The 102,074-nt window shown below is 61.4% G+C and overlaps 10 protein-coding genes across 13 annotated transcripts; 4 read left to right on the plus strand and 6 right to left on the minus strand.

Annotated features, from left to right (window-relative positions):
- Positions 1-1,319: 1,319 nt before the first annotated feature.
- ANKLE1 (ankyrin repeat and LEM domain containing 1) lies at positions 1,320-7,941 on the plus strand. Its single transcript, XM_071577823.1, has 9 exons — positions 1,320-1,569; positions 2,149-2,248; positions 2,360-2,414; positions 2,503-2,738; positions 3,063-4,791; positions 5,281-5,461; positions 5,556-5,715; positions 6,472-6,601; positions 7,684-7,941. Exons 1-9 carry the CDS (start codon positions 1,415-1,417, stop codon positions 7,854-7,856), a joined length of 2,919 nt encoding a protein of 972 aa, XP_071433924.1. The 5' UTR covers positions 1,320-1,414; the 3' UTR covers positions 7,857-7,941.
- Positions 7,942-8,639: 698 nt separating this feature from the next.
- On the minus strand, positions 8,640-19,459 carry ABHD8 (abhydrolase domain containing 8). The gene is made up of 5 exons (XM_071578024.1): positions 19,146-19,459; positions 11,910-12,672; positions 11,051-11,221; positions 10,734-10,950; positions 8,640-10,593 (listed from the first exon to the last, which is right to left on the minus strand). Exons 2-5 carry the CDS (start codon positions 12,662-12,664, stop codon positions 10,444-10,446), a joined length of 1,293 nt encoding a protein of 430 aa, XP_071434125.1. The 5' UTR covers positions 12,665-12,672; positions 19,146-19,459; the 3' UTR covers positions 8,640-10,443.
- A 3,557-nt stretch (positions 19,460-23,016) lies between these two features.
- On the plus strand, positions 23,017-24,338 carry MRPL34 (mitochondrial ribosomal protein L34). The gene is made up of 2 exons (XM_071578088.1): positions 23,017-23,198; positions 23,898-24,338. Exons 1-2 carry the CDS (start codon positions 23,032-23,034, stop codon positions 24,154-24,156), a joined length of 426 nt encoding a protein of 141 aa, XP_071434189.1. The 5' UTR covers positions 23,017-23,031; the 3' UTR covers positions 24,157-24,338.
- Positions 24,339-24,810: 472 nt separating this feature from the next.
- On the plus strand, positions 24,811-41,650 carry DDA1 (DET1 and DDB1 associated 1). 2 transcript variants are annotated; one of them, XM_071577865.1, is made up of 6 exons: positions 24,811-24,869; positions 29,647-29,727; positions 31,701-31,752; positions 32,609-32,670; positions 35,056-35,098; positions 35,828-41,650. In XM_071577865.1, exons 1-6 carry the CDS (start codon positions 24,867-24,869, stop codon positions 35,881-35,883), a joined length of 297 nt encoding a protein of 98 aa, XP_071433966.1. In that variant the 5' UTR covers positions 24,811-24,866; the 3' UTR covers positions 35,884-41,650. The 2 variants fall into 2 exon arrangements, with proteins under 2 accessions (XP_071433966.1, XP_071433965.1); XM_071577864.1 differs by having other exon boundaries at positions 35,056-41,650.
- Positions 41,651-43,151: 1,501 nt separating this feature from the next.
- Positions 43,152-61,850, minus strand: ANO8 (anoctamin 8). Of its 3 annotated transcripts, none has more exons than XM_071577863.1 (17): positions 61,617-61,850; positions 57,958-58,068; positions 56,878-57,010; positions 55,841-55,979; positions 55,052-55,148; positions 54,083-54,199; positions 53,878-54,005; positions 52,926-53,087; positions 52,508-52,660; positions 51,073-51,199; positions 50,934-50,989; positions 50,081-50,155; positions 47,972-48,625; positions 47,084-47,275; positions 46,875-47,006; positions 45,290-45,400; positions 43,152-44,591 (listed from the first exon to the last, which is right to left on the minus strand). In XM_071577863.1, the coding sequence occupies exons 1-17, from the start codon at positions 61,714-61,716 to the stop codon at positions 43,917-43,919; spliced, it is 3,162 nt and encodes a 1,053-aa protein (XP_071433964.1). In that variant the 5' UTR covers positions 61,717-61,850; the 3' UTR covers positions 43,152-43,916. The 3 variants fall into 3 exon arrangements, with proteins under 3 accessions (XP_071433964.1, XP_071433963.1, XP_071433962.1); XM_071577862.1 differs by lacking the exon at positions 61,617-61,850 and adding an exon at positions 58,432-58,968; XM_071577861.1 differs by lacking the exon at positions 61,617-61,850 and adding an exon at positions 58,432-58,968 and having other exon boundaries at positions 52,926-53,108.
- A 3,126-nt stretch (positions 61,851-64,976) lies between these two features.
- Positions 64,977-69,634, plus strand: GTPBP3 (GTP binding protein 3, mitochondrial). The gene is made up of 9 exons (XM_071578046.1): positions 64,977-65,048; positions 65,906-66,144; positions 66,674-66,760; positions 67,712-67,914; positions 68,010-68,082; positions 68,454-68,597; positions 68,697-68,862; positions 68,958-69,236; positions 69,322-69,634. Exons 1-9 carry the CDS (start codon positions 65,011-65,013, stop codon positions 69,551-69,553), a joined length of 1,461 nt encoding a protein of 486 aa, XP_071434147.1. The 5' UTR covers positions 64,977-65,010; the 3' UTR covers positions 69,554-69,634.
- Positions 69,635-70,755: 1,121 nt separating this feature from the next.
- On the minus strand, positions 70,756-73,796 carry PLVAP (plasmalemma vesicle associated protein). Its single transcript, XM_071578062.1, has 5 exons — positions 73,375-73,796; positions 72,793-72,871; positions 72,003-72,595; positions 71,216-71,339; positions 70,756-71,127 (listed from the first exon to the last, which is right to left on the minus strand). Exons 1-5 carry the CDS (start codon positions 73,750-73,752, stop codon positions 71,048-71,050), a joined length of 1,254 nt encoding a protein of 417 aa, XP_071434163.1. The 5' UTR covers positions 73,753-73,796; the 3' UTR covers positions 70,756-71,047.
- A 2,180-nt stretch (positions 73,797-75,976) lies between these two features.
- On the minus strand, positions 75,977-80,127 carry CCDC194 (coiled-coil domain containing 194). Its single transcript, XM_071577824.1, has 5 exons — positions 79,819-80,127; positions 78,531-78,627; positions 78,238-78,370; positions 77,625-77,705; positions 75,977-76,999 (listed from the first exon to the last, which is right to left on the minus strand). The coding sequence occupies exons 1-5, from the start codon at positions 80,125-80,127 to the stop codon at positions 76,990-76,992; spliced, it is 630 nt and encodes a 209-aa protein (XP_071433925.1). The 3' UTR covers positions 75,977-76,989.
- Positions 80,128-80,455: 328 nt separating this feature from the next.
- Positions 80,456-82,222, minus strand: LOC139683172 (bone marrow stromal antigen 2-like). Its single transcript, XM_071578038.1, has 4 exons — positions 81,890-82,222; positions 81,708-81,771; positions 81,014-81,083; positions 80,456-80,946 (listed from the first exon to the last, which is right to left on the minus strand). Exons 1-4 carry the CDS (start codon positions 82,139-82,141, stop codon positions 80,802-80,804), a joined length of 531 nt encoding a protein of 176 aa, XP_071434139.1. The 5' UTR covers positions 82,142-82,222; the 3' UTR covers positions 80,456-80,801.
- A 10,837-nt stretch (positions 82,223-93,059) lies between these two features.
- Positions 93,060-100,972, minus strand: CILP2 (cartilage intermediate layer protein 2). The gene is made up of 9 exons (XM_071578188.1): positions 100,912-100,972; positions 99,082-99,180; positions 98,093-98,365; positions 97,020-97,202; positions 96,364-96,522; positions 96,008-96,271; positions 95,780-95,888; positions 95,547-95,704; positions 93,060-95,452 (listed from the first exon to the last, which is right to left on the minus strand). The coding sequence occupies exons 1-9, from the start codon at positions 100,970-100,972 to the stop codon at positions 93,060-93,062; spliced, it is 3,699 nt and encodes a 1,232-aa protein (XP_071434289.1).
- Between the last annotated feature and the right edge of the window lie 1,102 nt (positions 100,973-102,074).

Genomic DNA, 102,074 nt, shown 5'->3' on the forward strand with positions numbered 1-102,074 from the left:
CCTGTTGGTGAGGATGATGTCACAGCCCTGTTGAGGTTCTGCTCCTCCTTTGGATCCCAAGGGTGGTCCCAGAAGTCCCAAAATCCAAGGGCTGTGCCTGCTCAGGTTCAGGTGGGAATGCCCAGCCCCTCCCACAGGGCAGGGAGTCCCACAGGGGCTGATGGAGCTCTGTGGGATGTTTTTGGGATCTCTGATGGTCCGAGTTGGTGCCACTGCCTGTTGTGCCAGTCCCTGGTGGCCCATTGGCAGAGGTGACCCCTCGGGTGGGTGTGGAGGTGCTGATGCCCCCCTGGGACATCTGAGTCGTTGTTGCGAGGACAAAGAAACACTCCGGGGTCTCACAGGGCCTTTCACACCCACCTGTGCCCTGAGGGCTCAGGTGTGCCCTGGGCAGTGCCAAGGAGCCATCACTGCCACTCCATCAGCAGTGACAGTGTGTGGGGGGCACAGTTTGGGTTCTGCCCACTCTGATAAACTGGTCCCAGTCCCTGCAACTGGGACTAAAGAGAGGAGTGTTCCTGACTGGTATCGTGGTGGTGCTGTGGGGTCTGTGCTGGGGGTGGGAACTGGGGCTGTGGGGTCACCCCACCGTGTCACCCTCCTGGCCATGGGAATGAGAGTCCTGTCCCAGCGGTGCTGCCGGGGGGGCCCCGAGTAGGGCTGGGGGTCCTGGGGGTCCTGCTACTAACAGGGGCAGGGAGGGGCTGGGGTAGGCTGCTGGGAGGCACTGGAAGCACTGGTGCAGTCACTGGGAGCACTGGGGCATTACTGGGAGCACTGGTGCATTTCTGGAAGCACTGATGCAGTCACTGGGAGCACTGGTGCATTTCTGGAAGCACTGGTGTGTTACTGGGAGCACTGATGTAGTCACTGGGAGCACTGGTGAAGTCACTGGTGCAGTCACTGGGAGCACTGGTGCAGTCACTGGTGCAGTCACTGGGAGCACTGGTGCATCACTGGGAGAACTGGTGCAGTCACTGGGAGCACTGGTACGTCAGTGGGAGGACAGATGCAGTCAGTGGGAGCACTGGTGCAGTCACTGGGAGCAGTGGTGTGTTATTGGGAGCACTGGTGTGTTACTGGGAGCACTGGTGTGTTACTGGTGTGTTACTGGGAGCACTGGTGTGTTACTGGTGTGTTACTGGGCGATACCTGCGTTGGCCGCTAGGGGGCGCTGAGCGCAGGGGGGCGGGGCACAGGACGCGGTGGCTCCGCCCCTGCGACTTCCCTTGGCCTGCTCCTATTGGCTTCTCACCAGCCAATGAGCGACGGCGCGGGGGGTTTGAATGGGCGGAGCGCGGCGCGTGCGCGGGGCGGGATAAGCGGAATGTAAGGACGGGACCAGACCGGGAACCAGACCGGGAACCAGACCGGGAACCAGACCGGGAACCAGACCGGGAACACCGAGGGAAACATGGCAATCGGGAAAACCGGGAACCGGGGAAACCGGGGGAAACCCGGGAACCAGGAAAACCGGGAACAGCGAGGGAAAAACGGGAGCCGGGAAACACGAGAAAAGGGAAAACCGGGGGAAACACGGGAACCTGGAAACACGGGAACCGGGAAAAGGTAAAACCAGGAAACGGGAACCGGGAAAACCGGGGGAAACACGGGAACTGGGAAAAGGTAAAACCAGGAAACGGGAACCGGGAAAACCGGGGGAAACACGGGAACCAGGAAACACGGGAATCGGGAAACATGGGAACTAGGAAAACCGGGGGAAACACGGCAACCGGGAAACACGGGAAGTGGGACAAGGTAAATCCAGGAAACGGGAACCGGGAAAACCAGGGGAAACACTGGAATCGGGAACTGGGATTCGGGAAACACGGGAAACGGGAGGATAGCGGGACCGGGATACCGAGAGGGAGCACACCGGAATACTGGGGGGCATACCGGCACACCGGGATCGGGATACCAGAGGGGGGATACTGGGATCGGGATACTGGGGGTGGTACTGGGACCGGGATACTGGGGGAACACACATACTGGGACCGGGATACCGGGACAGGAACACGGAGATACCGGGGCGGATACCGGGACACGGGCACAGCCACTGCAGGCGGGTGGAACTTGTCCCCCCGAGGGGTGACCGTGACCTGCAGCCCCAGCCTGGGGGGGACCCCCCGCTCCCGATCCCACCTCCAGGTGTTCCCGGGAGTTGACCCCCCTGTACGTGGCCGCGGCCCGGGGATGCCACCGGTGCCTCGGGCTCCTGCTGCGGGAACGGGGACAGCCCTGGCACGAGGTGAGCAGGGACAGCACCCCCGGGACCCTCAGTGTCGCTGGGGTGGGTGGCAGGGCTGTGCCACCCCCTGGTGGCCTTGGCAGCGGTGGCAGCGATGTCCCCTCTCCGCAGGATGGGAAGCAAATCATGGATCTGGCGCTGGAAAAGGGCTGGGCCCTCGTGGAGGGTGAGGTCCCCTTGGCTGGGGTCGGTGTTGGGGGTCCCACCCAGCCCCCTGGTTTGAGCTGGGTGCTGACCCCCATCTGTGCCACCAGACCTGGGGTGGCCCAGGAGGGCTCTGTCCTTTCTCACCGAGGATGACACCGATGGCACCATCTCCTCTGGGTTCCATGAGGACAATTCCAAGGCTGGACCCCTCAGCAGCACCCGCAGGTCCCTCCTGGAGGAGCAGGAGCTGGGGGGCTGCTGTGTCCCCCCACTGCATTGGGACTGCCCCCCAGAGCTCCCATCCTTCCCCCCACAGCCCCAGGGGGACTGCAGGGGCTCTGCTGTCCCCCCACAGCCCCAGGGGGACTCCTGGGGCTCTGCTGTCCCCCCACGGCCCCAGGGGGACTCCTGGGGCTCTGCTGTCCCCCCACAGCCCCAGGGGGACTGCAGGGGCTCTGCTGTCCCCCCACAGCCCCAGGGGGACTACAGGGGCTCTGCTGTCCCCCCACAGCCCCAGGGGGACTGCAGGGGCTCTGCTGTCCCCCCACAGCCCCAGGGGAACTCCTGGGGCTCTGCTGTCCCCCCACAGCCCCAGGGGGACTCCTGGGGCTCTGCTGTCCCCACACAGCCCCAGGGGGACTCCTGGGGCTCTGCTGTCCCCCCACAGCCCCTCGCCTCCAGCACGCTGCTCTTGGACAGGGATGAGCTCCAGGAGGGACCCCCATGCCAGACTGGGGGGGGAAGGACAGGAGGTCTCCCCTGGGCAACCCCCAAGCCCAGTGTTGGGGCCATCCCTGTCCTCTCCCCCCAGTTTGGTCCCGGGGGGTCCCTGAGGGAGCCCCAGCGCTGCAGGAGGATGGTGGGTGGGCACAGAGGGTGCCAGCCCTGCTGTGGCCTGAGCAGTTGCTCCAAGGTGTCTCAGAGCCCTGGTGACAGTGACATCCCGGGTGCTGCGGCTCAGCACCCTCCCAGTGCCCCCTGGGGAGGGGGGGGCAGTGCTGCTCCCAAAAAGGGGGTGACAGTGCCCGAGGGGGGAGTCAGGGGGCTGCACCCCAGCAGCTCTGGGGACAGCAGCAGCTCTGGGGACAGCAGCAGCTCTGGGGACAGCAGCAGTGACAGCGAGTGCTTCTTCAGTGCCCTGGAGACCCTGGAGCCCAGCGAGGCCGGGGGGTGCCGGGGGGCTCAGCCCCACTGCTCCCCCCCACCCAAGGCAGTCAGGGGGCTGGGATGGGGTGCAGCCCCCTCCCCAAGCAGAGCTGCCCCTCGGGAGCTGCCCCCTGCCAGCCCCCCAAGTGCAGGGCGGGTACAGGGTGAGGATTTGGGAGGGGGCTCTGGGCCAGCCCCTCGCCGTGAGGGTGGCCCAGGGGTGGGCGATGCCGAGGAGTTGCTTGCCCAGCTCCAGGGGTGCAGCCTCGGGGGGTCCCCGCCCTGCACTGTTCGCAGCCCGGACAGTGTCACCGCTGGGAATGTCACCCCCTGGGGCCAGGAGTCCCCTGGGCACCGCCACATCACCCCCAGGACCAGGAGTCGCCTCCAAGCGGCTGCAGAGCGGCTCAGCTCCTCCTCCTCCTCCTCTTCTTCCTCCTCCCTCTTCCACGGGTCGCTGCCGATGCCCAGGAGATCCCTCAGGATCAGATCCCCTCGGGGTGTCCCCAGGGACCCTGCCACCCCCTCAGGGCACTGCGTCACCCCACGGGACAAGGATGTGCCCAAGGAGGACGGAGAGGGAACAGGCTCTTTGGATGACACCCAGATCCTCCCCAGAGCTCCCAGTTCACCCTCGGTGGGGCCTGGCAGCTCTCCCAGCTCCAGCCCCACAGTTCTCCTGGTTCAGGGGGATCAGGGGCACCCCAAGAACTCTCCCAAATCCAGCCCCACCATCCTGCTGTGCCCTGGGGACCCCGGGCACCCCCAGAGTCCCCTATCAGGCTCTCAGGGCTCCCCCTGTCCCGAGGTGCTGGAGGGTGACTCTGGGTGGCAGTGCCACTCACCCCTGGGGACACCCCAGTTCCAGTGGCCCCATGGGGGCTCCAGGCACCCTCTGGCCTCACAAGAACCCAGCAGTGCCAGGAGGCACCAGCGGACCCCATCAGTGCCACGGTCACCCACCGGCTGTGGCACTCACTGCTCCGGGCAGCATCAAGAGGATGAGGAGTGGGGACAGGTGCCCTCCGAGTGTCACAGCCCCGGGGGAGAGGCCACCACCAGCCCTGAGGATGCCACAGACCGGGATGGCAGAGTGTCTTCAGTGTCACCATGGCCCCTCTCGGACCAAACTCTGCGGCGGCGGCTGCGGGACCGTGGGGACAACCCAGGACCTGTCACTGAGCTCACCCGGCAGCTCTACCTGCGGCGGCTGCAGCGGCTGGACAGGGCACCCGACAGGGAGCCAGAGGGTGAGTGCTGGGCATCCCATCCCGGGGATACCACCTCGGCATCCCTGCTGGACTGGCAGCTCCCTGTGGTGCTGGGGAGGGGAAGGGGGAGCTGCCCCAGCGGCCCCCGGGGTGGGCACAGGGGGATTTTTGGGGCCATGGTGAAGGGTGTGGGGACTGCAACTGAGGGGTCTGGGGACAATGGTGATGGGCACAGGGGAGTTGAGGGCTGTGGTGGTGGGCATGGGGGGCTTGTGGCCACCATGGTGATGGGCATGGGGGGCTGCACTGGAGGGCTTGGGGTTGTGGTGGGCACAAGGGGCTGGGGGCTGTGGTGATGGGCATGGGGGCTTGGGGCTGCCATGGTGATGGGCATGGGGGGCTGCACTGGAGGGCTTGGGGTTGTGGTGGGCACAGGGCATGGGGGGCTGCACTGAGGCCATGGTGATGGGCATGGGGGCTGCACTGAGGCCATGGTGATGGGCATGAGGCTCATGGCAGTTCCCAAAGCTGGCACAGCCACCCCAGGGCACAGCCCAGAGCTGGTGGCTGCACTGAGGACCGGCCACATCCCCGACTGTGCCCAGGATGAGCTGGCATTGGCCCAGCAGTTCGAGCGTCCCGACCCGAGCCACCACTGGCGGGAAGGGCTGGTCAAGTCCAGCTTCAACTACCTCCTCCTTGACCCCAGGTAGGGTCCCTTCGTTGTCCCTCTGCCATCCCCTGTGCCAGTGGGGCACCCCTGGGAGGCACCAAGCCCCAAACATGTGGGTTTGCACCCCCAGGACCACCCAGGACCTGCCTCTGCGCTCCCCCCGCCTGAGCCCTGCCCGGCGCTTCCGGACCTTCGTCAGCGCCGTGTTCTACGTGGGCAAGGGCACGAGGGCCAGGCCCTTCTGCCACCTCGCCGAGGCTCTGGGCCAGCACCGAGCGGGCACACGGCGGGTGGGGAGGGCTGGGGGGGCGGGCGTGGGAGGCTGGGGGCTGTGGGGATGGGCATGGGGGGCACAAGGCTGTGGGGATGGGGATGGGGGCTGTACTGGGAGCTGGGGGTTGTGGGAATGGGCATGGGGCGCACAAGGCTGTGGGGATGGGCATGGGGGGCACAAGGCTGTGGGGATGGGCATGGGGGCTGTGGAGATGGGTGTGGGGGCTGCACTGGGGGCTGGCGGGGTGGGCATAGGGGCTGCACTGGGGGCTGGGAGGATGGGTATGGGGGCTGGGCTGGGGGCTGTGGGGAGGGGCATGGGGGGCACAAGGCTGTGGGGATGGGTATGGGGGCTGTGGAGATGGGTGTGGGGGCTGCACTGGGGGCTGGGGGCGTGGGCATAGGGGCTGCACTGGGGGCTGTGGGGATGGGTATGGGGGCTGGGCTGGGGGCTGTGGGAGGGGTATGGGGGCTGTGGGGAGGGGCATGGGGGGCACAAGGCTGTGGGGGTGGAGATGGGGGCTGCACTGGGGGCTGTGGGGATGGGTATGGGCGCTGCACTGGGGGCTGGGGGTTGTGGGGATGGGCATGGGGGGCAGAAGGCTGTGGGGATGGGTATGGGGGCTGCACATAGGGGCTGTGGAGATGGGGGGCTGCACCCAGGGGTTGAGGGCTGTGGGGATGGGCTGTAGTGGGGCTGGAGACGATGAATACAGGCACGAGGGCTGTACTGGGCACTGGTGGCCCTGGTGACTGTCCCCACTGTCCCGCAGGGCTGTGCCAAGGTGCAGCGCATCCTGGAGATCTGGGAGAGCGGACACGGCGTCATCTCCGTGCTCTGCTTCCACAACAGGGTCCCGGCAGAGGCCTACACGAGGGAGGGCTGCATGGTGGAGGCGCTGGGTGAGCAGGGTGGGGGTCCTGGGGCTGCCCCAACCCCCTGGCACAGCCCTGGCTTCGGCTCTGCCACCGCTCCCTGCATCCCTCTGCCACCCCTGCAGGGGTCAGGGGGCTTAGGCAGGGGGATGAAACCCATCCCTGGGGATTTTGGGATCCCCATTTCGCAGTACAGGGTCTGGTACAATCCCCAATCCCCCATTTCCTGTGGGAAAAGCTGCCTGGGAGTGGGTGCTGGTGGGGGTGGCTCAGGGCAGTGGGTCCTCACAGGGCAGTGGGTGCTGGTGGGGAGCAGGGCTGGGGCTGGGGGTGCTCACCCCATCCTTGTGGGGCTGTGAGTGCTGGTGGGGGACATGGGACTGGGGCTGACCCCCTCCCTGGGGGTGCTGACCCCATCCCTGTGGGGCTGTGAGTGCTGGTGGGGGACATGGGACTGGGGCTGACCCCTCCCTCTGGGTGCTGACCCCATTACTGTGGGTGCTGACCCCCTCCCCACAGTGCAGGGGGGGCTGGTCAGGGGTCCGAGTCTGTGGGTGCTGACCCCTTCCTTGTGGGTGCTGATCCCTTTTCTATAGGGCTGCACGTGCTGGTGGGGTGCAAGGGGCTGGGTCTGTGGGTGCTGACCCCCTTCCTGAAGGGCTTTGGGTGCTGGTGGGGAGCAGGATGCTGGCTCTGTAGTTGCTGACCACTCACTGTGGGTGCTGTGGCCATCTCTGTGGGTGCTGGTCAGGGAGCAGAGGGCAGGGTCTGTGGGTGCCGACCCCCTCCCTGTGGGTGCCATCCCCCTCTTTGGGGATGCCGACCCCCTCCCCGTGGGTGCCGACCCCCTCCCCGTGTGTGCCGTTCCCCTCCCAGTGGGTGCTGCCCCCCTCTTTGGGGATGCCGATCCCCTCCCCGTGAGTTCCAATCCCTTCCCCGTGTGTGCCGCCCCCCTCCCCGTGTGTGCCGCCCCCCTCCCCGTGGGTGCCGCCCCCCTCCCCGTGGGTGCCATTCCCCTCTTTGGGGATGCCGCCCCCCTCCCCGTGGGTGCCGTTCCCCTCCCCGTGGGTGCTGACACCCTCCCTGGGGGCACTGCCCCCTCCCCACAGGCCTGCAGACCCTCACCAACCAGAGGAAGGGGCACTGCTACGGTGTGGCCGCGGGCTGGGCGGCCGAGCGGCGCCGCCGCCTGGGGGTGCACATGTTGTACCGCGCCATGAGCATCTTCCTGGCCGAGGGTGAGCAGCAGCTCCGGCCCGGCGACTTTCCGGGTGGGTGCTGAGCACCCCGGGGTGCTGTGCCGGGGGTACCTCCCCCCAGGAGGTGACTGTGCTCTGGGGGCAACAGCTTTTATGTCGTGACTACTGTGAAAATGTTTCTGTTTTTCTATTTCCCCTCGTGGGCGATAAATAAATCTCTGCGGGGCTGGTTTGGCTTAAGAATTCCAAGTTGTGGGAGATTCCTGGCTTTGCATCCCAGCTCCACGGTGCTCCTGGGGTTCAACCACTGCATGGGGATGGGGACAAGGATATCTTTCCCCACCATGGAGTCAGTCCACTGTTTTCCTGGAATACAACCAGTGCAAGGGGATGGGGACAAGGATATTTTTCCCCACCATGGATTTGGCTCCATGGTGCTGGGATTGAACCAGTGCATAGGGATGGGGACAAGGATATCTTTCCCCACCATGGAGTCAGTCCACTGTTTTCCTGGAATACAACCAGTGCATGGAGATGGGGACAAGGATATTTTTCCCCACCATGGAGCTGGCTCTGCTGTTCTCCTGGAATACAACCACTGCATGGGGATGGGGACAAGGGTATTTTTCCCCACCATGGAGTTGGCTCCACTGTGCTCCTGAGATTCAACCACTGCATGGGGATGGGGACAAGGATAGTTTTCCCCACCATGGAACTGGCTCCACTGTGCTCCTGGGACACAACCATTTCATGGAGAAGGGAAGAAGGACAAGGATATTTTTCCCCACCATGAGTTGGCTCCACTGTGCTCCTGGGACACAAGCAGTGCCCAGGGACAAGGAGAAGGACATGCCCCCCTCCCTCCCCACGGAGTCGGACACGGCTGGGATGCAGCACAGCTTTACTGTGTGGAATGGCACTAACACGGTGTCGGCGGCGGTTCCGTGTGCGTTTGCCTCGGCTTTAGCACAAGCAGTGTGGGGACAGACCCCGTGGGGGGCAGAGCTGGAAGGGCTGTGCCCCACAGCTGGCCAGGGAGGGGGGCACGGCGGGGGCAGAGCTGTGTTTGGGGCTATGGTGGTGTTTCTGGGCACCCTCTGCAGACCCTGGGTGGGCTGGGGGTCTCCCTGGGCAGGACGGGGTGGGAGGGAGTGGGGTGATGTGAACCCAGGGGGCTTAAAATTCTCATTATGAGACAGCAATGGGAAGGGCAGGCACTGGCAGAGGCGACACAGGGGCCACATCACTCAGGGCCTGATGGACCCTTCCTATTCCACATCACTCAGTCTGGGGATAAAATTGGGCTCAGCCTCGGGGAAGGTGCATTGCAGGGTGATCCCAGCCCTGGGGGGAGCAGCCCTGCCCAGCCAGGATCCCCCTGGACCACCCCCTTGGTGCGGTGCCAGCCTCGATGGGGGCACGGGGGCCAGGTGGGATGTGGGCCAAGGGTGAGGTTTCCGTGGGACTCGTTTCTTTGGTTTAGATGGGGGGAGTAAGGGGGAAACAAAGCAGGAGCAGGATGGGGGAGGCTGGGCTTCCTCCTGGCACAGCATCCTCCCGGTTTTCCGGGAGCCCCTGGAAGCTGAGATGGCACCCAAGTCCCTGCTCGGCACTTCCCGGGTACCTCCTCGGTCCTGCCCAGCTCCCGGGATCGGGATGGGAAGCGCAGAGGAGGGAGATGATGAATGATGTACAGAACAGTGTCAGTGACGGTGTCTGTTGTGATCAGCTGGTCCCGGTTTCCTTCCTCGCTCCAATGTTGCTCCGAGACCCTGCGGATCCATCCAGGAGCCATCGGGAAGGACGGACACAGCGGCCACGGGACGGGGTATTGCTGCTCCCCCCGGTGCATGAGGGACGGGTGTGATCCCGGTGGGAGTTTGTTGTGGGTCCCGGAGCCGGGGAGGAGCTGGGCAGGGAGAGTGGATGGGGATGGGGATGGCTCCGGGGGGCAGCGGCAGCGGGAGGGGGGCAGAGGCTCTGCGGAAGCGTTGCGGTACCTAAAGCGATGGAGGGGGCGACGGTGGCACCAGGGGGACGTGGGAGAGCTCAGGCTTGGCCGTGTCCCCTCCCAGCCACAGCCAGGCCGGTCCCACCACGGTCCTCGGCGTGCCCACGAGAGGACATCTCCTCCTCCTCCTCTGTGCAGGAGCTGCGGACATCCACGAGGAGCCGCTCGAAGCCAGGACGTGGCTGTCCCTTCCTCCCGGATGGCTCTAGAGGCAAATCCCGCTGCCGGGGCCGAAGAGCCTTTGGCTTCCCCTTTTAAAGCACTCCCAGCTCAGCTCCTCCTGCCCTCCCGGGAAGGTCCCGGAGCCCCTGCAAGTCCTTCCCGTTTTGCTGTAGGTGGGACCAGTCTCTCCCTCCCTCTCTGTCCCCGGAGGTGTCGCTGCGTGAGTAAAATAATACTACAAAGGAACAGGATGAAGACGCTCCGGCGCCGTCCCCGCGGGGTGGGGACCAGGTCTGCCGTGTTCCCGCTGCCGGCCCTGCTACACCCTACCCGGGGGAGCCTCCCTGCTCCTCCTCCAGCCTCCGGCACGGCCGGGAAAGCAAACGGGCTGCGCTCCCGACGAGGGCAGCCCCCGGAGCCCCTCCGCTCTCACAAACCCCTCTGCGCTCCGAAACATCTCTCCCATGGGAGCAGCCCGGGCTCCGTGTCCCGCTGCCTTATTTCTTCTCTCCGTGCCCGTCCCCTGCTGGTGTTTCGGGCTCCCACAGGACGAACTCGTGGAGCAGCGTGTTCACTGTTTCGGGGCACTCCATCATCACCATGTGGCTGCCCTCGTCGATCACCTTCAGGAAGGCGATCAGCAGGATCTGGAGGGAGGTGGTGGCGCTGTGTCAGTGCTGCGACCCTGATCCTAACCCAGCCCTCACCCGCTCCCGGCCCCACTCAAAATCCATTAAGTTGGAAAAGACCTCAAAGATCCAGTCCAGCTTTTCCCTCAGCCCCGTACCTCGGCCATTCTCTGGTCCTCTTCCACCGGGACGAACTTGTCGTGCATCCCATGGACCAGGAGCACGGGCACTGCCAGCTCGGCGTGGTACACCTCGTCCCCCTCTGGCCAGTACTGCCCACTCATCATGGCCCTCAGCACGAAGGACGAGACATTGAAGGCATTGCCTTCCTTCAGCAGCTGCTTCTCTTTGGCACCTTGGCGAGCAAAGCCGGCCCTGCAGGATGAAGCCGAGGGTGAGCCCGGAACTGGGGTGACGGGAGGCAGGATGAGGTGTCCCTGCTCCAGCCCTCCCCATCACCAGGGTGGCCACTCACTTGAGGAAGCTCCAGGCCAGGCACGGGGACAGGCAGTGCAGGACACACGTGGGCATGTTGAAGATGGAGCACAGGCTGGGCTCCAGAGCTGTTGGGCCCCCACCATTGATCATGATCACCTTATGGACCAGGTCTGGGTACTCGTGGGCGAGGAAGGTGCAGAAGGACACCCTGTGGGGACAGACAGACATGGGGACCACACTCTGATCCTCAGGCCCTGGCACAGGTTGCCCAGAGAAGCTGGGGCTGCCCTATCCATAGGAGTGATCAAACCAGGCTGGATGGGGCTTGGAGTAACCTGGGATAGTGGAAGGTGTCCCTGACCATGGCAGGGGGTGGAACTGGATGATCTTTAAGGTCCCTTCCCACCAAAACCATTCCAGGATTCTATGGTCCCAAGGATCCCTGGCTACACCTCCTTGTTTGACCCCTGCTCCCCCTTTCTGTGGGAGGGCACCCAAACTCCCCAGCAGAGGGGCTGAGCTGGGAGTTTCACTCCTGCCTAGGCCAGATCAGAGTGCTGGGACCCACTTGGGTGCCCGCCAACCTGACCCAGCCTTGTCCTGATCTAATCCTACCTGTCTCCAGCTCTCTCTCCTCCCAGGCACTGCTTAGTCTCTGTCTAATTGACTTTCTTGGGCTTACTCTATTTATAGGCCATGCTCTGCCAGCTTCCCCACCGGATCCCAAGCTCCAGGATTAGCTGGACCCATGGACACACCCCAAGAGGATGTAGGAGATCAGAACTGAGGGATAAACCCAGATTGGGAACCCACACCCCCAAAGCGTGGGATTTGTTGGGTGTTTGCTGCCAAAGAGAGGCTGGGGGATGGATCCATCCCTTCCCCACATCCCTTACCCATACGAATGTCCTATCAAGATGTTCCTCTTCTTGGCATAGCGTTTGAACACGGCCCTCATGTCCTCAGCCAGGGCATAGAAGGTGTAGGCGGCGGCGATTTGTGGGGCGGAGCTGCAGCCGTGGCCGGCCAGGTCCGGAGCCACCACCTCATAGCCCAGCTTGGTAAAGAAGTCCAGCTGCTCCTTCCAGATGTCCAGCGAGCCTCCCACGCCGTGGATGAAGAACAGCACCACGTCACTGTGCGTCCCTTTGCAGCTCGTGATCTGCTTCTTGCAGTCGATGTTCACCACCTTCTTCGGTTTGCGCTTCCGCCGCTTCCCGGGAGCCGGGACCACATCCCGGGTGCCGCATCCCGGCGTGCCGGCGGGTCCCTGGGTGGGAGTCTGGCCGGCCACATCAGACAGCTCCAGCTCCACGGTGCTGTTGGGCTCTCCCGAGCTGTTTTGGCAGTGCAGGATCTCGGAGCGCACGGCATCGCCCAGGTTCTCGATCACCAGCTGCCCGTTGCGGTACAGGGTGATCCTGCGCTTGCAGTGCACCATCCCGCGCTCCGGCGCCCCGGGCTGCGCCTCCTCGGGCTCCTCCGGGGCTGGGCGGGTGGGAACGCTGTGCCTGACCCGCAGGATCCTCCCTGGCTTCACCTCCATGAAGCTGTAGCCGTCGCTGGACTCAACGCTGTCCAGCGGCCCCACGGCGTTGGTGGTTTTGCCCATGAGGCAGCACAGGAGCCCATCGGTGATGCTGTTCAACATTATGCTCCCTGAAAAGAGGAGGGAAGGGAAGGGAAGGGGGTTGGGCACTGCCTCCAGCACCCAGCAGGGTCCTGGCTGTGGCACAGGGGACCAGTGACAGCCCTGTCCCCTCTCCTTTGCTGCCAGCCCTGGACAAAGCTGTGGTGGCACAGGATGTGCCTCTGGGGATGCCTTTGGGGTGATGCTCCCCAAAATCACAGCCCTTCTGCAAGGGGAGTGGGATGTCAGATCCAAGAGGGTTCCAGCATTCCCTGTCCTGCTTTTCCTGGCCCATGTCCTTGTCACCGAGCTGGGGTGACATGTCCTGGCCCAGCAGTCCCTGTCACGCAATGCCAGGCCTGTGAGAAGGGATGTGCTCTGAGAGAGGGAAGAAACATGGAAAGAAGAGCCCATTTGAAACAAAAAATTCTCTTTTTAGCACCAAATATGGAGTGCAGGGAAGAGTCAGCACTGGAAATGTATTATTTATACCAATTAAATATATATATACACATCTTGAGTCTAAACCACTGATCCATCAGTGAGGTGGAAATGACAGGGATGGGAGATGAAAGATTTAATTAAAATCATTCTACAAACCACAACTGACAATAATATGGCGGGAGAAGGAGGTAGGGGGGGAACCCCCAACCACATCCCCATGTGGGCTGGGGGGATGTGACACTGTCCTTGGTGTCCCCAAAGCTCATTCCTTGGCTTTGGGAGAGGCTGTGGATGGGGGGTCACCGAGCCTGGTGAGGGGGAAAGACTGGTGGCACTGGGGACACCAATGCCAGGCCCAGAGCCTGGCGGTGCCAGAGGGGCTGGAAGGTCCCTGGGTAGCAGCTGAGAGTGTGTTAATTATTGATGAAGCAAAACACGGTGAATTATTGATGCCAATGGGCAAAGAACCTGAGCGGGCGCTGCGCAAAGGGCTGGTCCTGCAGGAGGGGGCACTGGGTGCCCCCCACGGCCCCCCCAGAGAAGGAGATGGGTGTTCCCAGGGGGGAATTTAATGGGTAAATCCCAGCAATCCTTCAGGAGCAGCTCCTCAGCTCCCTGAGCAACCTGAGAGGATTGTAAACACTGTGCTGGCAGATCATTCCAGGGAAAACCAGGCTGGGAGTGCAGGTTGGGAGTGCAGGGCTGCCTCTCCATGGATTTTAACACTCATTCCAGCCAGGAAAACCACCACCAGACCCTCCTCAGTGACCCCCACAGACTCCAACACCACCCCCTTGGACCCAAACACACCCAACACACTCCAAGGGTCTGAGCAGGTTCCCAAGTGCTCCAGCCCCAGCAGAACATGCTGTTGGTGGGTTTTCCCAGGAAAACCAGCCTGTTTGCTCCAGGCAGGCCATCCTGGTAACAGTTCCCTTGGCAAAGCTGGAGTGGTTTACCCGGGGAGTGCTGCCAGCTCTGGGAACAGCAGCCAAGGTTTGCTTCTCACCCAGCTCTGTCAGGCACAGTATCCTGGCTCCCAAGGATCTGGGTGCTGGATGTAGGGATTGGGAATGAGCAGCGCTGGGGTTGGGGGCTCCTTCTCCTTTGGGGCTCCCCTGACACTGGGCATGGCATTCCCAGCTCTCCATGCTTGGTGCTGGGATCAATGATCTTCTGGACACAAACCCATCCATGCAGGGTCTGGCTGCACCAAGAGCTCTCCACTCCCTGCAGTCCCAGCTCTCTGTGAGTTGGTGCCTGGGCTTGGATCAATAATCTTTTTCTGGATACAAACCCATCCATGCAGGATCCGGCTGCACCAAGAGCTCTCCACTCCCTGAGTGCTCCAGGGATAGATCCATCCAAGCTGCTGAGCTTGGAGATCTTGAAGCCTTGGGAAGGAAAAGCCAAATCCTGAGCTGGCTGGCAGAAATTGAGCTTCCAGCTGGGAGGTGGGCCCGAGGAACTGGCACCAGTCTGGCTGGAGCCCCAGCTGGAGGATGCCCAGCTGCCCTTGCACTGGGACAGACACACTGTGGCTCTTTCCATGCTCCGTGCCAGGCTTGGGAGTCTCTGGGTCCCTGAACTCTGAGCTGGGAATGTTGAACAGAGGGTTGGGAAAACAGGTGGGAAACAAAGAGGGAGATGGGCATTGAGGCAGCCCCTGAGCCCCTGAATCCTGCACAGCTCTGGGTGTCAGCCCATGGAGCTGGGATGTGATCCCACCTCTGATTCCCACAAATCCTGCCTTGGCACTGTGCCTCCATTCCACAAGGTCCTAATGATGTCGGTGTGGATTATAAACAGGACTTCTGGCCAACCCACCCCGACATTGATTAAGTCCTTGGGATTAACTCAATTAGTCCCTCCTGTTCATTCCCAGAATTGATTTTGCTGGAAGGCTCTGGCAATGAGGAGGTCTGCAGGCAGATCTGGGAGCTCAGGCCCTGGAGCTGCCCTGTGGCATCACCAGCTCCAGGCAGGAGCCTGGATCCCTTTGCAAGGATGGAATCCCATGCAAGGGGTGTATCCCCTTGGATGCACCCAGGCTGCAGCTCATGGTCCAAGATATGGCTGTTTCTGATGGGTAAAACACCACCCAAATTACGGAATCATGGAATCATTAAGGTTGGAAAATCCCTCTAAGATTGTGGAATCCAACCATTCACCAGCACTGCCGTTTTCACCACTCAACCATGTCCTCAAGTGCCACATCCACACGCCTTCTGAACACTTCCAGGGATAACAAGGAGCACATCCCAGTTGGGGGCGTTGGGTGGGAACTGGAGGGTCAGGAGGTAAAGCTGACTCCATGTCAGGCCTTGTTTTGGGGGTGGGAAGGAAACGATTCCCGTCTCCCACCTCCCACACACCTCCCCTATCCCAGTGCTCCGTCTGCCACCGCTGAGGCAGCCAGAAACATCCAGGGATGTTCCCTGGGTGAGATGAAAAGGGCTGGAAATGAAACCAGATGGATGCAAGGAACTTTGCAAGGATGCTGGTAACCATGGCAACGAGCTGCTTCCCCCCATCCCGGCTCCCTCCATCGCTGCTCCCGGCTGGGATTTCGGCACCGCTTACATAAGGCCAGGCACAACAATGAGTCAGGCACGGCGGGATCCTGCCGTGGGATCTGTTGGATCCATGTCCTGAGGGCTTGGGAAGGTGGTGGCATCACCCTGAGGCCGTGCCCACACTGGGGTCACCCCTCAAAATCCCACTGCCCCCAGGAAGTCACTCACCAGCAGAGATGGGATGTTTGAGGGATGCTGGGGGTGGATCCCAGGATTTATTGCCCAGGTCCAGACCCAGGCCTGGAGCATCCCTGTGGAGTTCTCAGCTGGGAGGAATAACCTGGCTGGGGAAAAACAACTTCCTGACCTACTTCACGGGCTGCAGTGCCGCTGGTTTGATCCAACGGGGCGGCACAGCTGGGAAAAAGTGGGATGAGATGGGATGTGGCAGCGAGGAGGGAGGGGAGGCTGAGGGGGGAACGTGACAGGCAGGGACACGGGGCTGGAACAGGAATGTGGGGCTGGCATAGGGATGTGGGGCTGGGAGAGGGGCTGGGGGAATGACACAGAGTCCATGGAATGACACAGGGAACATGGGAGTGACACAGTCTGTGAGGGTGACACAGGGGATGTGGGGCTGGTACAGGGGATGTGGGGCTGGCACAGGGGCTGTGGGGCTGACACAGGGGATGTGGGGCTGGCACAGGAGTGTCCATGGGCTCCATGGGGTGGCACTGGGCCTGTGGGGCTGTCACAGGGGCTGTGGGGCTGACACAGGGGATGTGGGGCTGGCACAGGAGTGTCCATGGGCTCCATGGGGTGACACAGGGGCTGTGGGGCTGTCACAGAACCCGTGGAACTGACACTGGGCCTGTGGGGCAGACACAGGGACATGGAGCTGTCACAGGAGCTGTGGGGATGTCCCAGGAGTTGTGGGGCTGAGACAGGATTTGTGGGGCTGAGACAGGAGTTGTGGGGCTGAAACAGATGACATGGGGCTGAACCAGGGGATGTGGGGCTGTCACAGAGTCCACGAGGCTGTCACAGAGGTGATGGGGCTGCCACAGAGTCCATGGGGCTGTCACAGAATCCATGGGGCTGTCACAGAGTCCATGGGGCTGACACTGAGTCCATGGGGCTGTCACAGAGTCCATGGGGCTGTCACAGAGGTGATGGGGCTGTCACAGAGGTGATGGGGCTGTCACAGAGCCCATGGGGCTGACACTGAGCCCATGGTGTGGTGTATCAGGGCAGTGCCCACCCCACATCTGTGCCACCACACTGTGGTCACAGCCACACCAGGATGGACCAGCCAAGCTGGCTCTTCCCTTGCCATTCCAGCAGGAAGGAGGGTCACCCTGTCCCTGCTGGGTCCCTGCACAGAGCAGTGGGGACAGCCAACATCCCAAACATCCAGGGGGCTGGGAATAACCCAAATCTCCTCCTCCTCCTTGGGGAGACCACTCATCCCTGCCAAGAGAAGTCCTGGGAAACATTTCATCCCAATAAACAAGCCAAGAGAACGTTTCCCACAGGGACACTGCGAGTCAGCACCGGAACTGATGGCCTTGAGCATCCCTAAAATCCCCTCAGCACCCCCATCCCCTCCCCAGCTCAGGGAGGACCCTCTCAGGGAGCAGCAGGGCCTTGGTATCTGCTAATTCCTTACAAATCCTTGGAGGAGAAGCTCCAGAGAGGAGCACGAGCTGTGCTGCAGCTCCAATCAACCTGCCACAACAATTTGTTGGGCTCTAATCCCTTCCCTCTGGGGCCTCCGAGTATTAATGATGACACACGACCCTCCTGAGGGATGGGCAAATGTTATCCTGCTCTTCCCACCCTCTCCCAGCCCTTCCCTCTCAGCAAAGTGGAGAAACTGCAGCATCAAATGCATCAGAGAGGGTTTGTTTAAGCACCAAGCACAGAGGAATGCAAGGAAATCTTTATGCTGCCTAATCTCAGTCCTGGAAAGTAAATTCCCTCTGGAAAAAAAGGGGGAAACCCATTTCAGCTGGAATTATTCTTCCACATCTGGCTTCCTTATCCAGATATAATTAGGGGAATGTTACCAGGGGTAAGGAGTGAGGAAGGGTGTAGGAAGGGGACAGACAGACAGACATGGACAGCCAGACAGCCCTGAAATCCTCAGGGATGCAGCTGGAAAGGGGGATGGACTGGCCCTGGGACTGCACTGAGGATCCCATGGGATGTGGATAAATTGTGTTCAGTCAAATGGCATGTGAGGGAAAGGAGAATGTCCAGGAGACACAGGGCAGGGAAAGGGGAATGGGGAAAGGGGAACATCCATAAGGCAAAGGGAAGGGAAAGGGGAGAAGGAAAAGAGGAATATCCATGAGGGAAAGGGAAGGGAAAGGGGAGAATCCCTAAGGCAGAGGGCTGGGAAAGGGGAGAAGGGAAAGGGGAATATCCATGAGGGAAAGGGAAGGGAAAGGGGAGAATCCCTAAGGCAGAGGGCTGGGAAAGGGGAGAAGGGAAAGGGGAATATCCATGAGGGAAAGGGAAGGGAAAGAGGAGAATCCCTAAGGCACACAGCAGGGAAAAGGAAGCAGAGGAAAGGGAGCATCCATAAGGAACAGGCCAGGAAAAGCTGAGTATACATAAAGCAAAGGGAAGGGAAAGGGGAGCATCTGTATGGCACAGGAGTGGGAAAGGGGAGCAAGGAAAGGGATTATTCCTAAGGCACAGGGATGGGAAAATGGAAAAGGAAAAGAGAACATCCTTAAGGCACAGGACTGGGAAAGGGAGAAGGGAAAGGGAATATCCCTAAGGCACAGGGCTGGGAAAGGGGAGCAGGGAAAGGGAACAACCCTAAGGCACAGGACTGGGAAAGGGGAGCAGGGAAAGGGAACATCCCTAAGGCACAGGGCTGGCCGCCTCCCCCCGACTCTCTTTAGGAAGGACGAAGACCTTGAGACACAAAAGATTCCGCACCGCACAGCGGAGTAACCTGTTCCTGACCTCCCGTGCCACCTAAATCCCGCCTGGATTTCCGCGGGGATCGCTCCAGCTCCCGCCGCAGAGCCGCAGCAGAGCCGGCTGGATCCCTCCGGCAGCGAGCTGGAAGGAACCACGGGAAGGAGAATCGGGAAGGAGGCACCGGGAGCAGCCAAGCGCGGGCAGGTGCCCCCTCGCTCTCCTGCCGAAATTCCAAGCAGATTTGACACGCACGTAGCAACAGCGGGGCCTCGGGCAGAGCCAGCAATCCTTCACTGCCATTGCATCACGGGGGAAGCTGCTCCTTAAGTTGGATTCCCAGGATAGTCCCCCATTCCAACCGTGTCGAGCAGAACCAGGTTATTTAAGCCCCAGCGTCGCTGCTGCTCCTCTCTCACCCTGCAGTCCACCGAGGCTGCCTCTCTCTCCCTGCAATCCAAATGCCTCCCAGATCCCTTCCCCTTGGCAAACCCCACATTTTTTGGCCGTTTTTCTCCCTCCCCACACCCCCAGCAGAGCCCCCTCCTCTCCCCCAGCCCAGGACGTGCCCTCCATCCCCACGCACGGAGGGAGAAGGGGCCACTCACCTCATTTATTGCCGAGGGTTGTCAGAGGTCGAGGTGGCAAATAAAGGGTTTAAATCTCGCAGGAGGCCGAAGGAGAGGGAGAGGAGGCGATGCCCGAGGCGGTGGGAGCAGGATGCCAGCGCTGCTCGGCTGTGCAGCTCCTCTAAATCCAATTTTTGGGGCTGGGATGGAGCGATTCCTTCAGCTCCGCTCAGCTGCTTCCCACCCAAACCTCTCCTTCCATTTTTTCCCTCCAAGCAGCTTCATCGCCGGAGCTCGGGGGCTTTGGGGGGCTGTTTGTCCTTGGAGGCTGTAGCCATGGAAAGCCCCTGAAATCCCTCCTAAGGAGGAGGGATCTGGCTGTGATGGACGCGGGGATTTGCCAGTCACAGCCATGCCCGGCACAGCCCCGCGCTCGGCCGGGGGGAGAGGGATGGGGGGACAGGGATGGGGGGACAGGGATGGGGGGACAGGACAGGGATGGGGGGACAGGGATGGGGGGACAGGACAGGGATGGGGGGACAGGGATGGGGGGACAGGACAGGGATGGGGGGAGAGGGATGGGGGAGACAGGGATGGGGGGACAGGGATGGGGGGAACAGGGATGGGGGGAGAGGGATGGGGGGAGAGGGATGGGGGGAGAGGGATGGGGGGACAGGGATAGGGGGACAGGACAGGGATGGGGGGAGAGGGATGGGGGAGACAGGGATGGGGAGACAGGGATGAGGGGACAGGACAGGGATTGGGGGGAGAGGGATGGGGGAGACAGGGATGTGGGGACAGGGATGGGGGGAGAGGGATGGGGGGAGAGGGATAGGGGGACAGGACAGGGATGGGGGGAGAGGGATGGGGGAGACAGGGATGGGGAGACAGGGATGAGGGGACAGGACAGGGATGGGGGGACAGGGATGGGGGGACAGGGATGGGGGGACAGGACAGGGATGGGGGGAGAGGGATGGGGGAGACAGGGATGGGGGGACAGGGATGGGGGGACAGGACAGGGATGGGGGGAGAGGACAGGGATGGGGGGAGAGGGATGGGGGGGGAGGGATGGGGGGACAGGGATAGGGGGAACAGGGATGGGGAGACAGGGATGGGGGGACAGGACAGGGATGGGGGGAGAGGGATGGGGGGACAGGACAGGGATGGGGGGACAGGACAGGGATGGGGGGAACAGGGATGGGGGGACAGGGATGGGGAGACAGGGATGGGGGGAGAGGGATGGGGGAGACAGGGATGGGGGGACAGGGATGGGGGGACAGGGATGGGGGGAACAGGGATGGGGGGACAGGGATGGGGAGACAGGGATGGGGGGACAGGACAGGGATGGGGGGAACAGGGATGGGGGGACAGGGATGGGGAGACAGGGATGGGGGGAGAGGGATGGGGGAGACAGGGATGTGGGGACAGGGATGGGGGGAGAGGGATGGGGGGAGAGGGATAGGGGGACAGGACAGGGATGGGGGGAGAGGGATGGGGGAGACAGGGATGGGGAGACAGGGATGAGGGGACAGGACAGGGATGGGGGGACAGGACAGGGATGGGGGGAGAGGGATGGGGGAGACAGGGATGGGGGGACAGGGATGGGGGGACAGGACAGGGATGGGGGGAACAGGGATGGGGGGACAGGGATGGGGAGACAGGGATGGGGGGAGAGGGATGGGGGGACAGGGATGGGGGGAACAGGGATGGGGGGACAGGGATGGGGAGACAGGGATGGGGGGACAGGACAGGGATGGGGGAGAGGGATGGGGGGCACAGGGATGGGGGGACAGGGATGGGGGGACAGGGATGGGGGGACAGGGATGGGGGGACAGGGATGAGGGGAACAGGGATGGGGGAGACAGGGATGGGGAGACAGGTATGGGGGGACAGGACAGGGATGGGGGGAGAGGGATGGGGGGAGAGGGATGGGGGGCACAGGGATGGGGGGACAGGGATGGGGGGACAGGGATGGGGGGACAGGACAGGGATGGGGGGACAGGACAAGGATGGGGGGACAGGACAAGGATGGGGGGACAGGGATAGGTGGGGACAGGGATTGGGGGGACAGGGACTGGGGGGACAGGGATGGGGGGACAGAGGGGACAGGGACTGGGGGCCCTGGGCAGGGATGGGGGGACAGGAATGGGGGGACAGGGATGGGGGGACAGGGATTGGAGGACCTGGACAGGGCTGGGGGTCTGGACTGGGATAGGGGGACAGGGATTGGGGGACAGGACAGGGCTGGGGGGACAGGGACTGGGAGCCTGAACGGCGATGGAGGGACAGGCATGGGGGGACAGGGACTGGTGGGGACTGGACATGTCTGGGGGGACAGGACTGGGGGGACAGGGACTGGGGGGGCCTGGACAGGGATGGGGGAACAGGGAGGGACAGGACAGGGATAGAAGGACGGGGGTGGGGGGAGGACAGGGATGAGGGGACCTGGACAGGGACTGGAGGCTGGATAGGGATTGGGGGCTAGACAGGGATGGGGGACAGGGATGAGGGGACAGGGATTGGAGGGCTTGGACAGGAATGGGGGGCTGGACTGGTATAGGGGGACAGGGATTGGGGGATTGGACAGGGATGGGGGGACAGGGATGAGGGGGACTGGACATGAAGAGAGGGAGAGGGATGGAGGGACTGGACAGGGATGGGATGTCCAAGGAGGGAGTCGCTCTGGGGTTTGGCACTTCAGTGGGATGAGGGACAGAGGCTCCTTTTTAGCTTGTTTTCCAGACATTCTGGTGTTTGTGGCTTCCCAGAGGCCACGAGTGTGTCAGTGCCATGTCTGTGTCAGTGCCGTGAGTGTGTCAGTGCCACGGGTGTGTCAGTGCCATGTCTGTGTCAGTGCCGTGAGTGTGTCAGTGCCACGGGTGTGTCAGTGCCATGTCTGTGTCAGTGCCACGAGTGTGTCAGTGCCATGTCTGTGTCAGTGCCATGAGTGTGTCAGTGCCACGAGTGTGACAGTGCCAGGAGTGTGTCTGTGCCATGAATGTGTCTGTGCCATGAATGTGTCAGTGCCATGACCATGTCAGTGCCATGAACCCATCAGTGTCATGAGTGTGTCAGTGCCGTGTCTGTGTCAGTGCCATGAGTGTGTCAGTGCCATGAGTGTGTCAGTGTCGTGAGTGTGTCAGTGTCGTGAGTGTGTCAGTGCCGTGTCTGTGTCAGTGCCATGAGTGTGTCAGTGCCATGTCTGTGTCAGTGTCGTGAGTGTGTCAGTGCCAGGAGTGTGTCAGTGCCGTGTCTGTGTCAGTGCCACGTCTGTGTCAGTGCCATGAACCCATCAGTGTCACGGGTGTGTCAGTGCCATGAGTGTGTCAGAGCTCAGCCCCACAACACACATGAAATCAGGGATGTTCTCCTGGTTTTTCCCCACATTTTGGGATGGTTGAGCCACAGCCCCTCATCCCACAGGCTGATTTCTGCCGTGACACACAATGCAGGGTGGGAGCAGCCTGGAGCTGTTCCTGCTCTTGGGATACAGTTGGGATTGGCCCAGTGAAGGAATGGTGGGATCCCAGAACAGTTTGAGTTAGAAAGACCTTAAAGATCATCTCATTCCACCCCCTGCCATGGGCAGGGACACCTCCCACTATCCCAGGTTGCTCCAACCTGGCCTTGGCACTTCCAGGGATGGAGCATCCTCTGGGAAATCCGTTCCAGCCCCTGCCCACCCTCACAGGGAAGGATTCCCCCTCAATATCCCACCTATCCCTGCCCTCTATCCATGGGAAGCCATTCCCTGTCCTGTTCCTCCACCCTTGTCCAAAGTCCCTCTCCAGCTCTCCTGGAGCCCCTTTAGGCACGGGAAGGGCCTGCTTGGTGCCCGTGTATCGCGCTGCACGTCGCGACAGTGTCGGGGACAACCGAGGAAGGACAATCCGGGGGTCGACCAGGCCGCGGTGGGGCCGTTGCCATGGAAACAACGAGGCGAACAGCTCGGGACTACAACCCCCATCAACCCTTGCGGGCTCCGCCGGCTGTGATTGGCTGGAAGGGACAGCCAATGGGGAGCGGCGTTGCTGGCGGGCGGACCGCGATGGCGGCGCTGGGCCCGGTGTGGGCGCGGGAAGGGGCCCGCAGGTACCGGCGGTGTCGCCGCTCAAGGAGGGGCCCGGGAGGGTCCTGGGGGTGACACCCCCGGGGCAGAGGGGGGACAGTGATGGGGGATCAGCCCGCGGCGGCGGGAGGGGTGTCGGGGGGGGTTAAGGCTGATCAGGAGCGGCTGAGGGAGCTGGGAAGGGACTGAGGGAGCTGGGAAGGGACTGAGGGAGCTGGGAAGGGACTGAGGGAGCTGGGAAGGGACTGAGGGAGCTGGGAAGGAACTGAGGGAGCTGGGAAGGGGCTGAGGGAGCTGGGAAGGGGCTGAAGCAGCAGCTGAGGGAGCTGGGGGGGCTCAGCCTGGAGAAAAGGAGGCTCGGGGGGACCTTCTGGCTCTGCAATCCCTGCCAGGAGGGGGGAGCCGGGACAGGGGGTCGGGCTCTGCTCCAGGAACAGGGACAGGAGGAGATGGAACATCAAGTGACACCAGGGGAGGCTCAGGTTGGACATCAGAAGGAATTTCCTCATGGGAAGGGTGGTCAGGCCTTGGAACTGCCCAGGGAGCTTTGGAGTCCCCACCCTGGAGGTGTCCAAGGAACGTGGCACTTGGGGACATGGTGGTGGCCCTGGACGCGATGACACCACCACCCTTTCCACCCTTCCCGACTCCACAATTCCACCTTTTTTCCCCTTCCAGCAACATCCCAGCCCTCCCTCTCCCCATTTTTTGCTTTCCCCCAGGTTTGCCCTATTCCGGCGCTCCCTCCCGTGCCCCTTCCCGCTCCTCCCGAATTCCCTGGAGCTGCTTCCCAGGACGCGCATCCCGGCGGCTCCCTGGGCGCTGCAGCAGATCCGGGGCAGAGCCCGAGGCAACGAGTACCAGCCCAACAACAGGAAGCGCAAGAGGACGCACGGCTGGTGCAGGAGGATCAGCACTCCCGGCGGCATCGCCGTGATCCTGCGCAGGATGCTCAAGGGCAGGAAATCCCTGAGCCACTGAGGGCTCCCAACAGCCCCAATCCCGCCGGGAATTCGGGAGGATTCAAAGGGATGATGGCCAAGGGTTGTCTCGGTCGAAGTGGCCTCTTGACCAGCCTTTGAATTGTAAATTTAAGTTGTTTTGTTTGTGTTTGTTGTTCAGAGATAAAGGTGGGGAACACCCAAAGTGTGGTTTAAACCTCTCACCTGGACTCCCTGCGCTGATTGGGATGGAAAACTTGGATGGGAAAGGGAATGTGGGCTGGGAAGTTTCTGAGGAACGGTGTGAGTGGAATTAGGGAGGGAATTTTGGGGTTTGGTCACGCTGGGTCAGCAGCGCCTCTGCCCCTTCGCTGCTCCGCCCCCCCGAGGTGCTTCACGCAGGTCGTACCTCTGAGCAGCAGCTCTGGGATGGGAAGGAAAGGAAGAATTCCCCTCATTAGCGCCACTAATGAGAAGCGCCCTCATTAATGAGGTGGGGGGGGAACAAACTACAACTCCCATCATGCCCCGCGCCGCCACATCCGGGTCTCTCCCGCGCTGCGCCTCTCCCCACCCTTCCGCGCGGGCACTTCCTGCCTCAACCAACCCTGACGCGCGATGAGTGACGGGCGCCGCAGCCAATAGAAGCGCGGGATGCAGCGGCGCGGACCAATCGGAGCGCGTGGGGCGGGCGGTGGCGGAAGTGGGCGGGCCGGACCGGGGCGGCTCCTCCCGGTGGCGGCGGCGAAGATGGTACGTGAGACCCCCGGCCTGGCCCCGGCCCCGGCCCCGGCCCCGGCCCGGCCATGGCGCCCCGAGCGCGGCCCCAGCAGCGGCCCCGCGCCCGGCCCAGCCCGGCAACGGCAACGGCAACGGCACCGGCGCGGGCCGCGGCCGCCTCCGGGCCTGCAGGGCCCACACCCGGCGGGGCCTCGGCGGGGGCCGTGGGGCTGAGGGGGGTGAGGGGTTGGAGGGGTCTGGGGGTCCCGCCTTCAGGGTTGGAGAGTGGGGGGTTGTACGTTCTGGAGGATTTGAGGGGGCCGAGGGGTGTGGGGGGACCGGGAGGGGCCGAGGGGGCTGAAGGGTTTAGAAGGGCCGGGGTGTGTGGGGGATTTGGGGGGGTCCCACCCTCGGGGGTGGAGAGGGGGGTGTTGTACCTTCGTAAGGATTTGAGGGGGTGTTGGGGGGTTTGGTGGTCCCACCTTCGTGTCTGGAGAGTGTGGAGGGTTGTACCTTCTTAAGGTTTGGAGGGAGCTGGGGAGTTTGGGGGGGATTTGGGGGTCCCACCTTCAGGGTTGGAGGGGGGAGTTGTACCTTCTTAAGGATTTGAGGGGTTTGAGGATTTTGGGGGGGTGGGCCGAGGGGTTTGGGGAGTGTTGGGGAGTTTGGGGGTCCCACTTTCATGGTTGAAGAATGTGGGGGTCGTACCTTTTAAGGATTTGAGGGGGCTGAGGGGTTTGTGGGGGGATTTGAGGGGGGCTGAGGGGGGATTTGAGGGAGCCTGAGGGGGCTGAAGGGCAGGGATGGGTTGGGGGGTCCCACCCTCAGAGTTGAGACAGGGGGGAGTTGTATCTTCTTAAGGATATGAGGGGGCTGAGCCGTTTTGGGGGGGCTTTGGAGGGTTTGGGGGTCCCACCCTCAGGGTTGGAGGGTGGGGGGTTGTGTGTTCTTGAGGATTTGGGGGTGTTTGGGCCAGGGGGGATGTTTGGGGGTCCCCCCTTTGGGACAAGGCCCCAGGGTGGGGTTGTTGTGTGTTCTTAATGCTTTGGGGGTCCTGCGACCCCAGGGGTGGGTCTGGAGCACCCCAAAAAGGTGGGGCTCCCTCTCAGAGGGGTGGGGGGACACCCTTAGGTGGGGTCATGCCCCTTGTTGTGGTGTTAAGGGGCACACCAAGATGATGGGGCTCCCCCTCTCCAGGGGGAAAGACCCCCTAAGGTGGGTGCAAGCCCCTTGTTGTGGGGTGGGGGGTTCAGAGGGCTGGGGCCCCCCAGGCTGGGGGGGTTCCCCCTTCTCATATTTGGGAGGGAGGGACTTTGGGGTACAGGCTGTTCCCCACCCTCAGTTTGGAGGCAGAAGGAGGAGATTTGGAGCCCCCCCAGCCCCAGAGTGACCCCCTGGGGGAGGTTTTCAGTCCTTCCTGTGCCCCCTGAGCAGGGCAGGACCATCAGGGCTCGTCAGGGGTGGCTGCACAGCCCAGGGGGTTCCTGTCCCCCTCCTGTTGTAGGGACATCATCATATCCAGGGAGGGTTTTCCTTCTGCTCCTCCACAAGCTCAGTAACTTCAGGAAGGACAGTTGTGTCCCTGTGTCCCCTGGATTTGGGTGGCCCAGGGGTCCCTCTGTACAGGTGTCCCTGTGGTCCCTATTCCCAGGTGTCCCTGTGTCTCCATGTCCCCATTGCAGGTGTCCCAGTGTCCCCGTGGCCTCTGGGTACAGGTGTCCCTGTGTCTCCATGTCCCCATTGCAGGTGTCCCAGTGTCCCCATGGCCTCTGGGTACAGGTGTCCCAGTGTCCCCATGGCCTCTGGGTACAGGTGTCCCTGTGTCTCCATGTCCCCATTGCAGGTGTCCCAGTGTCCCCATGGCCTCTGGGTACAGGTGTCCCAGTGTCCCCGTGGCCTCTGGGTACAGGTGTCCCTGTGTCTCCATGTCCCCATTACAGGTGTCCCAGTGTCCCCGTGGCCTCTGGGTACAGGTGTCCCTGTGTCTCCATGTCCCCATTGCAGGTGTCCCAGTGTCCCCATGGCCTCTGGGTACAGGTGTCCCTGTGTCTCCATGTCCAGGTGTCCTGGTAGTGTCCAGGTGTCCCTGCAGTCCCCATGTCCAGGTGTCCCTGTGTCTCCCTGTACAGGTGTCCCTGTGCCCAGGTGGCCCAGGGGTCCCTCTGTCCAAGTGTCCCTGCAGTCCCTATTCCCAGGTGTCCCTGTGTCTCCATGTCCCCATTACAGGTGTCCCAGTGTCCCCATGGCCTCTGGGTACAAGTGTCCCTGTGTCTCCCTGTACAGGTGTCCCTGTGTCCCTGTGCCCAGGTGGGCCGGGGGTCCCTCTGTACTGGTGTCCCTGCAGTCCCTATTCCCAGTCCCTGTGTCCCCATTACAGGTGTCCCCGTGGCCTCTGGGTACAGGTGTCCCTCTGCACTGGTGTCCCTGTGTCTCCATGTACAGGTGTCCTGGTAGTGTCCAAGTGTCCCTGCAGTCCCCATGTCCAGGTGTCCCTGTGTCTCCATGTCCCCATTACAGGTGTCCCAGTGTCCCTGTGGCCTCTGGGTAAAGGTGTTCCTGTGTCTCCATGCTCCGGTGTCCTGGTAGTGTCCAGGTGTCCCCATATCCCCATGTCCAGATGTCCCCATGCCCAAGTGTCCCTCTGTTCCCATGTCACTGTGCCCAGGTGGCCCTGTATCCCCATGTCCCTGTGGCCGGGTGTCCCTGTGTCCCTCTGCACAGGTGTCACTGTGGTCCCCATGCTCAGATGTCCCTGTGTCCCCAGTCCAGGTGTCCCCATGTCCCTGTGCCCAGGTGGCCCTGTGTCCCTCTGCTCAGGTGTCCCTGTGGTCCCCATGCCCAGGTGTCCCCATGTCCCTGTGCCCAGGTGTCCCTGTGTCCCCATGTCCAGGTGTCCCTGTGTGTGCACAGGTGTCCCTGTGTGTGCACAGGTGTCCCTGTGGTCCCCATGCTCAGGTGTCCCTGTGTCCCCATGTCCAGGTGTCCCTGTGGTCCCCATGCTCAGGTGTCCCTGTGGTCCCCATGTCCAGGTGTCCCTGTGGTCCCCATGCTCAGGTGTCCCCGTGTCCCCATGTCCAGGTGTCCCTGTGGTCCCCATGCTCAGGTGTCCCTGTGGTCCCCGTGTCCCCATGTCCCCAGTCCAAGTGTCCCTGTGTCCCCATGTCCCTGTGCCCAGGTGTCCCCGTGTCCCCAGTGCAGGTGTCCCCGTGTCCCCAGTGCAGGTGTCCCCATGCCCAGGTGTCTCCGTGTCCCCATGTCCCTGTGCCCAGGTGTCCCTGTGTCCCTGTGCCCAGGTGTCCCCATGTCCCCGTGCCCAGGTGTCCCTGTGTCCCTGCCATCTCCCGGGGAGCTGAGGGGACCTGGGACAGGAGATGGATCTTCCCTCCCTCCCTTCCCAAATCCTGGAGGACCCCAAGTGACACAATTATCCCGGTTTTTCTGGGATTTGCCATTCCCCAGAGGGAACGAGGGGTTTGCTTTGCTTGGATCCTGATTTTTCCCTGCCTAAGGATTGGCTGGAATGAGTTTTCCTTGGTTAAAGAGTGGCAGAGGGGACATTTCCCTGGGTGGCATTGTCCCTGTGCCCATGGTGGCATTGTCCCCGTGCCCTGGGTGGCATTGTCCCCTTGCCCTGGGTGGCATTGTCCCCGTGCCCTGGGGTGGGGTGGCATTGTCCCCGTGCCCTGGGTGGCATTGTCCCCTTGCCCTGGGTGGCATTGTCCCTGTGCCATGGGGTGGGGTGGCATTGTCCCCGTGCCCTGGGGAGGCATTGTCCCCGTGCCCTGGGGTGGGGTGGCATTGTCCCCGTGCCCTGGGGTGGCATTGTCCCCGTGCCCTGGGGTGGGGTGGCATTGTCCCTGTGCCATGGAGTGGGGTGGCATTGTCCCCTTGCCCAGGGTGGCATTGTCCCCGTGCCCTGGGTGGCATTGTCCCTGTGCCCTGGGGTGGGGTGGCATTGTCCCTGTGCCATGGAGTGGGGTGGCATTGTCCCCTTGCCCTGGGTGGCATTGTCCCCTTGCCCAGGGTGGCATTGTCCCCGTGCAACTGGTTTGTTGTGCCAAAATACATTTAATTGGCAGCTTTTAAACTCAATTCCTGAATTTAATACATAATAATAAATAATAAATAATTGCTATAATTATCTTCTGATTACATATTTATAAACTATATATTATATAAAATGGAATATATTATATATTGTTATATTTTATATATAAAGCAAGTGGGGTTTGTATCAAAATAACAATTAATTGGCAGCTTTTAAACTCAATTCCTGAATTTAATACATAATAATAAATAATAAATAATTGTTATAATTATTTTCTAATCACACAATTATATATTATATAAAGTATAATAATACATTTACTATTTATAAAATTATATATAATATAATATATTATATATTATATTTTATATATAAAGCAAGTGGGGTTTGTATCAAAATAACAATTAATTGGCAGCTTTTCAACTCAATTCCTGAATTTAATACATAATAATAAATAATAAATAATTGCTATAATTATTTTCTTATTACATAATTATAAATTATATATTATATAATATAAAATATAATAATACATTTAGTATTTATAAAAGTATAAAAAATAGAATATATTAAATATTGTTATATTTTAGATATAAAGCAAGTGGGGTTTGTATCAAAATAACAATTAATTGGCAGCTTTTCATCTCAATTCCTGAACTTTGGGGCCCGGATAACTCGGGATTGGTGCCGTGGGGTCTCAGCTGCCCTTGGAATGTCCGTCCCTCCTTCCTCACTGGCTTGGGTTTGTCTCTGTGTTTCCAGGCAGATTTCCTGAAGGGCTTACCCGTCTACAACAAGAGCAACTTCAGCCGGTTCCACGCGGACTCCGTGTGCAAGGCGTCCGTAAGTGCTGCCACCGGGATGGGATGGGATTCACCGGGATGGGATGGGATTCACCGGGATGGGATGGGATTCACCGGGAATGGGACTGGGATTCGCCGGGATGGGATGGGATTCACCGGAATGGGACTGGGATTCACCGGAATGGGACTGGGATTCATCGGGATGGGATGGGATTCACCGGGAAAGGGATGGGATTCACCGGGATGGGATGGGATTCACCGGGATGGGATGGGATTCACCGGGATGGGATGGGATTCACCGGGAATGGGACTGGGATTCACCGGGAAAGGGACTGGGATTCACCGGGATGGGATGGGATTCACCGGAATGGGATGGGATTCACCGGGAAAGGGACTGGGATTCACCGGGATGGGATGGGATTCACCGGGAATGGGACTGGGATTCACCGGAATGGGATGGGATTCACCGGGAATGGGACTGGGATTCACCGGGAGAGGGACTGGGATTCACTGGGAAAGGGACTGGGATTCACTGGGAAAGGGACTCAGATTCACCGGGAATGGGATGGGATTCACCGGGAATGGGACTGGGATTCACCGGGATGGGATGGGATTCACCGGGAATGGGACTGGGATTCACCGGGAATGGGACTGGGATTCACCGGAATGGGATGGGATTCACCGGGAATGGGATGGGATTCACCGGAATGGGATGGGATTCACAGGGATGGGATTCACCGGAATGGGATGGGATTCACCGGGATGGGATGGGATTCACCAGGAATGGGATGGGATTCACCGGGATGGGACTGGGATTCACCGGAATGGGATGGGATTCACCGGGAATGGGACTGGGATTCACTGGAATGGGACTGGGATTCACCGGAATGGGATGGGATTCACCGGGAATGGGATGGGATTCACCGGGATGGGATGGGATTCACCGGGATGGGATTCACCGGAATGGGATGGGATTCACCGGAATGGGATGGGATTCACCGGGAATGGGATGGGATTCACCGGGATGGGATGGGATTCACCGGGAAAGGGACTGGGATTCACCGGGATGGGATGGGATTCACCGGGATGGGATTCACTGGGAATGGGATGGGATTCACCGGGATGGGATGGGATTCACCGGGATGGGATGGGATTCACCGGGATGGGATGGGATTCACTGGGAAAGGGACTGGGATTCACCGGGATGGGATTCACCGGGAATGGGACTGGGATTCACCGGGAAGGGGACTGGGAGTTCACCGGGAAGGGGACTGGGAGTTCACCGGGAAAGGGACTGGGAGTTCACCGGGAAAGGGACTGGGAGTTCACCGGGAAAGGGACTGGGAGTTCACCGGGAAAGGGACTGGGAATTCACCGGGAAAGGGATTGGGATTCACCGGGAAAGGGACTGCACCAGGAAAGGGACTGGGATTCACCGGGAGAGGGACTGGAATTCACCGGGAATGGGATGGGATTCACCGGGAAAGGGACTGGGATTCACCGGGAGAGGGACTGGGAATTCACCGGGAAAGGGGCTGGGAATTCACTGGGAAAGGCATTGGGATTCACCGGGAAAGGGACGGGAATTCACCGGGAAAGGGACTGGGATTCACCGGGAAAGGGACTGGGAATTCACCGGGAAAGGGACTGGAATTCACCGGGAAAGGGACTGGGAATTCACCGGGAAAGGGACTGGGATTCACTGGGAAAGGGACTGGGAATTCACCAGGAAAGGGACTGGAATGAGGGGCTTGTTCCTCAAACCAAAATATTCCCATGCTGAGGGTGGGGGGGTTGGGATTGGCAGGGAAAAGTTCGTTTGTTTGTAAATAAATTCAGGAATTTCATTAATTTCAGGGGGGTTGTCGTGAAAAGTAGAGAGGGGTGGGCTGGGATTGATCAGGAGTGTTTTCATGTCCTTGATTTGGAATTATGTTATTATAGAATTGTATAAACTATAATATGTATGAAATATATTCTAATTTCACTGTCTTTGTTCTAATTCTGCTACAGAACAGACGCCCTTCAGTTTATCTGCCCACCAGGGAGTTCCCCTCTGAACAGAGTAAGGATGGTCAAATCTCAGTTTTGAATAAGTTTATGATGTTCTAGTGCTAAAACTCACATGATCTGATTTATTTGAGGGGGAAAATGGTTTGGGAGGGAAAATTGAGAGAGTGAAAATTGAGAGAGAGAAAATTGAGAGAGAAAATTGAGAGTGAAAATTGAGAGTGAAAATTGAGAGTGAAAATTGAGAGTGAAAATTGAGAGTGAAAATTGAGAGTGAAAATTGAGAGTGAAAATTGAGAGTGAGAATTGAGAGAGTGAAAATTGAGAGAGTGAAAATTGAGAGAGAGAAAATTGAGAGAGTGAAAATTGAGAGAGTGAAAATTGAGAGAGAGAAAATTGAGAGAGAGAAAATTGAGAGAGAGAAAATTGAGAGAGTGAAAATTGAGAGAGTGAAAATTGAGAGAGTGAAAATTGAGAGAGTGAAAATTGAGAGAGAGAAAATTGAGAGAATGAAAATTGAGAATGAAAATTGAGAGAAAATTGAGAGAGTGAAAATTGAGAGAGTGAAAATTGAGAGAGAGAAAATTGAGAGAGAGAAAATTGAGAGTGAAAATTGAGAGAGAGAAAATTGAGAGAGAGAAAATTGAGAGTGAAAATTGAGAGAGTGAAAATTGAGAGAGTGAAAATTGAGAGAGTGAAAATTGAGAGAGTGAAAATTGAGAGAGTGAAAATTGAGAGTGAAAATTGAGAGAAAATTGAGAGAGTGAAAATTGAGAGTGAAAATTGAGAGAGTGAAAATTGAGAGAGAGAAAATTGTTTGAGACTGAGAAGTTTTGAGGCTGAAAATGGTTTGAGCCTTTTCTCTCCAGTGACCCTGGTGTGTTTCTCTTTTCTCTCTGTGCCCTTTCCAGTCATAGTCACAGAAAAGACAAATATCCTCTTGCGTTATTTGCACCAGCAGTGGGACAAAAAGGTACCATTTGGGGGGTTTAATATTCATGTTTTGGCTTAATTGGGCTGGGGAATAATCCAAATATTGAGGATTAATTACAATAAAGTGTGGCCACTTCAGCAAAGAGAATGTGAGGAGGTTGTGACTCTGCACAACACTTGGAAATTAAAGGAAAACCTGATTTTTTTAATGCAAAGAAGATAAAAACTCAACTCCAGGTTTGGTCTGGAATTTGGGAATCCCCAATTCCATCCTGGAACTATCACCCTGATGTAATGAGGGTGAGGAAAACCTGGAGAGAGGGAAATTATAAGGAATGAAGCAACTGGAAAGGAAATATTTGTGTGTGGGAAGGATTTGGGAGAAGTTCCAGGATTTGGGATATTGGGGAAGTTCAAGGATTTGGGATGTTGGAGAAATTCAAGGATTTGGGATATTGGAGAAGTTCCAGGATTTGGGATATTGGGGAAGTTCAAGGATTTGGGATGTTGGAGAAGTTCAAGGATTTGGGATGTTGGGGAAATTCCAGGATTTGGGATGTTGGGGAAATTCCAGGATTTGGGATATTGGAGAAGTTCAAGGATTTGGGATATTGGAGAAGTTCAAGGATTTGGGATATTGGGAAAGTTCAAGGATTTGGGATGTTGGAGAAGTTCAAGGATTTGGGATGTTGGAGAAGTTCAAGGATTTGGGGATATTGGGAAAGTTCAAGGATTTGGGATGTTGGGGAAGTTCAAGGATTTGGGATATTGGGGAAGTTCAAGGATTTGGGAGACTGGGGAAGTTCAAGGATTTGGGATATTGGAGAAGTTCAAGGATTTGGGATATTGGGAAAGTTCAAGGATTTGGGATGTTGGAGAAGTTCAAGGATTTGGGATGTTGGGGAAGTTCAAGGATTTGGGATGCTGGAGAAGTTCAAGGATTTGGGATGTTGGAGAAGTTCAAGGATTTGGGATATTGGGGAAGTTCAAGGATTTGGGAGACTGGGGAAGTTCAAGGATTTGGGATATTGGAGAAGTTCAAGGATTTGGGATATTGGGGAAGTTCAGAGACATGAGAGGGTTGATGTATTTAGGGACTAATTGAAGCAGGAGGAAAGAGGATCTTGTGTTTCTATTGCATCCAAAATCGGCCACAAATCCAAACCCTTTCCCATGCCAACAATTCCCGGTGGGATTTGGGGCTCTGAGAGGGTCTCCCGTGCTGGGGGGTCTCACTGGGGCTCTTGGAGGGTCTCGCATGCTGGGGGGTCTCACTGGGGCTGTGGGAGGGTCTCCCGTGCTGGGGGGTCATGCTGGGGGGTCTCACTGGGGCTCTGGGAGGGTCTCCCGTGCTGGGGGGTCTCACTGGGGCTCTGGGAGTGTCTCCCGTGCTGGGGGGTCTCACTGGGGCTCTTGGAGGGTCTCCCGTGCTGGGGGGTCATGCTGGGGGGTCTCACTGGGGCTCTGGGAGGGTCTCCCGTGCTGGGGGGTCTCACTGGGGCTCTGGGAGGGTCTCCTGTGCTCGGGGGTCTCCCATGCTGGGGGGTCTCACTGGGGCTCTGGGAGGGTCTCCCGTGCTGGGGGGTCTCACTGGGGCTCTTGGAGGGTCTCCCATGCTGGGGGGTCTCACTGGGGCTGTGGGAGGGTCTCCCGTGCTGGGGGGTCTCACTGGGGCTCTTGGAGGGTCTCCCATGCTGGGGGGTCTCACTGGGGCTGTGGGAGGGTCTCCTGTGCTGGGGGGTCATGCTGGGGGGTCTCACTGGGGCTCTGGGAGGGTCTCCCATGCTGGGAGGTCTCACTGGGGCTCTGGGAGGGTCTCCCATGCTGAGGGGTCTCACTGGGGCTCTGGGAGGGTCTCCCGTGCTCGGGGGTCTCCCGTGCTCGGGGGGTCTCACTGGGGCTCTGGGAGGGTCTCCCGTGCTGGGGGGTCTCACTGGGGCTCTGGGAGGGTCTCCCGTGCTCGGGGGGTCTCACTGGGGCTCTGGGAGGGTCTCCCATGCTGGGGGGGGTCTCACTGGGGCTCTGGGAGGGTCTCCCATGCTGGGAGGGTCTCACTGGGGCTCTGGGAGGTTCTCCCGTGCTGGGGGGTCTCACTGGGGCTCTGGGAGGGTCTCCCATGCTGGGGGGTCTCACTGGGGCTCTGGGAGGGTCTCCCGTGCTGGGGGGTCTCACTGGGGCTCTGGGAGGGTCTCCTGTGCTCGGGGGTCTCCCATGCTGGGGGGTCTCACTGGGGCTCTGGGAGGGTCTCCCGTGCTGGGGGGTCTCACTGGGGCTTTGGGAGGGTCTCCCCTGCTGGGGGGGTCTCCCGTGCTGGGGGGTCTCACTGGGGCTCTGGGAGGTTCTCCCGTGCTGAGGGGTCTCACTGGGGCTCTGGGAGGGTCTCCCGTGCTGGGGGGTCTCACTGGGGGTCCCTCTGTCCCCCCAGAATGCGGCGAAGAAGCGAGACCAGGAGCAGGTGGAAATAGAAGGTGAGAACTCGGCGCCTCCGCGGAAAATCGCTCGGACAGACAGCCAGGACATGAACGAGGACACTTAAACCCTCTGGGCTCTCCCTCTGCTCCTTCCAGCGCTTCCCATTCTGTCTCCAAGTGTGTCACTCTGGCCCCTCTCCCCTCCATCCCCCTCCCCACTCACAGCCCAAACCACTTCTGACTCCACAGGAGCCAATGTATTTATTCTGGGGGGTTTTCCACCCCCCTCCTCCCTTTTTTTTTTGTTTTTTTTTTAATTTATGCCATCCAAACTCACGGAGCAGTGGTGGAACCAGCCAGTCAATGTAGGAAAACTTTAGTTCCTCCTTCCCAAAAATTCACATTGTCACTTTGAGCCCATTGGTTGGATCTGCTCCCTGTAATCTCCCAGGGCAATCCCTTCACCACTGACATATTCCCAGTGATTTCACTCTTTGGATATTCCCAATCCAGCCATAAATGTGGGGCCTCTCACTATTTTCCCCTCAAATATCCCAAACCTGGCACTGTGCTCCAGTCATGGATGTCCCTGAGGGTTGTGTTGATGGGAGCAAATTCCTTGGCAGCTCCATCTCAGTCATGTTTTTGGGTCTGGTTCACAAACCTTCTCCTGCCCTTCCGTGGAGGATTGAAGTGAAAGGTGTGTTGCTTTTGTTGCTCTTAAATTCTAACCTTCTCCTGGGCTGGAATGGCCTGATCCCTGTGATTTCTCCGCTGGAATAAAAGGATCCTCCCTCCCCACTCCGAGCGTTTGGTCAGCCGTGTGTTCCAGCAGCAGCTGATGGGATGGAGGTGGGTTTGGCACCACTGGAGCACTCTGGGAGCACCTCAGCACCTCCATCTGCTTCTCTGCCTCAACTCTTGGCTCTGGATAATGGTACAGTGGCTTTTCCTGCCTGTCTGGAATGGAATCCGGGACTTGGAGCGGATCAAATGTGATCTTCCATGGTCTGTGATGACGACCAATCCCTTTGGACTGTGAGAGTTCAGTGCCTGTTGCCTGTGACCCTTCCCTGACTCTGACAGGAGCCAAATTGGAGACCTGTCAGTCATCCAGGTGGATCCAGAAGTTCAGGACTCATGGAAAAAACCATCATCACCTGACAGGAAGACCTGTCAGTCATCCAGGTGGATCCAGAGATCCAGGACTCATGGAAAAAACCATCATCACCTGACAGGAAGACCTGTCAGTCATCCAGGTAGATCCAGAGATCCAGGACTCATGGAAAAAACCATCATCACCTGACAGGAAGACCTGGTGTGGATCCAGAAGTTCAGGACTCATGGAAAAAAAACCATCACCTGGCAGGAAGACCTGTCAGTCATCCAGGTGGATCCAGAAGTTCAGGACTCATGGAAAAAAAACCATCACCTGGCAGGAAGACCTGTCAGTCATCCAGGTGGATCCAGAAGTCCAGGACTCATGGAAAAAACCATCATCACCTGAAGGGGACAGGAAAGGAGTAGCTTAGTCATGATGTCTTGTCTGCTTTGCCCTGAGGAGCTGATTCCCACTGTGGTAGCTGAAATTGTGGCATTTTTAGCTGTGTTTTTCCTCGTCCACAAATCCCTGACACCAAGAAATCGCACGGATGTTTTCCCAGAGATCCTGGAGCAGCCTCGTTCCGAGGAGCTTTGAGGGTTCCTGCTGGCCTTGTCCCCACCACACCCCTGACCCACATCCCAGGGGTGCCACACACCCACTTTAGGGGCAAAGGGACACTGTCACTGGCAGTGAAAGTTGGAAGCAGAACCTTAGGAAGAGCAGGACACGGCTCCCATTGGAATTTTAGATGTCCCTTAGGCACCGAGTTTGTGAATGAATTTAACACTGAGTAGTTTAGAACTTTGTATCTGCCTCAAAAACGTTCCCTTTTGCTGTGGCAGCAACCTCAGAACTCTTGGAAAGGCATTGGATGCACCAACCATGTGGTGAAGATAAAAAGGGAAATTCCTCAGGTTTCTGTGTTGGGAAGAGGATTCATCCCGGAGCTCCACCCTCAAAAAGTGCTCAAAAATCCTCGTTGGGATGACCTGAAGGTGAATGTGAGGAATCCTTGGAGGAGTTTCAAAGTCCTGGGAGAGAGGAAAGGAAGGTGCAACTGGTGGTAAAGTGTGAGCAAGTGCTGTGGGTTGTAACGTGCTGTATCCCGGGAATCTGGCAGGGGCTGGGCTGTGCCGGCGGCTCCGGGCCCGGCTCGTGTACCATTAAAGAGTTGGCAGTTCCTTCCTGGTGTAAAACCCCGTTTTGTTCCCTCTGTGTCCTTGGAAAAATGGTCTGGCAGCCTTGGGAATGTTTCAGGTGGTTTTAGGAGGTGGCAGTTGCCTTTTCCAGGTGGTTTGGGAGTGATGGAAAAATGGGCCAAGTGGTCTGAGGGTCAGAATGGTTGGGGTTTCTGGTGTTGGTGCATGAGCAGGAGGGATTGGGGATCCCAGCAGAGTGTCCTCTTCCTGTCCATGGATTTGGGATCCCTGCAGTCTGTCCTCTTCCTGTCCATGGATTTGGGATCCCACCCATGGATTTGGGATCCCTGCAGTCTGTCCTCTTCCTGTCCATGGATTTGGGATCCCAACCATGGATTTGGGATCTCCACAGTCTGTCCTCTTCCTGTCCATGGATTTGGGATCCCCACAGTCTGTCCTCTTCCTGTCCATGGATTTGGGATCCCAGCAGTCTGTCCTCTTCCTGTCCATGGATTTGGGATCCCAGCAGTGTGTCCTCTTCCTGTCCATGGATTTGGGATCCCCACAGTCTGTCCTCTTCCTGTCCATGGATTTGGGATCCCAGCAGTCTGTCCTCTTCCTGTCCATGGATTTGGGATCCCTGCAGTCTGTGCTCATCCCAGCCATGGATTTGGGATCCCCACAGTCTGTCCTCTTCCTGTCCATGGATTTGGGATCCCCACAATCTCTCCTCATCCCAGCCCTGGGTTTGTGATCCCAGCCATGGATTTAGGATCCCAGCCATGGATTTGGGATCTCCAAAGTCTGTGCTCATCCCAGCCATGGGTTTGTGATCCCATCCATGGATTTGGGATCCCCACAATCTGCCCTCAACTCATCCATGGATTTGTGATCCTCACAGAGAGTTTGTGATCCCCACAGTGTGCCTGTCCTGATCCCAGCCATGGATTTGGGATCCCCACAGTCTCTGCTCATCCCAGCCATGGATTTGGGATCCCATCCATGGATTTGGGATCCCCACAGTCTCTCCTCATCCCAGCCATGGATTTGGGATCCCAGCCATGGATTTGGGATCTCCACAGTCTGTGCTCATCCCAGCCATGGATTTGGAATCTCCACAGTCTGTGCTCATCCCAGCCATGGATTTGGGATCTCCACAGTCTGTGCTCATCCCATCCATGGATTAGGGATCCCATCCATGGATTAGGGATCCCATCCATGGATTTGGGATCCCACCCATGGATTTGGGATCCCCACAGTCTCTCCTCATCCATCCTCTCTGCAGCCAGAACTCTCTCCCTTCCTCCTCCTCCAACCCATTCCAGGTTTTTCCTGGCCCCAGAGCGCTGCCCTCCCCTCCCTGCACTTGGATCCTGTATCCACATGGTAAGTGTCTGGGCTTGGAATGTTCCATGGAAGATCTTTGCCTAACTGTGACTTCCTGGTGCCTTAGTGCATTGAAACAACAAAACCCCACCTTTAAAACCACCAAACCTGGGATTTTTCCCACCCTGTTTGTACAATTCTCAGCTCCTCTGACTTCTCCTCTTGTTCCCGGGATCTTGTGACCCTCTGGGGCTTTTCTATGTCTGCACAGTGGGATTTTTATTGTTTCTGTTACCAGTTGTTTACTAAAATTTGGCTTTTTTTAATGAAAACTTGAGCTACTTGTCCAAGATGGGAATTTTTGGGGTATTTTGGTTGAATTGTGTGTCTTTTCTCAAAACTCAGCATATGAAGGGATGATGAATCCATCCAGGAGCAGCTCCTTCCTCACTGTCCCACCCCACAGGAGTGATTGGATGTATTTTGGGTACATTTAAAACATTAAAAAGTTGGGAAATGCCTTTCCCTGATGCCAAAATCCACAAGTGACATGTGGGCGACAGAAAGTTGGGTTGGGGGACTCCTTGATTTAATTCTTGATGTCATTTGATCACTGGTGGTTTCTAAGGGAGAAAGAGCGACAGAGAATCCTCATGTGAGAGTTGGGAATGGGGAATGTTGAGGGGAATGATGGATTGAAGATGAATCCACAGGTAGCTGTGTCCAGGTTGGAGCTGGTGGTTGGCCTTGGCTTGGTTTGGTTGGTGTCTTCCCTCAGGTTTCCTCTTGGTGTCCTTGGAAGTTTTTTGGAGTCCCTGATGGCTTTGAGGGACCTCCTGGAGTCCTTCCCAACTCCTCAAACAGTGGGAAGGGTTGAGTTTGGACACACAAGGATCATTTTGGTAGGTTAGATCTGATTTTTAGGCCAAAATAGGTGGTTTTGAGCTTTGGTGAGACCTGGAGCACCACCATGACTCTGCTTTGGGAATGTGGGATGTGCATCCTGGTGATCCAGGAGCTGAGCCAGGCTGGAATGAATCCAAAGGACACCCAAAGTGCCAAGTTCTGGTGAGCTCCAGGTGTGTGGGGTCATCCAGGGCTGTCCCAACAGCTCTGGGTGAGGTTGGCTTTGGAGAAGGATCACCTGGAAAATGGGATTCCTCCTCTCCCTGGCATGTGCCTTATCCCACAGTTCCATTGTCACTCCAGCCTGAGCTCAGGGAGTGCTTGGACAACACTCTTGGCCACATAGTGGGATTTTGGGGTGTCCTGTGCAGGACCTGGGTTGGACTCCATCCCTTCCAGCTCAGGATATTCCATAATTCTGTGATTCACTGTTCCCTGGCAGACAAATTTGAAAATACTAATCCTAATTTTCTCCCTCTCTCCTGGATAATTAGGGCAGGTTTAACTTCAAAGCTTTATTTTCTGGCCTTAAAGCAAAGACTGAAGAGTCTTGGAATTTTTGTCCAACTCTGCAGCTCTGTCCCCACTTACATTTCCAGTCTTTTTTTACTAATAAAACTAATTTATTTTCCTGACATCCTGGCAACTGTGTGGCATTTGTGTCCAGAGGGATTCCAGCTCATCCCTCCCAGATTTGTCCTATGTATTTTTTTTTGGATCTGTAAGAGTGGGAAATCCTTTTCCTTAAGGAACAGAGGGTTGTGTTTATTTGGGAGCAGCTGCCAGGAGAGGGTGTTGGATCATGGCTCTGGTGAAACCCATCAGGGAAAAGATTGGAATATTGGAAAGACCAAACCTGGGCTCAGGGGGGAACATCTTGGAGTGAGGGAATGAAATCCAGCCTCCAAAATTCTCCAGGATCCTGTTTTAAAGGCAAAACTTTCCCCAGTGTGTCCCCAAATAATAAGAACTAATCTCCATATTCCCAAATAACTTCATATTCTCCAACATGAGGAGGAATTGTGTGGTTTTAGGGAATTAACCAAAGTCTTCTTGGTGGTCCTGATGCTTCCAGAGGAGTCTGGGTGGCTTTAACCTCTGTGGAATTCCCAGTTTTGCTGAGGGGAAGCTGGAAGTGGATGTTCAGCTGGTGAGGCCATGGAAATCCTGACCCTGTGTCAGAACAGGGATCTTTCCATGTGGGAGGTGGCTGGGTCAGGTTTTCCACAGGTTTTCCACAGGTTTTCCACAGGTTTTCCACAGGTTTTCCACCTGCTCCTGTTCTCCTTCCCCTTGGGATGAGAACCCACCTCATCCCTCCAGCCCTGCAGGGATGTGAAGCCACCTGGGAGCTGCCACGAGGGTGGTGATTTGTGCCCTTTGCCCTTTCAATTCCCACATTTTCCTCACTGAAGGAAACTTCATTTGGCACTTTGACTCCCCCTCATCCATGAGCGGCTCATCCCGGGATCTCCCGTGTCCTGAAGCACCAGGATCCCGGGATTCTGCTGCCAAACACACCCAGGGATTGTGGCTTTTGGAGGTCTGGGGTGATCTGAGAGGTCAAAGATTCTTCCCTGCTTTGGTCAAGGCTTTGTCTGTGATGTGGGAAGGGGCTGGGGGGGAGCAGGAGGAGCTGCCCCATCCTTAGGGATGGATCTGGGATGACTAATCCCCATGGAATGGGCTGAGCTGAGTCACTCCTGGGCTGTGCTGTGGTTGTGCCCATTCCCAAACACTTTCACTTATTATTAATCAGCTCAGTGTTTAATTAACTGCCTTTATTGGGTATTTCCACTTCACCCTGGGCCAGTTCCATGTCCTGGATGGGTGTCCAGGAGCAGCTCTGAGGCTCCATCATCCCCAAATGTCGGATTTTTCCTTTGCAGCATCAAGATTTGGAGTCTCTTCCTCCCAACCTCTCTTTGCAACTTTAATTTTCCTCTGTTTTTAGCAAAAATCTTGTCTCATGGGGCTGGAAAAGGTGGGTTTTCCCTGGGGAGTGACTGTAAATCCCCCCATCAGCTGGATGTCGTGGCCATTGGAATTATTTTTTTTTTTTGGCATTTCTTTTTAAACTATTCCATGTTTGATACTGTGTATAATAAATTTGCAGAATTTAGAGGATCAGAACTTGCTTTATTCTTCCTCTGCTTGATGTGAGTGTGGTGGGGCTTGGCCTTGGAGCTTTATCCTGAAGGGTGACACTGTCCATGGTTTTCCCATCCACCTTTTCCAGGGACAGGAGAGCTCATCCTCATCCCCTGAGCACTGTGCAAGCCACACTAATCATAATAATCATTATATTTTATTAACATGATGATAATTATTATGATACTCCACACCTCAGGCTTGTTGAAATAGATTTTTATTGCATTTCTGCAGGTTTTACAAAAATATGACAAAATAAATTAAAAAGAAATAAATAACCCCCTTCCTTTCTTTGAATTCCTACAGAAATCCAGTGCAAAGGAAAAAAAAAAATAAAGACCAACCAACCATCCCAATTCTTCCTTCCTTCCTGCTCAGTCACTGCCCCAAGAGCCACATCCCAGGCAGGGAGATATTTTGGAGAGGGAAATGTTTAAAAATGCCCCGGGCTGGGGGTCCTGGATGCAGCAGGACCTGCCCTTCCCTCTGGGATGGGTGGATGGATCCGGGATTGGTGCTCTCAGGAGGGAAACGGGATCAGGGACATTCCCTTGAAGCCCAGCGGGTGTTTTGGGGAGTGGCAGAGCAGGAAAACTGGATGGAATGGAGGGAGGGAGAGTGGCCTGACCCCTCCCTGCTCTCGGGAGAGCTTTGGGTCCCCAGGCCTCAGTTTCCCCAAGTTTCCCAGTGCTGCTTTTTCCTTGGCTTTGCCCCAGAATCCCTCCCACATCCTCATTCCCTGTGTCCCCCAGGTGAGGACACGGCAGGTGTGGGAGGAGGGTGAGGAGGGACCACAGACCTGTCCCCACATTCCAAGGACAGCAAAGCTCAGGAGTGTCCCCAGCTCCCATGGGGGGGGTCTCATCCCACCCTGGAGGGGGGAACACGGTGCCCTTTTCCCTGGAAAACATCTCCCTGTGCTCTTCCATCGGCAGCAGAGCAGCAGGTGAGGCCTCTGCCCCCTCCCGTCCTTATTGCTGTATAAAATGGCTTGATTTAGACCCCCCAAAAAACTGAAATTTCCATGAATTCTAGAAAGAGGCGGCGGGGAAAATCCAACCTGACGTTTTCTCCAGCCCAGGCCTGGGGGACTGGGGGTGGGTGGGGTGGGAGGGGGGCTCAGCCCCCCTGCCTGGGCCAGGCACAGTGAAGGGGTGACCCCCGGCAGCCCCTTCCCCTTTCCCCCGGGGACTGTGGGTGGCTGCGGGTGGGGCTGAGCTGGTGGCGAGGGCCAGGAGGGAGTGACAGCCCTGGGTGTCCCCAAGCAGGTCCCCTGCCAGGTGCCACCACCCCGTCCTGTCCCCGAAAGCGAAGCAGAGCCGCAGCAAAGCGGGCAGGGGGCAGGGCCTGGACCCCCTTCCCAGCACGGACAGGGCTTGGGCAGCTCCCCAAGTCCAGACCCAGCGACGCAAATCCGGCAAAACCTTCCCCCGGCGGCGGCGAAGCGGCTCCCACCCCCCTCCCGGTCCCCCCCAGCCCCTTCCTTCTCCCGGGCTCCGGCACAACCTCGGTGTGCGAGTGCCTTATTGCGAAATAATTCCAGGGAATATGAAATTGGAGATGGGAAGGGCCCGTCCCGGCTCACGTTGCAGTCCCGGGGGGCGCGGCCGGTGCCAGCTCCCGCCTCGAGCTGTCGGATGAAGGAGGAGAAAGTCACTGGCGTTGGGGTTTGGTTGGATTTTAGTGCAAGAAAATGCTGCCCATGCGTGGGGATCCGGGTGGCTGCTGCTCATCCCACTCCATCCCGGAGGGAAAAAGGTCCCGGTGCCGGGAAGGATCCAGGCGGAGGCGGCGGGAGCGGGACGGAGCAGGGCACGGTGCCATGGCTGGAGGACAGGGGGTGTAGGCACGGCTGAATCGGGCTCCTCTGGCCGCTGATCCCGGGAATCCCGGCCCTCCCGTGTGGCACCGAGCCCGGCGCGGGGGTCCCGGAGGGTCTGGGATAAAATTCCCACCCGCGAGCACGGAAAGCTGTCGGGACGCTCCATCCAACCTGCTGCTCAGGAATCCTCGGCGCACGATTCCGAGCGGGATCCGGGGTGGCAGCGGGTCCCGGCCGAGGGGCCGGGGGGACACGAAGGGACGCAGCAGAGGGGGCCGGGGCAGAGCGGGGGGCTGGCGGCCGGTGGGCTCGACCCGGCCCCACGGGGAGGGACGGCGAGGGGGGGCGAGAGGCTGCCGATGGCCACGGCCGCCCGGAGGAGGGAGCGGGCGGCCCCCCGCGCTCCCGGCCCCCCGAAAGCCCCGGTTAGAGCCTATAACCCCCGCTCTCCTCGTCCGCCCGGCTCTCCGGCTCCTCCCGGCCCCCCTCCTCGGGCGCCCCGTTGAGGTGAGACTTGCTGGGCACCGAGCGCTCGGTGTCCGCCGAGGGGCCGGGCCGGGGCTGGGGGGATGCCCCGGTAGCGGTGCCGTTGCCCCCGGCCCCTTCGGACTTGCCGAAGTTGAAGAGCTTGCCGGGGTTGAATGGCTTGGTGGGAGACTGGACCTTCTCGGTCCCGGCGTCCCGTTTAGTCTCCGGGGATTTGAGGAACTTGAAGCTGAGGAAGCCGGGCAGCTTGTTCTCGCTGCCGGTGGGCGACTGGGGCGACCTGGCGGTGGCCGTGCTGCCGGCGCCGGCCCCTCCGGAGAGGAACTTGCCCTGGAGGGGGATGATCTGCTTCAGCTTCATCACGTTGTTGGTGGCCAGGAGCGAGCTGGGGCGCTTGGGCTTGTCGGAGCCGTGCGAGGAACCCCCGGAGCCCTTCCCTTTGCTCTGGCCCTTCTCGTGGGCCGGGTCCTGCCCGGCGGCCTCGGGTTTGGCCTCATCCCGGCTGGATTCGCGCTCCTTCCGTGCCTGGTACTCGGCGTGGCGCTGCCGCTCTTCCTCCTCCCGCTTGCGCCGCTGCTGCTGCTGGAAGTGGTGCTGTGCCTGCCGCTCGTGCTTCTGTCAACGGCAGCGAGTCAGCCCCGGGGCGCCTCGGGGAGCCCACCCGGCCCAGGGATGCCTTGGGGAGCCCACCAGGTCCCGGGACACCTCGGGGAGCCCACCCAGCCCAGGGACACCCTGGGGAGCCCACGAGGGACACCTTGGGGAGCCCACCAGGTCCAGGGACACCTTGGAGTGTCCACCCAGCCCAGGGACACCTTGGGGAGCCCACCAGGTCCTGGGACACCTTGGGGAGCCCACCAGGTCCAGGGATACCTCAGGGAGCCCACCAGCCCAGGGACACCTTGGGGAGCCCACCAGGTCCAGAGACACCTCAGGGAGCCCACAAGGTCCAGGGACACCTTGGGGAGCCCACCAGGTCCTGGGACACCTTGGGGAGCCCACCAGGTCCTGGGACACCTTGGGGAGCCCACAAGGTCCAGGGACACCTTGGGGAGCTCACCAGGTCCTGGGACACCTTGGGGAGCCCACTGACCCCAGATGTGCCTCAGGAAACCCACCGAGTCCAGCAACACCAGGGACACTTCTGTGAGCCCACCAGCCCTAGGGACACCCCAGGAGGCCACCAGTCCTGGTGACATCTTGCAGAGCCCAGTGGCCCCAGGGACACCTCGGGGACACCCCCCTGGCCATGGGGAGAGGGGTCCCAGCTCCATCCTCAGCCCTGAGCAGGGTCCCATCCCAGCATCACCCACCTTGAAGGCCTCACGCCGTTGGTATTCCAGCTTGGCCATCTCCTCGGCCACCCAGGCGGGAATGTCGGGAATGGCCACTTGGATGATGTACTTCAGGAGCAGGGCAAAGTGCTGTGGGGGCACAGGGATCCAGCTGAGCACCCCCAGCAGTGCCACCCCCTCCCAAAATCCACCCCACAGGGAATGGGGGAACTGAGAGGCCCTACAATAACAGTGGGGGGGATTCCAGCCCCCATCCCATGGCTTGGCAGCACCTGCAGGGAATGTGGCCAGGGATGTGTCTGTGTGGGATGTCCAGGGATGTGCCTGTGTGGGATGTCCATGTCCAGGGATGTGCACACATGGAATGTCCATGTCCAGGGATGTGCATGTGTGGGATGTCCAGGGATGTGCATGTGTGGGATGGATGTCCATGTCCAGGGATGTGCATGTGTGGGATGGATGTCCATGTCCAGGGATGTGCACACGTGGAATGTCCATGTTCAGGGATGTTCCTGTGTGGAACGTCCATGTCCAGGGATATGATTGTCCAGGAATGTGTGTGTCCAGGGATGTGCATGTGTGGGATGTCCATGTCCAGGGATATGATTGTCCAGGGATGTGCATGTCTGGGATTTGCATGTCCAGGGATGTGCATGTGTGGAATATGTATATCCAGGGATATGGTTGTCCCGGGAGGCTTTTAGTCCAGAAATGTGTGGGATGGACAGATCAGGAATGTGATTTTCCAGGGATATGCCTGTCCAGGGATGTGATTGTCCAGGCATATTTGTGGCATGGAGTGGGATGTGCCTTTGTGGAATGTACCTTTCCAGGGATGTCCACGTGTGGAATATCCATGTCCAGGGATGTGCCTGTGTGGAATATCCACGTCCAGGGATGTGCATGTGTGGGATGTGTGTGCCCAGGAATGTGCATGTCCAGGGATACAATTATCCAGGGATGTGTGTGTGTCCAGGGATGTGCCTGTGTGGAATATCCATGTCCAGGGATATGCCTGTGTGGGATGTGTATGTGTGGAATATGCATATCTAGGGATGTCCATGTGTGGAATATCCGTGTCCAGGGATGTTCATATGTGGAATATCCATGTCCAGGGATGTGCATGTGTGGGATGTGTATGTGTGGAATATCCATGTCCAGGGATGTCCATGTGTGGAACATCCTTGTACAGGAATGTCCATGTGTGGAACATCCATGTCTAGGAATGTCCATGTGTGGAATAACCGTGTCCAGGGATGTGCCTGTGTGGAATACCCGTGTCCAGGGATGTTCATGTGTGGAACATCCGTGTCCAGGGATGTCTATGTGTGGAATATCCATATCTAGGTATGTCCGTGTGGCATATCCATATCCAGGGATGTCCATGTGTGGAATATCCGTGTCCAGGGATGTGCACATGCAGGACACACATGTCAGGGGTGTGCAAGTCCAGGGATGTTCATGCCCACAAACATGAGTGGAGTGGAAGGAAAGGCAAAGCCTTTGGGACCCCTGGGCTACCCCGAGCCAGGACCACACCCTGTCACCCCCCAGGACCCCCTACACAACTCCCCAACCACAAATCCAGGTGCCAATCCCGTACCTCCAGCACCACCACGGAGATGATGGCTCCCTCGGGACTGAGCCACGGGAAGAGCCTCTGGAGCTGCCCACACTGGGCAATCAGGTAACAGTTGACCACGATGGCCAGGACCCCCATGGCCTCCATCACCTTCTGCAAGAGTGGCAGTGCCAGGGATGAGCCTCCCGGAGCTCAAACCCCCCCAGAGCCCCCCGGAGCCCCCAGCCCACCTGCCACTGGCCGATGCTCTCGACGCGCTGCCCGAAGGGTCTCTGCAGCCCCGTGCAGAGCTTGAAGGCGTCGCTGCGGATCTCGATGATGTTGTTGACCAGGGCACACATGGCAGCCAAGGGGAAGGCTGAGGAGAAGAGCACCACGTATCCAAACTGGATGAACATCTCCTGGTAGTCCTGGAAGGTGTCCTGGGCAGGGAGGGGAGCAGGGAGCAAACACAGAGTCGTTGAGGTTGGGAAAGCCCTTCAAGATCACAAAGTCCACCCTGTGCCCAATGCCCACCTTGTCACCCAGCCCAGAGCACTGAGAGCCACATCCAGTCTTTCCTTGGACACTTCCAAAGGTGGGGACTCCAAACCTCCCTGGACAGCCCCTTCCAATGCCTGACCACCGTTTCCAGGAAGAAATTTTCCCAATATCCAACCTGACCCTTCCCTGGCATATCTTGAGGCCGTGCCCTCTCCTCCTGTCCCTGTTCCCTGGAGCAGAGCCCGACCCTGCCATGTCCCCCCTCCTGGCAGGGATTGCAGAGCCACAAGGTCCCCCCTGAACCTCCTTTTCTCCAGGCTGAGTCCTCCAACCCCTTCTCCAGCCCTTTTTCCTGTTTCATTCCCTTCCCTGGACATTCTCCAGCCCCTCAGTGTCTCTCTTGCCATAAGAGTCTCAAAACTGACCACAGCACTTGAGGTGTGGCCTCAGCAGTGCCCAGCACAGGGGACAGTCACTGCCCTGGTCCTGTGGCCACACTGGTTTTGACCCAGGCCAGGTGTCCTTGGCCACTGCCCACCTGGGCACACCCAGGCTCGTGTCCAGCCTTGTCACCAGCACCTCCCAGGTCCTTCCCCGCCGGGCCAAGGGGACTTGAGGATCCCTCCAGGGCTCACCTCATACTTCTTCATGCAGCTCTCCACCTCCGCCTGCGTCAGCTGAGTGGAATAATCCTCCTCGGGCGGGTCAATCCACGACGCCCTGTTGCGCTTCCGCCCTTCCTCCTCTCCATCCTCCTCCTCCCGCCTCCTGCGGCCGCCCCGCGGCACCACCGCCGGCTCCGCCGCCTTCACGGGGCTCCCGGGCGGCCCTTCGGCCTCGTCGTCATCCTCGCACAGCTCGAACACGGCGGCGGGGTCCATGCCCTTCTCCACCATGGTGGGACTGCCCTCCTCGAGGAACGGCTCGTCCTCGTTGCCGCCGGGCTCCCCGCGCCGCTCCGCCCGCTCCACGAAGCTCACCTTCTTCAGCTTCAGCCCGCAGTCCAGGGCGCTCTCCTCCTCCGAGTCCGACTCGCGCCGCTCCTCCTCCTCCTCCTCATCCTCCGGCACCCCGCAGCCGCCGTTCAGACACTTTTTCTCCCCCCGGGACCCCTCTGGAGGACCCTGGGGGTGGCGGCGGGGGGCGAGCAGGTAGAGCAGGGTGTGGGCGAGCTGCCGGAGGCTGCGCAGGTTCAGGTCGCCCCGACGTAGCCGCTGGTACAGGTGGGGCTGGGACACCTCCCGCACGTTCTGCAGGAACTGGCGGGTGATGAGCAGCGTGGCCAGCATCTGTTGGGGACACGGGGGGCACGGCTGTCACCCAGGGAGGAGTGGGACAGCATCCCCATCGCCTGTCCCTGCGGGCTCCCTGTTCTGTGTGTTCTCCCCGCGGGCTCCCTGCCCCTGCCTGTTGTCCCTGTCCCCACAGTGTCCCCACTCCTGTGGGGTCTCTGCTCCCCCCTACAGTGTCTCTAGTCCCTCTGTGGGGTCTCATCTCCTCCTTGTCCTTCCCGCAGGGTCTCTAGCCTTCCTGTGGGGTCTCTGCTCCTCCCTGTCCTCCCCAGTGTCTCTAGTCCTCTTATGGGGTCTCTGCTCCTCCCTGTCCTCCCTGCAGGGTCTCTAGTCCTCCTGTGGGGTCTCAACTCCTCCCTGTCCTCCCCACAGTGTCTCTAGTCCTCCTGTGGGGTCTCTGCTCCTCCCCACAGTGTCTCTAGTCCCTCTGTGGGGTCTCGTCTCCTCCTTGTCCTTCCCGCAGGGTCTCTAGTCCTCCTACGGGGTCTCTCCTCCTCCCCACAGTGTCTCTAGTCCTCCTGTGGGGTCTCTGCTCCTCCCCACAGTGTCTCTAGTCCCTCTGTGGGGTCTCGTCTCCTCCTTGTCCTTCCCGCAGGGTCTCTAGTCTTCCTGTGGGGTCGCTCCTCCTCCCTGTTCTCCCCACAGTGTCTCTAGTCCCTCTGTGGGGTCTCTGCTCCTCCCCACAGTGTCTCTAGTCCCTCTGTGGGGTCTCATCTCCTCCTTGTCCTTCCCGCAGGGTCTCTAGTCCTCCTATGGGGTCTCTCCTCCTCCCCACAGTGTCTCTAGTCCTCCTATGGGGTCTCTGCTCCTCCCTGTCCTCCCCACGGGGTGCCCACTCCTGTGGGGTCCCTGCGAGGTCCCTGCTCCTCCCCACGGCCATGCTGGCAGAGCAGGACACCCAAATTCGATGTCCCCTCTCCTGTGAACCCCCCTAAGAGTGACAACAGATGGGATGGAACCTCAGCAGTGCCACCACCAGCTGGAGCAGAGCCAGGGATGGGGACATCTGTGTCCCTCCCGGGAACAGGGGGGTGCCAGGGTGGGGTGCAAGGGAGATGCCCAGCCCCTCCCTCCCCGCTCCTACTTTGGATACTCCCAGTCTCCAGCAAAAGCTCAGGAGGCCCTTAAGGAAGATGAGAGAGAGGTGGAGGTGGAGGAGGATGAAGGGGAGAAGAGCCTCTTTGAGCTGCCGCACGAGGCTTTGGGAGAGAGAGAAGATGAACAGGAGCTGTGGAAGGGACAGAAGAACAGACAGACACAGACAGAGAGATGCCGTGAGCAGGACTGGGGTCCCCCGGGGGCAGAGCAGTCACAGGAACCGTGGTGGGGGCACAGGGGACACCCCGGGAGGGCACAGAGGGGGACAGTGGTTGGGCGGGGGGTCGAGGACATCCGTCTGTCCGTCCAGGCAATGCCGGGGGGCTCGGGCCGGCCCCGGGCATGGCCCCTCACCTCCTTCAGCCGCTCCATGTCTTTGAGGTAGAAACCAATGTAGAAAAGACTCAGGTAGGAATTTACAAACTGAAACTGTGGGAGAAGGGAGAGGGGTGAGTGTGGGGTGGCCATTGGGACCTCTCAGTCCCCTCTGTGTCCCTCAGTGCTACTGGAAACCTTCTAGTACCCTCTGCCCCCCCTGAGGTTATTGGGAGCCCTCCAGCCCCCTCTGTGCACCCCAACAGCATCGGGACCCCTCCAGTCCCTCCTGTCCCCCACAGGAACCTTCCAGTCCCTTCTGGGGCTGCTGGGTCACCTCTGGTCCCCTCTGTCCCCCACAGGACCCCTCCAGTCAACCCTGTCTCATCTGCCCCTTTTTCAGGGCTGTTGGGACCCCTCTGGTCCCCCTTATCCCCCACAGAACCCTTCCAGTCCCTTCTGGGGCTGCTGGGACCCCTCTGGTCCCCTCTGTCCCCCACAGGACCCCTCCAGTCAACTCTGTCTCATCTGTCCCTTCCCCAGGGCTGTTGGGACCCCTCTGGTCCCCTCTGTCCCCCACAGGACCCCTCCAGTCAACCCTGTCTCATCTGTCCCTTCCCCAGGGCTGTTGGGACCCCTCTGGTCCCCTCTGTCCCCCACAGGACCCCTCCAGTCAACCCTGTCCCATCTGTCCCTTCCCCAGGGCTGTTGGGACCCCTCTGGTCCCCCCTGTCCCCCACAGGAACCCTCCAATTCCCCCTGTCACCCTCTGGAGCCACTGGGACCCCTCCAGTCCCCTCTGTCCCATCTGTCCCCCACCAAGGGCTGCTGGGACCCCTCCCCCCAGTCCCCCATGTCCCCCCAGTCCCCGTGTCCCCTCGTGTCCCCTCACCAGGACGATTTTGATGATGAGGTGTTTCTCGTAGGCGCTCTGCAGCCGATAGTTCTCTGCAAAGCACAGGGGAGGTTCAGGGGGGTCTCAGGGGAGGGTCCCAGCCCTGCCTGGAAGCCCCCCCGGGCCCCCCACGCACCCATGTCATTGAGCCAGTAGGCCACCTTCTTGTACAGCTCGTCACAGGCGGTGACAATGACAGCCAGGATGATCTTGGGGAGGAAACGGATGATCCGGGGCAGCTCCTGGATGCTCAGCACAAACTCCTGTGGGGATGGGGACAGGGACAGGGACAGGGACGGGGACAGGGACAGGGACAGGGACAGGGACAGGGACAGGGACAGGGACGGGGACAGGGACGGGGACAGGGACAGGGACAGGGACGGGGACAGGGGCAGGGACGGGGACAGGGACAGGGACAGGGACAGGGACAGGGAAAGGGATGAGGATGGGGACAGGGACAGGGGCGGGGACAGGGACAGGGACAGGGACAGGGACAGGGAAAGGGAAAGGGATGAGGATGGGGACAGGGACAGGGGCGGGGACAGGGACAGGGACGGGGACGGGGACAGGGACAGGGACAGGGACAGGGACAGGGACGGGGACAGGGGCAGGGACGGGGACAGGGACAGGGACAGGGACAGGGACAGGGAAAGGGATGAGGATGGGGACAGGGACAGGGGCGGGGACAGGGACAGGGACAGGGACAGGGACAGGGAAAGGGAAAGGGATGAGGATGGGGACAGGGACAGGGGCGGGGACAGGGACAGGGACGGGGACGGGGACAGGGACAGGGACAGGGACAGGGACAGGGACGGGGACAGGGACAGGGACAGGGACGGGGACGGGGACAGGGACAGGGGCAGGGACGGGGACAGGGACAGGGACAGGGACAGGGACAGGGAAAGGGATGAGGATGGGGACAGGGACAGGGGCGGGGACAGGGACAGGGACAGGGAAAGGGAAAGGGATGAGGATGGGGACAGGGACAGGGGCGGGGACAGGGACGGGGACAGGGAGGGGGATGGGGACAGGGAGGGGGACGGGGGCAGGGACGGGGACGGGGATGGGGACAGGGACAGGGGCAGGGACAGGGACAGGGACAGGGGCAGGGGCAGGGACAGGGGCAGGACAGGGACAGGACAGGGAGAAGGATGGGGAGAGTGGCAGAGTCAGGACCAGCAGACAGGGAAAGGGATGAAGACAGGGACAGGGAAAGGGACAGGGAAAGGGATGGGGACAGGGATGGAGACAGGGATGGGAACAGGGACAAGATCAGGTAAATGGAAAGGAAAAGGAATCAAGACAGGGATAGTGTGGGGGTGAGGGACATGATCAGGGTCAGGATTAGGGATGGGGATGGGGACAGAAATGGAGACAAGAACAGAGTCAGGGTCAGGGCCACAATCAACTTCAGGATCAGGGATGGAGACAGTGACAGAGTTAGGATCAGGGACAGGGACAAGGTGGGGAGCAGGGTCATGGTCAGGGACATAGTCAGGACAGGGACAGAAACAAGGACAGGGTCACCATGGAGGAGGTGGCAGCCTGGCACGGGCAGGGTAAGGACCCACCTGGAGCTGGAAGCAGCCCAGCATGAGGAGGAAGACGAGGGTGAGGCAGGCCAGGCAGACAGGGAGGCTGACCAGGCACTGGAAGAGCAGCCGCTTCCAGGGCGGGTAATAAAACTCCTCCACGCTGGTCACGGGGCTGATCCTCTTAATGCCCTAATTGGGAGGGGGGACAACAAGGTGGGACCCCTCTTTGTGACCCCAGGACTGGTGGAACCCAGCTCAGAACTCACTGGGGTTGGGATCCCAAGGAGTGGGAGCCCCCCAAGGAATTGGACCCCCCCAAGGAGTGGGACCCCCCCAAGGAGCGGGATCCCCCCCAAAGGAGTGGGACCCCCCCAAGGAGTGGGACCCCCCCCCAAGGAGCGGGACACCCCCAAGGAATTGGACCCCCCCAAGGAGTGGGACCCCCTTTCCTCACCCTGAACTGGGGCCGGGGCTCCTCGATGGACTCTGCAGGGGTGTCCAGGGTCCCCCATTTGTAGGCGAACTCGGCCCCCCGGCGCTTCCACTCCTCAAGGAACAGGGTGGCCCAGATGACGTTGAAGATGGCAAAGACCACACAGGAGATGTCCTGGCTGGTCTGAGGGACAGAGGGAACCAACTGCACCGGGGTTGGTCCCATCCCATCCCCGGCACCCCCACAACCCACCCCAGGGAACTTCAGGGTGCTCCCCCTGCCCACCTCAACCCCGTGGGCTTGGGAGCCCCCCCAGCTCAGCAGCAATGCCAGAGTTGAAGGATTGTAGGGAAAACCTGGAGTAAAGAGGGATGGAAACCCACAAGAAGGGATGAAAACCCTCAAGAAGGGATGGAAACCCTCAAGGAGGGATGGACACCCACAAGAAAGGATGAAAACCCCCTCAAAGAAGAATGGAAACCCACGGGGAAGGATGGACATCCTGAAGGAGGATGGAACCCTTCAAGGAGGGATGGAAACCCACAAGGAGGGATGGAAATTCCTAAGGAGGGATGGAAATTCCTAAGGAGGGATGGAAACTGCCAATGGAATAATGGAAACACACAAGGAGAGATGGAAAACTCTAAGGAAGAATGGACAGCCCCGAGAAAGGATGGACACCAATGGGGAGGGATGGACATTCCCAAGGAGGGATGAAAACCCCATGAGGAGGGATTGAACCCCTCAACAAGGGATAGAAACCCATGAGCAGGGAAGAAAAACCCTGAAGGAGGGATGAAAGCCCACAAGGAAGGATGGGAACCCCCCAAGGAGGGATGAAAACCCCAAGAAGGGATGGAAACCCACAAGAAGGAATGGAAACCCACTGGGAGTGGTGGAAACACTCAAGAAAGGATGAAAACCCTTCTGTGACCCACAGAAATGGATCCCATTTCCTCCCCCCGCCCCTCACCTGGTCACTCTCGGTGAAGGTGTAGAGGATGGAGCCAAAGACTGCAGGATACACCATGGCCGAGGTGTAGAACCCCAGCCAGGCGAAGTACATGGCGATTTTCACCCCGAAATAATCACAGATATCATCTGGGAGGGGGAGCAGGTGGGGCGTGAGTGGAGCTGAGACCCCCAGACCTGCCCTGTGCCACCCCCCGATGTCTCACCGAGGGGCTGAGCCTCGCACACCGCCTGCACCCAGGACTTCATCAGCCGCTTGAGGATCCTCTGTTCGTGCAGCGGGAAAACCTGCTGGATAACCCCGCGCGCCGCCAGCTCCGGGACTGCGCCCGGGACACGGGGTCAGGGACAGCGGGGACACCGCCACCTCCCCCCGGAGTCCCCCTGGCTGCCACCTCCGGGACTGCGCCCGGGACACGGGGGCAGGGACAGCGGGGACACCGCCACCTCCCCCCGGAGTCCCCCTGGCTGCCACCTCCGGGACTGCGCCCGGGACACGGGGGCAGGGACAGCGGGGACACCGCCACCTCCCCCCGGAGTCCCTCTTGGCCGTCAGCTCTGGGACATGGGCTGAGGGACAGTGGGGACACTGCGGGACCCCCCTGAGACCCCACACGAGCCTGGATGGTGGGCACTGGGGCAGGGACAATGGGGACAGCGGGGTTGGGGTGACCATGGCAGGTCTGGGCTCTGTTCCCATCCTGTATCCACTGCCCTGCCTGGCACACAGACATGGGGAGGGGGACATGGGGTGACAGGTGGGCTTGGGGGGCTGGTTACTCTGAGGGCCACCATGGCACAGGCTGGGCAGGGGCAGTGGGGCAGTGGGGTGGTGATGCTGTGCCATGCCAGTGCCATGTGGTGCCATGGAGGTGTCATGGATGTGTCATGGAGGTGCCATGCCATGCCATAGGGTGCTGTGCCACAACAGTGCTGTGGCAGTGCCATGTGGTGCCATGGAGGTGTCGTGGATGTGCCATAGCAGGGCCATGGTGGTGCCATGATAGTGCCATGGAGTGCCATGGAGTGCCAGGGAGGTGCCATGGAGTGCCATGGAGTGCCATGGCAGTGCCATGTAAGTGCCATGCTATGCCGTGCAGTGCCATACCATGCCACAGCAGTGCCATGGTGTGCCCTGGAGGTGCCCTGGCCGTGCCATGCCGTGCTGTACTCACTGATGGGCTGTCCCTCCAGGAAGTGGATGTTGTGCAGGGACTCTCCCTGCTTGGCCCGCAGGTTCTCCAGCCAGTACCTGATGATGTTTTGCCGTTCCTGCAGCACCACAGAGGGTTCAGGTCATGGTGATGGTCCCAATCCCTGTCCTTGTCCTGTCCCCTCCTTATCCTGCCTTGTCCCCAGCTCAGGGGATGGCTGGATCAGTCTCCAGCTGGGATGAGTCTTCCTGATTCCCTGAGGAGGGGGAGGTGACCTGCCCTCCTTCCCCCCATGTTCCTGCATCCCTGCATTTTTACATCCCTGTATCCCTGCATCCCTGCCCAGCATCCTGGCATCCCTTCCAAGAATCCGTCTATCCATGCATCCCTTCATCCCTATCCAGCATCCCAACATCCCTGCATCTCTGCACCCTTGCCCAGCATCCCTTCCAAGAATTCCTGTATCCATGCATCCCTTTATCCCTACCCAACATCCCCATACCCCTTCATCCCTGCCCAACATCCCGGCATCCCTTCCAAGAATTCCTGTATCCATGTATCTCTTTATCCTTACCCAGCATCTCCACCTCCCTGTATCCCTGCATCCCTGCCCAGCATCCCGGCATCCCTTCCAAGAATCCATCTATCCATGCATCCCTTCATCCCTATCCAGCATCTCCACATCCCTGCATCTCTGCCCCGCATCCCGGCTTCCCTTCCAAGAATCCCTGTATCCCCACATCCCTTCATCCCTGCCCAGCACGCCCATATCCCTGCTTGTCCCACGTCCCTCCTCCCCGCAGGTCCCACCTGAGAGGTGAAGAAGTAGAGCTCGTTCTCGATGTTCTCGTAGATATAATCCTCCTCGCACGAGAAGCTCCTCATGCCGCCCCCAAACTCCGCCTTCACCGGCTTGCGCAGCCCGATCTCGTCCGCCCCGCGCAGCAAACTGGGGAGAGGGGACACGGCTGGGACACGGCTGGGGGGACACGGCTGGGGGGACACGGCTGGGGGGACACGGCTGGGACACGGGTGGGGGGACATGGCTGGGACACGGGTGGGGGGACATGGCTGGGACACGGGTGGGACATGGCTGGGACACGGGTGGGGGGACATGACTGGGACATGGTTGGGGGGATACGGCTGGGACACGGGTGGGGGGACACGGCTGGGACACGGCTAGGACATGGCTGGGACACGGCTTGGGGGACATGGCTGGGGGGACATGGCTGGGGGGACATGGCTGGGATACAGCTGGGACATGGCTGGGGGGAGACAGCTGGAGCACGGGTGGGACACGGCTGGGACACTGCTGGGGGGACATGGCTGAGGGGACACAGGTGGGACACGGGTGGGACATGGCTGGGACACTGCTGGGGGGACATGGCTGAGGGGACACGGGTGGGACATGGCTGGGACATGGCTGGGGAGACATGGCTGGGACACAGCTGGGGGGACATGGCTGAGGGGACATGAGTGGCACAGGGATGGGACACGGATGGGGGAACATGAATGGGACAGGGATGGGACACAAATGGGACACAGATGGGACATGGATGGGGGGACATGGATATGACATGGCTGAGAGGTCATGGGTGAGGGGACAGAGATGGGACACGGATGGAAGACAACTGGGAGGATGCAGATAGGGGGACACAAGCAAGGGGACACGACTGAAGGGACAGTGCTGAGGGGACAGGGCCAGGGGGACATAGATGGGACACTGCTGAGGGGACACGGCTGGGGACACATGGCTGAGGGGACACAGGTGGGGGGACATAACTGGGGGGACATAGCTGGGGGGACATAGATGGGACACAGTGGGGACAGGGACACAGGGCCCCCACCTCTCATAGGTGGCAGTGACAAAGAAGGCGTAGACCCGGGTGTGCTTGTGGTGCCGGACCTGCACGATGAGCTCGGGGATGCCCAGGCGGATGTGGTTCAGCAGCCACAGCAGTGTGTGGTCATCTGTGCTGTCTGTGTGGGGTGGGTCAGCACGGGCCATGGCCACACCCCTCCCCACATCCCCCATCCTGGATCCCCATCTCTCCATAAATCCCCTATCCCAGATCCCCATCCCTCCATAAATCCCCCATTCTGGATCCCCATCCCTCCATACATCCCATCCTGGATCCCCATCCCTCCATACATCCCATCCTGGATCCCCATCCCTCCATACATCCCATCCCAGATCCCCATCCCTCCATACATCCCATCCCAGATCCCCATCCCTCCATACATCCCATCCCAGATCCCCATCCCTCCATACATCCCATCCCAGATCCCCATCCCTCCATACATCCCCCATCCTGCCCCCTCATCCTCCACCCCTGTTCTCTTCACCTTGTATGTCCTCAGTTGTTCCCCACATTCCCCATTCCTTCCCATGTCCTCAGTCCCCGTCCCCATCCCTTCCCATGTCCCCATCCCAGTCCCCATCCTAATCCTCATCCCTTCCTACACCCACGTCCCTCCCACTCCCCCAACACTCCCCATGTCTCCCATCCCTCCCCACATCCCACATCATTCCCTGTGCCTCCAACCTCTCCTCAACATCCCTATATCACCCCACATCCCCATCCCTCCCCATGTCCCCGTGCTGATTCCCACCCTTCCCAATATCCCCATCCCTCCCTGCGTCCTCATCCTGGTTCTCATCCTTCTCCACATCCCTGTCCCTCCCTGTGTCCCCATCCTGGTCCCTGTCCTTCCTCACATCCCCCTCCCTCTCCATGTCCCCATCCTGGTCCTCATCCTTCCCCACATCCCTATCTCTCCCCACATCCCACATCCCTCCCCGCATCCCCTGCCCTCATCCCTTCCCAAATCCCACCCCCCATCCCCTCTGCCACCCCCTGAGTGCCCCACACCGGCTCCATCCCCACCTGCCCCAGGTATCCCAGGTTTCCCAGGTGTGTCCCTACCCGGGAAGGTCATCAGCACGTCGCAGTTCTCGGTGGGCACCGTTTTCATCCAGGCCTTGTGGGACATGATGTAACGCCCTGCCTGGAGCAGCCGCTTCCCGAAGAGTTTATCTGCCAGGGGGAGGGAAGGGATCAGCAGCCGCGGGATCCTGGGGGGTATCCCCCACCCCTCATCCCCGACAACCAGCCCCCAAAGCCCCGATGAGTCACAGGGGGGGGCACGGGGACCCCCGGCATGTCCCCGTCTGTCCCCAGCCCGGCCATGGCAGGAGGTCACGGCCCCGCTCCCGGTGACGCTGCCCCGGGCTCAGGTTTCTCCTCCGGCAGCTCCGGGTGCCCAAAACAGCGCTGGGTGCCCAAAACAGCCCCGACAGCTGGCGGGGAGGAGACGCCGGGGCGTCCTGGCACCCCTGGGGTGCCGGTGCCACGGGATGCCCCGGGATGCCCCCCTGCAGCCCCCCCAGAGCCGCTCACCTCTGCCCGCAGCCCCTCGGTGGGACCGGGATCCGGCAGGGCCGCGGCTCCCAGAGATGGAAAACCGCAGGAAAAATGGGGATATTGAAAAAGCAGCCGGTCTCCATGGAAACCCGGGGAGGCCCCGCGCCGCCGCGGAGAGGTGGGATGGGGACAGTCCCCAGAGTCCCCGGCGGGTGCCAGCACGGGGACACCTCCCCTGTCCCGCTGTGGGGTGGCCACACCGCTGGCACACGCTGTCCCTGTGCCCAGTGTCGCCATCGCACCTCCTGTGGCGACTGGGGACAAGGGACATCCCCAAATCCTGCCTGGGGTTGGCAGGGAGGGCAGGATGGGGCTCCCGGTGGTGCTGGGGCACCACAGGACCCCGTTTCTCCCAGCCCAGCCGTCCCCCTGCCTCAGTTTCCCCTTCTCAGCCAGGACTGCCCAAGTGATGCCACGACCTCTCCAGGTGCCCCAGGGCTGGGAAGGTCCCGGGATTACGGAAACACTGTCCAGAAAAACAGGAAACGCCAAACCTGCTCCGGCAGCTCATCCCAGGGAACACACCCCAACTCCGGGCACCCCCTGACCCACCAGGACCCCCAGCCGGGCTGAGGCCTGGCAAACTCATCGTCTGAGCTGCCAGGCTCTGAAAGGCTGCCCTGTCCTGGCTCTGTGGGTGGAAGTTGGGGACAGTGCCAGGCATGCCAGGCTGCCACCCCCGGAGAGGGACTGAGCCAGCACCTCGGGCAAGGCCATGTCCTGTCCTGCACTGCCAGGGTGCTGGGTAGGCACGGGATGCTGGGCTGCAGGGGTGCTGAGCTACCAGACTGCTGGCCTACCAAGGTGCCAGGGCACTGGGGTATGGGAATGCTTGGGGGATGCAGGGTGCCAGCAGGCTGGGGTGCTGAGGTACCAGGGTGCCAGGGTACTGAGGTACCAGGGTGCTGGAGTATCAGGATTGTGGGGTATCAGGATGCTGTGGATCTGTGGTGCCAGGGTGCCAGGGCACCGGGGTGCTAAGGGATCAGGGTGGATGGTACTGATGTACCAGGGTGTTTGGCTACCAGGGTGCTACCAGGGGGTATCAGGATGCTGGGAATCTGGGGTGCCAGGGTGTAGGGGTGCCAGGGTGCTGGGGACCTGGGGTGCCAGGGTGCTGGTTAACAGGGTCCTGGGGTATCAGGTTGCTGGGATATCAGGATGCTGGGGTGACAGGGTACTGGGGTGACAGGGTGCTGGGGATCTGTGGTGCCAAGGTGCTGGGGATCTGGAGTTCCAGGATGCTGGGGTGCCAGGGTGCTGTGGTGCCAGGGTCCTGGGATATCAGAGTGCTGGGATGCCAGGGTGCTGGGAATCTGGAGTTCCAGGGTGCTGGGGTATCAGGATGCTGGGGATCTGGGGTGCCAGGGTGCTGTGGTTCCAGGGTGCTGTGGTGCCAGAGTGCTGTGGTGCAAGGGTGCTGGGGACTTGTGGTGCCAGGGTGCCGGGGATCTGGAGTTCCAGGGTGCTGGAGTTCCAGGGTGCTGTGGTGCCAGGGTGCTGTGGTGCCAGGGTCCTGGGGTATCAGAGTGCTGGGGTGCCAGGGTGCTGGGGATCTCGGGTTCCAGGGTGCTGGGGTTCCAGGGTGCTGGAATTCCAGGGTCCTGTGGTGCCAGGGTGCTGGGGTGCCAGGGTCCTGGGGTATCAGATTGCTGGGGTATCAGGATGCTGGGGTGCCAGGGTGCTGGGGTGCCAGGGTCCTGGGGATTTGGGGTGCCAGGGTGCTGGGGATCTGGGGTTCCAGGGTGCTGTGGTGCCCGGGTGCTGTGGTGCCAGGGTTGTGGCTAACAGGATGCCAGGGGGCACGGGGCACAGCTGGCTGTGGCTCGGCAGTGCTCGCCGGGTGACGCCGGCGGGCTGAGCTCACCATCCTGAATTATTTATGTCCTGCCGGAGTAGTGGCACCGGGTGGCAGCTCTGGGCACCTCGGGGGCCCGGCCATGGGCACAACCACAGCCACGCCACCGGGACACGTGTGGGCAACCAGGGCGATGCCCGGTGGGCACCCACCCCGAGGCCTCGGATCCAGGGGCGGGGGGAGGGGGTTCCTGCCCAAGGTCATGGGAAAAGAGGGGTCTCCAGCGCCCCTCCTGTGCCCCCACACAGGCTGGGGTTGGGGACTCACCCACCTTCACCCTGCTCCAGCCGCGGGTCCCTCTCGCCCCGCTGCCCCTGCAGCGCCCTGTGGCGTCACCAAAGTGGCACGGGGGGTTCCGTGGGGATGGAGCGCAATGTCACAGCCCTCGCCGCACCGCCCTGTCCCCCCGGGGGTCCCCGTTCGTCCCCGCCGCCCCCCGTGTCCCGGCACGCCGGCGGTGCCGCTCACCTTGGCTCCCGGGATAAGGTCACCGGAGCTGCAGCGTGGCGGGGACGGGCACGGCCCCACCGCCGAGCGGAGCCCGCGGCCGCCGGGGACGGAGCGTTCGGGGGAGCGGCGGCGTCCCGGGGGGGCACGAAGTGGGTCACCCACCCCCAGGCAGGAGTCCCGCTCGGTGGCACAGCGGGCAGCAGGCCCTGCCTGCCCCCGCCCCGCCCCGCCCCGGGGACCCCAACCAGGGGGTGTCACCTGGCCCAGCGCCACGCTGGGGGGGGACCCCAACAACGTCTTGGGGACCCCAACCCAAAGCCTCCGTCCTGCACCACCCTCTGTCCTGGGTGGTACGAAGCTGGGGGGGGGGGGGGGGGACACCGGCCTGGCCTGAGGGGGAGCAGGAGAACAAAACACCTGCCCAGGGGTGTGCGGTAACACCGGGGGTGCGTGGAGCCGGTGCCGGGGTGTTCACCGGGGCGTGGGGGACACAGAGCTGCACGTGGACCCCATCCCGGGTGGGCACGGAGTTGGCCCGGGTGGGGCACGGAGCTGGCCGTGGGGGGCGACACACACAGAGCCACGATCCCCAGAGAACCACAGACCCCCCCCCCCCCGGCCTTGGGGCGGGACCCCCGAGGGTGGCACACGGAGCTGTCCCGGAGGGATGCTCAGAGCCCCACCGGGAGCACCGACCCCCCCTCCGCCGTCCCGGCGAGCCGCATCCCGGCCGACATCCGCATCGAGCCGCAGGGAGCTGCCCCCCCGCCCTGCCCGGCCCCCCCGCGGCCCTCCCGCCGCCGCCCGCAGCCCACCCCGCCACGTCCCCGCTCTCCGCCCGGTTCCCCCGTACCCAGGACGCCGGTGGGGGCCGCCGGTTCCGTTCGCTCCTCCCCGGCCGGGGCCCGCCGGGGCCGGTCGCCGTCCTGCGCTGCGGCCGCCGGCTCGGGCATGGTGCGGGGCTCGGCGGCGGCGGGGGCCGGTGCATGGGGCCGCCGGGGCCGCCGGGGCCGCCGGTGCCGCCGCCGGTGCCGCCGGTGCCGGGCGGGAGGAGGGACAAAGGCGGCGGAGCGGAGCCCGAGCTCCCGGCCCCTTTAATGCTCTGGTTGGCCGCCGTCTCCCCAGCGCCGGTCGCACCGGCCACGCGTGTCCGGCCGCGCCCCGTGGGGGGGTCGTGGGGGGAGCGGGGGGGCGGCTCAGCCCGTCAGCGGAGCGTCGTGACCCTGCGGGGCTGGGTGTCACCAGCATCGCCCCACCGGGGGTTACTCCCTGTCCCCCCAGTGTCCCACCCCCACTCGGGGTTACCCCCTGTCCCCCACTGTCTCACCCCCACTCGGGGTTACCCCCTGTCCCCCACTGTCTCACCCCCACTCGGGGTTACCCCCTGTCCCCCCAGTGTCCCACTCCCACTCGGGGTTACCCCCTGTCCCCCCAGCATCTCCCCCCCGGGGCTGCCCCACGTCCCCAGCGTGTCCCCCCCTCCAAACTGCTCCCTCCACCGTCAGCCTCCCCCTTACCCTGCCTATCCTCGGGGCTGCCCCGCATCCCCCCCTAGTGCCCCCCCCGAACCGTCAGTACCCCCCTGTGCCCCCCCATCCTGGCACGATGCTCGGGTGGGGCGGTTCCCATCGAGGGGGGGTCGGTAACCTGAGCGGGGTGTGCGATGTCTCCCTGACATTTCGGGTGACCCTCCCCCTCCCCCAGTCCAGCCCCCCCCACTTTTGGGGAACCTCCCGCAGCCCCCCTGCAGGGCCAGAGGGTCCTGCCCTGTCAGTGCACCCTGTGAGCCCCCAGGCAATGTGGGTATTGGGGTGAGGGGCACCCCTGCCCCAGGGCTGTCTCACCCCCTCCTGACCCCACCCCGTGGCTATTTTGGGGCAGGGGCTGGATGCCAGCGTGGCTGGTCGGTGCCACCAGGAGCTGTCACCCCTGCTGGGAGCTCAGCTGGAGCCAGGGAAGGGGGGGACAACCTCAGCTGGGGGGGGGAACAGGCTGGAGTGGCTTCCAGGCTTGGCCACTGCCCCTGTTTTGGGAGGGAGGGGGAACAGAAAAGTTGGGCACAAGGCTGGGGAAGGGCCCCGTGGCCTTGCAGAGGAGTGCAGGGTTGTGCATCCAAAGGACACCCAACCTGCCATGGGAGACCCCCTGATCCCATCCCTCCTCCCTGGCCCATGGAGCGTGGTGGGGTTTGGGTGTCTCCATAGGGATTTAGCAGAGAAGGGGACATTGATGGTCTCTGGTATCCTGGGAATTCCAGCATCCTGGCCAACATCCCTGCCTGTATCCCAGCCTGTATCCCAGCCTGTATCCCTGCTTGTATCCCAGCCTGTATCCCAGCCTGTATCCCTGCTTGTATCCCTGCCTGTATCCCATCCCTGTATCCCATGCCTGCATCCCATCCCTGCATCCCACCCTGTATCCCAGCCTGTATCCCATCCCTGTATCCCAGCCTGCATCCTATCCTGTATCCCATCCTGTATCCAAGCCCTGTATCCCATCCTGTATCCCAGACTATATCCCATCCTGCATCCCATCCCTGTATCCCATCCTGCATCCCATCCCTGCATCCCATCCCTGTATCCCATCCCTGTACCCCATCCCTGTACCCCATCCCTGTACCCCATCCCTGTATCCCATCCTGTATCCCATCCCTGCATCCCATCCTATATCCCATCCCTGTATCCCATCCTGCATCCCATCCTGTATCCCATCCCTGCATCCCATCCTATATCCCATCCCTGCATCCCATCCTATATCCCATCCCTGTATCCCATCCTGCATCCCATCCTGTATCCCATCCCTGCATCCCATCCTATATCCCATCCCTGCATCCCATCCTATATCCCATCCCTGTATCCCATCCTGCATCCCATCCTGTATCCCATCCCTGCATCCCATCCTATATCCCATTCCTGTATCCCATCCCTGTATCCCATCCCTGTACCCCATCCCTGTATCCCATCCCTGTATCCCATCCCTGCATCCCAGTCTATTCCGGCCACGCCGCTGTTGCTCCTCCCGCTCCAGCGCCTTTGTCTGCACAGCCACTCCCTCCCCTCAGCCCCCTCCCCTTCCCGGCCCCTCCCGCCCTCCCCTCAGCCCCCCCAAAACCCCACCCGAGATTTTGGGGACCGGGAGGGGGGGGAACACCCCCGGAGCACGGGGATCCCCCCGGTCCGGGCTGCCCGGACCCCGAGCCCGGGGCCCCCAAATTTGGGTCCTGGCAGGGACTGGGATGGGGTGTGGGATGGGGTGCGGGATGGGGTACGGAATGGGGTGCGGGATGGGGTGCGGGATGGGGTGCGGGATGGGGTGCGGGATGCAGGCAGGGGTACGGGCAGGGGTGCGGGCAGGGATGGGATGCGGGATGAGGAGCGGGCACGAGCCGTGACGCTGCTCGGGGATAATTTCTGTGGTTCACGGAGCGCTGCGGGTGCGGGCGGCTGCGCGGGGGGCTTCGTGGGGGGTTTCGGGGGGGGCTGCGCGGGGGGCTTCGTGGGGGGTTTCGAGGGGGGGCTGCGCGGGGGGCTTCGTGGGGGGACCCCCACCCGCAACGCAGCGGTCAACCCCGACCCCCCCGCGGGGACGAGACCCCTCCGATGGGTCGGGGGTTGTCCGGGGGATGCGCAGCTTGGCTGGGTGCGGGGCCGAGGCTCAGCCCCGCGGGGTGTGGGGGTCCCACGCGCAGGGACCCCTCTCCAGGGGTGGGCACTGGTCCCCCAAACCCCCCAGGACAGCCCGTGTCAGGGTGGGGGCGAGGCAAGGGGACACCAGTGGGTGCAGAGGAGACGAGAGGAAAGGGTCGCGCGGGACGGGGGTGGGCTCTGCCATGGGGGTGGTGAGGGGTCCCCCCAGTTCTGCGGACACGTGGACCCCCCCCAGCTCAGGGTCCTGCGGCGTTGGGGGTTATTTTTAGTGTCCAGCCGCGTGTACCGCCTCGAAGGGACAGACGGGGGTGGGTTCCAGCCCCGCAGCCCCTCGGCGTGGGGAGGGGACAGGCGGGGACAGCGCGGGGGGTGCGGGCAGGGACCCCCTGGCAGCGCCGCGCCCCGCGCCGGGCGGAACCGCTCGGTGGTGCGTGGCTTCAGGCGGCGCAGCGCCATGGCTGCCTTGGACCAATCAGAAACGCGATCGCAGGTTTAAGCCCGCCCTTCAGTGCGCATTGACCAATGGAAATGCGCAGAATGGGCGGGGCGAGGCGCCTGCGCTGAGGTCGGCGCGGGGTGAGGGCAGCGTGTGCGGAGCTGATGGCGCTGCGCGGGGCGCTGAGGGCGGCGGGGCGCAGGTGGGGGCTCCCCGCGGGAAAGGGGGTCCCGGGGAGAGGGGAGAACCCTCAGGGGAGGGGTTTGGGGAGGGGGCGCACGTGGAAGTGGGAGTGCCTGGGGGTGGGGGTGCCCTGGTGTGGAGGGGGGGCGCGGGGAGGGGTGTACGTGGGGAGGGGGTGCGCCTGGAAATGGGGTGACCCTGAGAAAGGGGGTACACCTGGGGAGGGGGTGCACCTTGATATGGGGTGGCCCTGGGGAAGGGGGTGCCCTTGAAGAGGGGGTGCCCGTGACGAGGGGGTACTTTTGGGATGGGGATTCACCTGGGGAGGGGGTGCCCTTGAAGAGGAGGTACTTTTGGGGAGGGGGGACATCGGGGGAGGGGATGCCCTTGGGAAAGGGGTTCGCCTGGGGAAGGGGTGCCCTTGGAGAAGGGGTACTTTTGGGAAAGGGGTTCACCTGGGCAGGGGGTGCCCTTGGGGAGGGGATGCACCTGATTATGGGGTGACCCTGGAGAAGGGGTACATCTGGGGAGGGGGTGCCCTTGGAGAGGGGGTACACCTGGTTATGGGGTGATCCTGATTATGGGGTGACCCTGGGGAGGGGGTGGTCCTGGGGAGGGAATGCACCCCTGATTATGGGGTGACCCTGGGGAGGGGGCTCACCCCTGGTTATGGGGTGACCCTGGGGAAGGGGTGCCCTTGGAGAGGGGGTACTTTTGGGAAGGGGATTCACTTGGGCAGGGGGTGCCCTTGAGGAGGGGGTGCACAGACAGGGGTCACTAGGGTTGAATGCGGAGCTGTGCCCCCCTGCACTCTCTGTGCCCCATCTGGGGGTGTGGGTAAGGACCCCCCATCTGCCCCCCGCCTGCCTCTCCCAGGTGGGCGCGGTGTCTCAGCTCCTCCCCGCCGGGGGGGGACACCATCTTCGCCCTGTCCTCCGCCCCGGGGCGCTGTGGGGTCGCCGTGATCCGTGCCAGCGGCCCGGGCAGCCGGGGGGCCCTGCAGACCCTCACCGGGACCCCCAAACTGCCCCCGCCCCGTGTCCTGGCGCTGCGGCGGATCCGCGACCCCGTCACTGCCGAGACCCTCGACCGGGGCCTCGTCGTCTGGTTCCCAGGTGGGGGGCGAGGCTGGGGGGGGATCTTGGTGCGAGGCTGAGGGGTCTCGGTGCCCAGTGGGGGTCTCAGTGCCCGGTGGGGTCTCAGTGCCCAGTGGGAGTCTTGGTGCCCAATGGGAGTCTTGGTGCCCAGTGGGGATCTCAGCGCTCAGTGGGGGTCTCGATGTCCAGTGGGGGTCTCGATGTCCGATGGGGGTCTTGGTGCCCAGTGGGGGTCTCGGTGCCCAGTAGGAGTCTGAGCACCCAGTGAGGGTCTCAGTGCCCAGTGGGAATCTTGGTCCTCAGTGGGGTCTCGGTGCCCAGTGGGGGTCTTGATGCTGCCTCAGCCCAGTCAGCTGGGGGGATCCATCAGGGATGGTCCTGGGTCACCTCTGCACCGGTCCCATGTAGCTGCTGCTGGGGGGTCTCTTCTGAGTCCCCCAAAGCTCTTATGGTGTTAAATGTGTGTGTTCCCAGGGCATGGGAAGGGTGGGATGTGCCGGGTCCAGTGGGCAGAGCCGGTGCCCACCCAAGCCGTGTGTGCCCGCAGGACCCCGGAGCTTCACAGGGGAGGACTGTGCTGAGCTGCACGTGCACGGGGGGCCCGCGGTGGTCAGCGGGGTGCTGCGGGCACTGGGTGAGCCCCCCTGATCCCTGCTGCCCCTTTCCCATCACGTCCTGCCCCTCGGGGAGCTGCGGGCACTGGGTGAGCCCCCCTCCCATCCCTGCTGCCCTTTTCCCATCACATCCTGCCCCTCGGGGTGCTGTGGGTGCTGGATGAGCCTCCCCTTCCCCTCAGGCTGCAGTGGGTACTGGATGAGCCCCCCCGCCCTCCCTGGGGGTGCTGTGTGTGCTAGATGAGCCTCCCCCTCCCCCTGGGGTACTGGATGAGCCCCCCTTCCCCTCGGGGTGCTGACTGAGTCCCCCTCCCTCCCTGGAGGTGCTGGATGAGCCCCCCCTCTCCCTCCCTGGGGGTGCTGGATGAGCCCCCCCTTTCTCCGTGGGGGTGCTGGATGAGCCCTCCCTCCTTCCCTGGGGTGCTGGCTGAGTCCCCCCTCCTTCCCTGGAGGTGCTGGATGAGCCCCCTCTCCCTCCCTGGAGGTGCTGGATGAGCCCCCCCTCCCCTCGGGGTGCTGGCTGAGCCCCCCATCCCTCCCTGGGGCTGTTGGCTGAGTCCCCCCTCCCTCCCTGGAGGTGCTGGATGAGCCCCCCCCTCCCTCCCTGGGGGTGCTGGATGAGCCCCCCCTCCCTCCCTGGGGGTGCTGGATGAGCCCCCCCTCCCTCCCTGGAGGTGCTGGATGAGCCCCCCCTCCCCTCGGGGTGCTGGCTGAGCCCCCCCTCCCTCCCTGGAGGTGCTGGATGAGCCCCCCCTCCCCTCGGGGAGCTGGCTGAGCCCCCCATCCCTCCCTGGGGCTGTTGGCTGAGTCCCCCCTCCCTCCCTGGAGGTGCTGGATGAGCCCCCCCTCCCTCCCTGGAGGTGCTGGATGAGCCCCCCCTCCCTCCCTGGGGGTGCTGGATGAGCCTCCCCTCCCTCCCTGGGGGTGCTGCCAGGGATTGCTCCAGCCGGGCTCTCACGGGGGGCTCCCAGGGCGCCTGCCCGGGCTCCGTCCCGCCGATCCCGGGGAGTTCACTCGCCGGGCGTTCCGCCGTGGGAAGCTGGACCTGACGGCGGCCGAGGGTCTGGGGGACCTGATCCGGGCCGAGACGGAGGCGCAGCGGCGTCAGGCGCTGAGGCAGATGGAGGGCGAGCTGGGCCAGCTCTACCAGCGCTGGAGCGACACCCTCACCCAGGTAAGGACCACCGCAGGGTCCGGCCGCTGGTCCGTCCTCCGGAGCGCGGTGGCTTTGGGGACACAGCGGGATGTCCCCACTGCCCCCCCTCCCAGGCGCTCGCCCACCTGGAAGCCTACATCGACTTCAGCGAGGATGACAACGTGGAGGAAGAGGTTTTGTGCCAAGGTGAGGGGCGGTGGGGTTGGGTGGCGAGGCTGGGACGCCCTAAGGGGGTGCACCTGAGGAGCAGGTGCCCTTGAAGAGGGGGGACATTTGGGAAGGGGGTTCACCTGGGCAGGGGGTGGCCTTGGGGAGGGGGTGGCCTTAGGGAGGGGATGCACCTGGTTATGGGGTGCACCTGGTTATGGGGTGCACCTGGGCAGGGGGTGGCCTTGGGGAGGGGGTGCACCTGGGCAGGGGGTGCACCTGGTTATGGGGTACACCTGGTTATGGGGTGCCCCTGGGGAGGTGACACCTGCACCGGCAGGGGTCACTAGGGGTGAGTGTGGGGCTGTGCCCCCCTGCTGTGCCCCCCACCACCTGCGCTGTGCCCACAGTGGATGGCACCGTGCGGGCTCTGGCACAGGAGATCGGTGCCCACCTGCGGGACGGGCGCCGTGGGGAGCTGCTGAGGGGAGGGGTCCACGCCGTCATCGCTGGGCCCCCCAACGTGGGCAAGAGCAGCCTCCTCAACCTGCTGTGTGAGTGGGGCACGGGGGGGCTGCTCCCAGCTGGGATGGGGCTCCCCAAATTCCATGAGGAATCACCCTCTGTGTGTGTGTCCCCCCCCACTCCCCCAGGCCAGCGCCCGGCTGCCATCGTGTCACCGGTGGCGGGCACGACGCGGGACGTGGTGGAGGTGGCCCTGAACATCGGGGGGTACCCGCTGGTGCTGAGTGACACGGCCGGGCTGCGCGAGGCCACCGACCCCGTGGAGCGGGAGGGGGTCACGCGGGCACGGGACCGGTGAGGCGGGGGGGGCTGCCCTGGGGGTCCCTCCAGCACAGGCTGGCTGGGGGGTGGCAGTTCATGGCCCCCTGCCCTACCCTGTCCCCCCACAGGCTATGCCAGGCTGACCTGGTGCTGGCTGTGCTGGATGCCACCGCGGTGCCCCCCGGGTTGGCAGGGCTGGGGTCTGCACTGGGGGCCCTGCAGCCCCCCCCTGACACCCCCTGTGTCCTGGTGCTCAACAAAGCCGACCTGCTGCGGGTCAGTGGGGGTCCCCTGCGTGACACCTGCACCCAGAGCCCCCCTCTGCCCCCCACCACCCTCCTCTCCTGCAAGACGGGCGAGGGGCTCGACCACCTCCTGGAGCTGCTGGCGCAGCAACTGGCACAGCTGTGAGTGCGGCGGGGCGTGGTGGGGCAACACCTACCCCATCCTTGCTCCAGGGGTGCTCCAGGCTGGCTTATCCCCCTTTCCCAGGTGTGGGGACCCCCTGGGTGGCTCGCCCAGCCTGACACAGAGCCGGCACAGCCAGCACCTGGGGGGCTGTGCCACGGCGCTGGCACGATATGGGCAGGAGCGCCGGCGGGACCTGGCACTGGCAGCCGAACAGCTGCGGCTGGCACGGCGGGAGCTGGGCCGGATCACCGGGCACGTGGGCACCGAGGATGTCCTGGACATCATCTTCAGGGATTTCTGTGTTGGGAAGTGATGGATGCACCGTGGGGTCCCCCCTGACTGTGGTGCCACCAGGGTTTGGGGACCGCTGGACACTCTCCGCGCCGGGATTAAACTGCGGTGCCTTTGGTGGCTCTGGTGTCTGTCCCCTCCCTGGTTCCCAGGCTGAGCTCCTGCGTTTTCCCGGCTGGGGGGAGCATGTCCCGAGCCCCAGACATGGGAAAAAACCACTGGGAGAGGCCCTGTTTCCTGACCAGGAGGACAAACAAGGAGCTGGAGTGGCTGGAAGGGAAAAGCCACCCCCGGCATCCCCCTTGGGGTGACCCCTTTGGAATGTCCCCCTCCCCACCAAGGCACGGGGGGGCTCAGCATCCTGGTGGGTCTACCCCTGTGCCCCAAGTGCACCCCCAGCCCCAGGGATGTGATGTGGGGGGTTTGGGATTCCCGGGATACAGCCCAAGCCATGGGATACAGCCCAAGCCATGGGAGACATGGCATCACCCCAGCCCTTGCATCCACATGGCAGCTGCAGGCTCTGCCAGCCCAAAGGTGGGTGCTCTGTGGGGTCCCCCACTCTCCCACTCCCCAGCTGGGGCTCCCAGGCTCTGGAAGCCTCTGTTGCTCCAAGATTATTTATAGTGGAGCTCCAGGAAATCCTCTGGCAACAAGTGAGTCCCCCTGGACCCCCAACCGAGCTGTGTGGGGGCACCTGGGACAGCAGGGGAGGCCCCTTCTGTCACCCTGATCCCATCCCATCCTGGCACTGGGCACTTCCAGGGGCACCTGATGACATCCCGATCCCAGGAGTGGGGAGGGCAGCAGGAGCACGTGGCTGCTGCTATCCCGGGATGGATGTGGCTTGGGGGACCCGAGTGGAACTTGGGGGACCCAGATGTGACCTGGGGATGGGAGAGGGGCTGGGGAAGAGCATGGGGACACACTGGGAGCACTTACGTGCCGCCTGAGAGCTGGCAGGGAATGCCTGGCGTGCAGGAAAAGGCAGGAAAAGCTCTTTCCACAGGAAGGAGCGGGAAACGCGGCCATAAATCCCGGAGTGGCAGACGGTGATTAATCACCGCACTCAGAGGGGACTCGGTGGCCAAGGACGTCCCGGCCCCTCGTCCTCGAGCACTTCCCACCCCAAAGGGACCCCACGTGAAGCCGGGACTGGATGTTCCCATTCCCCATCCCGGCCGTGGCCTCGGCGCCCTCCATGGACATCCAACCACACGTGCAGCGAGTTGTGCCGGTGCTCAGGGCCGGCTGCATTCCAGCCAAGCGCAGGGGTACATGTTGGGGGGGGGACACAGCAGGGCTCGGGCAAGGGGACAAGGGGAGGGCGGTGGGTGGTCCTGGCTGCTGCCTCCTGGTTAGGCTTTGCCATCTGTGCTGTGGGAAAGCACCTCCTGGGCTTGTCCTGGAGTGTTCCGTGTGCTGCTCGGCCGTTACCCTCTGAGGAGAGGGCAGGGTGAGGCCACTGGCACCCCTGGCAGCCCCTGCCCAGGGGGGGTCCTGCACCAGACCCCCCTCACCCATTGTTCTTAAGGGCGGCCGTGTACTGCTCCACCATCTTCAGCAGCCGCTGGATCTCCTCTGTGTTCGCTTTGCCTGGAGGGGTGAGGTGGAGTTGAGCCAGGCTGGGCACCGAGGGGGCTCCCAGCCCCACAGAGACCCCCCTAGTCCCACAAGGACTCACCCATGTTCCCAAAGACTCCCTGGTTCTTCAGGTAATCCGCGTAGTAGCCCGTGCTGGGGAAGGATCCCGAGCGCCCGGCGCTGCCCGGCACCCGCGAGCCCTGCACGTCAAAGAAGGGGTGCATCTGCAGGGGAGAGAGTGGCACCGGTCAGTGGTGGCACTGGTTGGCACTGGCACTGGTCAGTGGTGGCACTGATCAGGGTCAGGTATCAGTCAGTGATGACACTCGTCAGTGGTGGCACCGGTCAGTGATGGCACAGGTCAAGAGTGGCACAGGTCAGCACTGGCACTGGTCAGGGGTGGCACAGGTTGGCACTGGTCAATGGTGGCACTGGTCAATGGTGGCACAGGTTGGCACTGGCACTGGTCAATGGTGGCACTGGTCAGGGTCAGGTACCAGTCAGTGATGACACTCGTCAGTGGTGGCACTGGTCAGTGGTGGCACAGGTTGGCACTGGCACTAGTCAGTGGTGTCACAGGTCAGTGGTGACACTGGTCAACAGTTACACTGTTCAGTGGTGGCACTGGTTGGCACTGGCTCTGGTCAGTGGTGGCACTGGGTGGCAGTGGCTCTGGTCAGTGCTGTCAGTGGTCAGTGGGAAAATCCACACATAAGGAAAACCCATGTGCAAAGTGCATTTGCAGAGGTGCCTGCGCCAAACAAACCGCACGTGCCCAACCCAGCAGTGCCACCCCAGTGCCATCTCCTGCTCATTCTGGTGTCCCTGCGGGGTGTCCCCAGGTCTCCGTGCCCCCCTGTGCCCCCTCATGCCCCTCAGCCCCTCACCTTGGTGCCCATGCAGACGCTGAGCTGCTCCCTCAGGGACTCCGCCTGCGCCACCGCCGCCTTCCTCTTGTCCTCTTGCTCCTTCACCAGCTTCTCCTTCTCCGCCTGCAGCTTCTTCCTTTCCTGCTGCCCATCATTCACCTGTTTCTCTGTGGCCTGGAGCCGGTTCCTCAGGTCCTGCATCTCCTTGGAGAAGCTGATGTGGCACTGCTGCACATTCACATCACAGGCATCTCTCCTGATGTAGCGGCTGTCCCGGTCCTGCTGCCAGCGGAAAAGCCCCTCCGTGTGATCCATAAGCTGCCGGAGCTTGTCCTTGGCCTCGTTGCACCGATATTCGTTCACCAGGTTCATGAGCCTCTGGAAGTTCATATTAATGTCGTTCTTCAGGGACCTACACTCGTGTTTCTGCAGCTCCAGTTCGGTTTTGGTGAACTCCCAGCTGGTCCTGTTGGTCCTCAGGTCCTCCTGGCACCTCTCCTGCTCCTGGGTGGTTTTGGTCAACGTGGCTTGTGTTTTCCGGCAGTTTTCCTCCAGATCCTTCTTGGATAAGGTGGTCTGGTCCAGCTGCCTCTGCAGGTGCAACTTCTCAGCTGTGCAGAGAGTGGGGTACAGGGTGTGTGTGACCCCATCACATATCCCAGAGTGACACCCCTGCCTGGTGCAGGGATGGGGAGAACCCCTGCACAGGTCCCTGAGGGGTGTTGGGGGTCCCCAGGAGGGTGGGAAGCAGGTGCTGAGGTTCTTCAGGAGGTGGGAAGGGGGTGCCCGAGGTTGGGGGGTCTCTTACCACTGCACGAGGTGTTGATGAGGTTGGTGGTCATTTGGCACTCAGCCAACTTCATCTGGTGGTACAAGAACTCCTGCAGCTGAGAAGGGGAGGAAGAGGAGGAGGAGGGTCAGACTATCCCTCAAGAACCCCCTGAAGGCACCAGAGACGAGAGGATGAGGAGGTTGAAGAGGAGGAGGTCAGATCATCTCACAAAGACCCCTGATACATCTCACTCCCTCTGGACACCAGTGAGAGCATCAGAGAGTGGAGAGGGAGGGGATGAGGATGAGGAAGAGGAGAGCGGTCAGATCATCCCACAAGGACCCCCTGGCATCACCTCGTGGACACTGAGAGCACTGGAGGCTTAAGAGCATCATGGTGATGATGATGATGATGATGACGATGATGGCTACGAGATTGGAACTCCCTTGGCCACTCCCTCTCTGGGACACCGGGGCTGAGACCCCCGGGACTGGGTGGGGCACCACAACATCCCCACCAGGCTCTGCCCCCCTCCCCTCTCCTCCATCCCTGCTATAACCAGGTCCCAGCACCCACGGCTGTGTTTCTTTTCCCTCCCCTCAGCCGGGGGGGCCTCACCTGGGGGAGGTTGTTGGGGGTTTGGGTGCTGTTACACTTATCCAGGTCCCGCTGGAGCTTCTGGACGGCGCCTTGCAGCTTGTCCTTGTCCTTCAGGGTGGCGTTGAGGGCGCGGGTGAGGTTCAGGTTCCTGGTGCCGAGGGTGATGATCTTGTTGTAGCGGTCCTGGAGCTGCTCCTCCAGCAGCCGCAGGTGCGTGTCCGTGCCCGCCTGCGCGTTCCCGTACACCATGAACAGCACCAGCCCCAGGATGATGAGGAACTGGATGAGGGAAGTGAAGAGGAAGATGTACTTCACATAAAACCCGCAGTCCCGTTTGGGCATCGCGTCTTTGGACTCCAGACCGAACTTGGCCACGCCGAAGCTGCTCTTCTCCATCCCGCCAGCGCTTTGCGAGCCCCGCCCGGCGGGACCCTCTTTACACGGGGCCGTGCCGGGGCGGGGCCGGCTCCGGCGGCGTGTTTATACCCCTGGATTTAATGTTTCCTTCTGCTGGGCTCCTTCCTGGCGTGCCGGATGCTTTGGACCCGCCGGGTTATCACAGTGCAGCTTCTGTTGGCGGCTGGACTATTGTTCCTGGATGGGGGCGAGGCTGGGACCCTCCTCCTCTGCCCTGTGTTGGTGCCCAGCGCTGCCCCAGAACTGTCTCCCACACCAAAATAACACCCCCAGCACAGTGGGCACTGGGAATTCCAGGGAATGAGTCCGCGGGTCCATCAGGGTGGGCTGTGCCCGCTGGTGAGGTGATGGAGAGGCTCCCAGTGCATGCACCAGACACCCCAGGGTGGTCCTGGCACTCTGTCCTCATGGTGGAGTGGTGGCACATGTGTGCCCACCAGGTTGGTGGCACACAGGGATGATGCTCCATGTCTGTGTCCCACACCTTGCGGGGAGGGGAAGGATGTGGTCGGGTCCCTCCTTGCAGGTGGGGTGGCACCAGGGTCGGTGAGTGTTGTAGAGCCATGGGGTGAAGCCACCGTGAGAACTTGTCACCCCACAGAGCCACCATCCTGCTGTGGGGACACTCCTGGGCTCTGTCCCCTGACAGGGACATCCCTGACACGGTGGCTCAGCCCAGCCTGGCACGGATGGGAAGAGCTGCGGGTTTGCAGCCGTGTCCTTGACCTGCTCCCTGTCTGGGGTCCCCTGGGGGTCCCTGGGGGTGAGGACTGGCTTGGAGACAGGCTGGGGACACGGAGGGGGCTCAGTGGAGGGACAAGGGGTGACACCAGGTGCGGACAGCACCGTGGGATGGCTGGAGGGAAGGGGCTGCTCCCGCTTTGCCCCTCAGTGCCAGCGACCACAAACAGGCTCTGGGGGTGTCCAGGTCCTGACCACAGCCATTGTCACCCTGTCCTCGTCCCCTGGGCTGCAGGACCAACACCCTGGGGGTGCCACACCCCCACCACGGCCCTGGTTACCCCATGCCCACCCTGTGGGATCCGCCGCAGAGGGTCCGGCTGTACCCGGGAGCCCCCAACCCTGCAGGATGCCCAGCCCGGGCCGGGGGGGCTGCAGGGGGGCACCGAGGTGTGGGGCCTCGCCGGGCGCTGACCCCGAGCCGTTGACTGTTTCCTGCCTTCTGGCTGCGCCGCGTTCCCTGGGGATCGGGAAGTGTCTGCGATGGCCGGGATGGTGTCGCTCCCGTATCCATTCTCAGCTACTGCCGTTTCCTTCCTGAGCTGCAAATAACAGTGAGTCACCCCCGGGCCCCCCCGGCCCCTCCAGCCCCGCCGTGGGGGCGCTGCCCGACCCCTGACCCGGCCCGGCCAAGCCCCCCACCCGGCTCGGGGCTTTGCCAGTCGGATGCTCCCTCCGACAGCCCATTCCAAGGGCTCCCCGCAGCCTCCTGGGATCACCGGGGATCCCGATGGAATATCTGCCCTCCCCAGACCCCATCTCTGTCCCATTTCCCAATTAACCCCTCAATTAGCCCTCCGCTCTAATTAACCCTTCCTGTGCCAATGGTTGGACAGTGGGAATGCTGTTCCCAGTTCCCCTTCCCACCCTAAACCTCTCCAGGCCTCCGCTCTGCTCTGAGCCCCCCAGATTCGGGGTGTGGGAATGGAGCTTGTCCCCTCACCCCATCCCAGGGAGCTCCATCCTGGCTGGAAGTGCCTCACCAGGACACTTTCACCTGGGAAACCACTGCCTGCCCTTTTCCCGACCCCCCTCAAGGCTGGGGCTGTGGGGGGCACGGGAGGATCCCCCAAGGGCAGTGGAGGAGAGGGGCCGGATGCCAGTCTGCCCTTTGCACAGGATACTGTGGCAGGAAAATCCAGCTTTCCTGGAAACCTTCAAAGTGGATCCAAGGATGTTGGGAAGTGATGACAAAGCAGCAACAGCAGCTCCTGGTCGCTGTCCTCCCCATCCCTGCCTCGGCTCTGTGTCCCCCTGGGTACCCCAGGGTGTTTTGGGGTCCCTGGCAGAGCCAGGTCCTGCCCTGGCAGCTGCTGGGCAGGTGGTGGGAGAGGCTGGAAAAAGCCCTGGAGTGGGAATCCCATTTGGGGGACAGTTGTGTTTGGGGGGATTCTTGGATTTGGGGGGACAATTTGGCTCTTGGGAACAAGGGGTGGCACAACGAGATGTCCCAGAGAGCAGCACAGCCTTTATTGCCCAAATACCTTCCCAGTCTTCCCAGTTTCTGGAGTGCTGGGAACGTGGCATTAAACCTCGGAACAGATTCCAGAGCAGCTCCGAGCAGCCAGTGGAGAAACTCGCCTGGATGAGCTAAAATTCCCAAAAGCTGGAGAAGTGACCCCTCTGTCCTGCTGTTGGGCTGTGGAGGTGGGATTGGGACACAGCAGGATCGGGACACATGATGGCATCATGACAAGGAATGGGGATATGGTGGGAGCAGGACACAACAGGATTGGGATACAGGATTGGGATACAGGATTGGGATACATGATGGAATTGGGACACACAGCAGGATCAGGATACACAGTGGCATCAGGACACACAGCAGGACCAGAACACATGGTGGGAGGAGGACACAGAGCAGGACTGGGACATGGTGGGATTCGGACACGTGGTGGGATTGGGACATGGTGGGAATGGGGACATGGTGAGATCGGCACAAATGGTGGGATTAGGACATGCAGCAGGATTGGGACACAGTGGGATTAGGCCAAGTGGCATCATCATGATAGATGGAAGGATTGGGATGTGGTGGGGTCAGGACACGCTGGGATCAGAACACAGAGCAGGATCAGCACACACGGCAGCATCACAACAATCGGGATCAGGATACGCTGGGATTGGGACACGTGATGAGATCAGGACACGGTGGGATCGGGACATGTGATGGGATCAGGAGTCATGGTGGGATTGGGACACATGATGGGATCAGGACACGGTGGGATTGGGACACATGATGGGATCAGGAGTCATGGTGGGATTGGGACATGTGATGGGATCAGGAATCATGGTGGGATTGGGACATGTGATGGGATCAGGAGTCATGGTGGGATTGGGACATGTTGCCCACCAGCTTCATTCCAGCATCCCCAGCTCTGGAGCTGGGGCTGAGCCCCTCCTGGTGCCAGTGCTGTGGGCACAGTGGGACTGGGAATGCTGGACTTAGTGGGGAGGGGGCCAGGGAGCTGTGGGGCTTCAGCCCTTCCTGCAAAAGAGGGGACAAGGAGTGAGTCCCCACATGGTGCTGGGGTCCTGCTTCCCTGGGGACACCAGTGGCAATGGCACATGGCAGGAAACCTGCTGTGCCAGTGAAACCCACCCTCCCTGGGCTGTGCCCCCTCCCTGGGCTGTGTCCCCTCCCCAGGCTGTCCCTCTACCTGAGCTGTGCCCCCTCTCTGGGCTGTGCCCCCTCCCCGAGCTGTCCCCCTCCCTGGGCTGTGCCCCTTCCACGGGCTGTGCCCCTTTTCTGGGCTGTGCCCCCTCTCTGGGCTGTGTCCCCCTCCCTGGGCTGTGTCCCCCTCCCTGGGCTGTGCCTCTCTCCGGGCTGTGCCCCCTCCCCGAGCTGTCCCCCTCCCCGAGCTGTCCCCCTCCATGGACTGTGTCCCCTCTCTGGGTTGTGCCCCCTCCCTGAGATGTGCCCCCTCTCTGGGCTGTGCCCCCTCCCCACGCTGTCCCTCTCCCTGAGCTGTGCACCCTCCCTGGGCTGTGCCCCCTCTTTGGTCTGTGTACCCTCCCCGGGCTGTCCCCGTCTATGGGTTGTGCCCCCTCCCCGGGCTGTGCCCCCTCCCCGGGTTGTCCCCTCTCCCCTCCCGGTGCCCCCACAGAAGTACCGGGACGGGGGGCACCTGCGCCCGGTCGCTCGGTCCCTCCCCCGCCGCCGCAGCGCCTCGACCTCGGCCGCGTAATCCCGTCTGTGGGGAGAGCAGAGCCACGTGTGGGGGTCCCCCTGTCCCGGGTAGGGGCACGGGGGTCCCCGTGGAGAGGGAGGGACAGGACAGGGTGGGGAGGACACGCGGGGGGTCCCCACGGGAAAGGAAGGACAGGGCACGGTAGGGGGGGACACAAGGAGGGTCCCCGTGGGGAGGGAAGGACAGCGCAGGGGTGGGGAGGACACGCGGGGGGTCCCCGTGGGGAGGGAAGGACAGGGCAGGGTTGGGGAGGACACACGGGGTGTCCCCATGAGGAGGGAAGGACAGGGCAGGGTTGGGGAGGACACACGGGGTGTCCCCATGGGGAGGGAAGGACAGGGCAGGGTTGGGGGGACACAAGGAGGGTCCCCATGGGGAGGGAAGGACAGGGCAGGACTGGGGGGACAGAAGGAGGGTCCCCATGAGGAGGGAAGGACAGGGCAGGGTGTCACAGGGGCTGGATGGGGAGACGGCTGATTTGGGGAGGTGGATGCTCTGGGTTTGTTCACGCCGTGGAGGGGGACAAGGACCTTACAGGGTGTCCTGGAGCTCTCTCTGCCGGCCCTCGCAGCGCTCCCCGCGCTCCCGCAGCGCCCGCTGCTGCTCCAGAGCCTCCTCCAGTCGCCGCCGCAGCCCCCGCGCCAGCCCCGCGCCCCGCGCCACCTCCTCTGGGGACAGCGGGGACAGCGGAGTCACCCCAAACCCTGACACCGCGAACCCCCATCCACCCCGCCGGGCATTGCCCCAAACCCGGCTGGGGGACCCCCGGGTGTGCCCCTCGAGAGGGGTGACAGGGGGCCCGTGCCCCAGGCAGGGTACAGAGCTCACCTTGCAGGGCCATCTTGTCACCTGCCAGCTCCGCCCGCTCGCGCCGCAGGGCCACCAACTCGTCCCCCAGCGCCGTGACATTGGCCTCCAGCCTGGCCTGGGGACAGGGGACACTTAGGGACAGCAGTGACAGCATCCCCATGACTCTTCATCAGCTGCCAGAGCCATTCTCCTCCTCCTCCTCCTCTTCCTCCTCCTCCTCACTGTCACCCCATGTCCCCATGCTCTTGGTGGCCTTAGGTCCTCCCTATCTTATTCCTTGAAGGGGCAGGGACACGTATTTCATGGATTTGGGGAAAATCCCTGAAGGGATGGCTCAGTCTGAGTGTGGGGAGGGTGTTGGAGCCCCAGGGCTGTCACATGTCACCCATGTCACCCATGTCCCCAGGGTACCCCCATGCTCCAGGTGGCCTTAGATCCCCATGACATCTTCCTCAAGGGAGTGGGGACGTGGATTTGGGGAAAATCCCTCTTTTCTGGAGGGATGCTCAGCCTGGCAAGGAGTTGGGTTGTCACAGGAGCCCCAGGTCACCCGAGCGGGCCATGGGTGCTGTCCCCGGTGCCAGGGAGGGGACAGAGCTCCCCAAGAGCCTGCACAGCCCTGCCCTGCTCCCGGCGCCAGCCCTGGGAAGCGCCAGCATTTTTCCAGCCTCTCTGGGCCATTGTTCAGCCGGATGAGTCCAAGAGGGGCGGCGGGACCGGGCTCTTCCTCCGGGCTGCGGCCACGGCGCTGGGGCCCGGCCCTTTCCCAGCTGGAGCCACAGCTAAAAATACCTGGGAGAGAAGTGGGAGCTCCGCGCCCGCTCCGGCCTCGGCTGCTGCTTCGGGATGGGGTAATTACACGTATGGAGCAGCTTGGGCACAGACAGGAATAGCTGAGCCCGCTGGGCATGCGGGAGCGGGATGGCAGGATGGAGCCTCGCTGAGGGAATTGGAGCATCCAGGGCTCTCCTTTTGGGGTGTCCCATGCAGGAATGTGGCTGGGCACCCCCAGGCTGGCTCTCTCCATTCCTAACCCATCATCCCAAGCAGCTGCTCTGGCTGTGCATCCTTCCTGGGGTGCTGAGGCTTTCCAGGATTCTGGTTGGAATTTCCCCAGGAATGAAACATCGCCCTGGTCGAGCTGTGTGGGGGATGCAGGGGGTCCCCATGAGGAGGGAGGGACAGGGCAGGGTGGTGGAAGGGCCAGATGGTGGGACAAGGAGTGTTATCCCAATCCCCATCCTGTGGGTCAGGGTCTCCCAGAACTCCCCTTTCCTCCCCTTGTCCCCATCCCGCTGGCACCTACCGCCCGCTCCCGGCAGGACACCAGGCTGGCATTGCCCTTCCTGCCGTCCCCCCGTGCCCGGGCCAGCTCCCGCCGCAGCGCCGCCTCCTGCTCCTCCAGCCGCGCTCGCTCGCGCTCCAGCTCCACCACGCGATTCCCGAGCTCCCGGCTCTCGTTGGCCGCCCGTTCCCGGCACCCCCGCAGCTTCCCCACGGCCTCGGAGCGCCACACCATCACCGCCACCGCCACTGTCACCGCCGCCACCAGCACCAGCAGCGCCGCGCACAGCGCCAGCACCTTCAGCGTGGCTTTGGGCACGGCGGGGTCCATGCCCGGGGGGACACGGGGACACGGGGACACGGAGCCGCTCTGGCGGTGCCTGCCCGGGATGTGCCGGTGTCGCTCCCGGCGAGGCCGTTAATTACCACTTGTGGGTTTTTCCCACCAAACTCCTTTTTGGGCTGCGGTTTGTCGCAGGTCACAGCCCAGAATAGACTTTGTTTGTGCTGGAGAAGGGACAGGGCTCTGTCCCGGGTGCAGGAATGAGCTGGGATGCACCTGGAGGACGGTGGGATGTGGAGGTTCCCACCTGTCCCCACTGCGCAGCGGGATCGGGGCGGGATCGGAATCCCCAAGGGATGTTGCAGCAACAAAACACTGGATTTTCACAGGTTTTATTGGAAATCGGTTTAAAAGTGCTAAATTGTGGAGTACCAGCAGATCTTTGGCTCAAGGCAGCCTTGTCATGTCTCTGTCCCCCCCAGCCCATGCCCTGTCCCCTCCCTCGCCCTTGGAACAGCCCTTGGTGGCTGGACAGGAATCATCCCCCCGGGATGTCCCCACGGTGGAGTTGGCTGGAGTTGGTGGTCCCAGGGCAGGGCTGAGGGGGCACCCTGAGCCCACTGCCATCCCCAGACCCCACCAGGCTGGATGGGGATGGTCCCTCCTCACCCCACACCAGGGGACAAGGGAACCACCAGACCCTGTGTTCCTGATGCTCCCGGTCACAGGAGGAGCATCCCGAGGAGGAGGAGGAGGAGAGCCAGGAGGCTGAAGGACACGGCTGGGAGCCTGTTCCCTGCAGAGCTCTGGCTCCTCATGGCCCGGAGCTGGTCCTGCAGGAGCTGGTTCTGCAGCTGGAGCTCCTTCCTGTTGGGGACAGGGACAGTGGGTGGCACAGCAGGGGGCTGGGGGCGGTGAGGGGGTCGGGACTCACCTGAGGGTCTGCTCCTCCTCCAGCTGCTCCCGCTGCTGGGACAGCTCCGCCCTCAGCTCCCTGTTCTCCTCTGAGGGGAGGAACAGCAGAGCGGGTCAGGGGACAGGGGACAGGGGACAGGGACAGGGTGGGCCAGGGGACAGGGATCACTGTCCCTAGGGATGAGGATGATCCAGGGAATGGGGACCAGGATGACCCAGGGGATGAGGGTGATCCAGGAAATGGGGACCAGGATGACACAGGGGACAGGGTGACACAGGGAATGGGGACCAGGATGACCCAGGGAATGAGGGTGATCCAGGGAATGGGGACCAGGATGACACAGGGGACAGGGTGACACAGGGAATGGGGACCAGGATGACCCAGGGGATGAGGGTGACCCAGGGAATGGGGACCAGGATGACACAGGGGACAGGGTGACACAGGGAATGGGGACCAGGATGACCCAGGGGACAGTGCTCAGGATGACCTGCAGGATGAGGATTGAGGTGTCTTGGGGGACAGGGATCAGGGCGGGCCAGGGAATGGGGATCAGTGTCCCAGGACGTGAAGGTCACACAGGGGATGGGGACCAGGTTGTCCCAGGGGACAAGGCTGTATTAGGAGACAGGGATATGGACAACACAGGGAACAGGGACCAAGGTGTTCCAGGGCCCGTGCCCACCCCCAGGCCTCCCTCCCCACCAGGACTCACCCTCCAGCTGGGTTATATTGGCCAGTGCCAGCTCCAGCTCAAAGGTTTTCCCCTCCAGGACTCCCTGAGCAGGGGCAGAGGGAATGGCTGGCACCCCGGCTTGGGATCCTCCCCTCACCAGCCAAATTCACCCAGTGTGGGTGTCCCGGTCCCTTCAGTCCCCACCAGCACCCAACACCCACCAGCTCCTTCCTGCAGCCATCCCACTGCCTGCGGGCTTCGGCGAGGGACTGGTTGGTGACATCCAGCGCCTTCTCCAGCCGTGCCAGCCCCTCCGAGGCGTTCCTGGCCCCCGCGGAGCCCTCGGCCGAGTGGCACAGCAGGGTGGGCACAGTCACTGCCAGCGTCACGATGGCCACCCCGAGGGTCGCAGCCACCAAAGCCTTCCAGGGGCGCCTGGCAGGGGGCGGGGGGTGCGGGCGGGAGATCTCCATCCTGCAAAAAACACCAGGAGCCGGGAGGGACCTTGAGCTTTTGCCCCCAAATCAGCAGTTTCTGTTTTCCAAACAATGGGACTTTCCAGGAAATCACGTGTTTCCCAGTCCTGCAGCACCACCAGCTTGGGTGACCCTGGGCGGGATCTGGGCCCTGCCTGCACCGGAGCTGGAGTAGGTGATGAGGGGGATGCCCAAATCTGTGCCCCAGGGAGTGGGGGGGCACAGCTGGAGGGGCTGTGGGTGTCTGTGCCACCCCATAGAGCTGCCAGGAAGGTCAGTGCCCCAAAGGGTTGGGGGCACAGGGCAGGACATCCCCTGGTGTGGAGGGTAATGGGGAGGTGGGGTGGAGTGTGTGAATGGGCGTGGGGTGGGTGGGATTTGGGGGATTAGGGGGCACAGGGCACTCAGGGAAAGGGGTGTTGGGGTGTGTCAATGGGTAAGGGGTGGGTGGGGTTTGGGGGATTAGGGGCACGGGGCACTCAGGGAAAGGGGTGCCTGAGTTATGGAGGATTAGGGGCATGGGGTACTTGGAATATGGGGTGTAGGGATATGGGGTACCTGGGATGTGAGATCAGTGTTTGGAATATCTGGGGTATAGGGAATTAGGGGTACCTGGAGTTTGGGATGTCTGGGATAGAGGGGATGAGGGGTACAGGGCACTTGGGATGTGGGGTACCCAGGCTATGGGGCATTAAGGGTATGGGGGACTTGGGGCATGGGGGATTGGGGATATGGAGGAGCCAGAAGAGGGGGGGATTTGGGTTAGGGGGAGTTGGGGGTATGAGGGACATGGAGTTTGGGGTGTCTGGGACATGGAGAATTAGGGGTGCAGGGTGGTCAGAGCATGGGGTGAGGGATGAGGGGTGTGGGGTACTGAGGTTATGGGGCAGGTGGGGCATGGAGAATTAGGGGTACAGAATACCCAGAGCATGGGGTGTCTGGGGGACCAGGGGTACCCAGGATAGGGGGCACCCAGAGAAGGGCAGATCGTGGGCAGGGGGGATCAGGGGCACCCAGGATAGGGGGCACCCAGAGAAGGGCAGATCGTGGGCAGAGGGGATCAGGGGCACCCAGGATAGGGGGTACCCAGAGAAGGGGGGATCGTGGGCAGAGGGGATCGGGGGTACGCAGGAGAGGGGGCACCCAGAGAAGGGGGGGATCGTGGGCAGAGGGGATCAGGGGCACCCAGGATAGGGGGCACCCAGAGAAGGGGGGATCCCAGGCAGAGGGGATCAGGGGTACCCAGAATAGGGGTCACCCAGAGAAGGGCAGATCGTGGGCAGAGGGGATCAGGGGTACCCAGGATAAGGGGCACCCAGAGAAGGGGGGATCATGGGCAGAGGGGATCAGGGGCATGGGGTACGCAGGAGAGGGGGCACCCAGAGAAGGGCAGATCGTGGGCAGAGGGGATCGGGGGCACCCAGGATAGGGGGCACCCAGAGAAGGGGGGATCGTGGGCAGAGGGGATCGGGGGCACCCAGGATAGGGGGCACCCAGAGAAGGGGGGATCCCAGGCAGAGGGAATCAGGGGTACCCAGGATAGGGGGCACCCAGAGAAGGGGGGATTGTGGGCAGAGGGGATCAGGGGCATGGGGTACACAGGAGAGGGGGCACCCAGAGAAGGGCAGATCATGGGCAGAGGGGATTAGGGGCATGGGGTACTCAGGGTTTGGGGAATTAAGGGCACAGGGTACTTGGGATGTGGGGGTTTAGGGATATGGGGCACTCAGGGCATGGGGGTACAAATAGGGGGGGTCTGGGGTTGTCCCAGTTGCAGGGACTGGGACAGTTTATCAGTGTGGGCAGAACCCAAACTGTGCCCCCCACACACTGTCACTGCTGATGGAGTGCCAGTGTCGCTCCTTGGCACTGCCCAGGGCACACCTGAGCCCTCGGGGCACAGGTGGGTGTGAAAGGACCTGTTTCTTTGTCCTCACACCAGTGTGGGGATGGAGTCTGGAAGTTGTTTTGACCTGGACAAATAAGGTCTCCCTGAACAGCAGGAGATGGGAAAGAACTGTGAGAAAAACTGATGGAATAGTGAAACAACAAGAGGAACAAGAAGAGGGAAGAAAGAAGTTGAAAAAGGAGCAAACTGTGAGAATGGAATATGTGCTGACAACTCTCATGAAACTAAATTTACATCTGGAGAGTGTGTAATACCCAATTAGAAGTCCTGGCAGAGTTATTGGCACTGTCATGGACCAATGAAAAGTGACCTTGGGAGGGATTGAGAATATAGAAAGTGTAACTTGTAGATTGAGAAATTCTTCTTCTCCTTTTTCTCCTATTTCTCCATTTGCTTTTCTTTTGAGTGTGTTACATGTAGTTTAATAAAATTAGCTTGGTGTGTGGCCCCTCAGCTCCTTGTCTGCTACAACTCAACGACCTCACCTCTCCCGGGGGGGCATCAGCACCTCCACACCCACCCGAGGGGGCACCTCTGCCAATGGGCCACCAGGGACTGGCACAACAGGCAGTGGCACCAACTCGGACCATCAGAGATCCCGAAAACATCCCACAGAGCTCCATCAGCCCCTGTGGGACTCCCTGCCCTGGGGGAGGTGCTGGGCAATCCCTCCTGACCCTGAGCAGATAAAACTGCCTCAAAGTCCTTGTAATCCACATTTTTGGGGGTTAAATCCAGTTTTCTCTGTGTCGTTGTATTTATTGCAACCTCTGTAAGTAAATTGTAATTCTGATTTGTCATCTCTCCTGAACTGAGCCCGTTTCTCCCCCCGGTTTACCTTTAAACCAGCACGGGGGGTCTGGGGGAGTACAGGGGGGGTATTATGGGGTGTCCGGGGAACAGAGAGATTGGAGAATAGAAATGGGATAACTGGGGAACGAACCAACTGGGATTTGGGGTGCCCGGGCTCGGAGCCACCTTGGGTGTGGCACGACCAGAGTGACACCGAGCCCGGGCACGGAGCCCTGGCACGGGCACCCCCCCCAGGGATGCTCGGGCTGCTCCCGGCGCTCGGAGCCAGCGGCCACCGCCTCACCTTCCTCCCCGCGGCTCCCGAAATAGCCGCTCCACTTTTAGTAGTTTTTATTCTCCTGCTTCATGTGATAGAAAAAAAAAACCCCAGTCTGCGAGATGAGAAACACACCAAATATTTACCAAACTTCCATGGGGTTTTTTTCCTTTTGTTTTCCTTTTTTTTTCTTTCTTTTTTTTTCTTTCTTTTTTCTTTCTATTTTTATTTCTATTTTTCTTTCTTTTTTTCTTTCTTTTTTCTTTTTTCTTTCTTTTTTATTTCTATTTTTCTTTCTTTTTCTTTCTTTTTTCTTTCTTTTTTCTTTCTATTTTTCTTTCTTTTTTCTTTCTATTTTTATTTCTATTTTTCTTTCTTTTTTCTTTCTATTTTTCTTTCTTTTTTCTTTCTATTTTTATTTCTATTTTTTCTTTCTTTTTTCTTTTTTCTTTCTTTTTATTTCTATTTTTCTTTCTTTTTCTTTCTTTTTCTTTCTTTTTCTTTCTTTTTTCTTTCTTTTTTATTTCTATTTTTCTTTCTATTTTTCTTTCTTTTTTCTTTCTATTTTTCTTTCTTTTTTCTTTCTTTTTTATTTCTATTTTTCTTTCTTTTTTTTCTTTTTTGTTTCTATTTTTCTTTCTTTTTATTTCTATTTTTCTTTCTTTCCTTTTTTCTTTTTTATTTCTATTTTTCTTTCTTTTTTCTTTCTTTTTCGTTCTTTTTTTTTCTTTTTTCTTTTTTCTTTCCCTTTTTCTTTCTTTTTTATTTCTATTTTTCTTTCCTTTTTTTTCTTTTTTCTTTCCTTTTCCTTCTTTTTCCTTCTTTTTTCTTTCTTTTTTCTTTCCTTTTTTGTTTCCTTTTTTCTTTCATTTTTCCTTCTTTTCTTTCTTTTTTTTCTTTTTTACATTTCTTTTTTTTTCTTTCTTTTTTCTTTTTTTTTATTCCTTTTTTCCCCTTTTTTTTTCTTTTTTTTTTTGAGGCGGATTTTCGACATCTGGAGAATGAAAACGCTCTGGCAGCTTCGGTGAACTGTCAGCGAAAAGGCTTTAAAGATGTTGTTATTATTATTTATGGGCTGGAGCCTGAAGAGGAAACCGAGGCCAAAGAGTTCAAAAATAGCTTAAAAACTGGGAAGGGATGTTTTTTCCAGAACGGGCTCCTTTTGAACAGCGATATTGAGATGCAGAAAATGCAAAAATATATTGGAAAAGCAACTGGGCGAGGAATGTGCAGCAGCGAGGGCTGTCCCGCAGCCGGCGCAGCGGAGCGCGGATCCCGCCTCGGGATCGCTTCCCAAAACAAGTGTCAGGAGCGCTCCCTTTCCAGTTCCCACTGTTTTCCCCCCAAATTCCACCTTCTGGCAGCTCCTTTCCCGGGGGACACACCGGGATATCCCGCCGAGTTCCCGCTTTGGGAGGGGTTGTTGGGTTCTTGGGTGTTGGAGGACGGTGGTTTTTTCCTGCTCCGGCAGGTTGTCCAGAGGGAATGCCGGGAGCGGAGCGGCGTCTCTTGGCCAGACGGCCTGGAATTCGGCAGCTGGATCCTGCCATGGCTGCGGGGACGGGGAGCTGGCACCTCCTGTGCCCCCCCGTGACTGGATGCACGGGGATGCTCCCAATGCCCGGGGGGTTCCAGTCTGGGGTCCCTGGGGATGATCCGGATCCCCAGGGATGCTCCAATTTGGGGTGCCCAGGGATGTTCCAGTCTGGGGTCCCTGGGGGTGCTCAGGATCCCCAGGGATGCTCCAAATGCCCAGGAATGTTCCAGTCTGGGGTCCCTGGGGGTGCTCAGGATCCCCAGGGATGCTCCAAATGCCCACGGATGCTCCAATTTGGGGTGCCCAGGGGGGTTCCGGTCTGGGGTCCCTGGAAATGCTCTGGATACTCAGGGATGTTCCGAATGCCCAGAGGTGTTCCAGTTTGGGGTGCCCAGGGATGTTCAGGATACCCAGTGATGCTCTGGTTTGCCCAAGAATGTTCCAATCTGGGGTCCCTGGGGATGCTCAGGATACCCAGAATACTCCAATTTGGGGTGCCCAGAGTTGTTCCAGTCTGGGGTTCCTGGGGATGCTCAGGATCCCCAGGGATGCTCCAAATGCCCAGGAGTGTTCCAGTCTGGGGTCCCTGGGGATGCTCAGAATACCCAGGGATGCTCCAAATGCCCAGGGGTGTTCCAGTCTGGGGTCCCTGGGGATGCTCAGAATACCCAGGGATGCTCCAAATGCCCAGGGGTGTTCCAGTCTGGGGTCCCTGGGTATGCTCAGGATCCCCAGGGATGCTCCAAATGCCCACGGATGCTCCAATTTGGGGTGCCCAGGGGTGTTCAGGATTCCCAGAGATGCTCCAGTTTGGGGTGCCCAGGAGTGTTCCAGTCTGGGGTTCCTGGGGATGCTCAGGATCCCCAGGGATGCTCCAAATGCCCAGGAGTGTTCCAGTCTGGGGTCCCTGGGAATGCTCTGGATACCCAGGGATGCTCCGATTTGGGGTGCCCGGGGGTGCTTTGTCTTGGAGTCCCTTGGGACAATCTGGATACCTGGGAATGCTCTGGTTTGGGGTCCGTAGGACTGCTGAGGATACCTGGGGATGCTTTGGTTTGGGGTCTTATGGGATGCTGCAGTCTGGGGTCTCTGGGAATGCTCTGGACCCTCAGGAATGCTCTGGTTTGGGGTCCCTGGAGATGCTGCAATTTGGGGTCCTTGGGGACGCTCTAATTTGGGGTCCCTGAGGATGCTCTGGATACTTGGGAATGCTCTAATTTGGGGTCCCCAGGGATGCTCCACTTCGACGTCCCCAAGGATTCTTTGGTTCAGGATCCCCAGGGATGCTCCAGTTCAGGACAGGGGATAGAGGAGCCCCCTCTGCGCCCCTGGACCTGGAGCCCTGGGCAGGATGTGGCCCCCAGGCAGGAGCTGCTGCACTGGAGGAGGAGCAGAGTGGGGAGGGGACTCATGGGGGCAGATTTTGGGGCTCGGCAGCTCTGCACCCCCCTCAGCCCCCACTCATGGCTTGGCACTGGGAGGTGGTGGGGCACAGCCCCCCCCCCAGACTCCTCGGAGGGGCTGAGAGGGGGGTCCTGGGCTGGCTCAGCTCCTCTGCTGTTCCCTTTCATCCCCTGCCTGCGCCTGTTCCCTCTCAGCCTGAAACATGGGTTTTTCTCCTATTTTGGGTCGGCTTTTCAGCTGCTTTCTTTTATTATTTTAATTTAGACACTGTCATTATATTTTCCATTATTTCAAAGAAAAAAAAAAGCACACACAAAAAGAAAAAAGGGGAAGCAACGAAGCAGCTTCCCAAGGTGCTTTCCAGCTCCCAGCAGCTTTTGTTCCCGGCCAGAGCCAGGACGTGCTCGTGGAGCACAGCACAGTGAACCCCCTTTCCCTGACTCCCACATCCTTGGTGGGGGTTTTGGGGGATGCAGAGATGCTGTTGAAGGGGGGGGATACCCAAAGAGGAGCCACATCCCCGCTGCGGGGGCTCCGGCAGCTCCGCTGTGCCGGCACATCATCTTCCCCCAGCGCTGGGCTCCGGCCATCCCTAATTGCCGGGGCGGGCCGGGAGCTGCCGGCTCTGGGCTCCTGTTCCCTTCCCTGCTCTGCTATTCCCTCCTGGCCGAGGGCCGGGGGGTAACAAAAAGCAGCTGAGCCTCCCCCACCTGCCTTTCTCATCACCACAGGGATCCACATCCAGGCCCTGGCGGTGCCCCCTCGCCTGCATCCCGTGCTCCTGGAACTCAGGAGCTCTCCGGGTGTGTTTCCAGCCCTGTTTCTGCCTCCAGGGCACCGTCGGAGCTGGATGGCCCCTCCCAATGCTCGGTGCAGCTTTAAATCCACGTCTCGGCCACCTCAAGACCCCCCATCAGTGCTGTGGAGGTCCCAAAGGGATCCTTGTTCTATTCCCAGTCTCCCACTTTTCCATAGTGGAGCAGAGCCAGGAGCATCCCCCATATCAAAGGGCTGAGGAGCCCCAAATTCAACCTTTTTGACCCCAGAGTTCTTGTGCTGTAGAAATCCCCTCTGGGTTCTCCATCCCACAGCCCGAGGGTCAGTGTGGGGTCTCCATGGGGCTCCCCCTGGTTTATCCCCCTCTGGAGCTGCCGTGGGTCCCACAGATCTGTGTGCCCGAGGTTTTTCCCAAGGATTAGGGAATTAGAGGCCGGAGTATCCCAGCTGGCAAACAGGGGTGCTCAGCATCTCCTGGAAGCTGGAAGGGGCTGGGGGGTTATTTTGGTACCCCACGATGCTCCGTGGCACACTGGTGGGATGTGGGTCTGGCTGGTGTGGGGGGAATTTGGGATCAAGACCGAGGGGCTCCTTACCCAGGGCCTGGAAGGTGCAGGACCCTCGGGATTGGGAATTGTGGCTTCAGTTCCCGATCTGAGAGCCCCACACCCGGGAGGGGGGAGCAGCGGGAGGGTTTGGGAAGAAGTAGGAGGGTTTGGGGAGCTGCAGGAGGGTTTGGGGAGCAACAGTAAGATTTTGGGACCAGCAGGAGGGTTTGCGGAGCTGCAGGAGGGTTTGGGGAGCAGTAGGAAAGTTTGGGGAGCAGCAGGAGAGTTTGGGGAGCAGCAGGAGGGTTTGGGGAGCAGTAGGAAAGTTTGGGGAGCAGCAGGAGAGTTTGGGGAGCAGCAGGAGGGTTTGGGGAGCAGCAGGAGGGTTTGGGGAGCAGTAGGAAGGTTTGGGGAGCAGCAGGAGAGTTTGGGGAGCAGCAGGAGGGCTTGGGGAGCAGCAGGAGGGTTTTGGGAGCAGCAGGAGGGTTTGGGGAGCAGCAGGAGAGTTTTGGGAGCAGCAGGAGGGTTTGGGGAGCAGCAGGAGGGTTTGGGGAGCAGCAGAAGGATTTTGGGACCAGCAGGAGGGTTTGCGGAGCTGCAGGAGGATTTTGGGAGCAACAGGAGGGTTTGGGAGCAACAAGAGGGTTTGGGGAGCTGCAGGATTTTGGGAGCAGAAGGAAGGTTTGGGGAACAGCAGGAGAGGTTGGGGAGCAGCAGGAGGGTTTTGGGAGCAACAGGAAGGGTTTGGCTGCAGCCCCCAGCCCAGCCCCTGACCCCGGGCAGGTTTCCAGCCCTCGGGAATGTGGGGCTGGGCTGGACACCCAGCACGGACCTCCCGCAGCCCTGGCACATCCCTCCCTGTGTGCCCCCAGCTCCTTCTCCGTGTCCCTGGGACTGGGGGGAGCCTCTGCCCACCCTCCGCCACTCCCCTACACCCATCCACCCCCATTCCAGAGCCTGGAGAACGCCACGCCACGGCTGGCACTGGGATGGGATCCAGGGGCTGCGAACAGGGTGTCCCACCAGCCCCTCTTTGTGCTGCTTTCTGCCTTTTTTCACCCCGCTTTCCTTCCCGACTCCATAAATAGCAGCAGGAGCCGCTTCCATCTGCCCTGCCCGCTCAGCTGCCTGCACCGAGCCAAGCAGATGGTGGAAAACAACCCTGCCCGCTGGCATTCCCTCTGGGTATTGCCCCCCCTCGACTCCACCCCGGCCCTTCGGCTGCTGCCAGCGATGTCCATGGAGGAGCATCCCTTGGACTTCCCTATGGAGGGGGACGTGGATCCCTGTGGGGCAACCCCTGGCACTCAGGGATGGGCAGAGTCCAGGGAAAAGCAGCATCCAAGGAAAAACAGCATTCAGGGAAAAACAGCATCCAGGGAAAAACAGCATCCAGGGATAAATAGAATCCTGGGTAAGCAGCATCCAGGGACAGGCAGCAGCCGGGACAGGCGGTATCCAGGGATTAGAAGCACTCAGGGAGCATCCAGGGACAGGCAGCATCCAGGGATAAGCAGCATCCAGGGAAAAGCAGCGCCCAGAAACAGGCAGCAGTCGAGAAAAGCAGAGTTTAAGGATAAGCAGCACCCACAAAAGGGCTGCACCCAGATTTTGGGGGGGAGTGGGACCCCCACGATGGAATCTCGGCATTCCAGGTGCCTCCTCCCTCACTGTGGCGGGGCGTCCCCCACCCGACGTGCCGGCATCCGGCTGCGGTGTGTTCCGATCCCGGTGGGATGGGGAGGGAGAGGGGCTGGGATTTGGCTGCTGGTTTGGCAAACGCCCCCCCCGACATCCCCCCCGCCCCCCCCCCCCGGCGGCCTCGTGTCCCCTTTGATCTCGCGAGCGGCCACATCCAGTGAAAGGGTGAAAAAATGCCGCGTTGGGGCCAAAACGGGTTGTAAAAGGGAAATGTTGTCCCGGGTTTGGCCCCGTAAACGCCGCCTGTTCCATTACAGCATCCGCCGGAGCCGCGGGTTGGGAGGGGGCGCGGGGGGGACCCACCGAACACACCACGAGTCTTGGGGGGACAGACAGACGTCAGCTGGACAGACACCCCCTGCCCTTCACCCTGCGTGGGGTCACCCAGGGGGTGCCCAGCTGGGCACATCCCTGTGCGGGGGGGCCCGTGGGGCTGGATGGGGCCCCCCCTCCCCGGCTGCCACGTCCCCCGGCCGCGGGGAGCTGGCACGGGGCCCCCCGAGCCTCCGCCAGCCCGACTGAACCGGACCCAAGGCAAACAGGAGCGGCAGGGACGCTGCTACCGAACGGGGACAGGATTTGGGGAAGGGGGGACGCCCTGAGGAGGAGGGGGAGACACCGGGGAGGAGGGGGATACATCGGGGAGGAGGGGGAGACACCGGGGAGGAGGGGGACACCCCAAACAGGAGACGGATACACCGGGGAGGAGGGGGACACACTGGGGAGGAGGGGGACACCCCAAACAGGAGGGGGACACACCGGGGAGGAGGGGGAGACACCGGGGAGGAGGGGGACACACCAGGAAGGAGGGGGCACATCGGGGAGGAGGGGACACATCGAGGAGGAGGGGGACACCCCGGGAAGGAGGAGGACACACCGGGGAGGAGGGGGACACACCGGGAAGGAGGAGGACACACCGGGGAGGAGGGGGACACACCAGGAAGGAGGGGGACACATCGGGGAGGAGGCGGAGACACCGGGGAGAAGGGGGACACATCAGGGAGAAGGGGACACATCGAGGAGAAGGGGGACACACCGGGGAGGAGGGGGACACCCCATCAGGAGGGGGACACCTCGAGCAGGAGGGGGATACACCGGGGAGGAGGGGGAGACATCGGGGAGGAGGGGACACATCGAGGAGAAGGGGGACACACTGGGGAGGAGGGGGACACTCCAAGCAGGAGGGGGACACATCGGGGAGGAGGGAGACACCCCATCAGGAGGGGGACACCCCATCAGGAGGGGGACACACAGGTCTGGCCCCCCCGGAGAAGCCCAGCAGCCAGGCGGGTGTACACACAACTCTATATTTCGTAATAAATAATGTACAAATCTGCCCCGAGTGCCGGCGCCTCTGCCGCGGGGTCGCCGATGGTGCCGGGGGCTGGCACCGCGCCCGAGGGGCTGGCACCGTGACTGGAGGGCTGGCACCACAGGGAGGGCACCTTCTCCACATTATTCTTGGGGTTCTTCCCCTCCAAACTGTTTCCCGGTGGGGTGCTGGGATGCAATGGGTGCCCCCAGCTCCTGGCACCCACGGCCCTGGCGCGGGCACACCGGAGCTTCGCCGCTGGCACGGGGCAAAGCGCCAGGCAGGGACCCCGTTCCCGTTCCAGCCCCTTCCCCTCTTTGCTTCCACCCCCTCTTTTATTCCTTTTATTTGAATACCCCGAGAGGCCGCGGCCCCGCTGTCGGCACAGCGATCCGGGGCTGAGCACCAAGAACTGCCCCGCGCGGGGCTGGCCCGAGGGCAGGGGCAGCACCGGGGGGAGCTGTCACCCCCCTCCCCACGTCCCAGCGGTCCCCTGCCCCGCTGTCCCCCCGGGGGCTCGGCGAGAGGGTCCCGCTCCACGTGTCCCCTGCCCGTGTCCCCCCCACCTCGGTCGTTATAAATGAGCGCGGGTAAAAGCGACGGGGGAAAGGGAGAGCAGAGCTGGGCCGGGGAGGGGGCACTGCGGGGGTCGCGGCGCTCAGGGCTGGCCCCGCACCCGGCTCGGCCTCCGCGGGCTGCTGGGGGTCCGGCGGGTGGGCGTGGGGCCCGGGGCTCGGGCTCCGGAGGCGAAGTCCATCACCTCGGGGGGTGCTCGGCGCATCTCTCCGGCCCCCATCTCCCTCCGGATCTCATCCAGTGCCTCCGCCGGGGCCGTCAGCAGGCGCTGGAAGAAGCTCTCCCGCCCCGGCGGCCGCTCCTGGCACACGAAAGTGACGGCCGTGCCCGCGCCCGCCCTCATCTCCCGCGAAAAGCCGTCCGAGGTGCCGTCGAAGCAGCGGCCGATGGCGATTTCCTTGGCCAGCCGCGGGTTCTGGTCCGTCACGGTGTAGATGCCGTAGTTGTGGCCCAGCGGGTCCACCGGTGCCAGCATGGTGAAGGCGCCCGTGTGGTTGTTGTCGGCCAGCGGCGGGTGGCGGCTCAGGTAGTCCCGCAGGAGGGTGTTGATGGCCGTGCGGCGGCAGCTGCCCTGGGGGATGATGGACACCAGGGTCCTGTCCACCAGGCTCTGGTCGAAGAGCATCCCACTGCACTTGAACTCCACGCAGGCCCCCGAGGTGCCGTCCAGCTGCATGTCCCGCACGCTCCGCGCGTCCCGCAGCCCGTAGAGCTGCCCCCGCGTGCGGGGGTGGCTGCCCCCGGCGTTGCGCGACCTCACCATGTACTCCTGCGGCCCCTCGATCTGCACCTTGATGAAACAAGCCCTGAACTCCTGAGGGTTGGGCCACCACGACAGGTAGTCCCCGGTCCAGGTGGTCAGGTCGCTCTCCTTGAAGGGCACCACGTTGTACTCGTACTTGTCCACCTCCACGCGGTAGAAGCGCAGGTGGTTGGCGCTGGCCGGCGCTGACTCGCACTCCTCCAGGCTGCGGTACGAGTAGATGGGGCCGTTGGTCTCGTCGACGTTGTTGGGGTCAGGCTTGGCCACGTTGATTTGGAAAGCCGTCTTCTTCAAGTTGGGGTCGTCGTGGTCCGACCGGCGGTAGCCCAGCTTGCCCAGGTAGGGCTGGGACACCCCGATGGCGCTGGGGTTGAGCTTGGGGCTGGAGGCCACGGCTTCCAGCTCCTCCCCACCCAGCGTGGCGGTGACATAGGCCGAGTAGGCGTCGGGGCGCTGCCCGTCGCAGAAGGCGGGCAGGCAGGCGCCGTTGGGGCCCGTCACCACGCTGTCGAAGCGGCCCCAGGCCCGGGGGTTGGTGGGGTAGCCGGGCTGGGGCTCCAGGTTGATGAGGCTGATGACCACCCCTTCCAGCTGCTCGTAGGGGTTGAACTTCTCGTTGCTGTAGGCCCTGACCTTGACGAAACAGCGGCGATCCTCCGGCACGTCCAGGTTGAAGAGGCGCCGCTCCCGGATCTCCAGGTTGCCCACCAGGAAGGTCCTCTCCTCCCTCCTACCCCGGCTCCCCTCAACCGGGCGGAGCATCCCCTCCTCTTCCCACAGGCCGGTCTCAGGGTTCAAGGACCACAACTTCATCTTCTGCAGGTGCTCCGGCATCCACACCTGCCCCGTGTCCATCCGCACCTGCACCGGCCCCGTCTGCAGCGCCGCGCCGCTCTCCCCTTCCCGGAAATCCACGGAGAACATGCCATAGGTGCGCAGGGGAACGATCTCGCCCTCGGCATTGGCGAAGCTGAGGTCGCTGGAGGCGGCGCTGGCCGTTGCCATGTCCCTGGGATCCACAAAGGTGACACTGGCTCGGACTGTGCCGTTGAAAACCTCCCCGGAGGGACGCAGGAAGGCGCCGGCGGGAAGGACGAGCTCCCCCACGGGCTCCCGCCCACTCTCCTCTCCCAGCGGGATGGCGTTGCTCCGGTTGCCATCCAGGTCCACCGGCTCCTTCTTCCGCAGCATCTTGACCTCCTGGTAGACGCTGCCACCACGGCGGTCGAAGGGCAGGACCCTGATGGCATCCACGAAGCGCTGCTGTTGGTCCACGAACCGAGCCACCAAGCGCTGCGTGTCCGGCGGCACCTCGATGGTGAAGGAGCCCTTGTAGCCGGTGAATCCCACCTTCCTCCCGCCCAGGAAGATGTGCCCGAAGCGCAGGGGCTCGCCCGTGTCTGCCGCCGTCACCCGGCCCTGCACCAGCACGCGGGGCTGGGCACAGGGCCCGCAGCCGCACTCGGCCACCACCTTGACGGGCAGCAGGGAGCCGGCGCAGGGGATCTCCCGCAGCTCCATCCTCCGCACCCCGCAGCAGTGCCCCGTGTCCTCCCCGCACCCCGAGGGGGTGGCGGAGCTGCTGGAGCACGGGGAGGGTGGGCATCGCCCCACGTTGTAGTAGCGGGAGCCGGTGGCATCCTGGGGGCATTCGCTGGGCAGCTCCACCAGGCTCGGCTCTGGCTCTGACCTGCAGCTCTGCTGGCCCTGGGCTGGGGGCACGGAGGGGTCGGGGTTAGTGGGGTCAGGGTGACCCTCCCCACCCTGAGGTGACACCACGGTGACCGAAGCCCACCCTGTTCTCACCCAACACGGTGAGCTGTGCCGGTGCTGAGCGGATGGCGCCCGCCTCGGAGCTGGCTTTGCAGTGGTAGGTGCCAGCCTGCTCCGGTGCCAGCGCCCGCAGTGCCAGGCGGCTGCCGGGCTGCTGCGCCTTCCTCTCCAGCAGGGTCCCGTTGTGGTACCTGCGGGCACGGGGGTGGGCTCAGAGGGAACACACCCAGCCCTGCCCTTCCCCACCGCCCCCAGCACCGGCTCACCAGTAATACTTTTTGGGCACGGGGGTGCCCGAGGCTTTGCAGCAGAAGGTCACATCCTGCCCGGCCACCCGCACCTTGGCCTTGGGGTGCAGCACCATGTAGGGCTTCTCTGCAAGGGGGAAGGCAGAACAAGCCATGGGCACTGCCCGGGTCGTTCCCCACTCCCCACATCCCTGGGGGTGACCCCTCGGGGGGCACTTTGCCCTCTGCCCACCCCGCCGTGCTCACCCAGCCGCCGCAGCCTCAGGTGCACCACGGCCATGCCAGAGCCGTTGGAGACGACGGGTGCCAGCCCGGGGGCGAAGCCCTCATGGTGGGCACTGATATTGCTGGTGGTGCCCTGGCACAGCCCCGTGGTGACATTGAAGTGCCCGTGGGCATCACTGCGGCCCAGCAGCACCGGTGGGCGACCCTCCAGGTAGATCCTGGCACCTGGCAGTGCCGCCCCGGTGCCAGTGACGACGTTGCCCTTCAGTGTGTGCTCGGGGCAGTCTGTGGGGGGACAGAGCTCAGACCCCACAGCTGCTGCCAGTGGGGTCATACGGGCAGAGGGGCACTGGGGAGGGGGTCCTCAAGGGTGGTACCTGGGCAGGGTGAGGGGGGACATTTCTGCACCTCGGTGGGTTCACCAGGGCACGGGGTCTTCTTGGTGGTCTTGCAGCTCCGGCGTCGGGCGCGGGTCCCGGCACTGCCACAGCTGTGGGAACAGGGACCCCACGAGCCCCACTCCATCCATACCGGCTCTGTGGGGACACACTGGGTGGGAATCGGGCACCACAGGCCCCTCAGCACCCAGCCTGGGGTGGTCCTGGGCACCACAGACCCCTCAGCGCCCAGCCTGAGGTGGTCCTGGGCACCACAGACCCCTTAGCGCCCAGCCTGGGGTGGTCCTGGGCATCACAGACCACTCAGTGCCCAGTCTGGGTTGATCCCAGGCACCACGGACCCCTCAGTGCCCAGCTTGGGGTGGTCCTGGGCACCATGGGACTCTCAGTGCCCAGCCTGGGGTGGTCCTGGGCACCACAGGCCCCTCAGCGCCCAGCCTGGAGTGGTCCTGGGCACCATGGACCCCTCAGCACCCACCCTGTGGTGGTCCTGCACACAGAGGGTCCCCAAACAGGGATGCCATGCCCAGCCAGCACCCAGCTCGCATCCGACAGAGGCAGAGTTGGGTGTCTTCAGGAGATGAGCGGCACCCAGGGGGCAGGTGGGTGCCAACAGGGGGTTTCGGGGTCCCTACCTGGGCAGGGCCCGGCGCTGCAGGGCCGGCGCTCCACAGCTTTGCCCTTGCACTTGACCTCCTTGAGCGCGGCCGCCAGGCGGGCATTGACGCAGCGCCGGGTGCGGGTCTGGGAGCCGCTGCTGCCACAGGCACTGCGCGAGCAGGGGCTCCAGGAGGACCAGTGGGACCAGTAGATGTGCTCTGGGGAGGGGCAGAGGCCTCAGCTGGGCACCCAAGGGGTGGCAGCGCCGGGGTAACCGCAGCTCCGGCAGCACCCAGGGGGATGGAGAGCTGAGGGTAGTGGGCAAGGAGAGGGCACAGTGATGGGGGGCACCCCCCTCCGAGGTGGCAGTGGGGTGTGGGGAGGTGGGACACAGGTGGGACACAGGTGGGATGCAGGTTGGAAGTGGGTGGGACACAGTTGGGGCACAGGTGGGACACAGGTGGGATGCAAGTGGGACACAGGTTGGAACTGGGTGGGACACAGTTGGGACACAGGTGGGATGCAACTGGGACACAGTTGGGACACAGGTGGGATGCAGGTTGGAACACAGGTGGGACACAGATGGGACACAGGTGGGATGCAGGTGGGATGCAAGTGGGACACAAATGGGATGTAGGTGGGACATAGATAGAATGAAGGTTGGACACAGATGGGATGCAGGTGGGACACAGGTAGAGCACAGGTAGGACACAGGTAGGACACAGGTGGGACACAGGGCACAGGTGGGACACAGGACACAGGTGGGACATGGGACACAGGTGGGGCACAGGTGGGACACAGGTAGGACACAGGTGGGACACAGGTTGGACACAGGTAGAACACAGGTAGAACACAGGTAGGACACAGGTAGGACACAGGGCACAGGTGGGACACAGGTAGAATGCAGGTAGGACACAGGTGGGACACAGGTAGGACACAGGTGGGACACAGGATGCAGGTGGGACGCAGGTGGGACACGGGACACAGGTGGGACACAGGTAGGACACAGGTGGGACACAGGTATGACACAGATGGGACGCAGGTGGGACACAGGTATGACACAGATGGGACGCAGATGGGACACAGGTAGGACACAGGTGGGACTCACCCAGCGGGCAGAGGAAGCGGATGTGATAGTTGGAGCAGGTCTTGCCCGGGGGCTGCTCCTTGTTGATGCAGCGAAAGCCCTTCTTGGGGCTGGCATGAACCACCTCGCCCACCTCCTCGGGCAGTGCCCACTCGGTGGTCCGGGCCTGGATGGCCACGGGCCGTTCGCAGACACGGCCCCGGTAGTAGAACCGAATGGCCTCCAGGCTCTCGTGGTCTCCGTCCCCCCCAGGGTGGTCAATGTTGAACCAGGACGTCCACTCGGCGCCTCTGCCTGGGATGGAGCCAGCCCTGAGTGCCCCCCGTCCACCCCTGAGCACCCTGGGGTGACACCTGGGCACAGCTTGGGGACATGAGTGCCCCCGTCCACCCCTGAGCACTCTGGGGTGACACCTGGGCACAGCTGGGGTCGTGAGTGCCCCCCGTCCACCCCTGAGCACCCTGGGGTGACACCTGGGCACAGCTTGGGGACAGGAGTGTACCCCATCTACCCCTGAACACCCTGGGGTGACACCTGGGCACAGCTTGGGGACATGAGTGCCCCCCGTCTACCCCTGAGCACCCTGGGGTGACACCTGGACACAGCTTGGGGACATGAGTGCCCCCGTCCACCCCTGAGCACCCTGGGGTGACACCTGGACACAGCTTGGGGACATGAGTGCCCCCGTCCACCCCTGAGCACCCTGGGGTGACACCTGGACACAGCTTGGGGACATGAGTGCCCCCCGTCCACCCCTGAGCACCCTGGGGTGACACCTGGGCACAGCTTGGGGACATGAGTGCCCCCCGTCCACCCCTGAGCACCCTGGGGTGACACCTGGGCACAGCTTGGGGACATAAGGATGCAGTACGTGGGAATGGAGGGATGTGGGAATGTTGGGGAGCACAGGATGGTGGGAGCTTGGGGGGTTCCATAGGGTGGGTGGCACAGGGGGGGTGTTGCCCCATTTGGCACCGGGGGGGATGGTGGGTACTTGGGGACAGCCCTACCTGCCGTGTCCAGGTCCAGGTCTGCCAGGTTGGGGGTGGCTTTCCAGGGCTTTCCCTCCACTCCACTCTTCCCGGGCTCCGAGTCGTTCTCCAGTGGCTCTGGGGGATGCAAAGGGTGGGAAGACCCAGGGCCAGGGCACCCCATTCCCGGGGCACCCCATTCCCAGGGCACCCCATTCCCAGGGCACCCCATTCCCGGGGCACACACACAGGGTCCCTTGCCAAGAAATGGGCACCAAAGCAAAGCCATGTCCCAGCAGGAACAGGGACCCTGAGCCCCCCAGGCCCCCAGGGGAGGGGTCAGGGCAGGATTTACTGGCTCTATGGGGTGTCACAGCCGGTGACACTGCCCAGGGTGGCCGAGGATGGGCCACAGTCTCCTGGCAGGCAGGGATGGACCCAGGGATGGACCCAGGGATGGACTCAGGGGTGTCCATGGAAAACACTGCCTATGGTCTCCCACCTGCCCCAGGATGAGCTCGTCCCTGGGGGTGATGTGGGACAAGGACACGACCCTGGCTCATCCCTGGGGTGATATGGGACAAGGACACGACCCTGGTTTGTCCCCGGGGCTGATGTGGGACAAGAACATGACCCTGGTTTCTCCCCAGGGCTGATGTGGGACAAGGACACGACCCTGGTTTGCCCCCGGGGCTGATGTGGGACAAGGACACAGCCCTGACTCATGCCCAGGGCTGATGTGGGACAAGGTCATGGCCCTGGCTCATCCCTGGGGGTGATGTGGGACAAGGACATGGCCTTGGTTTGCCCCCAGGGCTGATGTGGGACAAGGTCATGGCCCTGGCTCATCCCTGGGGGTGATGTGGGACAAGGATATGCCCTCGGTTTGCCCCCAGCGTGATGTGGGACAAGGACACAGCCCTGACTCATGCCCGGGGTGATGTGGGACCAGGACACGGCTCTGGTGCCACACTGAGCCCCACCCTCCCAACCAGGATGAAATCGGGATGTAAATCCCCAGCCCAGGTGTCCCTGCAGGAGGAGGGTGTCCCCCAGCTGCCACCCAGCCTGGTCACCCACATCCCACGGGGTGAATCCCACCGAGCTGGAGGCTCCAGGGACAGCCATTCCCACCTGCTCCTCCTGTGGAGGATCCCGAGGGCTCAGACAGGGGGCCAGGGGTGGGTGTGGGGAGCAGATCCCTGGAAAGACCCCTGGCCCTTGGTGTCTGTCACCCACAGGTGACACCCCAGTGCAACCTGGACCAGCGTGGGCACCCCATGGGTGTGCAGTGGGCACGATCCCTCCTCCAGTGACAATCCTGTGGTGGGAGGACCTGACCCTGCCACCCTCTGTCCTTTCCCCATGGAACCAGGTGACAATGGGACCCCTTTCAGTCCCCATTCTGCAGGTGGATGGATTTTGTCCCCGGATCAGGGACATTCCCAGCTCAGTCACACACGGACCTGGTGCTCAACCACCCAGTGCCAGGGCCAGCTGGGCTGGTGGGCACATGTTGTGGGACACATCCCCATCCCTCCAGTGCCACCGTCCTGGCGAGGACAAAACTCCCCAGGTGTCACCAGCGTGTCCTTCCACCAGCAGATGCCAGAGGGACCATCCAACTGTGACCATCCCAGATGTCACCATCCAGCTGTCACCATCCTGGCTGTCACCACCCCAACTGTCACCATCCCAGCCACGACCACAACCCTGGCACACATCTGGCCCTGGCACACACCATCATCCCTGGCACACATCTGGCAAGCTCTCAGCCCCATCCCCATCCCCATCCTGCCCCTCAGCACCACCTCCAGCCCCCGGGAATGTGATGCCCATCCCACGATTTTATGGCAGAGCCGCCCTTACCTGTGGCCCCGGCCCCGTGAAGGGCGGCGAGTGCCAGGAGTGCCAGCGCCAGCTCCCCCATGGCCGCTCCTGCCGGCACTGCGAGCCGGGACGGCTCGGCGGGGCTTTATAGGAGGCCTGTCCCCCTCGCTGCTGGCACAGGGGCCCGGCGGCTGGAGCCGTGACAAGTGGGAAGCGGGAAGGAGCCCTCCCCGAGCCGGCCGTGCCGCCGCTCCAGCCCGGGAAACTTGAGGGCTTGTTTTTGTAAAGCTGCTAAAATTGGATGCACTTGGGAATGCGGAGGGAGGGAAGGGGAAGAGGAGAGAGAGCCCGGCCTCGATGCTGCTGCGGTCGGGCTTGAGTCTGGGGTGCCAGCGGTGCCCTGGCACTGCTGCCGGGGGGCTCGGTGGGCACTGGCACTGCTGCCGGGGGGCTCGGTGGGCACTGGCACTGCTGCTGGAGGGGATTGGTGGGCACTGATCTGGCACTGCTGCTGGGGGGCTCGGTGGGCACTGGCACTGCTGCCGGGGGGCTCAGTGGGCACTGGCACTGTTGTCAGGAGGGATTGGTGGGCACTGATCTGGCACTACTGCTGGGAGAGATCTGTGGGCAGTGATCTGGCACTGCTGCCGGGGGGCTCGGTGGCTGCTGATCTGGCACTGCTGCTGGGAGGGATTGGTGGGCACTGATCTGGCACTGCTGCTGGAGGGTATTGGTGAGCGCTGTCACTGCTGCCGGGGAGCTCAGTGGGCACTGATCTGGCACTGCTGCTGGAGGGAATTGGTGAGCGCTGGCACTGCTGCTGGGAGGGATTGGTGGGCTCTGATCTGGCACTGCTGCTGGGAGGGATTGGTGGGCACTGCCCCAGCACCACTGCCAGGGGTCTCGGCAAGCGCCCACGCCATGACCTGGGTGAGCCAAGCCCAGGTGTGGGCTCAGACCGGGCACAGCATCTCCCAGCTGCCCCTCTGGGGTTTTGGGGGATGCAAAACACCCCGTGCGGTGGGGGATGGGGGCGTGGGGACCCCCTCCCGCCCGGGTCACTCCCCCAGCCCCCTCCCGCGGCCCGCGCGGCGGAAATCCCGGCTGGAAATCCCGGCGCATTCCCCGCATTCCCCGCTGTTCGGAGCCCCCCGAGGGGAGGCAGCTCCAGGTGCTGCGCTGGGGTCACGAACACTCTCTGT

Source organism: Pithys albifrons, chromosome 27, assembly GCF_047495875.1.
Source record: "Pithys albifrons albifrons isolate INPA30051 chromosome 27, PitAlb_v1, whole genome shotgun sequence".
Taxonomy (NCBI): domain Eukaryota; kingdom Metazoa; phylum Chordata; class Aves; order Passeriformes; family Thamnophilidae; genus Pithys; species Pithys albifrons.

Bases quoted from the DNA above. Each gene is read 5' to 3' on its own strand.
- ANKLE1 (XM_071577823.1), top strand. From the start codon at position 1,415: ATGGCAATCGGGAAAACCGGGAACCGGGGAAACCGGGGGAAACCCGGG. The intron at 2,249-2,359 runs GTGAGCAGGGAC...CCCTCTCCGCAG, and splicing joins GGGGACAGCCCTGGCACGAG to GATGGGAAGCAAATCATGGA. The intron at 6,602-7,683 runs GTGAGCAGGGTG...CCCTCCCCACAG, and splicing joins CTGCATGGTGGAGGCGCTGG to GCCTGCAGACCCTCACCAAC.
- ABHD8 (XM_071578024.1), bottom strand. From the start codon at position 12,664: ATGTTGAACAGCATCACCGATGGGCTCCTGTGCTGCCTCATGGGCAAA. The intron at 10,951-11,050 runs GTGAGTGGCCAC...TTCATCCTGCAG, and splicing joins CTGGCCTGGAGCTTCCTCAA to GGCCGGCTTTGCTCGCCAAG. The intron at 10,594-10,733 runs GTACGGGGCTGA...ACCTCCCTCCAG, and splicing joins AGGACCAGAGAATGGCCGAG to ATCCTGCTGATCGCCTTCCT.
- MRPL34 (XM_071578088.1), top strand. From the start codon at position 23,032: ATGGAAACAACGAGGCGAACAGCTCGGGACTACAACCCCCATCAACCC. The intron at 23,199-23,897 runs GTACCGGCGGTG...GCTTTCCCCCAG, and splicing joins GCGCGGGAAGGGGCCCGCAG to GTTTGCCCTATTCCGGCGCT.
- DDA1 (XM_071577864.1), top strand. The intron at 29,728-31,700 runs GTAAGTGCTGCC...ATTCTGCTACAG, and splicing joins ACTCCGTGTGCAAGGCGTCC to AACAGACGCCCTTCAGTTTA. The intron at 32,671-35,055 runs GTACCATTTGGG...CTGTCCCCCCAG, and splicing joins ACCAGCAGTGGGACAAAAAG to AATGCGGCGAAGAAGCGAGA.
- ANO8 (XM_071577861.1), bottom strand. From the start codon at position 58,726: ATGTCCCTTGTCCCCAGTCGCCACAGGAGGTGCGATGGCGACACTGGG. The intron at 53,109-53,877 runs GTGAGGGGCGGG...ACCCCGGTGCAG, and splicing joins CCTTCACCGAGAGTGACCAG to TTGGTTCCCTCTGTCCCTCA. The intron at 51,200-52,507 runs GTGGGTCCTTAC...CCATCCCCACAG, and splicing joins TGGGCTGCTTCCAGCTCCAG to GAGTTTGTGCTGAGCATCCA.
- GTPBP3 (XM_071578046.1), top strand. From the start codon at position 65,011: ATGGCGCTGCGCGGGGCGCTGAGGGCGGCGGGGCGCAG. The intron at 66,761-67,711 runs GTGAGCCCCCCT...GGGGGCTCCCAG, and splicing joins CGGGGTGCTGCGGGCACTGG to GGCGCCTGCCCGGGCTCCGT. The intron at 68,083-68,453 runs GTGAGGGGCGGT...CTGTGCCCACAG, and splicing joins GGAAGAGGTTTTGTGCCAAG to TGGATGGCACCGTGCGGGCT.
- PLVAP (XM_071578062.1), bottom strand. From the start codon at position 73,752: ATGGAGAAGAGCAGCTTCGGCGTGGCCAAGTTCGGTCTGGAGTCCAAA. The intron at 72,596-72,792 runs GTAAGAGACCCC...CTCTCTGCACAG, and splicing joins CATCAACACCTCGTGCAGTG to CTGAGAAGTTGCACCTGCAG. The intron at 71,128-71,215 runs GTGAGTCCTTGT...TCACCCCTCCAG, and splicing joins GGGAGTCTTTGGGAACATGG to GCAAAGCGAACACAGAGGAG.
- CCDC194 (XM_071577824.1), bottom strand. From the start codon at position 80,127: ATGGACCCCGCCGTGCCCAAAGCCACGCTGAAGGTGCTGGCGCTGTGC. The intron at 78,628-79,818 runs GTAGGTGCCAGC...CCCTGTCCCCAG, and splicing joins TGTCCTGCCGGGAGCGGGCG to GCCAGGCTGGAGGCCAATGT. The intron at 77,706-78,237 runs GTAAGGTCCTTG...CTCTCCCCACAG, and splicing joins AGAGAGCTCCAGGACACCCT to ACGGGATTACGCGGCCGAGG.
- LOC139683172 (XM_071578038.1), bottom strand. From the start codon at position 82,141: ATGGAGATCTCCCGCCCGCACCCCCCGCCCCCTGCCAGGCGCCCCTGG. The intron at 81,772-81,889 runs GTGGGTGTTGGG...GCCCCTGCTCAG, and splicing joins ATGGCTGCAGGAAGGAGCTG to GGAGTCCTGGAGGGGAAAAC. The intron at 80,947-81,013 runs GTGAGTCCCGAC...TGTCCCCAACAG, and splicing joins GAGGAGGAGCAGACCCTCAG to GAAGGAGCTCCAGCTGCAGA.
- CILP2 (XM_071578188.1), bottom strand. From the start codon at position 100,972: ATGGGGGAGCTGGCGCTGGCACTCCTGGCACTCGCCGCCCTTCACGGG. The intron at 96,523-97,019 runs GTAGGGACCCCG...GTGTCCCCACAG, and splicing joins CAGCGCCGGGCCCTGCCCAG to AGCCGGTATGGATGGAGTGG. The intron at 95,705-95,779 runs GTGAGCCGGTGC...CCGTGCCCGCAG, and splicing joins GTGCCCAAAAAGTATTACTG to GTACCACAACGGGACCCTGC.